General features: G+C 43.0%; 4 protein-coding genes and 1 non-coding gene across 12 annotated transcripts; 3 read left to right on the top strand and 2 right to left on the bottom strand.

Moving 5' to 3' along the window:
- Positions 1 to 8,764: 8,764 nt before the first annotated feature.
- LOC109895738 (prostaglandin G/H synthase 1) lies at positions 8,765 to 33,345 on the top strand. The gene is made up of 11 exons (XM_020489687.2): positions 8,765 to 9,025; positions 9,129 to 9,215; positions 10,928 to 11,044; positions 11,498 to 11,638; positions 13,693 to 13,836; positions 13,982 to 14,163; positions 24,867 to 24,950; positions 28,464 to 28,710; positions 29,259 to 29,545; positions 31,652 to 31,799; positions 32,683 to 33,345. The coding sequence occupies exons 1-11, from the start codon at positions 9,019 to 9,021 to the stop codon at positions 33,030 to 33,032; spliced, it is 1,794 nt and encodes a 597-aa protein (XP_020345276.1). The 5' UTR covers positions 8,765 to 9,018; the 3' UTR covers positions 33,033 to 33,345.
- A 6,383-nt stretch (positions 33,346 to 39,728) lies between these two features.
- On the bottom strand, positions 39,729 to 58,510 carry LOC109894877 (neurofascin). The gene is made up of 17 exons (XM_031829435.1): positions 58,445 to 58,510; positions 57,996 to 58,050; positions 56,509 to 56,698; positions 56,322 to 56,416; positions 56,041 to 56,227; positions 55,695 to 55,792; positions 55,146 to 55,299; positions 54,836 to 54,954; positions 53,233 to 53,394; positions 52,025 to 52,138; positions 51,858 to 51,910; positions 51,557 to 51,656; positions 46,109 to 47,561; positions 44,615 to 44,763; positions 41,916 to 41,985; positions 41,583 to 41,790; positions 39,729 to 41,413 (listed from the first exon to the last, which is right to left on the bottom strand). The coding sequence occupies exons 1-17, from the start codon at positions 58,508 to 58,510 to the stop codon at positions 40,904 to 40,906; spliced, it is 3,783 nt and encodes a 1,260-aa protein (XP_031685295.1). The 3' UTR covers positions 39,729 to 40,903.
- A 19,369-nt stretch (positions 58,511 to 77,879) lies between these two features.
- Positions 77,880 to 77,932, top strand: LOC116374899 (U7 small nuclear RNA). The gene has a single exon (XR_004210925.1). It is a non-coding gene; the product is annotated as a U7 small nuclear RNA (small nuclear RNA).
- Positions 77,933 to 79,445: 1,513 nt separating this feature from the next.
- Positions 79,446 to 92,447, top strand: LOC109895739 (mitochondrial-processing peptidase subunit alpha). Its single transcript, XM_020489688.2, has 13 exons — positions 79,446 to 79,529; positions 84,872 to 85,074; positions 85,183 to 85,262; positions 85,408 to 85,490; positions 85,665 to 85,759; positions 85,928 to 86,028; positions 86,209 to 86,472; positions 86,570 to 86,662; positions 86,782 to 86,900; positions 86,984 to 87,074; positions 88,361 to 88,423; positions 88,525 to 88,669; positions 88,829 to 92,447. The coding sequence occupies exons 1-13, from the start codon at positions 79,483 to 79,485 to the stop codon at positions 88,996 to 88,998; spliced, it is 1,554 nt and encodes a 517-aa protein (XP_020345277.1). The 5' UTR covers positions 79,446 to 79,482; the 3' UTR covers positions 88,999 to 92,447.
- On the bottom strand, positions 91,229 to 99,950 carry LOC109895740 (phosphatidylinositol polyphosphate 5-phosphatase type IV-like). Of its 8 annotated transcripts, none has more exons than XM_031830263.1 (11): positions 99,846 to 99,950; positions 97,227 to 98,119; positions 96,195 to 96,318; positions 95,979 to 96,076; positions 95,766 to 95,890; positions 95,442 to 95,561; positions 95,208 to 95,315; positions 94,869 to 95,030; positions 94,600 to 94,715; positions 94,331 to 94,467; positions 91,229 to 94,145 (listed from the first exon to the last, which is right to left on the bottom strand). In XM_031830263.1, exons 2-11 carry the CDS (start codon positions 98,063 to 98,065, stop codon positions 94,013 to 94,015), a joined length of 1,962 nt encoding a protein of 653 aa, XP_031686123.1. In that variant the 5' UTR covers positions 98,066 to 98,119; positions 99,846 to 99,950; the 3' UTR covers positions 91,229 to 94,012. The 8 variants fall into 8 exon arrangements, with proteins under 8 accessions (XP_031686123.1, XP_031686120.1, XP_031686122.1 ...); XM_031830260.1 differs by having other exon boundaries at positions 95,964 to 96,076; positions 99,846 to 99,931; XM_031830262.1 differs by having other exon boundaries at positions 99,577 to 99,892.
- Positions 99,951 to 126,167: the final 26,217 nt, after the last annotated feature.

The raw sequence follows: 126,167 nt of genomic DNA, 5'->3' as shown, positions 1-126,167 counted from the left end.
AAAATTCCCTAGACATCACTTGAGTGGGTTGAGTCACTGATTTGATCTTCCTGTCTGGGTTGGCGCCCCCCCCTTGGGTTGTGCCGTGGCGGAGATCTTTGTGGGCTATACTCGGCCTTGTCTCAGGATGGTAAGTTGATGGTTGAAGATATCCCTCTAGTGGTGTGGGGGCTGTGCTTTGGCAAAGTGGGTGGGGTTATATCCTTCCTGTTTGGCCCTCTCCGGGGGTATCATCGGATGGGGCCACAGTGTCTCCTGACCCCTCCTGTCTCAGCCACCAGTATTTATGCTGCAGTAGTTTATGTGTCGGGGGGCTAGGGTCAGTTTGTTATATCTGGAGTACCTCTCCTGTCTTATCTTGTGTCCTGTGTGAATTTAAGTATGCTCTCTCTAATTCTCTTTTTCTCTTTTTCTTTCTCTCTCTCGGAGGACCTGAGCCCTAGGACCATGCCTCAGGACTACCTGGCCGTGCTGCTGCTGCTCCAGTTTAAACTGTTCTGCCTGTGATTATTATTATTTGACCATGCTGGTCATTTATGAACATTTGAACATCTTGGCCATGTTCTGTTATAATCTCCACCCGGCACAGCCAGAAGAGGACTGGCCACCCCTCATAGCCTGGTTCCTCTCTAGGTTTCTTCCTAGGTTTTGGCCTTTCAAGGGAGTTTTTCCACCGTGCTTCTCCACCTGCATTGCTTGCTGTTTGGGGTTTTAGGCTGGGTTTCTGTACAGCACTTTGAGATATCAGCTGATGTACGAAGGGCTATATAACTAAATGTGATTTGATTTGATTTAGACATAAACACAGAGACTTAGAAAAATCCCTAGACAATACAAAAACTAAACAAACCACCCTCGTCACACCCTGACCCCCCTCATAGGTGTGGACTCCCGGCCGCAAACCTAAACCTAGGTGGGCAGCTAACTTCGGTGGCGGCTCTGGTTCTGGACGCCGCCCCCCTTATATACACTGAGCCCTCCGCCCTTGTAGCACTGACCCGTGGATCCTCACCGGAGGCTCTGGACTGCGGATCCTCGCCGTAGGCCCCGGGCTGGGGACCCTCGCTGCATGGATCATCGCCGGAGGTTCTGGACTGGGGACCGTCGCTGGAGACCCTGGACTGGGGACCGTCGCTGGAGGCTCTGGACTGTGGCCCGTCGCTGGAGGCTCCGGACTTTGGCCCGTCACTGGAGGTTCCGGACTGTGGCCCTTCGTTGGAGGTTCCGGACTGTGGCCCGTCGTTGAAGGTTCCGGACTTAGGCCTGTCGCTGGAGGTTCCGGACTGTGGCCCGTAGTTGGAGGTAGTTGCAAATGCAGGGCGCTGGCACAGGACGCACTGGGCTGTGCAGACTCACCGGAGAGCCGGCGCAGGATATCCTGGTCCAAGGAGGTATACTGGAGACCAGGAGCACTGAGCCGGCACCCTCCTTCCTGGCTGGATGCCCATTCTAGCCCGGCCAATACAAGTACCTGGAATAGAGCGCATCGGGCTAGAATAGCGCACTGGAGACACCATGCGCTCCACCGCATACCACGAGGAGTTGGCTGACTCATGCAATCTCCTCGTGTGCCACCCCCAAAAATATTTATTGGGGCTGCCTCTCGGGCTTCCGTGCTAGCCGTGTACCCTCATATTGTCGCCGTTCCTCCCGTGCTATCTCCACCTGCCTCCATGGTACGCGATCCTCTCCTGCCAGTATTTCCTCCCACGTCCAGGATCCTTTACCATCCAGTATTTCGTCCCATGTCCATGCTGTCTGCTCCATCAAACGCTGCTCCTCCTTTTCATGTTGCTTGGTCCTCTTATAGTGGGTTCTATTGTCACAGTCATCATAAGGAGGAGACCAAGGCTCAGCGTGGTAAGCATACATACTTCTTTAATGAAAGAACGAAACACTGAACAAACTATACAAAAAACAACAAAACGAACCGTGAAGCTAATATGGATAGTGCAGACAGGCAACTAAACATAGAATAAGAACCCACAAACTACCCAAGGAATATGGCTACCTAAATATGGTCCCCAATCAGAGACAACGATAAACCGCTGATTGAGAACCAATCTAGGCAACCATAGACATATAAACACCTAGACTTACAAAATCCCCTAGACATACAAAAAAACCTAGGCAATACAAAACTAAACAAACCGCCCTCGTCACACCCTGACCTAACCAAAATAATAAAGAAAACAAAGATAACTAAGGTCAGGGCGTGACACAGACTCAATTCGTCGGGACATGGACTCTACAATGTATCAAAAGTGTTCCACAGGGATGCTGGCCCATGTTGACTCCAATGTGTCCCGCAGTTGTGTCGAGTTGGCTGGATGTCCTTTGGGGGGTGGGCCATTCTTGATACACACAGTAAACTGTTGAACGTGAAAAACCCAGCAGCATTGCAGTTCTTGACACACTCAAACCGGTGTGCCTGAACCCTACTACGATACCCCATTCAAAGGCACTTAAATATTTTGTCTTGCCCATTCACCCTCTGAATGGCATACATACCCAATCCGTGTCTCAATTGTCTCAAGGTTTAAAAATCCTTCTTTAACCTGTCTCCTCCCCTTCATCTACACTGATGAAAGTAGAATTAAGGTGATATCAATAAGGGATCATAGCTTTCACCTGGATTCACCTGGCCAGTCTGTCATGGAAATCGCAGGTGTACCTATTGTTTTGTACACTCAATGTATATAAAGCAGGTAAACCTATATAAACTCAAGTTGATCCTATTACAAACTCACAAAGAATCGAAATGGGGAGAGGGCACCTTATGCAGTCGGAGACCACCTACTACACTCGGATTCCCCCACCACATCTCCAAAGAGGGCCATCAAGGTACTTCTGCCCCCCCAAAAAAGGGAAGAACTTATTTTGAATCAGCTGCTTCTCCTCAAAGTTGTTACAAATTAGATTCTTAGAGCACCAGTGCATTGTGGCTCTGTCGTAAACCCCATCTGAGATAATACATGATGCTCCCCACCACCACCAGAAACCATCAGTTAAAACTGAAGAGTCAAGTCCACTCCGTTCACCAACTGGACAGGAAGTCTGCTAATCTGAAACCTGATCCAGGGGGAAGGAAGGACTCAGGAACCAGCCTTCAGTGCTTTCACCAATCATATTCATCACCAGCCCAGGCCGCCTGGGTCCAGACTCATTAAGCTACGCTGCTGCTCTTAACTAAACATCTATTCCATAAAATAAATGCTTCCAGGTTACTCAGTCACAGTCAGAGCCCAGGTCGGAGACGTATCACGCATCTGATCTCAATTACTGCTGCCTGGGAGACCTATAGGAGCTTTTATATGAGTCAAATAATGCAGTGCGGCCATTTTAACCAATAGCAAGATTATAGCCCTATTCAGATACGGTTCGAGCATTTTTTTCATGCATCTTGAAAAGGGAGAAATTATTATTTGATAATTGGTTCCCTGTGCTTTTTTATTCCTTTTTATATCCATCACGAGATGATTGTCATTTTGCGGCTGCAAGCTCAATTTGGAGAAACATCTGACATAGTCAAGTTCAGACTGATTGTTCTGAGGTGAATAGAATAGAAACATTCTTATTCTATGGTGGGCACTATATAGTCTGGAGGAAACTGTATTGGCACAGCTTAATTAGAAATCAATTAGTTTAGCTCGCAATACTCCAGTGGTCAGATTTAAAATCCCAATTTTGTGATAAGCCTAAAAAGAGAAAAGCTGCTTAACATGTGTATCTTCACCCTGATGGAGAGGGTGAAGAGAGTGGATGTATTACTGACACAGTCTTGGGCTCTTGGACATGAAGGATACAGGACCAGCTGGGTCTCCTCTCTCTCCTGTAGTCTCTGGGCTGCAGAGTGACAAAGCTACCCCTCCCCCTTTCTATCCCCCTCTTTTGGTCTCTCCCCTACTCTCTCGCTCTCTCTCTCTCTTTCTATATCTCTCTCCCTCAGAACATACCAAATTAATTTGGCAGACTTAGAGGGTTGGGATTCACTCATGCTTGGGCTCCATTGAAACACAAGACCATAGAGTTAGATAGAGGACTCTATATGGATAAAAACCCATTTTGGCAGTCATTGCCATTGAGGGCTCCCACTATTTTAAAGTAGTCAACTGGTTGGGACTTCCTATGGGTTAAGGAAGGATCACATGATTCCATACGGCCATCATGAGGGATCAGGCAATGAATTATACCCGTGAACAAATGTTCCATGACTGTAGGTGGCATTAAATTGGCAACCTTGGCTTTATACATGTTCAAACAACACACTCTATGTGGCAGTATGCACACTTTCATAGAAGTTGTTGAAGAAGAAAATTGACAACTTCAAAATGGAGATTTCCTCAATGGTGCAGTCCTCGCGCTCACAGACGCCATAATGGGGCATATATAAAGACACTCTCTCGATCATTCTCTATGGCCAAGACCGATGCTGATGATGGCTTTTTAAAGTAAAAAAGACCACCTCTCCCTTTATTGGATTATTGGAGTTTATCAAGGGATGCATTTTAATAGTCTGAGATATTTTTGTCTCATTTTCTTAACCTGCACTGATGTGAAAGAACTGCCGAAGCAACTATTTACACACACAAGTCATTTTCATTCATGTCTATCTCAGTTGCATTATGCCGACATGGTGGCACACATTAAATAACATGTTTGTAATACTGATCTGTGTATTTGTTAGCACTGCTCACATAATCCATGCACTTTATTCCATGGTCATATAGCACAAATTTGTAGTAGGGAAAGGCCTACCAACACATTCATTTTCCCAGCACATCATGTTTATGTTTTATCATTGCATATTTATCATTATATGTCTGTACATATAAACGATCTCAAATAAATACATGTTTCATATTAGCTATTTATGTCATTAGCTTAAACACACAGGTTGACCAGGGGTGTTCTGGTCAGCGTCTCAAATGGCACCCTATATAGTGCACTACTTTTTACCAGAGCCCATAGGTAATAGAGTGCCCTTTGGGATGCATCCCGGCCTCCAAGGTCACACCACCGGAAAACATTTGTTGGCATGGCAATGTCGTCAACAACACAAAATTAAAGGTAATTTAACGTTTGAAGAGCTGACCTCATCACTTTATATCCAGATATTTAACTGTAAAGGCATTTCTTTATCCCAAAGTTTAACTTATGAGTAACAACTCAAAAGTAAAGTTGTTTACTTAACCAAACATTGAACAAGTCTCTCGGTTTTGTCAAAGTAATTCCAATACATTATTTGAACTGAGGCGGGAGATTCCAATGAGGTGTATACAGGGTTCTTCTTCAGGTGGGTTTTTAGGGCAGACTGCATCCCGAAATGGTGTATCGCAGCCCACTACTGGATGCGGAAAACTGAAAGGTGGGAAATTCATAACGGAATGCATAACCGGGGACTTGAGAGGAAAGGACTTCTCCAGCTCTGTGCAACTCCTCGCCTATGACATCCTTCAATCCCAAAAAGTGTGGTGCAATGTTTAAAAATGTTTTATTTTTTAAAACAAAATTCACACCTCCGCACCTCCGTTCCGATCCTTTCAAGCCTTACTGCTGGGCCACCTTACAATGATGACCAAAATGACGATAATGAGGAAAATGATGATGAATTTTGTGTTGTGTAATTTGCAACATTCAAGGATATTACAATTGCAAGAAAAGCAAGTATCCATACTAGTATCAAGTATCTACACAATGAACGGTAATGCTCATAGAACAACCAATAGATGGAGCTAGTAAGCTACATTGCACACTACCCAAGGTGCTTAGAATGCACAAGAGATTATTATTTATTTGCCGTGTTAAAATACATAGTATATAAATATATATATATATATATATATATATATATACAGTACTGGTCAAAAGTTTGGACACACCTACTCACTCAAGGGTTTTTCTTTATTTGCATTTTTGTATAGTTTTTTAAAGATTTTAAGTTTTAAATTTTACCTTTATTTAACTAGGCAAGTCAGTTAAGAACAAGTTCTTATTTTTAATAACGGCCTAGGGTTAACTGCCTTATTCAGGGGCAGAATGACAGATTTTTACCTTGTCAGTTCGGGGATTCAATCTTGCAACCTTCAGGGTACTAGTCCAACGCTCTAACCACTAGGCTAGAAATAACACATATGGAATCATGTAGTAACCCAAAAAAGTTTTAAACAAATCTAAATATATATTCTTCAAAGTAGCCATCCTTTGCCTTGAAGGCAGCTTTGCACACTCTTGGCATTCTCTCTACCAGCTTCACCTGGAATGCTTTTCCAACAGTCTTGAAGGAGTTCCCACATATGCTGAACACTTGTTGACTGCTTTTCCTTCACTCTGCGGTCCAACTCATCCCAAGCCATCTCTATGGGGTTGAGGTCAGGTGATTGTGGAGGCCAGGTTATCTGATGCAGCCTTCCACCACCCTGCTTTTTGGTCAAATAGCATTTTCACAGCCTGGAGGTGTGTTGGGTTATTGTCTGTTGAAAAATAAATGATTGTCCCACTAAGTGCAAACCAGATGGGATGGAGAATTGCTGCAGAATGCTGTGGTAGCCATGCTGGTTAAGTGTGCCTTGAATTCTAAATAAATCACAGACAGTTTCACCAGCAAAGCACCCCCACACCATCATACCATCTCCTCCATGCTTCATGGTGGGAACCACACATGCGGAGATCATCCGTTCACCTACTCTGCGTCTCACAAAGACACGGCAGTTGGAACCAAAAATCTCAAATTGGACTCATAAGACCAAAGGACAGATTTCCAACGATCTAATGTCCATTGCTGGTGTTTCTTGGCCCATGCAAGTCTCTTCTTATTATTAGTGTCCTTTAGTAGTGGATTCTTTGCAGCATTTCGACCATGAAGGCCTGAGTCACGCAGTCTCCTCTGAACAGTTGATGTTGAGATGTGTCTGTTACTGAACTCTTTGAAGCATTTATTTGGGCTAAGATCTGAGGTGCAGTTAACTCTAATTAACTTATCCTCTGCAGCAGAGGTAACTCTGGGTCTTCCTTTCCTGTGGCGGTCCTCATGGGAGCAAGTTTCATCATAGCGCTTGATGGTTTTTGCGACTGAAATCTTCTGTATTGACTGACCTTCATGTCTTAGATTAACGATGGACTGTTATTTCTCTTTGCTCATTTGAGCTGTTCTTGCCATCATATGGACTTGGTCTTTTACCAAATAGGTCTATATTCTGTATATCACCCTACCTTATCACAAAACAACTGAATGGCTCAAACGCATTAAAAAAATTATTTCCACAAATTAACTTTTAAGGCACACCTGTTAATTGAAATGCATTCCAGGTGACTACCTCATGAAGCTGGTTGAGAGAATGCCAAGAGTGTGCAAAGCTGTCACCAAGGCAAAGGGTGGCTTCTTTGAAGAATCTAACATCTAAAATGTATTTGGATTTGTTTAACACTTTTTTGGTCACTACATGATTCCACATGTATTATTTCATAGTTTTCATGTCTTCACTATTATTCTACAAGTTAGAAAATAGTAAGTACAAAGAAAAACCCTTGAATGAGTAGGTGTCCACACTTTTGACTGGTACTGTATATGTATTTATATATTCTATTAGGTTCCCAATCTCCCAACCTCATAACTAGCTACCAAGACTTCATTTCAGGCTATCAATCATGTTAGAGTAGTTAACTTGTAAAACTATCTTAGCTAGCATGCCTGCTTGCAAGGTTGGCAGAATTTAGAAAACTAAATGTACTGAATAAGACTCACATTCGTTTCAATTGTTTACCCAGATTTTAGCAGGTATGCACAGAAGAGAATCCAAACAGTACATCTCTAGACAATAGTGTAAAATCTTCATTAATGTGTTCAATTATAAACCTACTGATGTCTTGCCACAGATTTCTTACATGCATACAATGCCAAAAAAGATGCAACACTGTTTCTGGGTGGTCATTACAAAAGGAGCAATTTGAGTTGATGTTTTCTTTAAACTTCTTCATATAGTGGTTGGCAGTAGGTATGTGTGTGGCCTCACATACTTGTTCCCACTCAGATTTTTGGGTTGCATGATGCCCCTGTTTATAGCTGTATTCCCGCGTGGACAGATTTTGACGGGAAGGGACACTCTCGCTCCGCCTCTTCCTCTCCGGAGTCGTTGTTGAAAAGGCGGAACATCAGGTGGGAACATTCTAGTCAATCAGAGGGCAGATACGTATGTGCACAGCAGACACAACTCAGATATGAAATCATTTTCTCAAAGTTGCAGAGAAGCCACATGCGTCCACTCATATCAGTACATTTGTAACCTAAACATTACGTAACTTATATTCGATCAAATACCCCTCACTTAACAAATACCAATAACATTTTTTTTGTAGACCAAATTCAGAAAACTCCCAGACCTCCATACAAAACATCTCCACTTGTTCTGCTTATCGTTGTCTTCTCTTGTATAAATATTTTGAAGGGAGTGGAGCCTCTTCCTTTGCCTCTTCCTTATATGCGCAACTGCATCAAGTCCAATTTGATTCTGTCTTCCCAGACCGTTCGCCTTGAGAAGAATTAGAAGGGTTATTAAATGGGGGTAATGGAGGGGTGTTTTTTGTTGTTGTTGTCAGGGCTAATAGTTGGCAGGCTAATTGTCCTTTTCCCCAATTCTGTATTACAGGAAAGTAATTTAGGTAGGCTGTGACTGGCCTCACACTCCAGTACAGTAGGTGGCGGTGTAAACACCTCAATGTTGGATGCGATCCGCAAACCCAATCCCAAAGAAGAAGAAGATGAAGCAGTCCCATGTGTTGTATAGAAGTGAACCAGGAGATGGGGAGGTTGCTAACCATTTTTTTCGCCCCTACCGAAATGAACTTTCACGTATGCAATTCTGTGTGGACTTGTTTTTAGATTGTATCTAAACAGCTTCCAGGAAGGAAATACATCGTATTGGTTATGAGTATATCTTCATCAGTGCAGCATATATTATTTTTGAATTGCTGTATTGGGAATACGCTCCCGCTGAAGGTGCTTATGCAGTAAATCTTACAATGAGAGGTGAGTTTTTGACAATTTTTTTTGTTTGTTTTTACCAATGGCACCAAACCTTCACATCATTTTAGGTTTGGTCATTCATTCACGTTAATAATTGTGTTTTAAGAGTGCGTCGTGTGCGTCTGGGCATGTATCCTGCTGCAAAGGTTACCAACATGTCGCGCGGAGGAGGTGGAAGACGCCAGTACTGTTGGTAGGTGTTTAATATTTTAAAACCTATAGCAGGTGCGGGCAACTTGCAGCGATGGGCAACAGGTGGAATGGCTGACTCTGACTAAAGGCTCGGGAATCCTTTATGGATATGGGTACACAGACCTTCTAGCCACTGAGGCTCATCATGAGTTCAGATTTTTTTGTGTCCCCAACCCCATCAACGTTGCCCATCCCTGAACTATAGTGTCATTATTATCTAGTATCAATATGTTGAAATTCTATCAACTGGATTATATGAGATGTATACAGTTATTTAAAACTGCTGAAAATAGTATCCAAAACATCTCGAAAGAGCACATTGTGTCTTTTACATTTTCCAAAGTTTACAACATTTAATAGTGTAACGACCCTGACTTTATGAGCACGGAAATCGACCCTGCCGCACGAGCATGCTTTTGCGGCACAGTCGATAGCGTGCCGGACCTCGGGCTCAAGGTTGAGGGTTCCCTGCTGTTTCATTACAATATGAAGCTCCAATGAACAGGCATCCAAACATATTTGTTTGTATGGCAACACAGATGACACAAGTAAACATATTTGCAAGTGGAGGAAGCTAGTTTGAAATAAGCAAGAAGATTTGCATGGAAGGATCATGCAATTTATTTGTACAAATAAATTGACAGCCCTAATTGTACATATCTTTAACTTCCATTATTTGGTAATTTAAAAGTTTTTTTGTGGGGGGGGGGGCACCATGGTGTTAATACAAATGTATATTATAAATATTCACCCCAATATCTGTGCTGTCAGTTGAATGTGTTGACTACTAGCACAGTATAGGGTTTTGTCTCCTATCATGAAGACAGAGTTTCCTCTTGGCAGAAAGAGACTGAAATACTCCAGTTATCTAAATGACATGACTGAAGAATCCTGCTCAATTAGGAAGGGTTTGCTGAACTACTGCCATTCATACATCCACTCTTCATTTTGAAAATGATAAATGCTATTTATGATCATCTCAATGGATGTGTGTCTGTCTGTGAGGGAAGGACAGGAAGCCATAACATGATAGAGATGGCAGGGCCAAGGATGTGAGAGTTGGCATCTTGCTTGTCTCATGGCAGCAGACATTTCTGTTACCACAGCCCTCTGACCCCAGTCAGACTCCCAGTAGTCCTAACCCTCTTCTTTCCTAGTTTGCTAGTTTATTCTAGGCTGAATCTTAATTTGATATTATTTAACCTACTGTAAATGCAATTTTGCATTGCTGCCAGTGGGAGATGTGTGTTACAATAGTAGGTTAGGTTGTGCACACATCTCAAGTTATGATTTGTACCCGAATAAAGAGACCATGCTCCGAGGTAATTAAGCTGTGGTTCCGGTGAGTATCCTCTTCAGATAATGTCACGTAGTTACTGTAATAAATGTCTTCCCTACCTCATCAAACGAAAGGGAGTAGGGGCAACACATCAAGTTCCAGCCTGAGATTATTGTTCCACTGATGCTATAAGCACAGTTTTCAGGCTGGCACCCAAGCTAGAGAGACATTGGACAAATGGACACCCTCTATTATGTCTTGGCAGTCTTTACTGTAGCTGGCAAATTTATGACAATGAGGCACTGTGCTGATCAGGAAAAAGTATGTACGCTACTAGGAAAAACTCTGCTATTCCTGGTAAGGTCACATGGTCAGGAAAAGTTCAGTACCTAAACTATACTTTAATTGACATGTGTATGTTTTATAATTTGCAGTGAATCCCTGTTGCTATTACCCCTGTCAGAACTGGGGTGTGTGTGTCAGGTTTGGCGTTGACCGCTATGAATGTGACTGCACTCGCACCGGCTTCTATGGGCAGAATTGCACTATCCGTAAGTTAAGTGTTTTGCTTCTACATTCTTCTGATTCAAGTTATAGTTTCAATTTTCCTCTCTAGTTTATCAGAACATTGTTATCCTTTCCTCATGTGCAGAAGGATTTGTAACAAGATGAAAAGAAAAAGCACCGTGTGTTTAGTTCTGCAACTTTTTTTTTTTTTTTGTGAAGCTGCCCAAATAATAATTTCTAGTTGAATGAACATATATGAGACAAGTTGAGCAAACACATTTTAAGTTGACTGCATTTTTGCCTAAGTTTTCTCAAGTTGGAGCTAAGTTTGGGCCAACTATACATTTTAAGTTCAGGTAACACTTTGACTGAAAAGTTGAGTAAACTAAAATAAAAAGGCTGTGGAACCAGTTACTTAATAATGATTAGTTGAAATGACTAGATTTTGTAATTTTTTTATTACAGTGTGCTGTTTGTCTTCTCTCTCTGTGTTTTAGCTGAGTTCTGGACGAGAGTCCACCAGCAGCTGAAGCCGAGCCCTGACGTGGTCCACTACATCCTCACACACTTCCACTGGCTGTGGAACCTCATCAACAGGACCTTCATGCGGGACTGGCTCATGAGGGTGGTGCTCACAGGTTAGTCGCCTGACATTCAATGCAGCCATGAGCATTCTGGCACAAAATGGTTGCTATAGTGGGCGCTGTGTATAAGTGGTGGAAAGGCTAACTTAGTACCATAAAGTGTACAGTGCTTTACATCCAGGTGAAACATGCTATGATGATAGAAATGTATGCATGGATCCATTGTGCTGTTGTAACAGTTGAAAATGCATAAATGCTCTCCAAAGTGCTTCTAGAATTGAATCCTTATCCCATTATCACTACTCAGACCCGCACTGTACATATTCATATCTACTCTTATGGTGTTACTTTAAGAGAAGAGTTTCCCTTCCCTACCAATGCACTCATTGGATAGTTTGCTTACAACTTGTGTCCATTTGGTTCATGGTTTCTCTGTTATGTTCTCCCCATGTAAATGTTTGGATAACACACATTGACCCATGGTGTCATCACCATTCTCTGAGTTCTTCCATCTAACTCGCTAGAACTGCAGACAGTTTTAATTTCAGTCGCATCTCGCGCCCGACAGAACTATTATAGCTTGTCGCCACCATAGCAAGCTGCTCTATCCAGACTGATTGAAGTAATTTAATTTTTATATATATATATATCTTTAAAAAAATACATTTTTTATTGTTTTGTTCGAACCGGTTCAGAACTTTATTTTGCTGGTCGGAACACTGGAACAAAATTAAAAACATTTTGGAAAATAATTTTGGTTCCAACCCCTGGCTAAAATGCAAAACCTGACTTGTGTGTCAAATAATAATGATCGAGCCCACAGGTTTATTTTGCTTTGCATGTGAAAGACAAAGTTAAAGTATAGTTTTTTGATATTATGTACTATAATGTGAATTGCTTTTCAGTTACATCACATTGATTCTTTCATCCCTCAAATATTTGCTTGAGGCTTTCCAAATCAAGCTACACTTCAAATGAATTAAATCATATTTTTCAGTCTGCTTGTTTGTTTAACTGAACGTTTCTTCGTTTTATTTGGGATTCAACCCATGGTGTGTTATAGTGCGTGGCACTAGACGGCATTGCCCTTTTTAAAGGTCATTTCTGCTTGAGCCGACATCCGTAGCTTTTACCGTGAGTGCAATCTCCGTGAACGGCGAAGAAATTGTCCTTAAAGGAGGCGTCTACTGTACTGCTTTATAATGTGCTTTGGATTGAGTCATGGTCTTAAACTGAACGTTAATAATGTTTCTTCATTTCAATTGAAAGTTTCTTCAACTCACTGAAATTGGAAGTTTCTTCAAAGTTGAGAATGTCTTAACTCTGCTGGAAGTTGCAGTTTTAAAAACGGATTATCTGGGTTCTGCGGTTACCGTTATTTTCTGACGTTACGAGTATGAGAGAAGTGACATCTCTTCATCTAAAATGTGACACACACACACACTTGTTTTGCTATCCTTGTGGGGACCAAACAATTGCTTTTCCTTTTCAAAATCCTATTTTCCCCAACCCCTAAATCTAACCCTTACCCCTGACCTTAATCCCAACCCCTAATTCTAACCCTAAACCTAACCCCTAAGCCTAAAATAGCCTTTTCATTGTGGGGAATGGCGACATGTTTGAATTTTCCTTGTTTGGCCTTATTTCTAAGATGACTCATTCTTATTCCAACAACCCAGTTCAATGTAACAGCGATAGGTTTAGGCTACTACATGATACTCACATTTTCCATGTACTCATCATCAATCTAGCCTATGAATGAAAGTTTGCAATGTAGGTGCACACAGGTCCACAGACAAATTTGTGACAGGCAGTGACATATGGACAGACAGTGACATTTAACACCACCTTGCACACTCTTGCCTGCATCTAGTTGATACAGGGCGTAATCATTAGTTCAACAGTTGCAAACAATAGTTTCTATTGGACAAATTCAGGTATGTTTATTCCGCTTGCTTCCGTTTTTTAACAGAATCGGCCGAATGAGTACACCCCTGATCACTCGTAAACACAGTTCACTTTCATGGCAGCCACGTCCTATGTGCGTCCTAAACTTTAGGGCTCTAATGATCAATGTGTCAAACAATTATGTTTTCTCCCTCCCAAAGTCAGATCCAACCTTATTCCGAGTCCTCCTACCTTCAACTCCAAGTATGGATACCTCAGCTGGGAGTCCTACTCCAATGTTTCCTATTACACCCGTATCCTACCCCCTGTGCCAGAAGACTGCCCCACCCCTATGGGTACCAAAGGTGAGATGGAGGGCATCCAAAGTTCCTATTAGAAAATAGGATGAAGGCATCCCACAAAGACTTTACTGGAGATTACCCAGTGAAATAAATCTTCCCAACTGCAACATGCATAGCTAACATACTTTCGTTCCTCTCTTTTCTCCAGGAAAGTCTGTCCTCCCAGACCCAAAGCTGGTGGTGGAGAAGTTTCTTCTGAGGAGGCAATTCAGGCGGGATCCAAGGGGAACCAACCTAATGTTTGCTTTCTTCGCTCAGCACTTCACCCATCAGTTCTTCAAGACCCGAAACAGTATGGGCTTGGGCTTTACCAGGGCTCTGGGGCATGGGGTGAGTTACTTGGCACTCCCTGTACTGTACACTATGTTATACAGTGCATTTGGAAAGTATTCAGACCCCTTGACCTTTTCCACATTTTGTTCCTGCCTTATTCTAAAATTGATTAAATCAATGATTAATCTACACACAATACCCCATAATGACGAAGCCAAAATAGGTTTTTAGAAAAATTAGCAAATTTATAAAAAACAAAAACTGAAACAAAAAAACATAAAACATAACAGTATTAACAAATGTGATATACATATTTAAAAATGCATAAAACCAAAGTCTGAAACCATGACAATTCCCACTGTCTCTTCACCTGACTCTATCCCACCAAGATAATTTCCTGCTGGGTTCCACAAAAATGAAAGCTCTAAAAAGCTTCCTCATGCTTTCACCCAGTCTTCCCCTTTAGGCCCCAGGTTCCGAGAAGTGTTCCCATGTCATTTTCACTTTGTTCCCCATCTTCTCCATTTCACCTGATTGGCACAAACACCTGATGCGCAAGTGCATATCCCTAATCCACGTTACATCCTCTATCTCAAGGCCATCAGACTGTTAAACAGCCACCACTAACATTGAGTGGCTGCTGCCAACACACTGACTCAACTCCAGCCACTTTAATAATGGGAATTGATGGGAATTGATGTCAAATATATCACAAGCCACTTTAAACAATGCTACTTAATATAATGTTTACATACCCTACATTATTTATCTCATATGTATACGTATATACTGTACTCTATCATCTACTGCATCTTTATGTAATACATGTATCACTAGCCACTTTAAACTATGCCACTTTGTTTACATACTCATCTCATATGTATATACTGTACTCGATACCATCTACTGCATCTTGCCCATGCCGCTCTGTACCATCACTTATTCATATATCTTTATGTACATATTCTTTATCCCTTTACACTTGTGTGTATAAAGTAGTAGTTTTGGAATTGTTAGCTAGATTACTCGTTGGTTATTACTGCATTGTCGGAACTAGAAGCACAAGCATTTCGCTACACTCGCATTAACATCTGCTAACCATGTGTATGTGACAAATAAAATTTCATTTGATTTGGATTTGAGGGAACTCGGCACTGTATCTGCTTTCACATCAATGCCTTCAACATTTTGTTCACAGTACAATTACCCTTCTATCCTCTATCATATGATGCATTAACCCATAAAGCAGCTAAACCCCAAACCAACTATGATGTTTATAGTAGTTCCCAGACCCAACCCATCTGTATATCTTACAGTGGAATCTAGTCTCTCTCTCGCTCCGCTTCCTGTGTCAAAGTGTCTTCACTCACCCATTATGCTGTTGGACCCCCCCCCCCCCACCAAGGAGAGACATGACGATCTTAACCACTGCAGGTACTGTTCAAAGTAGTGTGTCTCTCAAGTCAATGCTGTTCCAACACCCCCCTGGTGTCTCTTGATGTACACTCAATCTCCAGAATTCAGCCCGTGCCCTTGGTTATATCTTGGTTCCACCTGAGGATATGCACACTGCAACACATGGGTTATTTCCTGACAACATAATTTGTGATATTTGAATAACATCATCCCCTGTCCTCCCATCGGTCCCCCAGTTACCAGTAACCAATCCATGTGACATGAGTCGTCATAAACTGATATCCCAACAATGCTACAAATGTAACCATAGCTACTTCCAACATGGCCCGTGACTATAGTCTCACAATACCCCTCATTTGCGCAGTTGTCCCATTCCATGCTATCAATATAGCATTCTACGCTTCTGCTACTGCTTTTTCTGTTACTGTCCCTACAGGGACTGCTGTGAGACTAGCTATTGCCCGTAATTTGTCTCCTGCTCTCCTGTCTTCATGTTTTACTGATAAGTCTAGGACTGAACTTTCAGATACCCCCTACCTGTTTCTCATTATATCCCTTGGTCTCTAGTCACCAAGATCTCCACTGACCTCCTGTATTCTGCTACAGTTGGTACGGTGCCTTGCGAAAGTATTCGGCCTCCTTGACCTTTGCAACCTTTTGCCACATTTCAGGCTTCAAACATAAAGATATAAAACTGTATTTTTTGGTGAAGAATCAACAATAAGTGGGACACAATCATGAAGTGGAACGACATTTATTGGATATTTCAAACTTTTTTAACAAATCAAAAACTGAAATATTGGGCGTGCAAAATTATTCAGCCCCTTTACTTTCAGTGCAGCAAACTCTCTCCAGAAGTTCAGTGAGGATCTCTGAATGATCCAATGTTGACCTAAATGACTAATGATGATAAATACAATCCACCTGTGTGTAATCAAGTCTCCGTATAAATGCACCTGCACTGTGATAGTCTCAGAGGTCCGTTAAAAGCGCAGAGAGCATCATGAAGAACAAGGAACACACCAGGCAGGTCCGAGATACTGTTGTGAAGAAGTTTAAAGCCGGATTTGGATACAAAAATATTTCCCAAGCTTTAAACATCCCAAGGAGCACTGTGCAAGCGATAATATTGAAATGGAAGGAGTATCTGGGAGACACACCAAACATGTGGAAGAAGGTGCTCTGATCAGATGAAACCAAAATTGAACTTTTTGGCAACAATGCAAAACGTTATGTTTGGCGTAAAAGCAACACAGCTCATCACCCTGAACACACCATCCCCACTGTCAAACATGGTGGTGGCAGCATCATGGTTTGGGCCTGCTTTTCTTCAGCAGGGACAGGGAAGATGGTTAAAATTGATGGGAAGATGGATGGAGCCAAATACAGGACCATTCTGGAAGAAAACCTGATGGAGTCTGCAAAAGACCTGAGACTGGGACGGAGATTTGTCTTCCAACAAGACAATGATCCAAAACATAAAGCTAAATCTACAATGGAATGGTTCAAAAATAAACATATCCAGGTGTTAGAATGGCCAAGTCAAAGTCCAGACCTGAATCCAATCGAGAATCTGTGGAAAGAACTGAAAACTGCTGTTCACAAATGCTCTCCATCCAACCTCACTGAGCTCGAGCTGTTTTGCAAGGAGGAATGGGAAAAAATGTCAGTCTCTCGATGTGCAAAACTGATAGAGACATACCCCAAGCAACTTACAGCTGTAATCGCAGCAAAAGGTGGCGTTACAAAGTATTAACTTAAGGGGGCTGAATAATTTTGCACGCCCAATTTTTCAGTTTTTGATTTGTTAAAAAGGTTTGAAATATCCAATAAATGTCGTTCCACTTCATGATTGTGTCCCACTTGTTGTTGATTCTTCACAAAAAAATACAGTTTTATATCTTTATGTTTGAAGCCTGAAATGTGGCAAAAGGTTGCAAAGGTCAAGGAGGCCGAATACTTTCGCAAGGCACTGTACCTGCGGATAATACATCCCTGTGCTCAAGTTAGGTACACATCTCTCATCCCAAGGCCGATCTACCCCCCCCCCCCCTCCACCCGTTTGTAAACACCTTTGTTAGAGTGTAAACTTTGGGCCCCAACGGTTGTTAAGCAGCCACCTTCTGACATGTACCATTTACTGTGGTTCGGTCCCAATCTACTGGGAGGGATGTCTAGTGTTTATTAGCTGTCAGAAATGGGGGCGAGATTAGTGGCATTGGAAGAGTTTCCAACCGTACAAAACTCTTGAGTCACGTTTCTTAATCACACGCTGCAGGAGATGTGACGCTATTATCACAGCAAACTTCCCTTCTGGCGATGTGGCCTCCTGTATACAGGGATCTGTAGCTAGTCCTTCTGGCGATGTGGCCTCCTGTATACAGGGATCTGTAGCTAGTCTTTCTGGCGATGTGGCCTCCTGTATACAGGGATCTGTTGCTATTCTTTCAAGTGTTATGCCTTCTGTGACAAACTCATTACTGAAAGTTGAAAATGGTGTCTGATATAACAACTCTGTCTCTTCTACTTTCACCATGATCTGGGTATGTGTAACGTTCAATTAAATCCCCATATTGTGTACAGTTAGCTCATAGAAGGAGAGCAGCTATCTCCTGTAACAATATTCCGTCTCTGGGAATGATACTCCTCTATCATTGCGTCTAACCCACAACACACTATACTCCAAATGCATTTTCTACATTTACAAACCTACCAACACATTCTCAAATCAATTTAGTCAATATACATCCTTCCCTCCTCTGGAACAATGAAACACCCTCATGTTCCACAAAACCTAAAAACATATTAACTTGAAAAGAAAAGAGAAACAAAGTACACGTTTTAATGACTTTGCACCACTCATTGATGCGACGTAACATATCAACTCTGAATAGAGGGTAAAACAAAAACCAACTTTCATGGTTGTCCCAAGTTGTCATCCAGTGAGTCTCCCACACAAATGACCTCCCCTCACGATGACACTTAGAGAAGTTTCTTCAAACCCTTTCGGCCACAAAAATGTTAACAGCGCCCCTCATCGTGCTTTAGCCATTCTCTCTCTCTCAGTATTCCAATCACAATGAAAACATTATGGAACTTATCCTACCTGAATTTAGAATGACTGACCTCAGTGCTTACTTTGAGACTAAGGCTCAAATTCCAGTTGATCAACTCCCCACACATCATCCCTGTTAGAACACATTTATAAAGCACCTTTTTTTGCCTGTCATAATTCTCCTCATTACAGCCCCCACCCCCCTGTTTTCCTGTCATGAGTGGCCTGGTAAAGAATGATCAGGATCTTAATGCATTTTCAGTTTAAATAGTTAGCAGGGCGTATGGTCAAATAATCTATGGTCAAATTATTTCTACAATGCATTGAAACACGATCTGACATCACCTTCCATGAAAACCTAAAAATAAAAATAAAAACACAGATCATAACAGTTAAGTTCATTACATTTCTGTTTCAGTAAATTAGACACATTGAATATATGACGAATTATGACATTAACCTTTCCTTTATACCATCTCAAAGGCAAATGTCAAAAAGCATAACAATGTTACTGCAAAAAATAAACATTTTCTAAATGAGTCCCTGCTCCCTTTATTCTATTGGCGACCTCTAGGATGGTTACCAGATCATGAAGATGGCAATACATATTTCACCCTCCATTGGAAGTTACTGTCATCCCTTATTAACATATTTCCCTTTCTATATGCAGCCTGAACACAGTACCACTGTATAAGTACCCTGAAGACCAGGACCTCATGGAACTGGTCATTTACCCCTTTCAAAAACGTGATTTAAAAAAACATGTTAAATCAAAAATAAACTATTTAGAATTACAACTCTTTAACTCCCTACAGAAATAATAATAATCTCCTAAAGTAATGGTACAATTTGGACAGAGAACGGTGTTTCTCATGAATTTTATGCTGAAACCCCCCCTTCTATTTAATTCCTAATGAAGTTGATCATTCTTCATTAGGGATGTTTATTATTCAAGTCTTTCGACACCATTAAAATGTGTCCTCTCCCTTTCTTTCCCTGTCCTCCGGAAACCATTTAAATACCTCCTTTTATTATACATTTTATTCTCCTTCATACCCATTTTAACTGAATTGAAAAGACTCCTTCCAATAAATCCCACAACACGGCAATAGTATCTCTCCACCGAGTCTAACGATTCACTGGTCTCCTTTTCCCCATGATTCTCCATAACCATCATACCATATAAAAATAAAGTTAATTTTAGGTTTGGTACCCCAATGCTAATTCCTCGTGACCCCTCCACCCTTTCGTCCATTCTAGAATCCCATTTCAGAATAAGACGACATTAAATGTATTTAAAAATAAAACCACAAAATGTCTAATGATTTAGACAAATCCTAAGGCCTTTTGCATTTGCAATGAGTGTTCGGTCATATCATTTAAATGTGTTACCTTTAGAATCCATTCCGTTGGCATTTCGCCTAGAATATTCAAATGTACACCCCTTTAACGATTGTTTCAATGCAGAATGATACCAAGTGGGACTATTTGTAAATCCCGTTGGTACTCTAGCCCACGTAAATTGCTCCCCCTTGCTACAGAACCCGAACCAGTGTCGTGACTCCTCAGCCACCGGCACAGACCAAAATCTGTATTTCATGTCTAGCACACTGTGCCATTCTGAGTCTGATGGATATGCCAATAGGTCTCCAAATCTGCTACCACTGGTGTGATTTTCACTGCATGTTTGTTTATGCCACGAAAATCCACAGTAATACGCCATTTTAGTCCATTTTTCTACCGGGTATAAAGGGCTCTTGCATCTAGCTGGTCCGCGAATCACTATGCCATGTTCAAGTAATATTGGAAAGTCCTCCGCCACTGATTTCTCAGCCTCTGGTTTAATAGGGTCTTGCAATCTTTGATTAGACCACAAGCTAATGTGTCTTTTGCCCATAATGGATGGTCCTGAAACAACAATTGCTTGACTTTCTCCGTTCTTACTGCCAATTTTAATTTGTTACCCTTCAGAATCCATTCCCCCGGCATCTCGCAAACCTTATCCAACCCCAAAATCGGTTCTATACCCGTAGCCATGTAATGACATGGGTATTGTTGTATCGCCTTAGATTGTGCCCATGTTAGTTAGATTACTTGTTGGTTATTACTGCATTGTCGGAACTAGAAGCACAAGCATTTCGCTACACTCGCATTAACATCTGCTAACCATGTGTATGTGACAAATAAAATTTGATTTGATGTTACCCCGCTGAACGTGATACTTTTCCATGTCGCAAATTTAGCACATTTTTCATCGTATTGAATTAGTGCTATTTGAGCGCCTGTATCTATTAGAAAGTTCTATGAGACGAGACCTCCTACATCTCCTTTCACATAAAAAAACGTCATATCTATGAACCACTATTGATCGAACGGAATTATACACCGCTATGTGAAATTTACATTCTTGCTAACTTCAAAACGAGTAGTTGTTGCTCTTTTGAAAAAGATGCAAACTCTTGTATAGCTGCATTTCCTGCTAATGCACTAGGTTCCAGTATCACCTTACACTCATTCTTCCAATACCCGAAAGCTCCCTGTTTTAGATGTGGGACTATCTCCTTACGTTTTTTTTTTTCTCGCTACGGTTCTTAGTTTTATCCTGGCCATTGAAACCATACTTAGTGATTTTCTCTATGGCCTTATTAACCCCTTGCACGTCTGCGAGGTGAGCAGAGTCATATTCCACTCTCAAAACATCGTCTCAAATCAAATCTACCCCCGTAATTACCGTTTTGATCACAGCGTTCAACCCCGTCATCAAAGCAAAAGCGCAATTTTTTTTCAACACACTCCCAGGCCTTCTGTAGTAAAGTACTGGTGTTACACTCTATGGGTTTATCCTTATGCATTTTCGGTTGCTAGAATGCTGACATCAAAACGCTGGTATCTTGCGCTTTTGATTCTGGTTTTATGTCCTTGTGCCAAGTCATAATTGCCTCCCTGAATTCTTTATTTGATTTGAATTCTCCGTCAGCACGAAAAATGTTGTCCAATTTGGATCTAATTTGCTAAATTTTTCCCATATTCCAGGCGAATTGGCAGAATGCTCGTATTCTTCTTTTAGCGCCTCCATGGCTTTATTAAATTCTGCTATCTCTATATTACAGGGAGAAACGGGTCCGTTTGTCACCATATCAATAGTTATTATTCCTAAACACTCCCGACGGTGTTCAGGGTATTTTAGCATTCTTCACTCCCATCTACAATACACACCTTCTATTTTCTAAGATAGCACTACACACTTTCCCCAGATAATAATTAATTTGTCACGGCACTTAATACCTTCTATTAGTACCAATACCATAGCGTCTGCGAATGTATTACTGGAGAATACGGACAGGATCTTATGTCCTATTCCAGTACTTCCTCAAATATCACTATTATTGATAACCCACATCTCTCATCGCGCCCTCTCCCCATAGGGCATAAACCAACCTTTTTCACACACTCACTCACACCCTGCACGCTCACAGCCACTGCCACTCGGCCTTTTGCCCTTCTTACGGGCCTATATACCGTTACACGGTTTTACCTTCCACAGGATTACCCTGTTCAGGACTTCCCCTCTCTCTATTAGAGTTTACCCTCCACAGGCTTATGCTCGGGACTTTATCTATGAGATTCTACCCTCCACAGGAACTATCCTGCTCGGGACTCATGAGACTTACCCTCACAGATCTATTCTGCTCGGGACTTACTCTTGAACTTATATGGTACTAGCATATACCACAAAGCTATGACCGGTCGTCACACAATGGGCCTATAGAATTAAACTTAGGCTCTCCAGGTCTGTATCCCATAATTAGTTCAGCCAACGATTCTCATCTCCCCAAGATGTCAAAATTATTGGAAACAGATATAGGAACTTGGCCTACCTTTTTGTTTGTTGCCAGCTCTGCTCCTCTAATCTGGACTCCATGGCTTGACTCCACATAGCCTGGTTCCTCTCTAGGTTTCTTCCTAGGTTTTGGCCTTTCTAGGGAGTTTTTCCTAGCCACCGTGCTTCTACACCTGCATTGCTTGCTGTTTGGGGTTTTAGGCTGGGTTTCTGTACAGCACTTTGAGATATCAGCTGATGTACGAAGGGCTATATAAATACATTTGATTTGATTGATTTGATTTAAGTCGTGGTGAACCCTGCTCGCAGCGCTGTCTGTTACATTCTTATTTTTCAGAGTAAACCAAGTTTAATCATTCCCAAAGGTTCTGTACAGCTGTAATCGGACAGCAAAACATTTCTTTCCATCAGTTATATACATCCTACTTAAGACACTTGTCCTCCTTACAGTTTATGGCTCCACAGGAAGCTAATAAAGAGGGTAACAGGATGACAAACCCTGATTACTCCCTTAAGGGGAACTGACCTCACCCCTCACCTCCTGACCTCAACCCCTCCTTCACCTAATCCACAGATATCCTTCTGTCTTCCCTATATCAACACATCGCTCTCATCTCCTCCATCAAACACATTCCAAAGCCTTCTGAGTTGCTACAGATTCTTTCTATTCAAGGCTTCGTCTCGATCATTTATTTAATATCTCAATGTTCAAAATTTAGCCGATTCCAACACCTTATTCACATAAGTATTCAGAACCTTTGCTATGAGACTTGAAATTGAGCTCAGGTGCATCCTGTTTCCATTGATCATCCTTGAGATGTTTCTACAACTGTGGTAAATTCAATTGATTGGACTTGGAAAGGCACACACCTGTCTATATAAATTCCACACAGTTGACAGTACATGTCAGTGCAAAAACCAAGCCATGAGGTCGAAGGTTTGTCCGTAGAGCCCCCGAGACAGGATTGTGTCAAGGCACAGATCTGGGGAAGGCTACCACATATGTTTTGCAGTATTGAAGGTCCCAGTGGCCTTCATTCTTAAATGGAAGAAGTTTGGAACCACCAAGACGCTTCCTAGAGCTGGCGAAACTGAGCAATCGGGGGAGAAGGGCCTTGGTCAGGGAGGTGACCAAGAACCCGATGGTCACTCTGACAGGGCTCCAGAGTTCTTCTGTGGAGATGAGAGAACCTTCCAGGACAACCATCTCTGCAGCACTCCACCAATCAGGCATTTATGGTAGAGTGGCCAGACGGAAGCCACTCCTCAGTAAAAGGCACATGACAGCCTGCTTGGAGATTGCCAAAAGGCACCTAAAGGACTTAGACCATGAGAAACAAGATTAGTGCCAAGCGTCACAACTGGAGGAAACCTGGCACCATCCCTACGGTGAAGCGGGTGGCAGCATCATGCTGTCGGGATGTTTTTCGGCAGCAGGGACTGAGAGACTAGTCATGATTGAGCGAAAGATGAACGGAGCAAAGTGCAGAGAGATCCTTGATGATAACCTGCTCCAGAGCACTCAGGACCTCAAACTGGGGTGACTGTTCACCTTCCAACAGGACAATGACCCTAAGCAGACAGTCAAGACAACACAGGGGTGACTTCAGGACAATTCTCTGAATGTCCGTGAGTGGGTCAGCCAGAGCTCGGACTTAAATAGCTGTGCAGCGACGCTCGCCATCCATCCGGACAGAGTTTGAGAGGATCTGCAGAGAAGAATGGGAGAAATTCCCCAAATACAAGTGTGCCAAGCTTGTAGCGTCATACCCAAGAAGACTTGAGGCTGTAATTGCTGCCAAAGGGGCTTCAACAAAGTACTGAGTGAAGGGTCTGAATACTTACTGGGGCAAAAAAGTATTTAGTCAGCCACCAATTGTGCAAGTTCTCCCACTTAAAAAGATGAGAGGCCTTTAATTTTCATCATAGGTACACTTCAACTATGACAGACAAAATTAGAAAAAGAAATCCAGAAAGAATGTATATATTTTTAAATCCATTTTAGAATAAGGCTGTAACTTAACACAATGTAGAAAAAGTCAAGGCGTCTGAATACTTTCCGAATGCACTGTATGTTATATTATTCAATTTGATAGAATGATTGTATTTATTCTATTATGTTTAGGGGAGGATGACCGGTAAGTGATGTATTTAGGTGTTAGGAAGAGGTGGACAACTCCAATCCTTAGAGCACTTTTTCCTTTACCTTTTTAGTCATTTTAGCAGATGCTCTTATCCAGAGCGATTTTACAGTACTTTTTCCATACTTTTTTTTTCTCTCCATACTATTCCAACAGCCGCCATATATTCCTGTTCTTTTGCTGGAACCAAATCTTGCACGCTCTATGAGATACATGGGAGTCATATTCGTCTATGTCTCTCACGAATGTGAATCTTTTTTTTAATCTCATATTTCATGTTAATCTCATGTCATTAATCTCTAACCAGGTGGATGCCGGCAATGTCTACGGAGATAATCTGGTGCGTCAACTGAACCTCCGGCTTCTTAAAGATGGAAAGATGAAATATCAGGTATGCGGAGGAATGCATAACTCCACTCCAGCTATGAGAAAGCATGGACACGTCTCCACTGGAATGTTACTGTAGACACGGTACCACTGTGGTCCACTCTGAGGTCCACTCTGAGGTCCACTCTGAGGTCCACTCTGAGGTCCACTCTGAGGTCCACTCTGAGGTCCACTCTGAGGTCCACTCTGAGGTCCACTCTGAGGTCCACTCTGTGGTCCACTCTGTGGTCCACTCTGAGGTCCACTCTGAGGTCCACTCTGAGGTCCACTCTGAGGTCCACTCTGTGGTACATGTGCTTTCAACCCTCTATACTTTTAACCCTTTCCAACCCTTTTCATACTAATGTGGTTAAATATATATAAAAAAAAGGTGGAACCAACATAAATTGCATTTAAAGAAAAATCTCTAAACGGATTTTCTCTTCTATATACTGGTTTAAAATGGCAGATATGGGCACGGATAAACACCTACATAGGAACGCAGTGGCTGTACAGTTACATGACGTCAGAGGTCTGGCTCTGCGCTTCACAGCTCTGTATGGATTTTGACTGACTGCCATTCTGAACTTGAGCACCTCGTGCGACAAGAATATGCCTTTTTCCCTCCCGCTAATTGGGCAGCTTTTGCATGTTTTTTTTTTGTTCTCTGGGGGAGGGAGGTTCTGTAAATTGAGGACTCAATGTGTTTTGAAAAATTTGAAGTTGAGGATTATAATAAATACTGCTATGATGTCATACAAGCAAGCCAAGATTTGGAAATATGAACTTCACATTTCCAAATCATTAATGTTTATCACCCATTTCGTATGATAGGTTACGAATTGCAATTCGTATTATATTACCAATTTTCTAAATGTACAGTATGTTACAAATGAGAGTGTAGGGGTTTAGGAGTTAGTTTAAAGGGTTAGTGGAAGGGATAGCTAACATGCTAACAAGTAATTGCAGAGTAGCAAAGTAGTTGAAAGTTGCAAAAATGCTAAAGTTGTCTGAGATTCGAACTCGCAAACTTTGGTTTCCTAGACGTTCACGTTGCATTAAGTAACCATCTGTCATATGTAACCATACCAAATATAACATATTATACTCATTTTGGTGTCACGGATTTACATTTACTATGTTACATCCAGGCTGCTGATCTGGTGGACTCACTAAACACAAATGCTTAGTTTGTAAATTAAGTCTGAGCATTGGAGACTATCCATAACTTAAAATATCCAGAAAATTGTGTCCTCTGGTTTGCTTAATGTAAGGACTGTGAAATGGTTTATACTTTAAATTTTTATACTCAGTATATTGTTTGCAATTACATTTGCTTTTAATACTTAAGCATATATAAAACCAGATACTTTAGTCATTTTCTATTAAGGTAAAAGTGAAAGTCTGCAAGTAAGGAAGTCTAAAAGTATCTTTACTTTTACACAAGTATGACAATTGAGTACTTCTCCCACCACCGCACAGGTAGCAGGTAACAGCATAGTCATTGTTCCGTGACCAGGTGCCAGTTAGTGGATAATTTGAGTGACCAGAAATCCTGACTCGTGTCAGGATAAAGAAGTACACCCATGAAGCCCATTTTCTTTATCTGTTGAATAAGCTGAATTCGACTCCAAAGAAGGACATTAGGGAATGGTATCTGGTTTTGGCAAAGGTGTTGGTTCAGAGTCAAGGAGAGGTTGTGTTGTAAGAACCCCATTGATTGTCTCTTTTGGCAGTGGTATGCATGTGAAACTCAGGATGAGATGACTGAGCAACTGTTGGTTATTTACAGTGCCTTAAAGTATTCAGACACCCTTGACTTTTTCCAGTTTACAGCCTTATTCTAAAATGTATTTAAATAGTTTTTTCCTCATCACTCTACACACAATACCCCATAATGACAAATCAATTTTTTTTTTTTTGAAATGTGCTATATTTGCTATTGTTAGCAATTTTTGTAATTTTTTAAAATGTATTTATAATAAAATCGGAAATATCACATTTACATAGTTATTAAGGGTCTGAATACCTAAGTACTTTGTTGAAGCACCTTTGGCAGTAATTACAGCCTTGAGTCTTCTTTGGTATGATGCTACAAGCTTGGCACACCTGTATTTGGGGAGTTTCTCCCATTCTTCTCTGCAGATCCTCTCAAGCTCTGTCAGGTTGGATGGGAAGCGTTGCTGCAAATCTATTTTCAGGTCGTTCCAGTGATGTTTGATCGGGTTCAAGTCCGAGCTCTGGCTGGGCCACTCAAAGACATTCAGAGACTTGTCCCGAAGCCACTCCTGCGTTGTCTTGGCTGTGTGCCTGAGGTCGTTGTCCTGTTGGAAGGTGAACCTTCGCCCCAGTCTGCTGTCCTGAGTGCTCTGGAGCAGGTTTTCATCAAGGATCTCTCTGTACATTGCTCCATTCATCTTTGCTTCAATCCTGACTAGTCTCCCAGTCCCTGCTGCTGAAAAACATCCCTAAAGCATGATGCTGCCACCACCACCTCGCTTCACTGTAGGGATGGTGCCAGGTTTCCTCCAGATGTGACGCTTGGCAGTCAGGCCAAAGAGTTCAATCTTGGTTTCATCAGACAAGAGAAACTTGTTTCTCATGGTCTGATAGTCTTCAGGTGCCTTTTGGCAAACTCTCAAGCGGGCTGTCATGTGCCTTTTTCTGAGGAGTGGCTTCCGCCTGGCAACTCTACTATAGAGGAGCTCTGTCAGTGACCATCAGGTTCTTGGTCACCTCCCTGACCAAGACACTTCTCCCCTGTTTTCCTAGAGCTGGCCGCCCGGACAGAGTCTTGGTTTGTTCCAAACTTCTTCCATTTAAGAATAGAGGAGGCCCCTGTGTTCTTGGTGTCCTTCAATGCTGCAGAAATGTTTTGGTACCCTTCCCCAGATCTCTACCTCGGTGCAATCCTGTCTCGGAACTCTACAGACAATTCCTACGACCTCATGGCTTGGTTTTTGCTCCTACATGCACTGTCAATTGTGGGAGCTTATATAGAAAGGTGTGTGTCTTTCCAAATCATGTCCAATCAGTAGAATTTACCACAGGTGGACTCCAAGTTACAGAAACATCTCAAGGATGATCACTGGAAACAGGATGCACTTGAGCTCAATTTGGAGTCTCATAGCAAAGGGTCTGAATACTTCTGTAAATAAGATATGTTTAATACATTTGCAAACCTCTCTAAACCTATTTTCGCTTTGTCATTATGGGGTATTGTGTGAAGATTGAGGACTTTTTATTTATTTCATCCATTTTAGGCTGTAACGTAACAAAATATGGAAAAAGTCTAGTGTTCTGAATTCTTTCTGAAAGCACTGTATGGGTGGCGTTCAGATAATCATTATTTACAGTAGTGTTTCCAAAATGTTGGGGTCATGACCCTTTTTTCCACTGCTCAAGACCTTTTGACATCGCTTTTCCATAAAAACCCAAAGGGGACCCCACATAAGTTTTTCCATTATGCTCACAAGTTACTACATTGTGCTAATGGATCAGTAACGCTCTTAAGGGCTAATACTATCTTCTCTTCCAGGTGGTTAAAGGTGAGGTGTACCCTCCTACGGTGGCTGAGGCGGCGGTGAATATGAGATACCCTCAAGAGACTCCCGTGGGGCAGCGTATGGCCATCGGGCAGGAGGTGTTTGGGCTGTTGCCAGGCCTCACCATGTACGCCACCCTGTGGCTGAGAGAACACAACCGCGTATGTGACATCCTGAAGGCAGAGCACCCCACCTGGGGGGACGAGCAGCTCTTCCAGACCGCCAGGCTCATCGTAATAGGTAAGTACATACTTGACTGGACAGGGATCTCTCTCTAGCCTTTCATACCACCAGAGATGGCCCATTTTAGACACTCAAGTGCTTTAGGCAGAATATACATTTCTAGGAAATGTTTTCATGTGCTGGGTTGCTTAGGGCCCCCTAGCGGGGTCTCAACTTACTGTTGCGAGTTAGAATAGTAGGTGCAAGTTCGACATTTGCTTGTGCATCAGCAATTTCTCTTGTCAGTCATTCGTTTTGTCAGTCATTGACAGTCACTCAATTAGCCATGTCAGCTAACAATTTTTAGATTGTTATGTTATTATTCCCAGCTATCTAAACTTGTAGTTATCATGGCCGAATACCGACCTGTCACGCAGGACAAGTGTCCAGGGCCCCTGACCTTCAGGAGGTCCCCAACCAAATCTCGCTTAGGGCCCCCAAAAGATTAGAGCTGTCCCTGCTTGGTTGTGTGAGTAGTTGGGGGCAATAAGAATCACACTTCTCCAGTAGATTCTCCCCAAAATGTATTTTCTTGGGTGTAGATCCATATTTAGTTTATATTCCAGGTGAGACCATCCGGATAGTGATCGAGGAGTACGTGCAGCACCTGAGTGGCTACCTGTTGGATCTGAAGTTTGACCCAGTCCTGCTCTTCAAGTCCACGTTCCAGTACAGGAACCGCATCTCTGTGGAGTTCAAACAGCTGTACCACTGGCACCCCCTGATGCCAGACAGCTTCCACATAGACGGAGACGTGGTGCCCTACTCCCAGTTCATCTTCAACACCTCCATCGTCACACACTACGGGGTGGAGAAACTGGTGGACGCTTTCTCCCGCCAGTGTGCTGGACAGGTATGGTGTGTGTGTGGTGACTACGGGATTTCATATGCAGTGTTGTAATGGTAAACCCTGGTCTCCATAATGTTGTCATACCATACATAAGTCGGTTGGTGGCAATGCCAATATGGCACTTATTTTCTAAGAGTTCTCAATAAACTGACAAGGAGAAGCTATTTATTTGAAATCACTTCCTGAATTTAAAATCTTTGTCTGCAAAAATTACAAAAAAATATCTTAAGATAGCTAGGTGGGAGAAACTCATATCACAGTCATAGTAAGTACATTTTTCCTCAATAAAGTAGCTATCAGCAAAGTCAGAGCTAGTAAGGGGGAAAGGAGTCAAGTGCGAGTGTTAGTTCACACAAGTCTTTTTTTGGGGGGTGAGGTGGTGGTGTTGCTGTGGGATTATTTAAGATTCTCTTTGAAGATGTAGGGTTTCAGATGTTTTCAGAAGATGGGCAAGGGACTCTGGTGTCCTAGCTTCAGAGGGAAGGAAAGTGGTTCCACCATTGGGGTGCCAGGACAGAGAAGTGCTTAGACTGGGCTGAGCGGGAGCTGCTCTGCCGTAGGGGTGGGAGGGCCAAGAGCCCAGACCTGGCAGAAGGGAGAACTCAGGTCGGGGTGTAGGGATTAAGCAGAGCCTGAATGTTGGGAGTCAGTTCCTCTTACTGCTCCGTAGGTAATTACCATGATCTTGTAGTGAGCCAGTGGAGTGTGTGGAGGAGCAGGGTGACTTGGGAGAACTCTATGGATGTTGTAGAGCATGAACCTGCAGGAGCGAGTCACTGCTTTGATATTTGCAGTGAACAACAGGGGGTTGTCAAGGGTCATGCCAAGGTAGTTTACACACTGGTAGGGGGACACTGTGGAGTTGTCAACCGTAATGGCGAGGTCTTGGAGCGGACAGGCCTTTCCCGGGAGGAAGAGTAGCTCCGTCTTGTTGCGGTTGAGCTTGAGTTGGTAAGCTGTCATCGAAGCTGAGGTATCTGCCAGGCACGCGGAGATGCGTGTCGCCACCTGAGTGTCAGAAGGGGGGAAAAGGAGAAAATTAGTTGTCATCCGCATAGCAATGATAAGCGAGACCATGTGAGGATATGACGCAGCCGAGTGACTTGGTGTATAGCGAGAAGAGGGCCTAGAACCGAGCCCTGGGGGACACCAGTAGTGGGAGTACGTGGTGCAGACACAGATCCTCTCCACGTCACCTGGTGAGTGACTTGAATTCAAATGGACACATTGGACTGATTTGTGTGTTCTGGTACTTCTTATATTGAGCAAGGCAGATGTTGTGTAAGAGAGATGGAGGTAGGAGAAAGGGAGGGTGAGGTTGGGACAGGGCAAATAAGGCAAGATTGAGGAGCCTGATTGTAAATTTGACACTACTAGGTGTGAAGTCCATAATCGTGTGCAGTAAAATAGCACATGTTGTAACTGTCACCCCAGCCCTGCAAACTTGTTAGTGCTCTGCGTTCTGTATCTACAGAATCAACTACAGAGCGGTTTTCTGTTGATTAGAAGCTGTGATAGATCATGACAGAAGGCTTAAACAAGACGCTATCTGTCGTCTGTAAATATTTTTCTCTGTGGCTTATTGATATCAATCTTTGTCAGCAGAGCAGCAGCTATCTATGCAGTATTAGCGAGTAGAAACATGCTATCTGTGTATGTGTGCCTTTGAGGGTGAATAGGCAAGACAAAATATTCAAGTGCCTTTGAACGTGGTATGGTAATAGGTGCATATGGAGTAACACATTTCGGGCCCTTCATAGGTGGGTCATTCATTTATTTGAATGAGTTTTTTTTCCATTTTGTTCTCATGCATCCTATATTTATACAAAGGGGTGCCTGTTTGATCCTTTCAAATGTAGGGCTCTATTCAATCTGGAAAGCTGAATCGTTACAGATTCCGCGATAGAAACGTAAAGGTAATTTCTGATTGAGCCGACATAAGGAGCATTTACCGGAATGCAGTCTCTGATAAAGCGGGAGTATTGCCTTTTTTAAATTACAATCACAATGTAAAGCTGAATTTCCACGAAGCAGATTGAATCGAGCCCTTAGTGTAGTGTACACCATTGCCTACAATGGAGTCTGTCTGATTTTAATCCGGTTTCTCAGATAGGAGGAGGTCGGAACATCCACCCAGTGGTGACCAATGTGGCCGAGGGGGTTATTGAAGAGTCCAGGACTCTGCGTCTCCAACCCTTCAACGAGTACAGGAAGAGGTTCAACCTGAAGCCCTACACATCTTTCTCTGACTTCACTGGTAAGACCACATATATTTTAGAGATTGGAAATGCCGGCACCACAAAAGGCTTCTATGGAAAGAGGTACTGTCTATGCAAAGCAGCTTAACGTCTGTTACACATCACTTTTTTTATTTTTAAGACCACATATTTCTATATATGCTCATGGGAAATTAGACGGTGACAGAGGGATGCTGAGACTGATTTGTTACTTTAAAATGTATGCCAAGCAAAACTAATCGTTGCAAAGTTGAGCAAGCCATAGAACTCGATGCACAAGGAGGACTTTTTATAAAAACCCATTTACTTGAAGAACCGTGCAGATGCTAAGTTTGGTAACCGAATGACTGAGTCATTCTGTAACCAAACTTTAGCATCAGTGCTCTTCTTGTGCATTGAGTTATATGGTTTGCAAAGTTAAACAAACCAGAATGACGAATTGTGCACTGTTCTGCAAGTAAATGTCGTCTTATAAAATGTTCAGTGGAAATTAAGTCATCCTTGTGCATCGAGTTGTATGGCTTGTTTAACTTTGCAACGATTAGTTTTGCTTGGCATACATTTTAAAGTAACAAATCAGTCTCAGCATCACTCTGTCACCGTGTATTTGCCCCTTATGCAAATTGAAAATATGGGAAATAACAACGTTCTCTCTAAGCAGCTGTCATTCAGCATCATCCTGATGTGGGTCAGCCTCTTAAGAAGCCAACTGCAGTCTTTGTTGTCCTTTCATCTCAAACCAGTCTCCTCTTTAACTTGTTCATGTGTTTCTAATGAACTCTTTTACTCTTCTCTTCTGTATTGTATTTGTATTCATTTACTTTAAATGTGCCCTATCTGTGTAGTTTGCTGCAACCGAATTGCCCTTCTGGGACAATAATGATATTTTATATCGTCCTCCAGGTGAGGAGGAGATAGCCAGGGAGCTGGAGGAGCTCTATGGTGACATCGATGCGCTGGAGTTCTACCCCGCCATCATGCTGGAGAAGACACGCCCCAATGCCATATTTGGTGAGAGCATGGTGGAGATGGGGGCTCCGTTCTCCCTGAAAGGCCTTCTGGGTAACCCCATTTGTTCCCCTGAGTACTGGAAGCCCAGCACATTTGGAGGCCAGACAGGCTTTGATATAGTCAACTCGGCCTCGCTGGAGAGACTGGTGTGTCTGAACACTAATTGGTGTCCATACGTAGCCTTCAATGTCCCTCCAGCCGGGCAGGAGGAGCCGCCAAGGAAACAGTCCACTGAACTGTAAGCCAAAGTGATTACTGTATCCATGGTTACGTTAGTTTTTTTTTTATGGTCTTACCGTAGTGCCACCTACGATGCCTATACTGTATACTACATTTACAATGCATAGGCTGCATTTATGAATCATTCCCATGTTGCTTATGTCCTATGTACAGGTGACTGACAAAATAAAGGAACCGCTTGAATAAATGAGGAATACAAGTATGTTGAAAGAAGTGTGGTTTCGGAGTTAATGAACCCCCTAAGGTCAATGTCCGCACCCCAGTGGAAATATAATCCCCATAATAAAATAATTCCCAGAAAATCTGTCAATTTAAGCTACCGATGTCTTTTTGTTGTTGTATTGGATGAGTATCAATCCACTGCATCTGTGACAGAGCTAGAGCGGTGTTGGTCAAACCATGATCAGTCTTCTCACAAAGTCCTCTGTAGTGTCTAAAGGGTTTGGCCTACTGTACAAACTATTATGACCCCTCTATGCAAAGGTGAGACTCTCACGTTTTGCTTTAGGACGACCACAGGCCTCAGGACTCGTCTGAAGGTCCCCCGGTACCAGTTGACAAAATTAACGGAAGTGTATATATGGAGACTGTATAGTGCCAAAAATAAGAGGTTGAATAATTGTAAAATATTTTTTACAAATGTTTCCTGATCTTTCTTATCTCTCAGATATAGGACAAACACTTCTGAACAAACTCCCCTTTCCCTTTATTTCTTGGAACAACAGAGTCCTCCCCATGTAGGGAATTTGTTATTCAATGCGTTTTTGTATTGGCGAATAGCAATAAGGCCAAACATTTTTATTTTTAATAAAGATTTGTATATAGTACCAAAAGTTTGGCTCACCCACTATTTTGCATTATTTTTACTATTTTCTACATTGTAGAATAATAGTGAAGACCTCAAAACTATGAAATAACACATATGGAATCATGTTTAAAACTTATTTTGGTTACTACAACTCAAAATGTATATTATATTTGAGATTCTTCAAAGTAGCCACCCTTTGCCTTGGTATTGGTATTTTATTAGGATCCCCATTCTGTTGCAAAAGAAGCAGCTACTCTTCCTGGGGTCCACATGACACATGACATGGCCTTGATGACAGCTTTGCACACTCTTGGCATTCTCTCAACCAGCTTCACCTGGAATGCTTCTCCAACAGTCTTGAAGGAGTTCCCACATGCTGAGCACTTGATGGCTGCTTTCCCTTCACTCTGCGGTCCAACTCATCCCAAATTGGCTTTCCCTGGTTAAATAAAGGTTAAATGACAAAAATACATCTCAATTGGGTTGAGGTCTGGTGATTGTGGAGGCCAGGTTATCTGATGCAGCATTCATCACTCCTTGGTCAAATAGCCCTAACACAACCTGGAGGTGTGTTTTGGCTCATTGTCCTGTTGAAAAACAAATGATTGTCCCATTAACAGTTAAAGCGAGGCGTCCCTCAGTGTCCGCCCCCCCCCCCCCCCCCCCCGTTCAGCTGAAACCGTGGCGCAGGCAATGCAAAAATATTCTTTGAAATATTTAACCTCCACACATTAACAAGTCCAATACCTCAAATGAAAGAAACACCTTGTTCATCTACCCAGCATGTCAGGTTTTTTACATGTTTTACGGCGAAAACACACCACATATTTATATTAGACCACCACCGAAACAAAGACAAGAGGCAGCCATTTTGTCCCAGAAAATATAAAATTATAAAAGCAGGATTAAAAAAATAAATAATTCACTAACCTTTTGAAAATCTTCATCAGATGACAGTAATAGGACATGTTACACAGTACATTTATGTTTTTTTCAATAATATGCCATTTATATCCATAAATCTCAGTTTACATTGACTTCATGTTCAGAAAATACTCAAATGTCTGGAGAAATTATAGATAGCTCCGCCAGATAACATAAATAGACATCATAAACTTTGACTAAATATACATGTTCTACATATAGTTAGAAAGATACACTGCTTCTTAATGCAACCGCTGTGCCACATTTATTTTTAACGTTAAAGAAATAGTTCACTATGTAATAATCTGAGACGGCGCTCAGACGTAAGCAATATTTCTCCTCTATGTTGGAGTCAACAGAAATACAAAATTACAACATAAATATTCCCTTACCTTTTGATGGTCTTCGATCAGAATGTAGTGGAAGGAGTCATACTTACCTAATGTAACGTTTGGTTTCAGTTCGTGTGCCTTTATAGTAGCATATGCTATGAGTTCCAGCTGAAATGCATCCAAAATTACTTCTGGTCCCGAACAGTTGCGCATCAAAACTTCAAAATTACATATTATATGTCGACTAAAATGGTCAAACTAAGTGCAGAATCAAGCTTTAGGATGTTCTAAACGTACAAAACAATTCTCAAATCTATCGGACATTCATGCTTCTTCTCAGGCATTCTGGAACAAAGGAAGGTATGTCCAAAAAGCGCGCTCTCGTCACCATGTATTTTCTCGCGACACTCACTCTTTTGCCTACCAAAGGGTCAAAACTCGCGGGATTTGCACAATTAAACGCTGTACTGAATGAGGACATCTAGTGGAAGACATAGAAAGTGTCTCGATCCATAGCTGGTTGGGAAGGGTGGGGGCGATGACGTAAAAGTTGCCCCAAGTTTCAGGCTCCCAAAAATAGTTTGGGAGATTGCCTGCCCTGTGAGTTCTGCTATACTTAGACATAATTCAAACGGTTTTAGAAGCTTTAGAGTGTTTTCTATCCAATAATAATTATTATATGCATATATTAGCAATTTTGGACAGATTTTTTTTTCAGTTTACTATGGGCACGCAATTCATCCAAAGGGGGCAGTATTCTGCCTAGCCCTAACAAGTTTTAAGTGCCAACCAGATGGGATGGTGTATCGCTGCAGAATGCCATGGTAGCCATGCTGGTTAAGTGTGCATTGAATTCTAAATAAATCACTAACACTGTCACCAGCAAAGCACCCCCACACCATCATACCTCCTCCATGCTTCACGGTGGGAACCACACATGCGAAGATCATCCGTTCACCTACTCTGCCTCTCAGAAAGCCACGGCGGTTGGAACCAAAAACCTTACATTTGGACTGATCAGACCAAAGGACAGATTTCCACCGGTCTAATGTCCATTGCTTGTGTTTCTTGGCCCAAGCAAGTCTCTTCTTCTTATTGGTGTCCTTTAGTAGTGGTTTCTTTGCAGCAATTTGACCATAAAGGCCTTGTTCACGCAGTCTCCTCTGAACAGTTGATGTTGAGATGTCTGTTACTTGAGCTCTGAAGCATTTATTTGGGCTGCAATCTGAGGTGCAGTTAACTCTAATGAACTTATCCTCTGCAGCAGCGGTAACTCTGGGTCTTCCTTTCCTGTGGCGGTCCTCATGAGAGCCAGTTTCATCATAGCGCTTGATGGTTTTTGCGACTGCACTTGAGGAAATGTTCAAAGTTTTTGATATGTTCCGGATTGACTGACCTTCATGTCTTAAAGTAATGATGGACTGACGTTTCTCTTTGCTTATTTGCGCTGTTCTTGCCATAACATGGACTTGGTCTTTCTGTATATCAACCCACCTGGGTGGCAGGTAGCCTAGTGGTTAGAGCGTTGGGATAGTAACCGAAAGGTATCTGCTGGATCAAGTCCCACCATCAGCAAAACATCAAATGATGGAATTTCTCATGGAAGATAGGTAATTGCATGTTGTGCTCTGCGGTGACTGTATTATTGCCACACCGCGGTCACGAGTCATGAAGGCAGTCAAATTCCACATTAGTCACGGTAATTAGGCTTCTCCAAGCTCTGATGCTGCTGATGGTCATTATTAGCCTACCAAACTTGCTAACTGCCTGGTACTCAGTACTCTTGTCTGTCTAATCACGCTAACATCAATGCAAAGGTAATGGCAAATCTAATCAAACAATGAGATCCCATGAGCTCGTGTTGCGCAACATTGTTATAGGCTATGCAATTACACGAGAGAACAAAAACCCATTGAGAGACAGGCCAAGAAAGCAGCAGTAGTCAATACATTACACAATTTACAATACAAAAACCACAACATGTCAGTAAGTGCACATCCGGCCTCCAGAAAACAGTTTCCCTCTTCCTCTACAGAGTTGGCCCAGAGTTTTAAACTCGCTAAGGGGCACTAGTAAACTCGGCAAAAAAAGAAACATCCTCTCACTGTCAACTGCGTTTATTTTCGGCAAACTTAACATATGTAAATATTTGTATGAACATAAGATTAAACAACTGAGACATAAACTGAAGAAGTTTCACAGACGTGACTAACAGAAATGGAATAATGTGTCCCTGAACAAAGGGGGGGTCAAAATCAAATCAAAATTAACATACAGTATCTGGTGTGGCCACCAGCTACATTAATTACTGCAGTGCATCTCTACCTCAGGGACCGCACCAGATTTGACAGTTCTTGCTGTGAGATGTTACCACACTCTTCCACCAAGGCACCTGCAAGTTCCCAGACATTTCTGGGGGGAATGGCCCTAGCCCTCACCCTCCGATCCAACAGTTTCTAGACGTGCTCAATGGGATTGAGATTCGGGCTCTTTGCTGGCCATGGCAGAACACTGACATTCCTGTCTTGCTGGAAATCACGCACAGAATGAGCAGTATGGCTGGTGGTATTGTCATGCTGGATGGTCATGTCAGGATGATCCTGCAGGAAGGGTACCACATGAGGGAGGAGGATGTCTTCCCTGTAACGCACAGCGTTGAGATTTCCTGCAATGACAACAAGCTCAGTCTGATGACCATGAAATACCCTCCACCTCCAAATCGATCCCGCTCCAGAGTACAGGTCTCGGTGTAACGCTCATTCCTTCGACGATAAACGCGAATCCGACCATCACCCCTGGTGAGACAAAACCGTGACTCGTCAGTGAAGAGCACTTTTTTTCCAGTACTGTCTGGTCCAGTGACGGTGGGTTTGTGCCCATAGTCAACATTGTTGCCAGTGATGTCTGGTGAGGACCTGCCTTACAACAGGCCTACAAGCCCTCAGTCCAGCCTTTCTCAGCCTATTGCGGACAGTCTGAGCACTGATGATGGGATTGTGTGTTCCTGGTGTAACTCGGGCAGTTGTTGTTGCCATCGTGTACCTTTCCAGCAGGTGTGATGTTCGGATGTACCGATCCTGTGCAGGTGTTGTTACACGTGGTCTGCCACTGCGAAGACGATCAGCTGTCCGTCCTGTCACCCTGTAGTGCTGTCTTAAGCTTCTCACAGTACGGACATTGCAATTTATTACCCTGGTCACATCTGCAGTCCTCATGCCTCCTTTCAGCATGCCTGGGCATCTTTCTTTTGGTGTTTTTCAGAGTCAGTAGAAAGGCCTCTTTAGTGTCCTAACTGTGACCTTAATTGCCTACCGTCTGTAAGCTTTTAGTGTCTTAACGACCATTCCACAGGTGCATGTTCATTTAATTGTTTATGGTTCATTGAACAAGCATGGGAAACTGTGTTTAAACCCTTTCCAATGAAGATCGGTGAAGTTATTTATATTATAATCTTTACAAATTATCTTTGAAAGACAGGGTCCTGAAAAAGGGGCGTTTCTTTTTTTGCTGAGTTTAAATCTAGGTGAAGGGTATTTTGCAGACTGTTCCATGCAGTGGTGGTCGGTGACGTTTAAGAGGAGGGAGGACAATAATTTTTTTAATGAGCGTGGCCTTATTTCTATTACAGTATGCTGGAAGACTATCATTCATATCCATTCATCAAGCTCAATGTAACATCGATAGCTTTAGGCTTGCGCTGTTCTTGCCATAACATAGACTTAAGTTAACCCGCTACAATCATGAAGTACATTGTACAATAAGCAAGCAGTTTAGCAGTTACACCAGCGGGCCCCGGTGGCAATAAATTAATAAAACCAAAAGCTTACCTTGGCTTGGAAGCGCTCCCGTGTTGGATAGCCATAGCTAGAGCTGGCTAAGTGAAAGTGAACGTGAATTTTTTTAAATTTCTCTCTCGCGCGTCTCCATTTTTAAAGAAATGAATTTGTTCCAAACTGTTCAACTATTGAGTTTCTCTCTCTTTGAATCAACTACTAACCACATTTTATGCACTGCAGTGCTAGCCAGCTGTAGCTTATGCTTTCAGTACTAGATTAATGTCAGTTCATGCTGCAAGATCTCTGATAGGTTGGAGGTAGTCCTCCGGAAGTTCTCATAATTACTGTGTAAGACTATGGAAGGGGGTAAGAACCATGCGTCTTCTAAGTTTTGTATTGAAGTCAACCAAACGAATTGTCCTTCGGCTACACCATGGTGCTACCCTACAGGGTGCTGTTGAGACTACTGTAAACCTTCATTGCAAAACATTTTAATCAATTATTTGGTGATGTGAATATATTTAGTATAGTTTTATCTAAAAAAGTGCAACATTTAAAAAAAGTTATCCATTTCAATTTTTATGAAATTCACTGAGGAGGATGGTCCTCCCTTTCCTCCTCTGAGGAGCCTCCACTGGTTTCATGCCTCCGGTGCACAATAGGAAAAGGTGGTCTTGCTTAGCTCAGTAACTGCCCTATGTATGAGAAAGTGGGATCCTTCCGGAACCATCCACTCTGTAATAAGGTTTATTTGACATTGATTTAGGTCTACATTACAGTACATCTATAGTGATCTAGCTAAGATAATTGATTTAACTGTATTTTTGCAGAAGCTACCAAACAAAAACAAATACAGCAGTATTATTTCCCTGTTTATTTTAAGGCCATTGTTGAGTAAATAAAAATCCATTTGATACAGTACTTAAAATAATTATCACAGTATGTGAATGTTAGATCTGTGTCATAACTTTTTAATATTTTTTTTTGTTGGCATTTTATCACCCATACAAAGGTAATAAGTTCACTGATTTAATACACTCAAATATAAATATGTAAGATAAAAAAAAATGAAAATGACATTAACTTTTGTTAGCAACAATTGATACTGGACATGTTATTGAAACAAATAAGATGAGAAATACAGGGGGAAAAATTATAATTTTCAGTTTAACACATTCATTTAAGAGTAATGAATTCCTGGCAGTAGCAAAGGAAAGGGAAATTCATGAAAGTTATAGACATTTCACTGATCATAAAGTGAACTGATCCAGATAAATGAAATTTCAGGTCAGCTGGGTCTCAATTGGGACTTACAGTAAATTAAGCCCTGTCGTCACCTTCCTTTGGTTTCAGCACAGAAGTAACAGTCTGTTTATGGTGCAACAGAGAGAGGTTGTGTATTACCTGATTAGGAAGTGTAAAGTAACAAAGATTGCAATATTTTTTACACAGCTGTTTTCTCCTTGGCTTTTTCATTGTAGAATATTCAACTGAGAAAATGTATTTGACACAAATGAGTTTATAAAGTGTATATATAAATATAATGAGCTATATATTCAGTCAAGGCAGAGAAACATTGGCATGTAAAAGAAGATTATGAAAGCAGTTATACATATTCTACTTTTTGCTTCCTATAAATGCATTATTTTAGGCCTCAAGCATCATTGTGTAACTGACATTTGTAATACACAATGAAGCCATAATATACATGATCAATAATGAAAATCTCATATGACTTTTCTTTATGAAGGACAGAAACAGAATACATTGACATTATGTAGTTGACGTGTTTATAGCTGACTGTGGTACAGTATGTGTAGACCATTTAGGATGTTGTCCTATAGTCTTCAGTGTATGGTTCCAACACAAACACATTCTCCACACCAGTGTCAGATCAAGGCAGAGGAAACAGGCTGATAAACACAGAGAGACACGTGAAGACAACCAACAATCCAGCCAAGCTGTCCAAAGTGGAGACTAATGGCAACATCTGTGTTGGAACCAATTCTCCATCCGGCATTCCCTCTATCTAGTTACTTACTCTGGCACATGCTGGGAGCCGATTGGTCATGCTCCTGACCTTGTGCCAATCGAGAGCTGAGCTGGGGCCCTGGAGCAGCAGCGGCGGTAGCATTAACCTGTGTGGCGGCTGTCACGGTCGCCATGGCAGCGGTGGCTGACGCAAGAGCTGCTGGGTAGAAGTGAACATCAACGGCGACGGTGGTGAGGCCTAGGGAGACGCAGTGGGAGAGGAGGAGGGGGGCGTTACCGTGGGAGATGCTGACGCTGTGGTGGATGGGCGTGGCACAGGGCTCAGTGGTCTGGAGTGTCAGGGAGGAGCGCAGGCTTTCCTCACGCACAGGAGGAGGGGAGGGAGACAGGGAGCGGAAAGGTGAAGGAGTGAGAGAGGGGGGCTCAGGGAGAAAGTCCTGGCCCTGATATTGTCCGTATACTCCTCCACCCCCCCAGTCCTCCACACACTGCAGCTGGATGCTGGGGTGAGACAGGCTGCAGTCTTTCTCTTCATCCAGGAAGGGGTCAACCTGAGGTGGAAAGGATCCAGACAGCTGCTACTCCCGAATTTGTAATATCTTGGCATGGCAATGTGTGGGAAATGTTGGACATGATTTTACATACACACACACACACACACACACGCGAGAACATATGCATACACACGCACACACCACACACACACACATATATACTGACCTGTGTGTCTTCGATTGCCTCAGGGTAGGTCTCTGCTATGACTGAGTGTTCTGGAGAGGACGGGGGGCGAGGCTGTGTCTCCTGAGTCTCATCAAAGGCAGGGTCTATCATCACAGTGACTGGGCGGGGGGCAGGGGGCCTGGTACGTGTATCTGACGTGTCGGGGCTTTGTTCAATCACAGCCACCAAATCATCATCCTCAAACGCCCTTCCAGGACCGAGGATACATATACTGTACATTAGCCATTAGGGGAAGTACATTCCTATTTTCATAGAGATATCCTCAACAACAAGAAGAACAACAAACATAATAATAGTGCCAACAACAATCACCTGTTCTCATAAGTCCTCCCAGTGGCCAGACGTTCAGCATGTCTGAAGGGGACTCCCAGGTTCCTGGGAACTGTGGAAGACAAGGCTAATGGGATTCAATAAGATAAATTAATATACTGAACAAAGATATAAACACAACATGCAACAATTTCCACATCTTTACTGAGTTACAGTTAAATGTAACCAAACCATAAAACAGGCAAAGCGTCAATACAGGACTAAGATCGAATCGTACTACACCGGCTCCCACGCTCGTCGGATGTGGCAGGGCTTGCAAACTATTACAGACTACAGAGGAAAGCACAGCAGAGAGTTGCCTAGAGACACGAACCTACCAGACAAGCTAAATTACTTCCATGCTCGCTTCGGGGCAAGTAACACTGAAACATGCATGAGAGCATCAGCTGTTCCGGACGACTGTGGGATCACGCTCTCTGCAGCCGATGGGAGTGAGACCTTTCGACGGGTCAACATTCACAAGGCCGCAGGGCCGAGACGGATTACCAGGACGTGTACTCCGATCATGCGCTGACCAACTGGCAAGTGTCCTCACTGACATTTTCATCCTCTCCCTGTTTGAGTCTGTAATACCAACATGTTTCAAGCAGACCACCATAGTCCCTGTGCCCAAGAACACTAAGGTAACCTCCTAAATGACTACCCGTAGCAGGCATGTCTGTAGCCATGAAGTGCTTTGACAGGCTTGTCATGGCTCACATCAATAACATCATCCCAGAAACACTAGGCCTACTCAATTTGCATACCGCCCCAGCGAGATCCACAAATGGTGCAATCTCTAATGCACTCCACACTGCCCTTTCCCACCTGGACAAAAGGAACACCCGTGTGAGAATGATATTCATTGACTACAGCTCAGCATTCAACACCATAGTGCCCTCAAATCTCATCACTAAGCTAAGGATCCTGAGACTAAACACCTTCCTCTGCAAATGGATCCTGGACTTCCTGACGGGCCGCCCCCAGGTGGTAAGGGTAGGTAACAACACATCGGCCACGCTGATACTCAACACAGGGGCCACCCAGGGGTGAGTGCTCAGTCCCCTCCTGTACTCCCTGTTCACTCATGACTGCAGAGCCAGGCACGACTCCAACACCATCATTAAGTTTGCCGATGACACAACAGTGTTAGGCCTGATCACCAACAACGACGAGACAGCCTATAGGGAGGAGGTCAGAGACCTGGTCGTGTGGTGCCAGGACAACAACCTCTCTATCAATGTGATCAAGACAAAGGAGATGATTGTGGACTACAGGAAAAGGAGGACCGAGCACACCCGCATTCTCATCGACAGTGCTGTAGTGGAGCAGGTTGAGAGCTTCAAGTTCCTTGGTGTCCACATCACCAACAAACTAACATGGTCCAAGCACACCAAGACAGTCGTGAAGAGGGCACGATAAAACTTATTCCCCCTCAGGAGACTGAAAAGATTTGGCATGGGTCCTCAGATCCTGTAAAGGTTCTACAGCTGCATCACTGCCTGGTATTGCAACTGCTTGGCCTCCGACCGCAAGGCACTACAGAGGGTACATTACTGGGGCCAAGCTTCCTGCCATCCAGGAACGCTATACAGGCTGGTGTCAGAGGAAGGCCCAAATAATTGTCAAAGACTCCAGCCACCCTAGTCATAGATTGTTCTCTCTGCTACCGCATGGCAAGCTGTACCGGAGTGCCAAGTCTAGGTCCAAGAGGCTTCTAAACAGCTTCTACCCACAAGCCATAAGACTACTGAACATCTAATCAAATGGCTACCCAGACTATTTGCATTGCCCTCCTCTTTACACTGCTGCTACTCTCTGTAATTATCTATGCATAGTCACTTTAATAACTCTACCTACATGTCTTAACTCTACCTACATATTACCTCAATTACCTTGACTAACCATGAGGGCATTGACCCACCCACTTGGGAGCCAGGCTCACCCTAAGGGGAACCAGGCCCAGCCCAATCAGAATGAGTTTTTCACCTTAAAAGGGCTTTATTACAGACAGAAATACTCCTCAGTTTCATCAGCTGTCCAGGTTGCTGGTCTCAGACAATCCCGCAGGTGAAGAAGTTGGATGTGGAGGTCCTGGTTACATGTGATCTGTGGTTGTGAGGCCGATTAGGCGTACTGCCAAATTCTCTAAAATGACGTTGGAGGCGGCTTATGGTAGAGAAATGAACATTAATTCTCTGGCAACAGCTCTAGTAGACATTCCTGTAGTCAGCATGCCAATTGAACCTGTGTAATGATCATGCTGTTTAATCAGCTTCTTGATATGCCACACCTGTCAGGTGGATGCATTATCTTGGAAAAGGAGAAATGCTCACTAACATGGATGTAAACAAATTTGCACACAAAATAAGCTTTTTGTGAGTATGGAAAATTTTGGAGATCTTTTATTTCAGCTCATGAAACATTGGAACAACAGTTTGCATGTTGCGTTTAAAGCAACATGCAACATACTTCCCCTTTTCTAACCCAATGCCCAGGGTTCACATAACTGTCAGAATCTTGCAATTTCTGGTTGTTAAGATTGTTTATGATTGCAGGGGTGCTCACATTTAATAGGCGGTGCCCTGTTTTTTTTTTACAAGTGTCCTGACCATGAATAATTTGAACCATGAGAACAGTATGATAAAAGATAGGCATTAGGGTTGAGATCCAGCAGAGATTGAGCTGGTCAGTCCACTGACCTCTAATAGCGGGGGCAGGCTCTTTCTTCTGGACCAGGGAGTAGAAGGCCATGGTGATGAAGATGAAGGCCAGAGACACACCCACTCCCACCACGATGGGGATGTCATGTTTCTCCAGCACTGGGAGCCATGGAGGAGGAGGCTTTACTCTGGGGGAGAGAGGGAGTGAGACAGAGAGCAAGAGAAAGATTGTTCCATTGTTGTCACTCTTAATGGTGATCATAATTATGTCCAAATGCAGCATTTAGTCGAAGTACCTCCAAATACAATAGGTAAAAGACAGACTTTGGATATTAGGACGTTCAGTTGTGATGTACATTTCTCTTTCAACATTATCCAATCAAAAGAATTAGGAGTAAAACAAACTTATGGCATCGTTGTGTAAAAACGTTAGTCATTACAGCCAACAGAATAATACACCCACATGTATGTCTCAACTGTGCAAATATTTAAGCAAGATCAAAGGTTCTATTCAGTCTGTATTACTGAAGAGTTACAGATTCCGTAACAGGAATGTAAAGGTAATTTCCGATTGAGCCTAGATATGCAGCATGTACCATGAATGCAGTCTCCGCTAAAGCAGGAAAATTGCCTGTAAATTTCAGTCACGCCGTAAAGCTGAACTCCCACGATGCAAATTGAATAGATCCCCAAGTGTGATAGCAGCTGTGGTGGTTGCATTGTTTTATCTGGAGTCATGTCAGCAGTTTAAGCCTGTGAGCCCCATATATGAAGTGGTAAATGATCTCGTAGATCCTGATACAACCCCTCAGATTCACAGAAAGCTATTTCTTGATTAAGCCTTACTGTTGCATTCCCCCTATTCACCATTGTCCACATAGCACATAATAACTCAAAACATTGAGTATTAATGTATATTTTGCTTTGCAAAGAATGCATGCAAACTGTAAGCAGATACCAGTGGTATAAAGTACTTAAGTAAAAATACTGGAAAGTACTACTTAAGTAGTTTTTTGGGGGTATCTGTAATTTACAATTTATATTTTTGACAACTTTTTCTTTTTCTTCACTACAATCCTAAAGAAAATTATTTTCCTGACACCCAAAAGTACCCGTTACATTTTTTATGGTTAGCAGGACAGATAAATGGTCTAATTCATCCCTACTGTCTCTGATTTGGCGGACTCACTTAAACACATGCTTTGCCTGTAAATTATGTCCTTTATATAAGGAATTTGAAAAGATTTATACTTTTACTTTTGATACATAAGTATATTTTAGCAATTACATTACTTTTGATACTTAGGTATATTTAAAACCAAATACTTTTAGACTTTTATTCAAGTATTATTTTACTGGGTGACTTTCCCTTTTCTATTAAGGTATCTTTACTTGTACTCAAGTATGGCAATGGGGTACTTTTTCCATCACTGGCGGATACAGTAAAAACTATCTATGCTGTAAGTAGATGATTTCAAAATAAAGGTCAACTCCGTCTCCCACCTCTTGCCACTGTACCACATGGTGCCCTACCTGGGGTCCTCACTGGTCCTGATGGGGGACTGAGAAGTGTTCCTCTTCAGCCACTCTGTGGGCTCTGTGTCATTGTGCCTGGTTGGTTTGGCTGGATAAACTGGCTTAGCAGGCTGACTCATGTTCTGCTGCAGGATGTCTGGTGTGGAGGTCCATGGGGCACTAGGGCCTTTGGGGTCAGGGGTGGGTGGTATGGTGCTCAGGTCAGGAGCATGTGTGATTGAGACTGAAGGCTGGGTCAGGAGATGTGTAGGCTGGGTTCGTTGAGGTTTAGGCTGGGTTTGTGTAACTTCAGGCTGGGCTTGTGTAGGTTCATGTTGGGCTTCTGTAGGTTCAGGCTGAGTTTGTGTAGGTTCAGACTGGGTATGTGTAGGTTCAGGCTGGGTTTGTGTAGGTTGAGGTTGGGTTTGTGTAGGTTCAGGTTGGGTTTGTATAGGTTCAGGTTGGGCTTGTGTAGGTTCAGGTTGGGTTTGTGTAGGTTCAGGTTGGGCTTGTGTAGGTTCAGGCTGGGTTTGTGTAGGTTTAGGCTGAGTTTTTGGTAGAGGATGGGTTTGTGTAGGTTCAGGCTGGGTTTGTGTAGGTTCAGGTTGGGCTTGTGTAGGTTCAGACTGGGTTTGTGTAGGTTCAGGCTGGGTTTGTGTAGGTTCAGGCTGAGTTTGTGTAGGTTCAGGCTGGGTTTGTGTAGGTTCAGACTGAGTTTGTGTAGGTTCAGGCTGGATTTGTGTGACTGAAAACAGGGTGACAGGGCTAGGATGCTGTATATGTGAATATGAAGGATAACTTTGCGTTACAGGATGGTGAGTTTGAGTGATTGAGTCAGAAGGATGCAGGGTTTGCATGAGTAGAGACTGAGTCACAGGTTCTCTGGGCTGGGTAAGACATTCCGTACTCTGGGTAGAGGGGTTTGAAAGGTGAGTGGGAGAGTCTGGAGAAGGTTGCGGGCGTGGGACCAGAGACTGGGTAATACTGGTGATGGGCTTTAGTGGCTTAATTGGTTGGTTAGTGACTTGATGCTGGATATGCATGACTGATGGCTGGTTGTGGATGCTTTGGGATACGGACTGTGTTAATTGAGATTGGCTATGTGGGACTAAAACCTGCCGTTGTGTCTCTGTGGGTGGATTATGTGCTAATGTTGGCTGGGTATGTATTATTGGAAGCTGGGTAAGTGAGGCGACTCTATGAGTTACTGAAGGCTGGCTTAGTAGGTCTAAGGGTTGATATAGAGGTGGATGTGGGGGTTGTTGCACTGGAAGCTGGATCTGTGTGATTGTGGACTGGGTTGGTTTGGCCGAGGCCTGGTCCGGTAGTACCAGCAATCCTGTCTGTCCTCCGCTGAGACCTGCTAGTCCTAAAGCTGTCTTCTTGAGAGACGAGAGCAGTCGTAAAGTGTCAGGGGCAGACACGTGGGTGATGTCGTTGCTCAAGTCTCTTTGAGATGCTTGGAATGAAACTAGAAAAGAATGAAAAGAGTGGTGTCAAATAAAACAATGCATGCTAGTCTAAAAAACAAGAATACCACTGCTTCCTGTGGGTTTCTAGGCACAATAGTCAATCACTTTATCATATTTGTCAGTGGTATATTCTCTTAGTACAAAGCTCTAAAATGATAACACTTGTAATGTCCCAAACCTTAACTGTTAAATGAACCATTTGGAATGAATGCCTAAACAATGTGGGGTGCAGCTGCAGCAGGAGGAGAAAACCCAGGGTGTACAAAACACCTCAAAACGTTTGGAGCAACTTCGAAATTTGCCGTTCGGAGAAACGTTGACAAACGTCAGAATCTGAAGTCAAATTAGTCAAACCGTGAGATCTTGTGGATCAGTTATTTTAGTTTATTAATTTGACCATTTAAAAAAAAACAAGCACACATAAAACTTAAAAGCCATACATACACATGAATAAAATCATTGAGGATAACACACAATAAAGTCTGGGACTTATTTCCATTGTGGTCCTCTTCAGACAAGATCCAACACAGTATGGGGTATTGTAAAGCAGTTGGCCACTGTAAAAATATAATACAGTGCTGTATGCAATTTATGCCTCATGCAACATTGTACAAGACCACCTTTTCTTCATGACTTGTCAACTTATACAGTATCGCCGGTCTCTCTGCTTGAGATTCATCAGCTTACAATATATCAATGAAATTCAGATAATGAGGGAAGATATTGTTTTTATAAACCGGGTGGTTCAATCCCTGAATGCTGATTGTCTGAAAGCAATGGTACAATAGGGCATATACTGTACCACAGGTATAACAAAACATGTTTTGTTGGTAACCAGTTTATAATAGCAATAAGGCACCTCCGGGTTTGTGGTATATGGCCAATATACGACGGCTAAGGGTTGTATCCTGGCAATCTGGTTGCTTTGTGCCTAAGAACAGCTCTTAGCCGTGGTATATTGTCTATATTGCTTAAATATAGTCGGAAGTTTACATACACTAAGGATGGAGTCATTAAAAGTAGTTTTTCAATCACTCCACAGATTTCTTGTAAACAAACTATAGTTTTGGCAAGTCGGTTAGGACATCTACTTTGTGCATGACACAAGTCATTTTTCCAACAATTGTTTACAGACAGATTATTTCACTTATAATTCACACAAGCCATTTTGATGATCTGTTTTGATTTTTGTGCTTAGTGTTGTGACAATGTACCACATACTTGTGAAAATTGCACCAAAGCCCACATGAAAAATACTATACTGTATACTATGGTAGGAATACGATTGTATTCATTGTAGTGTTCTGTCTGGTGCAGACACAGAGACAGAAAACAACTACCCACAAATCATAGTGGGAAATCAGGCTGCCTAAGTATGGTTCTCAATCAGAGACAATGAGCTGCCTCTGATTGGGAACCATACCAGGCCAAAAGCAGAAATACAAAACATAGAACAAAAACATAGAATGCCACCCCAACTCACGCCCTGACCAAACTAAAATAGAGACATAAAAAAGGAACTAAGTTCAGGACGTGACAGTACCCCCCCCCCCCCCAAAGGTGCGGACTCTGGCCGCAAAACCTAAACCCATAGGGGAGGGTCTCGGTGGGCATCTGTCCGTGGTGGTGGCTCTGGAGCGGGACGTGGACCCTACTCCACCATAGTCTTGGCCCACTTAAGTGGCGCCTTTGGAGCGGCGACCCTCGCCGCCGACCTCGGACTGGGGACCCTTGCAACGGGCCCCGAATAGACGGGAGACTCCGGCAGTGCCGGAGTGAAGGGCGACTCCGGTCGGCGCCGGAGTGAAGGGCGTCTCCGGCGGCTCCTGACTGACGGGGGGCTCCGGCGGCTCCTGACAGACGGGCGGCTCCGGCGACTCCTGACTGACGGGCGGCTCCGGCGGCTCCTGAGTGAAGGGCGACTCCGGTCGGCGCCGGAGTGAAGGGCGGCTCCGGCAGCTCCTGACTGACGGGCGGCTCCGGCGGCTCCTGACAGACGGGCGGCTCCGGCGACTCCTGACTGACGGGCGGCTCCGGCGGCTCCTGACTGACGTGAGGCTCCGGCGGCACCTGACAGACGGGCGGCTCCGGCGGCTCCTGACAGACGGGCGGCTCCGGCGGCTCCTGACAGACGGGCGGCTCCGGCGGCTCCTGATAGACGGGCGGCTCCGGTGGCTCCGGACAGATGGATGGCCCCGGCGGCTCCGGACAGACGGGCGGCTCTGGCAGCTCTGGACAGACGGGAGAACCTGGAGGGAGGAGACGGAGAGACAGCCTGGTGCGTGGGGCTGCCACAGGACCCACCAGGCTGGGGAGACTTACAGGAGGCCTGGTGCGTGGAGGCACCGGATGGACTGGGCTGTGGGTGAGCACCGAAGATCTGGTGCATACCACTCGCACCTCTCCCTTAGGCTCAATACCCACATTCACCCGGCACAGGCGGAGCGCAGGCATAGGACGCACTGCACCCTCCCAGCGCCCCGGAGACACAGCACGCAGAGCCGGCGCAGGATACCCTGGGCCGAAACGGCGTACCGGAGACCAAACACGCTGGGCCTGCACAATACGCCCTGTCTGGATGCCCACTCTCACATGGCACTTGCGGGGGGCTGGCCTATAGCTCACAGGGCTATGAGCGCGTACTGGTGACACCGTGCGCTTAACCGCATAACACGGTGCCTGACCAGTACTGCGCTTCTTCCGGTAAGCGCGGGGAGTTGGCTCAGGTCTATCACCTGACTCCGCCAATCTCCCCGTGTGCCAATCCCCGCCCCCCCAAAAATTGGGGCTGCCTCTCGTGCCTGTTGCGCTGCCTTACCTTATATCGCCGCCGCTCAGCTTTCGCTGCCTCCAGCTCTTCCTTGGGGCGGCGATATTCCCCAGCCTGTGCCCAGGGTCCCCTGCCTTCCAGTATCTCCTCCCAAGTCCAGGAGCCCAGAACCCTCTGCTCCTGGTTACCACGCTGCTTGGTCCGGTTGTGGTGGGTAGTTCTGTAACGGTTTTCCTCCTCTTCTGAGGAGGAGTAGGAAGGATCGGACCAATATGCAGCGTGGTACGTGTCCATGTTAATATTTATTTAAACTGAACACAAAAACAAAATAACAAGAGAATGAACGAAAACGAAACAGTTCTGTCTGGTGCAGACACAGAGACAGAAAACAACTACCCACAAATCATAGTGGGAAAACAGGCTGACTAAGTATGGTTCTCAATCAGAGACAAAGATTGACAGCTGCCTCTGATTGGGAACCATACTAGGCCAAAAGCAGAAATACAAAACAAAACAGAACAAAAACATAGAATACCCACCCCAACTCACGCCCTGACCAAACTAAAATAGAGACATAAAAAAGGAACTAAGGTCAGAACGTGACAGATTAACAATATATATATACATTAGGAGGTTTAATATTGTTTCACAATACTTTTCTAGGCTCACTGCCTCTTATGAAGAAACTGTCTGAGAAATGTGTGACTGTGAAGACAGAACTCTGCAGGGGAGTGTAAGAGATAAGAGATTAGTCAGACATTCCACTATAAATCAACTTGGACATTTACTTCTAAGATTTTAGATAGCTATATAAACAAGAGGTTTTGTGTTTAGTGTTGAGTAGGCATGGTTTTGGTCTCAGGAGTAGAAGATAATGACGTAGGCAGTGACATCACTAGGGCTGGACTTCAGGTTTAATCAAATAACTTGGGACCTTTTCTTCGATGCAGAACTCACTCGGAAACATGCGTTATGTTTCTCTTGTCAACTTCTGTCTGCAATTGCATTAATAAAGGGTTTTGAATGATTTAATTAAAGATATTGTCATAATGCTAATTTCACCAATGAGTCAATGATGAACAAGGAAACAAACCCCAACACATGCATATTACATAACATAACACATTACAATATTGCCTCAGCCTTGTAAATACTGAAAAAGGTAGTTCGTACAAGGATTCGCATGCATAGCATACTATGATTTAAGTTTTGGGCTATACACACCTGTGCTTCCTGCCTGTAATTGGGTCATCTCAGAACGCTGAGCTAGACTCAGGACGTTACTGGACAGAGGAATTCTCTGCTCTGCTTCAGTGTTTGGAACCTGCCATTTGTGGGAAGATGTTTGTCAGATTCATGAAATATGACATTGTCAGAAAGGCATACCAACTGAACCACTGAAAGCCGTTAGAAATAAACACACAACTGGAGATCGCAACAAAGCTGTGACTCACGATGTTCAACAATGGTAAACAAATCAGCAAACAAGCGTTAGACTTTCACATCAACCTCAATTATTACTCACTGCAGACGCAATCTGTCTATGCTGCTTGTCTCTGTCAGCCGGGTCATCTTCAGCTTTAGATAGAGGAGATAATGATGAGGATAGATAGGTTGACAGTGTGTGTGTGTGTGTGTGTTTGTGTGTGTGTGTGTATTCCACTGTAGATATCATGAAGACATGGATAATACCAGAGATGGTGAGGGTGATTCTTCTTTGCTGTTGTCCCGCTCTGTTCTCAGCTGCACAGTGGTAGTCCCCTGCATCAGACAACTGAACCCTGGAGATATGCAGAGCCCCCTCATCTGCACACACGTGAAAGCACAAAGTCACACATTCACCAAACACTTAATGAACATTGCAACAACAGCCTTTATAGCCAGGTACAAAAATAACCCCTAGCCTAAAGCACATTTCCCTAACCAATATTGCAGAAGCTGTTCAGACCACTGAAAAGCTAAGGAGAGCTTCAACATGTTGCTTTCACTAATCTGACCTCTTCTACTTAAGTAGAAATGGCCTTGCCTCTATAAAAGTAGAAAGGGCGTTGCCACCATAGAAGTAGAAAGGGCTTTTGCCGCCATAGAAGTAGAAAGGGCTTTGCCTCTATAGAAGTAGAAAGGGCTTTGCCTCTATAAAAGTAGAAAGGGCGTTGCCGCCATAGAAGTAGAAAGGGCTTTGCCTCTATAAAAGTAGAAAGGGCTTTGCCTCTATAAAAGTAGAAAGGGCTTTGCCTCTATAAAAGTAGAAAGGGCTTTGCCTCTATAAAAGTAGAAAGGGCTTTGCCTCTATAAAAGTAGAAAGGGCTTTGCCTCTATAAAAGTAGAAAGGGCTTTGCCTCTATAAAAGTAGAAAGGGCTTTGCCTCTATAAAAGTAGAAAGGGCGTTGCCGCCATAGAAGTAGAAAGGGCTTTGCCTCTATAAAAGTAGAAAGGGCTTTGCCTCTATAAAAGTAGAAAGGGCTTTGCCTCTATAAAAGTAGAAAGGGCTTTGCCTCTATAAAAGTAGAAAGGGCTTTTGCCTCTATAAAAGTAGAAAGGGCTTTGCCTCTATAAAAGTAGAAAGGGCGTTGCCGCCATAGAAGTAGAAAGGGCTTTGCCTCTATAAAAGTAGAAAGGGCTTTGCCTCTATAAAAGTAGAAAGGGCTTTGCCTCTATAAAAGTAGAAAGGGCTTTGCCTCTATAAAAGTAGAAAGGGCTTTGCCTCTATAAAAGTAGAAAGGGCTTTGCCTCTATAAAAGTAGAAAGGGCTTTGCCTCTATAAAAGTAGAAAGGGCTTTGCCTCTATAAAAGTAGAAAGGGCTTTGCCTCTATAAAAGTAGAAAGGGATTTTACTCTATAGGGGAATGTGCTTGTTTTTCTTTCTTAGCAGGTGTACGTTTTAAATGTGACTGGCTCACCATCTACATGCCTCTTCAGGGTTGGGGTGATAGAGGTCTGAGAGTGTCCTCTGGTCCAGGTGTACCTGATGGGGAGGTCCCCCACTGCTCTGCATGGCAGGACCACAGAGGACCCTTCTGAGCTGCTCACGGCCCCAACGAAGGACACTATGATGGGGCTCACTGAGCCAGAGAGGGGGAGGAAGGGGGAGGGAGCACCACATCAGACAATCCTTATCATCGTCTCAGTACATTAATTCAGGTAATAAACACCTTAATAACATGCCGGAGCTTCACTTCCAGGTAATGTTGATCAAGTTAACTTTGTTGGCCATACCTCGGATATAGGCCAATTTTCAAGTTTTTTTTACTTCATCAATTATACTGAATAAAAATATAAACGCAACATGCAACAATTTTATTGATATTACTGAGTTACAGTTCATATGAGGAAATCGGTCAATTTAAATAAATTCATTAGGCCCTAATCTATGGATTTCACATGACTGGGAATACAGATATGCATCTGTTGGTCACAGATACAGTACCTTAAATTAAATGGGCCTCACAATGGGTCATTACGGTATTTTTGTGCATTCAAATTGTCATTGATAAAACGCAACTGTGAACATTGCCCGTAACTTATGCATGCCTATACCATAACCCCACCGCCACCATGGGGCACTCTGTTCACAGCATTGACATCAGCAAATCGCTCGCCCATACAAGTGGTCTGTGGTTGTGAGGCCGGTGGGACGTACTGCTAAATTCTCTAAAACGACGTTGGAGGCGGCTTATGGTAGAGAAATTAACATTCAATTCTCTGGGAACAGCTCTGGTGGACATTCTTTCAGTCAACATGCTAATTGCACACTCCCTCAAAACTTGAGACATCTGTGGCATTGTGTTGTGTGACAAAACTGCACATTTAAGAGTGGCCTTTTCTTGTCCCCAGCATAAGGTGCACCTGTGTAATGATCATGCTGTTTAATCAGATTCTTGATATGCCACACCTGTCAGGTAGATGGATTATCTTGGCAAAAGACAAATGGTCACCAACAGAGATGTAAACAAATTTGTGCACAAAATTTGAGAGAAATACGTTTTTAGTGCGTATGGAACATTTCTGGGATCTTTGATTTCAGCTCATGAAACATGGGATCAACACTTTACATGTTGCGTTTACATTTTTATTCAGTGTACATATGGTAATAAATTTAGTCACTTCCTGTTAGAGTTGGGATACACACATTTGTCCACCACTATTCTTTGCCACCCTGATGAAGGCTGTTGTAGCCAAAACACGTCAGTGTTTTTTAAATTAAAACAAGGCTTTTACATTTTCCCACTACATTAGAGTGCCTTGATTACTTCTGGAAGTTTGTTTTGCACAAAGGCTTTTCAGGCATCGTTCACTACCCAGCATCAACTTCTTTTTGTTCTATAGTATTTAATACCATGATCAAAGAGCACCTCATGGATTAACTATCAACCAAAGAAGAACTCCTCTCCTGTGTCTCTACATTAGTCTGCTCTATTTGGCATCCAGAAATGCATGAGCCATGCAGTACTATAGTTTAACATCAAACAGAATGTGTGTACTGTACTGGGTGAGGGAAGTTACCAGCGACACGTAAAGTAGCTGTGCTCCGGTCATGCCCCACAGTGTTAGAGGCTGCACAGGTGTAAGTCCCCTCGTCATAGCTCCTGACAGACAGGATGTAGAGGGTAGCGTTTCTCACCCTGAGAACAGAGAAGTTGGTCGGTCATTATCACAGAAAGGGAAGTGGTCTCCTGGCCTTGTCAAGCTAAAGGTTCCTGACAAAATATTGGTTGATGACATCAAAAATGTTTTCTAGTGTACAGTAGCACAAGACTGTGTTGGCCCACTGAGCTAAAACCTCACAGAACCACTTCTGTTACACTGAACATACCCCACAGAGATCTTTCCACCAGTCTGCATAGAGCGTCCCTGTTTGGACCAGACGATGGAGGGAAGGGGATGTCCCCAAACCTGGCAGTGGAACACCACCTGGGCCCCCACAGGGACCATCACCACTGGGGGCCACAGCCTCACCGAGGGAGGGGCTGGCAGGACAATAGGGGATCAGGGGGAGGAGGAAGAGTAGGCTGAACTTCTTACTTCTGTATCAATATATCTCAGACAATGGACTGTGTCTCAGATGATGATTGCAATTGTATATGCGTACTGAATGTAAACATGCTTTATCAATATCTCCTATACAGACACAAAATATAATATCTCCTATACAGGCACAGAATATAATATCTCCTATACAGACACATAATATAATATCTCCTATACAGACACAGAATATAATATCTCCAATAAAGACACAGAATAAAATATCTCCTATACAGACACAGAATATAATATCTCCTATACAGACACAGAATATAATATCTCCTATTCAGACGCAAGGCTAGTGAATAATAAACCTACGTCATGTGTGATGTCTTACCGAGAACGGTCAGTCTGGCTATTCTAGAGGTCACAGATCTGAACAGGTGGATGTTGGACGCTCTGCAGAAGTACACTCCCCTGTCTGTGTCATAGGCACTGGAGAAACAAGCAGTTAAAAATGGCTTACACTGTCTGTTACTGGATGGCTACCCTCATATGGTACATTAACATAGTCATACACACACACATACACATGCAAGTATGCATGCACATTATACACACACACACACACACACACACACACACACACACACACACACACACACACACACACACACACACACACACACACACACACACACACACACACACACACACACACACACACACACACACACACACACCTGTGGAAGATGAGGTCTCCATTAGGCCCAACAGTGAAGTGTGTCTTGGGAGTGAGGAGGCGGTTGTTCTTGAACCAGGACACCGTGGCTGGAGGCCTGCTGTAGGGGGGTCTGCAGACCAGAGTAACAGAGTCTCCCATCCTCACTGTCTGGTTAGTGGGCTGCTGGACAAAGTTCCATTCCATCTCTGCGGAGAGGGAGAGAGGTACTGTATGTCAATTAAGGTGATAGTATTGATATTTAGGTTGGAATAATAACAACCAGAGCATGGTATACAGTACCTGCTGGGAGGAGATAGGCAGGCTGAGATCTGACAATCTCCCTCTCATTCCTGGCCTCACAGTGGTAGGAACCCTCATCTTCCTCAGACACATTCCTGGGAATGAGGAGCACAGATGCTTTTTACATTGGATTTAAAGATTTTAAAAAAACAATGATAATGTCATAGTGTCCTCAAGATTGCCTCACTTGAACACAAGCAGCTGTCCCTTGTTCTGCAAACTCAAGCAGGAGCTGTTCGCCAGGAGATGGCTGTCTTTGAACCATTCCACTGTGGGAGCTGGGAAGCCTCGGGCAGCACAGCACATGGAGACCTCTGTCTGCATGGCGATGGTGAGGTTGTCAGGGCCCTGAGTGATCTGCAGCCCTGTAGGGACTCCTGCAGAGCAATAGATACAGTACATGTGTGTGTGTGTGTGTGGGGGGGGGGGGCACTTCCTGTGTAATGTTCAACAGATAAACATGGGGGTGTGTCTCAACACTCTACAGTGGCTTCCTGTCAGTGTTGGGGAAGCTACTCTGAAAATATAGTTTACCAAGCTACCAATTATTCCACACTGAAAGAAGTTAAGCTACACTAAAACGACCCTTAAGAAAAATCTACCTTACTTAACTAAAGTTACTTTGAAAAAGTAGTTCACTACACCCAACTACTTAGTGAAAAATGATCATATGTAAATGTCATAGACTACAAAATTCATGAACAGATCACTTTGGTGTCATAATGTTAACAGAATGTATAATTTAGCCAATTAAACACAAACACAATGTTTCAAGTGAGAATTAGGCAGTAGTGTGTAGTTCCAGGAGTACTTTTTCTGAGCCTGTGTGACCTGAAGCTGGGATGTCCCTCCTACCATTTCATTTGCACTTCTGAATGTCCATCAACTCCTGGCTAAACCTTACATCACAGCCACGGACAAAGCACATGCCTGCAATCATTACATCTTAGCTCAGCAGGAGAGAGTGGTTTCATCACAGAAGCACATTCAGAAATTGATTTATTAGCCATTAATCTGTTAATATTAAACAAAAACAATGAGTTCCTAACGAGTTCAGCAAGCCAAGCTAGAGCTCTGTGAGATGTTGATCAAGAGAGACCTTTAGAAAATATGCACATTTTCTCAAACACTAAACATACAAATAGGCATTATACAGTTATAAGGAAGGTGAAATCTTAGTGTCAGTCATTTAATAATTTGATTATGCTATATTTAGAAAGCATATAAGTCATTTCAAGCCTTATTCATGTAATGGGTGCGTGTCGGTGGCAGGGAAGTCAGGCGCAGGAAAACGAACTTGGTATAAATGGAGTCGTTTAATAAGTAGTCATAAAACTCCAAAAACCAAAATATACAAAAAATAATATAAGTGGGTACAAAACCTGTCGCACACCGACACATGACTTGCACATAACATACAATAAAACAATCTCCAATGAGGACATGAGGGGAAACAGAGGGTTAAATACACAACATGTAATTGATGGGATTGGAACCAGGTGTGAAGGAAGACAAGACAAAACCAATGGAAAATTAAAAATGGATCAGTGATGGCTAGAAGGTCGATGACGTCGACCGCCGAACACCGCCCAAACAAGGAGAGGGACCGACTTCGACGGAAGCCGTGACAGTACCACCCCCCCCCCCCCCCCCCCCCCACACACACACACACACCCCGACGCGCGGCTCCGGCCTCAGGGACGACCCGGAGAGCGAAGCGCAGGGTGATCTGGATGGAGACGGTGGAAATCTCACAGCATAGAAGGATCCAACACATCCTCCACTGGAACCCAGCATCTCTCCTCCGGACCATACCCCTCCCAGTCCACGAGGTACTGAAGGCCCCTCGCCCGACGTCTCGAATACAGTATAGAACCAACGGAGTATGCCGGGGACCCCTCAATGGAACCTCCCACACCTCAGACTCCTGGAGCGGGCCAGCCACCACCGGCCTGAGTGAGGAGAGACACATGGAACGAGGGGTTAATGTGGTAATCGGGGGGAAGCTGTAACCTGTAACATACCTCGTTTACTCTCCTCAGGACTTTAAATGACCCCACAAACCGCGGACCCAGCTTCCGACAGGGCAGGCAGAGGGGCAGGTTTTGGGTCGAGAGCCAGACCTGGTCCCCTGCGGTGACGGTCTGCACCAACTTTCTGGCGCAGTACGGCGCGCTGAAGATGGACATGGGCGCGCATCGGAACCAGTCGTGCACTGCAGAAGCCTCGGTCTGACTCTGATGCCAAGGAGCCAGACCCGGCTGATACCCCAATACACACTGGACGGGAGAAAGGTTAGTGGAGGAGTGGCGGAGCGAGTTCTGGGCCATCTCTGCCCAGGGCACGAACGCTGCCTACTCCCCTGGCCGGTCCTGGCAATAAGACCTCAGAAACCTACCCACATCCTGGTTAACTCTCTCCACCTGTCGTTACTCTCTGGGTGAAAACCTGAGGTAAGGCTGCCCGAGACCCCCAGACGTTCCATGAACGCCCTCCAAACCCTTGACGTGAACTGGGGACCCCGATCAGACACTAGAAAAATGATCCACAACGAACAGGATCGTGGTGTTACCCTGCGAAGGAGGAAGATCAGACAGGAAATCCACCGACGGGTGCGACCATGGCCGTTGTGGAACGGGTAAGGGTTGTAACTTACCTCTGGACAGGTGTCTAGGAGCCTTGCGTTGGGCGCACAGGTAACATAAACCCTCACGTCCTTAGCTAAAGTGGGCCACCAGTACTTCCCACTAATACAGCGCACCATCCTTATCCGATACCAGGATGACCAGAGGAGGGTGACGTATGGGCCCAATAGATTAGCCGGTCGCGGACAGCAGACGGAACGTACTGATGCCCAGCCAGACACTGAAGGGGAGCGGGCTCTGTACACAACGCCTGCTCAATGTCTGCATCCAGCTCCCACACTACCGGTGCCACCAGGCAAGAGTATGGGAGTGGGATCCATGGGCCGCTCCTCTCATACAGCCGGGACAATGTGTCTGCCTTAACATTCTGAGAGCCTGGTCTGTATGAAAGGGTAAATACAAAACGGGTGGAAAACATGGCCCACCTTGCCTGGCGAGGGTTCAGTCTCCTTGCCGCCCGGATGTACTCCAGATTGCGGTTGTCAGTCCAGATGAGAAAAGGGTGTTTAGCCCCCTCAAGCCAATGTCTCCACGCCTTCAAGGCCTTGACTACAGCCAATAGCTCCCGGTCCCCAACATCATAGTTTCGCTCCGCCTGAGAGAGCACCGCTCCTATCCCAGCCTCGGATGCATCCACCTCCACTATGAACGCCAAAGAGGGATCCGGATAGGCCAACACGAGAGCCGAGGTAAACAGAGCCCTCAGGTGACTAAATGCCCTGTCCGCCACAGCTGACCACTTCAGCAGTGAGGTAATGGGAGCCGCCACCTGACCAAAATCCCGGATAAACCTCCGGTAGTAGTTGGCAAACCCTAAGAACCGCTGCACCTCCTTTACCGTGGTGGGAGTCGGCCAATTACACACGGCTGCAATGCGGTCACTCTCCATCTCCACCCCTGAAGTGGAATTGCGATACCCTAGGAAGGAGACTGACTGTTAGAAAAACAGGCATTTCTCAGCCTTGGTGTACAGGTCATGCACCAACAGGCATCCAAGCACTCTGCTCACCAGGGACACATGCTCAGCGCGTGTAGCGGAGTATATCAAAATGTCATCAATATACACCACTACATCCTGCCAGTGCAGGTCCCTGAAAATCTTGTCTACAAAGGCTTGGAAGACTGATGGCGCATTCATCAACCCGTACGGCATGACGAGGTACTCATAGTGCTCAGAGGTGGTAATGAAAGCCGTCTTCCAATCGTCTCTCTTTCGGTTACGCACCAGGTTGTAAGCTCTCCTGAGATCTAGTTTGGTGAAGAAGTGCGCCCCGTGCATTGACTCAATCGCTGTGGCTATGAGAGGTAGCGGGTAACTATACCTCACAGTGATCTGATTCAGACGCCGATAGTCAATACAATGGCGCAGACCCCCCCCCTCCTTCTTCACAAAAAAGAAACTCAAGGAGGCGGGTGAAGTGGAGGACCGAATGTACCCCTGATGGAGGGATTTGGAGACATATGTTTCCATAGCCTCCGTCTTCGCCTGTGAGAGGGGATACATGTGACTCCTGGGTAGTGCAGCGTCTACCAGGAGGTCAATCACACAATCGCCCCGTCGATGAGGTGGTAATTGAGTCGCCTTCTTTTTGGAGAAGGCGAGAGCCAAAACGGCATATTCAAGGGGGATGCGCACGGTGGAAACCTGGTCTGGACTCTCCACCGTTGTAGCACCAACGGAAACCCCTAAACACCTACCTGAGCACTCTCGCGACCACCCATGAGAGCCCTCTGTGGCCAAGAAACCGGGGTTATGACAAGCTAACCAGGGTAGACCCAGCACCACGGGAAACGCAGGAGAGTCAATGAGGAAGAGACTAATTCTCTCCGTATGACCCCCCTGCGTCACCATGCCCAAAGGTGCGGTGACCTGCCTAATCAACCCTGACCCTAATGGTCGACTATCTAAGGCGTGAATGGGGAGGGGCACATCCACGGGAAATATGGGGATCCCTAAACTATAAGCTAAAGCTCTATCAATAAAATTCCCAGCTGTGCCTGAATCGACGAGCGCCTTATGCTGGGAATGCGGAGAAAACTCAGGGAACGTGACAGACACAAACATATGAACAACAGTGGGCTCTGGGTGAGAGTGGTGCCGGCTTACCTGGGGTGACGCCAGAGCGCCCTGCCTGCTGCCTTGCTTCCCAGAGGAACCAACCCGGCACCGACCGACGGTGTGACCTCTGCTGCCACAGATGGTACACGAGCGTGAACCCCCTCCTCCTGCACACCACCCCTCCCAGCTCCATGGTTATCTGAGAGGGAGTGCGGGAGGATGGAACCACCAGACCCCGATCTGAATGTCCACGAGTAGCCAGAAGGTTGTCCAGTCAGATGGACAGGTCCAACAGCTGGTCAAACTTGAGAGTGGTGTCTCTGCAGGCCAGCTCCCGACGGATGTCCTCGCGCAGACTGCAGCTGTAATGGTCGATCCTGCGGCTGCAGCCAGGGTCCTAAACTCCAGGGCGAACTCCTGGGTGCTCCTCGTCTTCTGCCTCAGATGGTAGAGGAGCTCATCCGCCGCTCTACCCTCTGGTGGGTGGTCGAAGACTGCCCAGAAACGGCGGGTGAACTCCTCAAACTGGTCCAACTCCGCATCTCCCTCTCTCCACACGGCATTGGCCCACTCAGGGGCTCTCCCGGTGAGGCACGAGACGAGGGCAGACACCCTCTCATGGTCCGATGGAGCCGGGTGGACGGTGGCCAGATAGAGGTCTAACTGCAACAAGAACCCCTGGCAGTTCATAGCCCTCCTGTCGTACTCCTGTGGCAAGGAGAGACGGATCCCACTGGGTTCAGGCGGGAAAGGGGCGCTCAGGGGAGACCCCAATTGTGCTGGTGGAGGCGCTGGAAGAACTCCCTGTCTCTCCCAGCGGTCCATTTTCTGGACAACGCGATCCATGGCGGTGCCAAGATGGTAGAGCATAACTGCATGCTCCTGGACGCGCTCCTCCACCTCAATACCCTCTCCTGCTGACTCCATAGTTATGGTTGGAGATTCTGTAATGGGTGCGTGTCGGTGGCAGGGAAGTCAGGCGCAGGAAAACGAACATGGTATAAATGGAGTCATAAAACTCCAAAAACCAAAATATACAAAAAATAATATAAGTGGGTACAAAACCTGTCGCACACCGACACATGACTTGCGCATAACATACAATAAAACAATCTCCGACAAGGACATGAGGGGAAAACAGGGGGTTAAATATACAACATCTGATGGGATTGGAACCAGGTGTGAAGGAAGACAAGACAAAACCCAAAATGAAAAATGAATCAGTGATGGCTAGAAGGTTGGTGACTTCGACCACCGGACATCGCCCGAACAAGGAGAGGGACCGACTTCAGTGGAAATCATGACAATTCATACAGTTTAGCTGAATAGGAGATATATCATATAAAATATTTTATATTTGTATCATATTTCTACAGTGTACTTGAGCTTCCTAAAAAGACTTGAGTGTCCTAAAAAGTGACTACACCTCAATGTATAAACATTTTCTCCAAAAAGGTGAGATTTTAATCTTTCTTTGAGTATGCAGCATTACTAGTTATTGTTTATGGCCCTCTCATGATAAATAATTACTTTTGGGGATTACTTAGATGACATTATAAATTACATTTAGTTGCATTTAACTGGTTAAGGTGCAGGGAGTCAGTGCAAGAGACTGTTGTTGTGCCGACGGTCAGTCCATGTTCAAGAGTTCAGTAGTCTGATGGCTTGTAGGTAAAAACTGTCTCTGAGCCTGGAGGTACAGGACCCGATGCTCTGGTACCATATGCCAGACGGTAACAGAGTGAATAGTCCGTGGCTGGGGTGAGCGAGGTCCTTTGATGTCCTGTATGGTGGGGAGCACGGCTCCAGTGATGTACTGGGCTGTCTTTACCACCTGCTGAAGGGCTGAACAGAGCAGTTTCCGTAACAGGCCTGTGATGCAGCCGGTCAGGAAGCTCTCGATGATGCTGAGGTAGAATTTGGAGAGCTGTAGGAGAAAGTAGAGGTGCTGTTGCGCATTCTTAACCAGGGCTGTGGTGTTGTCAGTCCATGTGATCTTCTCTGTGATATGGACGCCGAAGAACCTGAAGCTGCTGACTCTTTCCACTACAGCCTTGTCGATGTTGATCGAGGCATGTCCTCCTCCCTGCTTCCTGAAGTCGACAATCAACTCCTTTGTTTCGCTGACATTGAGGCAGAAGTTGTTGTTTTGGCCTCACACTGTCAGGTCTCTGACCTCCTCCCTGTAGGCGGACTCCTTGTCAGTGATGAGGACTACAACTGTGGTGTCAACTTGAAGATGGAGTTGGTGTTGTGCTTCGCCACGCAGTACAGCAGAGTACAGCAGTACAGCAGTACAGCAGAGTACAGCAGTACAGCAGTACAGCAGATATACAGTGCCTTTGGAAATTATTAACACCTTGACTTGTTCCACACGTTGTTGTGTTACAGCCTACACACAATACCCTACAATGTCAACGTGGAATTCTGTTTTTAGACATTTTCACAAATTAATTGAAAATGAAAAGCTGAAATGTCTTGAGCCAATAAGTATTCAAGCCTAAATAACTTCTGGAGTAAAAACTTCTGGAGTAAAAATGCGCTTAGCAAGCCACATAATAAGTTGAATGGACTATGTGTGCAATAATACTCTTTAACGTGATTTATGAATTACTACTTCATCTCTGTACCCCACTCAAGCAGTGAATATCACAGATTCAACCACAAAGACCAGGGAGTTTTTTGAATGCCATATGAAGAAGGGCACCTATTGGTAGATGGGTAAAAAAATGTAATATGGCTTTGAGCATGGTAAAATGATCAATTACACTTTGGGCGGTGCATCAATACACCCAGTCACTACAAAGACACTGGCGTCCTTCCTAACTCAGTTGCCGGAGAGGAAGGAAAACGCTCAGGTATTTCCCCATGAGGCCAATGGGGAAAAAAAAGACTAGAGTCGATGTCCACGCCCCCATGGAAATCAAATTAGCATAATAAAACCATTCCCATGTCAGTTTAAGCTAGAGATATGTTTGTCTCAATCCTCCACATCTGCCGATATTGCACTCCCCATCTGCAGGGAAAGGTGACAGAGCAAGAGCGGTGTTTGCCAGCATGTTAACCCTCGCAAGGCTGCCGCCCCAGAAGGTTTCCATAGCCACGTCCTCAGAGCATGCGCAGACCAGCGGGCTGGAGTGTTTACGGACATATTCAATCTCTCCCTATCCCAGTCTGCTGTCCCCACTTGCTTCAAGATTTTTATTTCACCTTTATTAACCAGGTAGGCTAGTTGAGAACAAGTTCTCATTTGCAACTGCGACCTGGCCAAGATAAAGCAAAGCAGTGTGACACAGACAACAACACAGAGTTACGCATGGAGTAAACAATAAACAAGCCAATAACACAAACAAGTCAATGACACAGTAGAGAAAAGAAAGTCTATATAGAGTGTGTGCAAAAGCAGGAGGAGGTAGGCAATAAATAGGCCATAGGAGCGAATAGTTACAATTTAGCAGACTAACACTGGAGTGATAAATGAGCAGATGATGATGTGCAAGTAGAGATACTGGTGTGCAAAAGAGCAGAAAAGTAAATCAAATAAAATCAGTATGGGGATGAGGTAGGTAGATTGGGTGGGCTATTTACAGATGGACTATGCACAGCTGCAGTGATCGGTTAGCTGCTCAGATAGTTGATGTTTAAAGTTGGTGAGGGAAATAAAAGTCTCCAACTTCAGAGATTTTTGCAATTTGTTCCAGTCACTGGAAGCAGAGAACTGGAAGGAAAGGCGGCCAAATGAGGTGTTTGGGGATGATCAGTGAGATACACCTGAGCTAAGGGTGGGGGTTGTTATCGTGACCAGTGAACTGAGATAAGGCGGAGCTTCACCTAGCATAGACTTATAGAGGACCTGGAGCCAGTGGGTCTGGCGACGAATATGTAGCGAGGACCAGCCGACTAGAGCATACAGGTCGCAGTGGTGGGTGGTATACGGTGATTTGGTAACAAAAACGGACAGATTGGTAGGATAGTCAGTTTTACTAGGGTAAGTTTGGCGGCGTGAGTGAAGGAGGCTTTGTTGCGAAATAGAAAGCCGATTCTAGATTTGATTTTGGATTGTAGATGTTTAATATGAGTCTGGAAGGAGAGTTTACAGTCTAGCCGGACACCTAGGTATTTATAGTTGATGTCCACCATTGTTCCTGTACCCAAGAAAGCAAAGGTAACTGAACTAAATGTCATCATGAAGTGCTTTGAGAGGCTAGTTAAGGATCATATCACCTACACCTTACCTGATATCCTAGACCCACCTCAATTTGCTTACAGCCCCAATATATCCACAGACAATGCAGTCACTATTGCACTGCACACTGCCCTATCCCACCTGGCCAAGGGGAATACCTATATAAGAATGCTGTTCTTTGACTTTAGCTCAGTCTTCAACACCATAGTATCCCTCCAAGCTCATCATCAAGCTCAGGGCCCTGGGTCTGAACCCCGCCCTGTACAACTGGGTCCTGGACATTCTGACGGGCCGCCCCCAGGTGGTAAAGGTAGGAAACAACACCTCCACTTCACTGATCCACAACACAGGGCCCCACAAGGGTGCGTACTCAGCCCCCTCCTATACTCTTTGTTCACCCATGACTGCGTGGACACACACGCCTCCAACTCAATCATCAAGTTTGCAGACGACACAACCATAGTAGGCCTGATTACCAACAATGACGAGACACCCTACAGGGAGGAGGTGAGGGACCTGGGAGTGTGGTGCCAGGGAAATAACCTCTCCCTCAACATCAAGAAAATGAAGGAGCTGATCGTGGACTTCAGGAATAAGCAGAGGGAGCACGCACCGATCCACATTGATGGGAACGCAGCGGAGAAGGTGGAAAGCTTCACGTTCCTCGGAGTACACATCACTGACGATCTGAAATGACCCACCCACACTGACAGTGTGGTGAAGAAGGCGCAACAGGCAGGCCAAAAGGATCATCAAGGACATCAACCACCCGAGCCACGGCCTGGTGCATCAAAGCTGGTTATTTTAATAATGGAACACTAGTCACTTTAATAATGTTTACATACTTTTGTATCATCATGAAGTGCTTTGAGAGGCTAGTTAAGGATCATATCACCTACACCTTACCTGATATCCTAGACCCACCTCAATTTGCTTACAGCCCCAATATATCCACAGACAATGCAGTCACTATTGCACTGCACACTGCCCTATGTTTACATACTTTATTACAAGCATTTCACTACACACGCAATAACATCTGCTAAATATGTGCATGTGACCAATACAATTTGATTTGACCATGAGACATCCCGAAAATCGGTCTTCTCACAGAAATTCCCTGTAGCCTCCAAACGGTTTAGCCTACAAAGTATTCTGGTCTACAAATTACCACTCTATGAAAATATGAGACTATCCCGAACACGATGGGGTTCTCTGTTTTGTTCTCCGACCAGCACAAGGGTCTTGGGACTCGTCTGACGTCGGTACCGCTGATCTGCCAACTTCTGTCTGTAGAGTCCGAACAATTTGGGCTGCACACTATGACCCCTCTGAGACTCACAAACACGTACATGTCGGTTGTTTTGCCACAGGCCTCACAAGACTCATCTGAAGGTCCCCCGGTACCAGTTGAAAAAATGTATGGAAGTATATGTACATGGAGACTGTTCAGTGCTAAAAATACGGGGTTAATTACACAAGAAAAAAACGAAAACAAATGTTTCCTGATCATTCTTATATCTCTAAGATATAGGACAGCCTCTTCAGAACAAACTTCCATTTGATTTGTTTTTGGGACTATCTGTTGTTCCTTGCTTTTGTATGGGCTAATAGCAGTAAGGCCAAAAACAATTGTTTATCCCCCCCAAAAAGTGTATCTTTTTTTTTAAACTTCAGAATTCAGAATCAAATAGTTAAATGGTCCTAGGTATGACCTTCTTAAAACATTTCCATATAGTTTAGTAGACTAGATATTAAAACATGTTTTCACTTTGTCGTTATGGGGTATTGAGTGTAGATGGGTGAGAACAAAATCTATATCATCTATTTTTAATTCAGGCTGTAACACAATAAAATGTGGAATGAGTCAAGGGGTCTGAATACTTTCTGAAGGCAGTGTAGATTGATACAGGAGCTGGCTAAAACAGAAAAAGACTGGCAACAACTCTAGTTCTGTCATTCATGCTGTTCTAAGAAGACAGGGCAGAGAGAGGGGGTAAGCAGGGAGTAGGGAAGAGGCTGTGCATTGTCTCACCTTGTACAGTGAGTGTAGCTGCTTTGCTCTCCAGGCTGCTGTTCACTAAGGCGTTGTGTGTGACACATACGTATTCCCCTTCGTCCTCTATTAAGACATTAGAGAGGTGCAGAGTGCCTGAGGTCTTCCTCTGATTACCCCCTCCATATTGGCCCTGGAGTAACATAGTGTGCATTTAGACATACACACAGCCACACACAATCAAATATCCAAATATACAAAGACACAAAAAATACATGCAATCAAATCCATGCACAGACTAATGCATTCAATACCTGCATCTGAGTGCCTTTGGTGAAGAGTGTGTTGTCTTTGAGCCAGGTGATGTGTGCAGGGGGTGAGCTGTTCCCTGAGACACACTGGAGGAACACTGCCTGACCCTCACTGACCGTCTGAGACTGAGGACTAAAGAACACTGCCTCCAGCTCTACACACACAGTGTCAAACAAAGGATTAAATGTATCTATGCTTTTCTCATTTCTGAAACAGACATCACATACAAGCCAAATATATTCTGTGTACTAAAGCTAATGTAAATGCATTGTATTGCTTCAGCAGAGGCATGCACAAGAGGTGAGAAGGCCAACAAACCAGCTTCCATCACTTGGACAACAGTCCTGATGTGTTTGTCTCCAATGCCTGCACTACAGACATATCTCCCCAGGTCCCCCTCTCTCAGCTGGAGGAAGAACAGAGATCCGTTGGCCACTTGGTGGATCCCTTTGTCAGGACCAGGACTCAGTGCTGCTGCCTCTCCGCTGGCCCTTTCCCATCGAACAGGCAGTGCCCCCTGGCTGCTGGAGTAAGCCACTGCACAATGTAGTGTGAGGGGAGCACCCAGCACACCAGCACTATCCTCTGGACGGGTGGAGAACACTGACCACAGACAGAAGTGTGAGGCACAAACCAGAGAGAGAGAGAGAGAGAGAGAGAGAGAGCGAACAGGCAGCAAATTGACATACTAATTCTGAGGCTTCACTAATCAGAGTCTAATCCTGAATGCTGATTGGTAAAACTGCATTCCAGGCAGTGTCTAATCCTCAAGATACCAACCGGCTAAAAGCTAAGATCCTATACTGTAGGTTAAGTAACACATGAGACCCAGTCAGTCTCTGCTTGTCAGTAACTTGTCGTGTGAAAGGACACAGAGCTGATTAATGCACCAGTTAGGCACCCAAATGGCTAGATGCTGTATGTAATATGAATACTTTACTTAGTAAACATTAGCTGCAATCATTGACAGTGAAGTAGCCAGTGAAAGTGAGTATTTTTTTTTGTTATTACTCTACAGAATAAAACAACAGAAGATGATTCACATTCATATATGAATTTACAAAAGATCTAATGATTGAAGGTTCCCAAACTGTCAATTTATCTGAGAACCTTGATAATCAGATAACAGTGTTTGTGAAGCTGCGTGTTGCTAGGAGACAGATGAAGCTGGAGCAGGGTTTTTTTTTCAGGCCTTTTGTCACATGTATACATGAGGTCTGGAAATTAGCATGGGGACTATTTAGAAAACTAGTCTCGATCATAGCAGAAATCATGACAGTATCAGCATTTCATTGATACACAAATAACTCGTAGTATTAGTGTTGCAGGTCATAAAGTGTGGTCCTATATCGCTCATGAAAATGTATAGTCTGTTCTGTAAATGTGATTAATGATTTGACCCCCCAAAAAATAATCACCAGTATTATGCAATCATTGTGCAGCAACCAGTCTATACAATAAGTGTGCAATAATTTGTCAACAGCATTTGCATGACCAAATTTGGCTCCACTCTTTGACATCAAACTGCAATAACAGCAACAAAGGCGAAAGCACTGTATTCACTGTATTCTGTATTCGGTTTGCCTCTCACTCACCAAGGTCAGACAGGGCTGGTTGACTGTGAAGAGAGCTGGAGAAAATGAGCAGCCAAAGGTGAGAGGCCACAGCAGGGGGACCACAGACAGACATAGACCCCAGCATCCTACTGCAGGGCTCCACCTGACGCTGAAGTCCAGAGAGGCTTGTCCATGGGAACAGCAGTGCGTGTGTCCTGAAAAACAGTGCGACAATCACATATCATATTCATTTTATGCGTTGAATCAGAGATTATATGAGTAGACTTGAAAAAGGTAGCTTGATTGTTTGACCATTATTTCACATTTTCCCTATGTTGTTTGCAATTATTTGTCTGATTGTGGATTTATTATAGTGTGTAACTAATAACATTCCTAGTATTATTTTGCATCCAAAGGGGTTGCCAATCTTGTTGCACTGCTGCAGTTCTCTTGTGCATGTGTATGTGTGCATGCATTTTCTAAATGCTCCATGCAATATATGAAAGAGCTCACTTAGCACCACTCCCCCATCTCTCTCCCCATCTCTCTTTCTCTCTCTCTCTCACTTTTCTCTCTCTCTCTCGCTCTCTCTCTCTCTCTATTTCTCTCTCTATCTATCTATCTATCTATCTATCTATCTCTCTCTTTCTCTAGCTCGCTCTCTCACTAGATCTCTCTCTCTCTCTCTAGCACTCTCTCACTAGATCTCTCTCTCTCTCTTGTGCTCTCTCTCTCTCTCTCTAATTCCTATTTTGGTTGTGTATTTCAGTGGCACCGCAATGGCAGTGGAGCATTGTCTGCTACTGGCCTCTTTACTCTCTTCAATGGGCCAGCCACTTTATCCTGCAGCTCAGCAGCAGCATCCCCTCCACTCAATGTAGGTGACATGAAAAGGCCTGCAGAGCTTTGTACTGTGAAGATCAGTTATCATCAGCCCCCCTGTAAGAAAGCTGCCTGTCTGATCATATGGGCTTTCATGCTCATGCTAAGCTCAACTTGGCCATGTAAGGACAGAATCACTATGTAATGCGACACAGCTTGTGCTCATAGAGGTGTGTGTTTCATGCTTGTAAACATTACAGGATTGAAGAGGGGGAATGTAGTGTATTTTATCTCAAGAAGCTTTAAAATCCTCATGCTGGATATGCATATAAAAGTAGATTAGTTACATGTGATAATGATAAATTGACAACAACAAAAAAGGCACTGCATTTACTCTGCTGTGATGCAGGGTTAGGGTATAGGTTCATATTGCATGGGGTAAGGAGATGTCTGAAGTATGTTTTTCTCAGTGGCGTGAGCAGCTATAGTGAAACTATGTGGAAATAGTTCAAATCACAATAATTGAATGATAAATTCACCTCAGATTGTATCAATGGTCATCTACTCCTTCACGGAATATCTGTATAACACGAAACAACAAAATTAACATAAAAAAGTCACCTCAGACAACTGAAAGCATACACTTCAATTTCCATTCAACGTAAATATTTGAAGTAAACGCCTGAACATTTGACACAAATGTCAGTGTAAAACTGCAGGCAGAAAGAACACAGATTACTTAAGAACTGTGATAGTGAAAGTGGTCCCATGGCCATGGCCTCCAACTGGCAGTGGAAGTACCTACTAGTGGTCATGTGAATGGGCACTTTAGGGCCTGGACTCATCTGGCGTGGGTAGCAAGCCAGCAGGTGGGCACACTAACAGCTATCTGCTGAGAGCCTGGGGGTGTGTGTTTTCTTTAACCTAACAGGCCATTTACCTAGTTTACCAGTTTAGCAAGTCATTCAGATTTGACTTCATCTCTCACTCAAGCACTTACAGATGTAGGATCTTAAATTGAGCCAGTTTGCTACAGCAGCAACAGAAAATGTGGTTCATGGATATTTTTTATTCCACAGTGGAAATTACAAACTTCAGAAGGCTTTTTAAACCTCAACTACACCACTAGTTTTAAACGTTCCCCCCTGTAACAGGGTGATCAAAATAACATCCTACATCTGTGTATTCTCTGTCTGATTCTTTGTTTTTTTTTGTTTTCAGATATTTTGCCTTTACAGACATGTGTTATTTGTCAGCAGCTTTTGTACAAAAAATAAATAATAATACTCCAATGAGACAGGCTCCTAAAGTATCAAAATGCTATCAATTTGTTTCTGAAATTACATTATTTATGTGTAATGATGTAAACATACAAAGATACATGAAATCAATGTTAGTTATTGTAAAAGGCCACTGCAACATTTACAAATTGATATGAAACTTAATTACCAGAAGCGCACACCCACTGTAATATTACAATATATTTGAAGGTTACTGCAACTAGCACTATTGGAGCACTATTGTAAGTGAAACTAACACTATTGGAACACTATTGTAAGTGAAACTAACACTATTGGAGCACTATTGTAACTGGAACTAGCACTATTCTAGCACTATTGGAGCACTCTTGTAAGTGAAACTAACACTATTGGAGCACTATTGTAACTGGAACTAACACTATTGGAGCACTATTGTAAGTGAAACTACCACTATTTGAGCACTATTGTAACTGGAACTAGCACTATTCTATCACTATTGGAGCACTATTGTAAGTTAAACTAACACTATTGGAGCACTATTGTAACTAGAACTAGCACTATTGGAACACTATTGGAACTGGAACTAGCACTATTGGAACTGGAACTAGCACTATTGGAGCACTATTGGAACTGGAACTAGCACTATTGGAACTGGAACTGGCACTATTGGAGCACTATTGGAACTGGAACTAGCACTGTTGGAGCATTATTGGAACTGGAACTGGCACTAATGGAGCACTATTTGAACTGGAACTAGCACTATTGGAGCACTATTGGAACTGGAACTAACACTATTGGAGCACTATTGTAACTGGACTTAGCACTATTCTAGCACTATTGGAGCACTATTGGAACTGGAGCTAGTACTATTGGAGCACTATTGGAACTGGAACTAGCACTATTCTATCACTATTGGAGCACTATTGTAAGTGAAACGAACACTATTGGAGCACTATTGTAACTGGAACTAGCACTATTGGAGCACTATTGGAGCACTATTGGAACTGGAACTAGCACTATTCTAGCACTATTGGAGCACTATTGTAACTGGAACTAGCACTATTGGAACACTATTGGAACTGGAACTAACACTATTGGAGCACTATTGGAACTGGAACTAACACTATTGGAGCACTATTGTAACTGGAATTAGCACTATTCTAGCACTATTGGAGCACTATTGGAACTGGAGCTAGTACTATTGGAGCACTATTGGAACTGGAACTAGCACTATTCTATCACTATTGGAGCACTATTGTAAGTGAAACTAACACTATTGGAGCACTATTGTAACTGGAACTAGCACTATTGGAGCACTATTGGAGCACTATTGTAACTGGAACTAGCACTATTGGAGCACTATTGTAACTGGAACTAGCACTATTCTAGCACTATTGGAGCACTATTGTAACTGGAACTAGTACTATTGGAGCACTATTGGAACTGGAACTAGCACTATTGGAACTGGAACTAGCACTATTGGAGCACTATTGGAACTGGAACAAACACTATTGGAGCACTATTGGAACTGGAACTAGCACTATTGGAGCACTATTGGAACTGGAACTGGCACTATTGGAGCACTATTGGAACTGGAACTAGCACTATTGGAGCACTATTGTAACTGGACCTAGAACTATCGGGGCACTATTGTAACTGGAACTAGCACTATTGGAGCACTATTGTAACTGGAACTAGAACTATCGGGGTACTATTGTAACTGGAACTAGCACTATTGGAGCACTATTGTAACTGGAACTAGAACTATCGGGGCACTATTGTAACTGGAACTAGCACTATTGGAGCACTATTGTAACTGGAACTAGAACTATTGCTAAAAACTACTATTCAAACAAATGACGGCATGAAATGCAGAATGCATGTAAACGTTTCCTATTGTAGCAAAATTGCTAAAATTACAAGACAACCTTTGCTTAGGCTCTTTATTTGCAAGTTATAGAATGATGAAACACAGTATCATGGTGTATAAAGTAAGACACTGTACCTTCAGCCAGTAGATCTCTCCAGCTCTCTCTGGTCCATGCAGACCCTCCGTTCGTCCGCTGCATATGCTTAGGTTTCAGGTGGAAAGGACAAGCCACGCTCACATGCACGCATCAGATACGCGCACACACACGCACACACACACAAAGTGGAGCAGAGCAGAGCATAATCCATTCATAGCCACTTCCAACAGTACTATAACAAGCTTATTATCCTAATACAATACAAAGTATTATGTTTCTATTGTTTTTCCAGGTGAAGGAGCACTGCGTTGTGAAAAAAGTTATGTACAGATAATGAAAATTCATATTAAATATCACTAATGGTTAGGGTTGCAAAGTGAGGGTATATTACTGACAATTGTTGACATTTTCCAGTAAACGATCAGAATTTAGGAATATCTCAAGGATTTTATGTAACCTATCACAAGACATCTAGTGGACCTTTTGGGTACTTCAGATGACCACAGGTGTCTGTAATTATCTCTGGCCCTCTATGTGGCTTTATCACATGTACGATATATGAAATCATTAAATAAGATGATTTAAAAAATAAAATAATGAATGACAAAGCTGTAAAACATGATCTTAAATACAAACCATCAACTTAGTGAATACCATTGGTGTTTAATATGAGGGTTTCAGAATGAAATATCCTTTATTGTTATTGTTTCGGCATCAAACTGGTGGCAGTTATGAAAAAAGTCAATAGTTGGAAGAGTTGTAGAGTTAATAAAAAAATAATGCCATTGTTGATTAGATGCTTTTTCATTCTACTAGAATTTTGTAAAGTTATTCAAAGATAAATGACCAAAGTTACGATAGATTGCCATAGATTTTCTGTTAATTACCTAAATTACTGAAGATTCGGGTAACTTTGGTAAACTACTGGTAGCTTTTCAACACTACGAATGATGAACGTGTTTGAGTTAGTTAATATACCAAAATGCACAATTTGAAAGTACTATCAATGAACAATATAGGACACACAGTATGAAGACAGAATTGTAAATGTCCTGTAACAACTCAAAAGAGTTGCCTGTGCCTGAGTGACTAAAACCAGCAGTTCTATGATAGCTTTCAATCTATAGAAGTGGATCTGTTAATGGACTGTGCATCATGGAAATTGCTGTCTGGACTTTTCTGCCTTAAACGAGGCTAATGAGAATGACTGCAAGGCAACACTAAACCAGTATTGTGCCAGTTTTTGTCATTGGAAATAATGTGCTGTCGTAGATAAGGAGAAACAGAAATGAACACTTTATCAAACAATTGATAACAACACCATTGTGTCATGTAAGATGTTGATGAGACACATATCCTATGTGCATAGAAAATAAGGTGATTGTGATTGCCTTGACTGAACCAATGAAATCTGGTTGTCAATTAAGGTTGAGGACGCATCAATGTAAGCATAAACGGAGAAGCAGTTTTCTTCTTCCCATGTTAGGGAGAAAAGCAGATAAGGCTAAACATTATGGTCTCATCTTCATGGAATTGAGGCCATAGTAGCACTGTTTAGCACATCCAAAGGCATGGCTATTATCCGCACATAGCCTCACCTCTGTCGACCTTTACTAAGTCTTTGCAAATGTAAATGGACTTATTTTCCCCAATCAATTCAGCGCAATAAAATGGAAATTAAAGTACAAATAGGCCCGATGTATAATCTATGCAAGGAGGGTGATTTTAATTAACCGGACAAAGACTCATTTAGTTGGCACGTGATATTGTCAGGTCTGGACATCAAACACAGAAATTCACCAAAGGAGGTGTGCAACTCGATACCTGCCTAGACGCTAAGCATTTACATTTGTTGCTGATGTGATAAAGTTGAAATAAAATGTAAATGGGTGGGGGGGGGGGGGGGGGGATGTGGTCATTGGTTAATTGTAAATATAACTCTACTCAGAAGCCTCAATAATGCAATAATAATGTAATTGAAATGCAATGTACTAAGATGAGTCATTGATTTATTGAGACCAAATTGTCTCCAGAGCTAGGAATATGTATTCTGTGAATTGCACGGTAATGTAAATGCATTTACCAACAACCACAGTAAAACAAAGATTATACAAGCTTTGTTTGTCTTGTTTTTTTAATGCATTGATGTACCTTCCCAGTGAGAGGGCTTGTTGTGAGATAATGTGAGCGATGAAGGGACTTTCCTCGACATTGACAGGGTGGGGTGTGTCCAGTGGTGTCATTCAAACCCTCAGCTCTCGGCTCTCTAATCAAGCCATGTGGACCAGCAGGCAGACACTACTGAGCAATAACTTACCCTACAAAAACATGCAGTACTTTTACTACATAAATATATTGATTGGTACACAAACCATCAGCTTTAAATTACTTTTTATTCAAATATGTCTAACAATAAATTAATTCAAAGTATACCTACTCACTGCAGTGTCTCTCGGGGCCAGATCTGCAAACTAGCTAGATGTTTTGATTTGACAGGTTTTTAATGGTTTATTTAAGTACCAAGGGATGAAGGTCTTCAGTTGTTGCTATTATTATTGTAATGGTAAGTTTTACAGCCACAGTTAAATTCAGTGTTTGTATTGAAAATCACAACAAACTGTAATATGGAACAGATCCTTGTTAAAAGCATGACATTCAAAAGAAACAGGCTACAGGTCAGGTGCAAGAATTGTGATGCTCAGGACGTGCAATTATGCCTAGCTATCATTTTAGAAGACACAATGTTAGCCTGGTCCCAGATCTATTTGTGCTGTCTAGCATACTCCTTTGGTCATTGTCATGTGTGTGAAAAGGACCATAGGAGTTGGCCGAGTTGGTGAGACAGCACAAACAGATCTGGGACCAGGCTTAAACAATAGTGTTACGATCAACTAGGAGTGGTGGTGCGTGGAATCAGGCGCAGAGAGCAGGGTTCAGTCTTTCCTTCAAATGTATTCCCCAGTGCAACAAAACAGTCACGCCAACACACAGGGCGTATAATAAGTTGCCGGTCCAAACAACAGGACAAAAATAGTCCGGAGAATAAATGTACGAATAACTCACACCATCAAACACAGAGTAACACAAACAAGCCCGCACAAATACCCAGTGTGCCTAGTGCCCTTAAATACCCTACAAACATACCCTAATACAAATCAGGTCTACCCAATTACCCAATAACCAAAAACAAACGGAAAGGAAATCGATGGCAGCTAATAGGCCGGCGACGAAGACCGCCGAGCCCCGCCAGAACAGGAAGAGGCACCGTCTTCGGCAAGGTTCGTGACAAATAGTGATTTATTTATTCTCGAGTTCAGAAGTCAGAAAAGCAGAGGGCTCAGCCAGACAACGATTGGAGTAAAAATGAAGAGCGCAGGTATTTTGAAGATAGGACTGGCAGCTCCGTGGAGATCAGGCCAGCAGAAAGCCTGCTCCAACGTGTGACGTGTCTCAGGACTGATACCTGGAAAACCAGGAAGATTGAGGAGATTGGTACAGATGTAGTAGTGAATACATATAATTATTTTTGTATCCTGCAAATATGATCTTACCATGTTGTGTCCATTCATTCCAGGTATGCAGTGAATCACTTTTATGCTGTCCTCCAGTGTCTGTGTGGAATGGAATTGAATTGGAACATAATATTACATGTGGGAACAACACACCTACTGTACAATCATGTAGTTTGTTAAGTTAAAGTGCTCACCTCTTGAGTGATCCAAGAGCAGATGCTTCAGTTCGCGGAGAGCGCGGGTGAGATTCTCCAGACGGTGGTGAAGGTGGACATTCTCCTCTTTCAGAGCGTGGATGGTATCCTGGAGCTCATAGCCAGAGCCAATGCTTGGAAACGTACAGACCACCCAGAACATCACAGCCACCTGCACAGTGAGCAGTGTTGTCTCCCTCAAGGCCATAATAGCGAAAGATAGGCTAATAGCAATTCTGTCTGGCAAAATCAGCTCAATGTTTCATTGCTTTGTCAAGAATGTCTGAATACCCTTACTGCAGCAACTGTTCTGATAAACGGCTCAGCTGCTCCAACATGTGATAAAAGCATGTGTAAATGGCAGAATTGCCTATTTCTAGGTCAAACCATTATTTGAGGTCCAGCAGTGGTGGGCAGCCATTGGCAACTCTCAGAGATCAATTGTACCGTTCTGCATCACTAATCTAGGCTAGGGAGATGCTTTTCTGTTCCCTAATGACATTGACTTCATAAAGTCCACCACAAAGGTGAACCAATTGGCTGTGAACAGTGAACCTATCACATTCCAGGAAACCAGAGAAACCCAGATGGATTCAGCCCAAGTCTGCAATGCCTGGGACAGTAGTTACCCACATATAAAAAATACTAGTTTACTATAAAATACTATATAATTCTGGAGTAAACTGTACTATGCTACACACTGTAGTATCCCTTGATAGTGTGTAGTACTTTGTAAATAATTTTGTAGTATACTGTAGAATACTATAGTAAATAATACATTATTAATATAGTCCACAACAACAAAAGTCCTCCATTTTTTTTAACTATAGTAAATACTACAGTATTTAATTTGCATATACCCTGCCCATTCCCCTCCACTACATCCCAATTTGCGCCACCCATAAGTGAGAAAACTACATGCCAAGTATAGACCATATAGTTTGTTTCCTACAGGTTAGAAGAAAAGAGCAGAAGCTCTGAACTCTCCGTTCAGACCCCAGTCCTACCTACCTACAATACCTACCTACCTACCTACCTACAGGTTAAGGAAAATGTGCTCATTTAGTATTTCTCCAGTAGGTTTCCTCAAGGAGAAAGCCCCCCACTTCTATGTCAAAGATAATAAAACAAAAACCCTTTAGTAAATACTACAGTAATGTCCCCCAAAACACTACAGTAAATTCTACAGTGTACTACAGTCCGCAAAAACACTACAGTAATTACTGTAGTATATAGTACTATTTTTTTACTACAGTATTTATACTATAAATGGAGAAATTTCAGCACTGTTGCTACTCTCCCTAGGACTGGCCATCCTGCAAAGACTGCAAGAGCACAGCGCAGAATGCTCAATGAGGTTAAGAAGGATCCTAGAGTGTCAGCTAAAGACTTACAGAAATCTCTGGAAGATGCTGACATCTCTGTTGACGAGTCTACAATACGTAAAACACTAAACAAGAATGGTGTTCATGGGAGGACACCACGGAAGAAGTCACTGATGTCTAAAAAAAACTTGGCTGCACGTCTGAAGTTTGCAAAAGTGCACCTGGATGTTCCACAGAGCGACTGGAAAAATATTCTGTGGACAGATTAAACTACAGTTGAGTTGTTTGGAAGGAACACACAACACTATGTGTGGGAAAAAAAGGCACAGCAGACAAACATCAAAACCTCATCCCAACTGTAAAGTATGGTGGAGCATCATGGTTTGGGGCTGCTTTGCTGCCTCAGGGTCTGGACAGCTTGCTATCATCGACGGAAAAATGAATTCCCCAGTCTATCAAGACAGTTTGCAAGAGAATGTTAGGCTCTCTGTCTGCCAATTGAAGGTCAACAGAAGTTGGGTGATGCAACAGGACAACGACACAAAACACAGAAGTAAATCAACAACAGAATGGCTTCAACAGAAGAAAATATGCCTTCTAGAGTGGCCCAGTCAGACTCCTGACCTCAACCCGATTGAGATGCCATGGCATGACCTCAAGAGAACAGTTCACACCAGACATCCCAAGAATATTGCTGAACTGAAACAATTTTGTAAAGAGGAATGGTTCAAAATTCCTCCTGACTGTTGTGCAGGTCTAATCCGCAACTACAGAACACATTTGTTTGATGTTATTGCTGTCAAAGGAGGGTCAACCAGTTATTAAATCCAAGGGTTCACCATACTGGTACAGATCTACTAAAAATCCTAGTGATATATGTGTCAGTAAGTTTGGATTTGTAGCATTTATAACAATGGTTATCAACTGTACTGCAGGGATAATTGAGGTTGTGGTGGCACCTGCAGAGAGGTATTTGGGGAGAGGTATTTGGGTGTGTGAGTTATAGGGTGTGGTGGTGTCCCTTCCTTTTAGGTTGTTGGCCTGAGGTAGGACTAAATGTTTTATATTAACAAGGCAAGTCAATTAAGAACAATTAAGAATGGTGGTGTTATTTTTTGTGTTTGATGATTTTCTGTATTATTTTTTTCCAAGCAAAGTATAAGGGATTTGTACTCCAGTCTAGTAGATGGCGGTAAAGCAACATTTATTGGATGCCAACAGCCGTTAAACCTCATCGAAGAAAAAGACAAGGAGGAAGAAGAATAAGAAGGAAAAGAAAGTGTTTTGAAATAGCATCCGGTTGAATTAGTGGTCACAGAGAATTCAAGATGGCGGCGCACATGTCGCATTGTAGAAGTTGGGGCCGTGTTCAGAGGTAATATTCACAGTTTAGTACTTGCAAAAATAAAATACCGTAATATTTTATATTCACGTGTATCCTAAAGCATTTGAATTGACTTTACTGAAATATGTATTTTCGTGATCAGCTAGCGCGCAAGCAAGCCGTGTAACTGATCGATTAAGTCAAACAAAACAATGTTGTGGAAAGCTATATTTTTAATCTGCAGTCGGCTGCGAACGAATAGCATTATTGACAGTGGCGTTATATGCATGCGAGTACAGTCGTGATTTCCTCTAGCTAGCAAACTAGGTAGCTGACGTACACTGTCACTGGCAACTTGGATTTCTGGACAAACACACTTTGGCATCATCAATAGTTAGCATATGGTGCTACCTAGCTCTTTTTTATAAGCTAACTACTACCTTTAGAGTCTATTGACAATAGTATCTTCTGGTCGGGAAGTTTTAAAGGTCCACTATAATTGCTCGGTTATTTCCTGATTGCAAAATTCTAATAGTTCGCCTATGTTCAGTTAATCTAACAAAACAATCAAGTATAGTGTAGAGAATCATTGGACCATTTTAACCACTGAAATATTTTCCATAACCAAAAATATTGTATTTTCAGGTGTTTGAAGCTGGTGTACAAAACCAATAGTAAAAGATGCATAAACGAAAGTAAGAACAGGAAGCATAGAAATCGCACACACAAAACATATACAGCTTCTTAGAGTTACTTTCGATGAGAATTACATTTTATTTTTAAGTTTATTATTATAATTTTTTGTATTTTACCCCCGGTTTTGTGATATATGAAGTGTGCGATGGTCAAAACCTCCCCGAACCCGGATGATGCTGGGCCAATTGTGCGCCGCCCTATGGGACTCTCGGTCACGGCCGGTTGTGAGACAGCCTGGGAACGAACCCGGGTCTGTAGTGACACCTCAAGCACTGTGATGCAGTGCCTTAGACCTCTGTGCCACTCGTTAGGCCGAGAATTCCATCTCTATGTTTATGGAAAAAGGGGCATACATATAGTCTCCAAATATCTCAACACAACTCTACGATGGAGTTGAGGGGAGACTAGTGTGAGCTGACTGGAGCTCTGATATCACATAAAAGGAAGTTATCAAAAACGATGGATTTCAGCACCCAAGGAATAGCCCACCGTATGGATGGTGTGATGCAATTGGGGAGCCTTCGGAGGCCCTCAGAGGCCAAATTGAACTCCGTACCGCATCGCAGTGGGCCTCTCCATTTTTTTTGTAACAATGTAGAGAGCTCCGTATAGGTCTGCATTGACTTGATTGGTTGACGGTAGGTGAGGGCGGGAGGTCCTGTATAAACACTAACTCCCTTGACAAATTCCTTCACAACAGCTCTGTGCTGCTCTGCAAAGCGCAAGACTGCAAAACACAACAAGTATGAATGCCCTGACTTCTGCAGAGGCCACATCACTGTACGGCCAATGCAGACAACGGATTGACCATGCAGCGTCTTTAAGATACAACTGGTCCACGGACCCCAACCGATCCAAATGTAGCATGCATCGGTCAGATAATCGTTTTGAACTTTATGAATAGCAGATCTACTAAAACATTTAGCTCATTACTTTCTTTCTACCTTTCAAAAATACCTCATATTTTGTGGCACCTCCAGTGTAGAACTAAGCATGTAGCTGTTGACATTTGTTTTGCATGCTGAACAAGAACAACTCCAGGCAATATTACTATCCTAGTCAAACTGCGCACTGATTTAAACAATCAGTGTAAAGATATACAGGGTAAAGTTGATCATTTCATAACGACGCCAGCAATCACTTTGCAAGGCACACTGCATGGCCAAAGCAGGAGAAAAGGAGCTCCCTAAACTTCCAAACGGTCAAAACTATTCGATTTTGAGGTGGGGTGAAATCCGAAGTTGTGCTTTATATTTGTTGGAGATGTCATAGCTAATTTGTAAACTAAAAAAATGTATGCGTTACTAGCCCAAACAGTTCATCTGCAAAAATGATACGTTAATTAGTGGGCGACGGTTATTTCTGAAGTGGGGGGACAAAAAACAGGCTACATTGCGCCCCCCTCCCCAAATCTGATATTGGTAGTTGGGTGGTAGATGCCAAGTCTCCCTCATGGCCCATGTGCCTACATTGTACATACACCATAAACATGCAACATTCACACACACACATACATACACCATATATACAGTTGAAGTCAGAAGTTTACATACACCTTAGCCAAATACATTTAAACTCAGCTTTTCACAATTCCTGATATTTAATCTAGTACAAATTCCCTGTCTGAGGTCAGTTAGGATCACCACTTTATTTTAAGAATGTGAAATGTCAGAATAATAGTTGAGAGAATGATTTATTTCAGCTTTTATTTCTTTCATCACATTCCCAGTGGGTCAGAAGTTTACATACACTCCATTAGTATTAGCTAGCATTGCCTTTAAATTGTTTAACTTTGGTCACACGTTTTGGGTGGCCTTCCACAAATTTCCCACAATAAGTTGGGTGAATTTTGGCCCATTCCTCCAGACAGAGCTGGTGTAACTGAGTCAGGTTTGTAGGCCTCCTTGCTCGATACATACTTTTTCAGTTCTGCCCACAAATTTTCCATAGGATTGAGGTCAGGGCTTTGTGATGGCCACTCCAATACCTTGACTTTGTTGTCCTTAAGCCATTTTGCCACAACTTTGGAATTATGCTTGGGGTCATTGTCCATTTGGAAGACCTATTTGTGACCAAGCTTTAACTGATGTCTTGAGATGTTGCTTCAATATATCCACATGATGCCGTCTATTTTGTGAAGTGCACCAGTCCCTCCTGCAGCAAAGCACCCCCACAACATGATGCTGCCACCCCCGTGCTTCACGGTTGGGATGGTGTTCTTCAACTTACAAGCCGCCCCCTTTTTCCTCCAAACATAACGATGGTCATTATTGCGAAACAGTTATATTTTTGTTTCATCAGACCAGAAGACATTTCTCCAAAATGTACGATCTTTGTCCCCATGTGCAGTTGCAAACCGTAGTCTGGATTTTTTTATGGCAGTTTTGGAGCAGTGGCTTCTTCCTTGCTGAGTGGTCTTGCAGGTTATGTTGATATAGGACTCATTTTACTGTGGATATAGTTACTTTTGTACCTGTTTCCTCCAGCATCTTCACAAGGTCCTCTGGGATTGGGTTGCACTTTTCGCACCAAAGTGCGTTCATTTCTAGGAGACAGAACGCGTCTCCTTCCTGAGCGGTATACCGACTGCGTGGTCCCATGGTGTTTATACTTGCGTACTATTGTTTGTTTCAAAAGCTTCTAAAGCCATGACATCATTTTCTGGTATTTTCCAAGCTGTTTAAAGGCACAGTCAATTTAGTGTATGTAAACTTCTGACCCACTGGAATTGTGATGCAGTGAAATAATCTGTCTGTAAACAATTGTTGGAAAAATGACTTGTCATGCACAAAGTATATGTCCTAACCAACTTGCCAAAACTATAGTTTGTTTTCAAGACATTTGTGGAGTGGTTGAAAAACTAGTTTTATTGACTTCAACCTAGGAGTATGTAAACTTCCGACTTCAACTGTATATATTATCATTTACACTTGCACAGTCAGCGCAGACGAATCCAAATCAGAGGCCCAGCTCATGAGCAGCAGATTCTAATTTAGAATGAAAAAATGGTTTAAGTTTCAAGCTTTAATGTCACGTGTTAGCTATTTAGCAGACTTATGGCTTGGTGATAGAAGCTATTCAGGAGCCTGTTGGTGTCAGACTTGATGTACCGCTTGCCATGCAGAAACTGAGAGTAGTCTGTGGTTTGAGTGGCTGGAGTTTGTAATGATTTTCCTTCCTTTCACAGCCTTAATGTAACAAATGTTAGATCATTGGACCAAATCGCATTGATTAGTTCTCTAATCAAACTGAATCGCATATATTCGTTTTGAGTGGTCTTTAAAGGGAATGATGCACATCCCTAGCATTTACACATAACATTGTCCTGCCGGCTACAACAGTACTAAAATCTGTTAGAACAGTATACAGTAAGTGTATATTTTACATTTTATATTGTTTTGATGTGATGAAAGTAAAGGGCTGTATCTTTCTACAACTGTACCGCAATTGAGAATCGATTGAGTATTTAGCTGTTTTGGCTACCAGAGCCGGTCTACCTCTGAAAATAGCATAAGGTCCTTGGACCTAATGGACTAACGGTAACGTTAGGCTCCTTAAGAGTATAAATTGGGCTAGGTGCTACCTAGAACATATGGAAAGATGAATCTGGTACTTAGGTGTGACTTCAGTTCCCCTGACTGTCAAGACATGCTGTTGTTGATTGCCGCAATCCATTAACTAACCTAAACCTGGCCTCTTTTCTAATCTTGGTGTGACATTTGTTTCCTCACTCGTCTCTAATATATATGGTCTAAAACGCCAAATTTGAATTTACTCTGTTGTCTGACCATTTCGTCCTTATTCGGGTGGAAATGGGAGACAAAATATCCACAGGAAAGTAATATTAACTGACCTAAAACGAGGATCTCTGTGTGTGGCTATACCGATTTGTCCGCTTATCAACTAAAGCTGGACATTACATGATTTTAAACTACTTGGGATCCACAACACATTTCTGGGATTGCAGGTGAATTGTATAATTGTAGGCGACAACTAAAACGTCTTAGGTCGCAGAATGGGAGTGGGAGAAAGACGTGCGATTATGGGTCTTTCGCTCTCCCGATCCGCACTCTAGGTCCAGATAAACATAATTCTGACATGCTAGATATTTTGCGTCGTTTCTTTTCTACAATGCGATTTGTACAATTTGTCCTCTGTTGCTTGGCTACAACCACAAAGAAGGGGTAATGATGACACTTCTTAAAGCCACAGGCACCACGACTCATCTGGAAATGTATAAAACCGGGATGGGTCTAGACAGGCGGCAATGTGAGCAAATTTGTGTAATATGAGCACACCAGTCGCTCACTTCAGGATGACAAGATTATGCTGACAATTCGCATAATGTTGTGAAGATTTTTGTTTTTCATGTAATGTATGCCTAGTTAAAGGCGCAAACTGAAGTTTTGCAGGTGTTTACATGGTTTTGCGCATGTGTCAGGTTATCGTAATCTCAACGGCAGTACTGACGTTCAAAAAAATCGGGTACATTATACTTTCCTGTGGATATTTTTCTTACATTTCTGCCTGAATAAAACAACTACAAGAGTAAGTTCAAATGTAATGTTGTTCATCATTTTGGCTTGTAAAGAAATGTATGTTTTTGCAGTTCTGTAATTCAGACTGGATTGCAGAAGTCTGAGATTACAGTCTGATTTATTTAGGCACATTTAAACCTTACATCTTTGCATTTACAGGTTTGGAATTGCAGTATATAGAAAGTACAGCAGTGGCAGCAGATATCCAAATATCTCACTCTCTGCACCGTTACCGGGTATCCCTAAACCAGTGTTTGCGTCCGTTGACGGGCATGAGCAATGCGAGACTAAAATCACTACTTTGGAAAATGGCCTTAAAGTAGCATCTCAAAACAAGTTTGGTCAATTCTGCACTGTTGGAAGTAAGTTGAATATAATTGATCTTTTCTTATTCTATTTCAGAAAGTCTCCATTGCTGCATAATCAATAAAGTATGAATGAATGATGATTTGCTTCTTCTCTCCTTCCAGTTTTGGTGAATTCAGGATCCAGACATGAGACAAAATACCCCAGTGGAATTGCACACTTTTTGGAGAAACTGGCCTTTTCGGTAAGTATCATCTGCTTTGAGACGGCTTGTGCAAGAGATGTTCCACCGTTTTGCCTCAGTCTTGTCACTGTTGTAGCATAAGCAAATTGATGGCCATGTTTTTGTTTATGGGAAACGATGAATGTACGTGTATGTGCGTCTTCAGTCCACAGCCCAGTATGGCAGTAAAGACGAAATTCTTCTCACACTTGAAAAACATGGAGGGATCTGTGACTGCCAAACGTCCAGGTATGAAACATTTCCTTTTTGCTTCAATGTCCAGGCACAGTATGTTTTCTCTCTGCCTGCCGGGAAGGTATACGAACTATAGTCATGGTCTTTATCCCTTTCAGTGTTGTACTGCTTTGGAAGGGGATGAAGCTTTTCAGTCAGTTTGTGTGACGCCTAAGGTTTTATTCACAGAGACACCACCATGTATGCCGTCTCTGCCGAGGTGAAGGGACTGGACACGGTAGTCAGCCTGCTCTCCGATGCTGTATTGCAGCCACGCCTGCTAGGTGAGTCAACACTCTGAGTGACAGGTCTGTCTGTCATCATGTTTGACGTCTCCTTCAATGATTTGTGGAAAATGTTGACTTAATTGAATTGTCTACGAAAGTAAGACTAGTAAACGTTTTTTGTGGGAGTATATTTTCTTCAGGGATGGCTCTGCTTCTGGTTACTAGATGAGGAGATTGAGATGACTAGGATGGCAGTGCGCTTTGAGCTGGAGGATCTGAACATGAGACCTGACCCTGAACCTTTACTGACAGAGATGATCCACGCAGTGAGTCGTGCTATTGATTGATACTCAGAAATTATTCTTGAGCTGCACGACGTCTCTTGTTGCACCGTTACTAATTTACTTTGGCCCCACCTCTGCAGTGAGCCTAGATCAATTGCGCCATTTTTGGACAAATTCGTATGATGATACATAACGTTTCACAACACTTACTCTGTGAACTAGGCAGCATATCGGGGGAACACTGTTGGGTTGCCTCGCTTCTGTCCAGTAGACAACGTGGAGAAGATTGACAAGAAGCTGCTACATACGTACCTGCGGAGCTACTACTGCCCAGAGCGTATGGTGCTAGCCGGTGTGGGCATCGAACATGAACAACTGGTGGCCTGCGCCAGGAAATATCTGCTGGATGTGAAGCCAGTATGGGGAGCCAGTACGCCTACCAATGTCGACCTGTCTGTGGCACAGTACACTGGTGGAATCGTAAGGGTAAGAGCAGGAAGATTTTTTTTCCCCTTTCCTTCCTTCCTTTTTCCTTGTTTATTTTACTAAATCAGAATGTAAATCTCTGTTTTGATCCTCTCAGATGGATAAGGATATGTCAGATGTGAGCCTTGGCCCCACTCCCATCCCTGAGCTCACCCACATCATGATTGGCCTGGAGAGCTGCTCGTTCCTGGTGGGTGCTCACTGTGATTGGTTGGTGTGGAGGATCTCCCGCCCACTTGCTTGAACTGTCTCAGGCTCTATCTAGGCTATCCTGTATCTGGATGTTATTATACATATTTTGTGATACAGGAGGAGGACTTCATCCCATTTGCCGTCCTCAACATGATGATGGGTGGAGGCGGGTCCTTCTCAGCGGGGGGTCCTGGGAAAGGCATGTTCACTCGGCTTTACCTGAACGTGCTCAACAGGTAAGCAGGATACATCCTCCTCAATTCTAATGAAAGTAATTACGATTGTATATTTTTTAAATTCATTTAAAAAAAATCTACAGGCATCATTGGATGTACAATGCCACCTCATACCATCACAGTTACGAGGACAGCGGCCTGCTGTGTATCCATGCCAGTGCAGACCCCAGACAGGTAGGGAGAGGAGATTCAGGAGGGGCAGGACTTTACACTGTAGTTTAAATGGCTAATACTAAGCTGCCATATGCTCTGAATATAATATCTGTTAAAAATAAAACATTTTTGTTATGTCTTTTAAAATAATAATTTGGTGGTGGCTTATATTAGTCAAATTTCACACATTTACATGTATTCAGTGGCCAGTTTATAATGTATACCTATCTAGTTTTGTGTCGGTCCCCCATTTGCCTCCAGAACAGCCGGAATTCTTCGGGGCATGGACAAGTTGCTCAATTGGTATCAAGGGACCTAACGTGTGCCAGGAAAACATTCCCCATATTACACCACCGCCACCAGGCTGGGGCCATGGACATGTACTGCTTACGCCAAATCCTGACTGCCATCAGCATGACTCAACAGCAAGCAACTGAAATGTGTTGGCCTAGGCAATATTTTTCCACTCAATTGTCCAGTGTTGGTGATTGTGTGCCCACTAGAGCTGCTTCTTTAGGAGTGGAACCTGGTGTGGTTGTCTGCTGCAATAGACAAGGACTGACGAGTTGTGCGTTCCGAGATACTGTTCTGTACACTAATGTTAAACTACAGCGTTATTTGCCTGTTGGTGGCCCGCCATTCTCATTTGGCCTCTCAACAAGCTGTTTTCGCCGACAGGATTTCCGCTGACTGGATGTTTGTTTTGTCGTACCATTCTCGGTAAACCCTAGACCGTGTCGTGCATGAAAAGCCCAGGAGGCTGGCCGTTTCTGAGATGCTTGAACTGGCGCGGCTGGCACCAACAATCATACCACACTCAGTGTCTTAGGTCACTCATTCTGCCCGTCTAGCATTCAATTGAACAGTAACTGAATTCCTCAATGCTGGGCTCTGACTGCTTTATATAGCAATCCATGGCCACGTGACTGTTTGTAGGAGCGACCCATTTTTGTGAATGGAGTGGTGTACCTAATAAACTGGCCATTGAGGGTGTGAGAATTGGAAGTGTTTTTTTTTTTTTGCACATCCCAACTCTCTGAAACACCCTCGGAGAGTGGGGCCAGGGTCTGTCATTATCAATGGCGACCCTGGCGCAATTAGGGTTAAGTGCCTTTCTCAAGGGCACATTGACAGATTTTGCACCTTGTCGGCTCAGATTGCTAGTTAGAATCATTATGTGACTGGCCCAATAGCCTAAAGGTTATCTGGCGCCCCTGCATTTGACTTTTGTATGATGTGTGTTCTCTTGACGTTGTGAAAGTGCTGCCATTCCAAAGTTGTTGATTACAACATCTTGCTTTGTCAAGGTTCGGGAAATGGTGGAGATTATAACCAGAGAGTTTATTCAGATGGCTGGGACAGCAGGAGAGGTAAGGCTTGTCACACAAGCCATTTTAAAATGACAAAGTTTTCTGAACTTGGAACTCTCTCTTTGAACTTCCAAACGTTGCATCTCTCTTTCTGTGCTCAGATGGAGTTGGCGAGAGCAAAGACGCAGCTCAAGTCCATGCTGATGATGAACCTGGAGTCTCGGCCGGTTATCTTTGAAGATGTCGGCCGACAGGTTCTAGCCACAGGGAAGAGGAAGCTGCCACATGAGCTGTGTGACCTCATCAGTGAGTAGTAGTGCCCTGGGTCACCATAGTGGATATTGATATCCTCAAGCCCAGAATGAAACATTGGTGTCCGACAATCTGCAGGGAAATGACAAATCATGACTGTCATGGCAGATCAGTAGTTCTTTATGCTGACTTTTCACTCACTTCTCTTTCCAGGTAACATTACAGCAAGTGATATCAAGAGGGTCACAACCAAGATGCTGCGCAGCAAGCCAGCAGTAGCAGCGCTAGGAGACTTGACTGAGATGCCCTCCTATGAGCACATCCAAGCTGCCCTGTCCAGCAAGGACGGACGCCTGCCTCGCATGTACCGCCTCTTCCGATAGACCTCCCTGTGTTTACCCTGACATCAATGTATATATATATATACTGGACACTGACCTACACTACCGGTCAAAAGTTTTAGAACACCTACTCATTCAAGGGTTTTTCTTTATTTAAAATGTTTTCTACATTGCAGAATAATAGTGAGGACAAACTATGAAGTAAACATATGGAATCATGTAATAACCCAAAAAGTGTTTAAAAAAATAGCCACCCTCTGCCTGGAAGATGGCTTTGCACACTCTTGGCATTCTCTCAACCAGCTTCACCTGGAATGCTTTTCCAACAGTCTGGAAGGAGTTTCCACATATGCTGAGCACTTGTTGGCTGCTTTTCCTTCACTCTGCGGTCCGACTAATCCCAAACCATCTCAATTTGGTTGAGGTCGGGGGATTGTGGAGGCCAGGTGCAGCACTCATCATTCTCCTTGGTAAAATAGCCCTTACACAGCCTGGAGGTGTGTTGGGTCATTGTCCTGTTTAAAAACAAATGATAGTCCCAGTAAGCCCAAATCAGATGGGATGGTGTATTGCTGCAAAATACTGTGGTAGCCGTGCTGGTTAAATGTGCCCTGAATTCTAAATAAATAATAGACCGTGTCACCAGCAAAGCACCCCCACACAATCACACCTCCTCCATGTTTCAAGATGGGAACCACACATGCGGAGATCATCCGTTCACCCACACGGTGTGTCACAAAGAACCAAAAATCTCAAATTTGGACTCCAGACCAAAGGACAAATTTACACCGGTCTAATGTCCATTGCTCGAGTTTCTTGGCCCAAGCAAGTCTCTTCTTCTTATGGGTGTCCTTTAGTAGTGGTTTATTTGAAGCAATTTGACCATGAAGGCCTGATTCACGCAGTCTTCTCTGAACAGTTGATGTCTGTTACTTGAACTCTGAAGCATTTATTTGGGCTGCAATTTCTGAGGCTGGTAACTAATGAACTTATCCTCTGCAGCAGAGGTAACTCTGGGTCTTCCCTTTCCTGTGGCGGTCCTCATGAGAGCCAGTTTCATCATAACGCTTGAAGCTTGAAGGTTTTTGCGACTGCACTTGAATAAACGTTTTGAAGTTCTTCAAATGTTCCGCGTTGACTGACCTTCATGTCTTAAAGCAATGGACTGTTGTTTCTCTTTGCTTAATTGAACTGTTTGTGCCATAATATGTACTTGGTCTTTTACCAAATAGGGCTGTCTTCTTTATACCCCCCTACCTTGTCACAACTGATTAGCTAAAATGCATTAAGAAGGAAAAGATTCCACAAATGTACTTTTTAAGGCACACCTGTTAATTGAAATGCATTTCAGGTGACTACTTCATGAAGTTGGTTGAGACAATGTGCAAAGCTGTCAAGGCAAAGGGTAGCTATATTTTTTTGGTTACTACATGATTCCATATGTGTTATTTCATAGTTTTGATGTCTTCACTATAATTCTACATTGTAGAAAATGGTGAAAAGGAAAAACCCTTGAATGAGGTGTTCTATGTGTATGGTACACTAATGTTCTCCCAATGGAGCTGTGCTAAGCACTGAGAGGATTCATGTTTGGATCTCCAACTGTAAAAGAACATTTTTGAGTGAGGTGATTTTTAAAAAACAAAATGTTACTTTTGTTTTGCTTACCTGGAACGTCTACACTTTCTTGCCAGAGGGAAGTTTTAATTTCCTGTTCACTATCCCACCTGACCCACGTTGGCTGGGATGGTTTGCATGCTTTTGGGTTTAATTCCAAGTATGTGTGAATGAATATGGCTCGAGAGTTACATTGCTGGATCTGTAGAGGGAGACCTACAAATTACCTTCATGGTAAAAAGGAAAATAAAGGGTTGTGATTCTCTGATATAGTGATTAGGATCAATAGAAACGCTGCGCTGCTGAGGTCATCGGTGGTCACAGACAGATGAACATCTTGATGCTGTTCATGAAGTGACGTGGAGGGCAAAGAAAAAGCATCTAATGACGTACTTAGTAGTTTTACGAGTGGTCTGAGGCAGTCGGTAAATAATGTGCGTTTTCAAATACAACTTCAGTAACAAGGGATTTGGGAAACTGCTCAGAGATTTAACAATGCTCCTACAAAGGCTCTAAAGATGAACTTAGCCTTAAGATACTTTTTGAAAACCGGGCCCTGGACTACACTGTATGTGTGAATGTCCTAGCAATGTCCTACTACACTGATATTTGCACATTTAACACAGATACTTCCTTAAGTTTGAGACACTTTTTAAATTACATTTCAGAGGCTGGAGTCTCACCCAAAGCCTTGTCATCTTCAGCAGACGGTGACAATACTAAGAGAGACGTATCTGACTAACTGCAAGCACTTCTGTCAAAATGTCCCTTACACATATGGCTGAGTTAGTCACCTGTGTACAGCAGAGATAATGAGATGTTTGGATTAGTGTCACCAACATTGAGGCTGTTTCTTGAAGATAGGTACACATTGATTTCCACTTATCCAGACTGAAATTAGACCTCCTGTATGATGCTGTGTAGTTATAGTATTCTAAGCTATATTCTTTCATTCAACCCACTATATCACTGTTTTGACATCTGTGTATACAAAGTGTACAAAATATTAAGAACACCATCCTAATTGAGTTTCACCCCCCTACACGGTGTTGAAAGTGTTCCACAGGGATGCTGGCCCCATGTTGACTCCAATGCTTCCCACAATTGTCAACTTGGCTGGATGTCTTTTGAGTGGTGAACCATTCTTTCATACATGGGAAACTGTTGAGCTTGGAAAGCCCAGCAGCATGGCAGTTTTTGACACACTCAAACCGGTACACCTGGCATCTACTACCAGACCCCATTCAAAGGCACTTAAATATTTTGTCTTGCCCATTCGCCCTCTGAATGTCACGCATACTCAATCCATGTCTCAATTGCCTCAAGGCTTAAAAATACTTCAACCTGTCCCCTTCATCTCCAGACTGATTGAAGCAGATTTAACAGGTGATAGTAGCTTTCACCTGGGCAGTATGTCATGGAAAGAGCAGGTGTTCATGTGTTGTACACTCAATGTATATCGTACTGTGTGTGTGAGCTGATATCATTTCAGGTGCCAGAGAAATCTTTACATTTATTTCTCATTTCCAAAACTATATCGCTATATAGTGGTATGTGTCTTCTCTACATTGTAATCATGTATTTAGCTTTTTCACTTTGTTTCAGAATACTGCCACAATCTTAAATTTAATTTCAAACCAAGGTTTCTCTGCGTCCTTGAAAGTGAAAATAATGAATGTGATGACCCATATGTGTATCTGTATTCAGCCCAATTGGAGATTTGTTTCTGGTGAATTAAGAATTATTGCCATGAATTAGCATTTATAAAACAATTATACTGCCATTCTTTGAGGGATATTTAATGTCCACTTCAGATGACAGAAGAAGACATTTGTTTCACAATCTCAAAAATAAAACAGAAATAGCATTCCAAACAGCTTATGTGATGTTACATCACAAATCATGTTATAAAAGACCCACAGATATGGAGTCCTGAGAAAAATCACAAACAAGATCACAGGCACTTGCCCTGAGCGTTAAAGTGAATGAGAACTCATGATTCACCATTACACCAGAACCATTGATCTCCATGCAATGAATCTTCTTCCCCTCGTTAGCACAATACAGTACATGGAAAGTATATATTTTTTTGTGATTAAGTTACATGAGTATTTAATTTAGTCACGACAGATGACATTAAGGCAATGAACCAGAGTTCAACCGCTCCAACACGATCCACATCACCATTGCAAAGGATGGTTCTGTATCCATTATGCGAGATATTAAACAATATGTTAATAAGCAAGATATTTCACAAATATCACATGTTTTTTTATACAATGCCAGAAAAGCCACCATGCCTTAATTCAATAAGCACCATACTTGCAGGAAATGTATGTTCATCAAGCAACATCAAAATAACAAATTCCCCTTAAATTTGATAGGGATAAGTCCATTTCTGTGAAATCATGGGTCAGTTTCTTTACTGGAGGAAATCCAAGAACACCCCAAAGGTTTGGTATATCAAAGAAAGAGCTGTTTGATGAAAATGCATTGACAAGGCCTTTGAATACAGGTACACCAAGTAAAAAGTGACATTACATATGGACCATATCATCCTGGCTTGTTAAATAAATGTACAAAATCAAAACAACAAAAAAAGAACGTATTAAGTACAGTATACTCAGAGCAACATCAGTCAACCAGCACACACGGGTGACTGATTACCTTTCAATCTTCAATGTCAGGTTCCCCAGTTCAGTCTTGTTTATAGGTCTGTATAAATAGACCCGTTTACTGCAGAGTCTGCAGACTGGAGTCTGTCTGAACTCAAGGTCCCTGCCTTTGAGAACAGCCCCCCCCCCCAAAAAAACCACATGAGTGACAGTTCCAACAGCTCTCAGTAGGGGGCGCTCATGGATCAGCCTACGTGACTTCCATGACTCACAGGGAGATTCTCAATTAGACAAAAGTCCGTCCTCTCCTCCCTGACCCGGAAAGCGATAAGTGGTCGAGGAGAGTGTCAATTCGTTAGTAGGCGAACGGAGGAGTCTGCTCATTACTTACTTCAGCAGAGGTTGCACAATAGTATTCTGGGCTAGTGTTTTAATATCCACCACACCCCTTTTGAATCAGCTGTTGTTTTCTCAAAGGAGAAAAGTATGCACACATTTAAAAACTATACGCTACTTTTATCTAGAAAATGTTTCGCACAACTAGCTAAATTTGTATCCATTTACACATTTATTTGGGGATTCTACCCGTCAACGTAATTTGCCTGATGACACACAAGTGGAGAACGAGAGTCATTTCATACAAGCACATTTGTTTCTACGTTTCCTCTCCTCGATTACCTTTGACCTTTTTTCAAAAGCAGGCGAGGATGCAAGGCCTCGGACAAAAACCAACAGATTCTCCCACAGACTGGGCTGGAAGTGGAACCACAAGACTGGTTCCCTTTGGTCCCTCATGGCTGGGTCAGATTGATTCTGGTCCAGGTTCAGGAGATGGAGCAGATGGTGCTGCTGCCCTGGTCCTTCGTGGCTTCTCTCTTCTTCAGCTCTCTGGTGATCCTCCTCCTGATGCCCTCCAGGTACAGACTCCTGTCAAACTGGCCCGCTCCCAGAGGAATACTGAGAAACACGCCAGACAGTGAACAACAAATAAAGAGGGTTAACCAACTGTTCTAAATCTTGAGCTTTTCGTTGACCGCACTTTTGGACACCTATTACTACGAGAAAGGTTAATAGTGTTGGAGCTGAAAGCTGCAAATAACTTGCTGCTGTAAACAGCTAAGAGAGGCAGGGGTGGGACTCACTTGTCTCTTCCAGGACGGAGTTTGACCTGGAACATGCCGATGACAGGCCGGTGGTCTGACGTCTTGATCATTGAACAGCTGGTGTACTTTATCACTTTGATGTCACCCACCTGCCTGTTCCTGAACAGTATTCTGTCCTAGAGCACACAGAGGAACAGTCAAATAAAACATTCCTTTTTGTGTGTGTGTGTTTAAAACAAGCCTATAAAATAAAGCAAAGTGGCCTGCTTGTATGAATGACACAGGGTATCGCTGACGGTGACACGTACTGTGTATGAGGGAGTTCTCTGCTTAGAGGTGGTGTCATACACGTCACAGCCAACGTCAAATTTGTAGGTGGGGAGGAACTGAATCAGTGCTTCCTGGAAGCCTTTAAAGATGGAACCTAGAACAGAGCATAACACATTTGTACTCTATTGTCAAGTATCTGTCACAGTGAGCGTGGTAACAATACATTGAGATATCATCCACAATCTAATACATGTAATATTTGCCTAAACCTCTAGTGTTAGAATGGTGTTGTTCCATGTAGACGTACCATCCTTCATTTCCTTGGAGAGTTGGTCATGGTGGAGAAGAGGACCCATGTCCACACCCTGGTTCTGGTTTAGAAGGGCCTCTACCTCCACACGGTCTTTACTCAGGCGGAAGTTAAAGTCCCCAAACCAAAAAACCTCATCAAACCGTGTTGTCACATCCGCTGAAAGACATAGTCATTATCAGTAACATTAACAATGTACTTATTGAGCACTTGTTGCATGAGGGAAACTACAGCATTTCTCCTCACATAATTAGGATGCTCTTCTAGATGTGACAACAGTACTTCAATATAGTAGTAGTACTGCAATAAACAGCTCTGGTCTTTAAGAGTACTTACAGGATGTGGAGCGGTAAGGGTTGGTGTCTGGAAGAACTTTAGGCAGAGCAAGTGCTTCAACGATCTTGTTGTAGTCCAGAATCCTCTCGTACACTCTGGAATCTCCAGCTGGAACATAAGGATATTTCTTAAATCACCTAGTTAGCAGTGCGACTGTATCCAAAAGGCTTTCCACTTCCTGTTTACATTCACATGTAATAGCATCACCTCCTGAACAACAGAGGTGTCACTCACAGGTAAAATGGGAGGTGATGAAGAGGAAGGAAGTGCCAAAGAAGGTGAAGCCGATCCCCACGGCTCCTTTGGTTTTAATCTGAGACATGATGCGTGTTGTGACCGTGGCATGCTCCACTTCTGTTAGGAGGAGATGCGATGGTTACAGGGGCCAAATCAGATCACGTACTGTACACATAAAATGTGCAGTGGGTAGCCAGAGAGATCACCTTACAATGTTACCTCTCTTACAACATTTTAATTAGAGACAACCTTCTGAGATTTGTTGATGGGAAAGGACTGATTCACTCTCGACAACTTGTAGTAGTGCCATTTGGGACGGACCTGAGCAGAACCAAATGAGGTCTCTCCTGACGAACACAGTGAGGTAGAGAACCCCGTGGGAGGCTGCGTAGAGCATGACGTAGTACGGCCCCAGAGTCTCCTGAAGACGGATCTCCCATTCCCTCCTGTGACACACACACACAAAATCAGCATAGAGTGCTGAAGACACAATTGATATAATGCAAAATGCTCTCATACACAGTCGTCCTATACCGGTCTGGACATCCCTCCTGGACTCCGATGATGTAAAAGTCTTGTGCAAATTCAGAGTCTGTCGGAAGCAACAGATCATCTAGGTTGTTTGGAAGTCCCTGAAAATGATACGGAAGCGGTCATTTAAAAAAAAAAATTGCAAAGAGAGTGAGTGTAGAACTTGCGTACAGATATTCAGGCTCTAGGCCTAATGTTGAACAGTAGAAGTGGTCCCACCTTCTCTCCATGCATGTTCCATGTGGCTATGTAGATGCCAACTCTCCTCTCTGGGAAATAGCGGTCCAGCTCCTCAGCGCCCAGAAGGGCACCACTGCCTAGCACGCTGCCCTCCAGAAAACTCCTGGAACACAATGAGGAAATGAACACTTCATAACCGGAGGTATAGCAGCACGGTTTTCCCTGCTTGCTCTAACAAACAGTTCGTATTCTTGGCTACTTTGAACCAAACCCATTTCAAATGTCTGGTAGGCTCCATTATACAAGTTAAGTAGAATACACACACAATTCAAAGAACGCTGGATATTATTGGCACTGAGGCACATTTCAAAACATAGGCTTCTTCCATAGCTGATAGTTGTCTGAAACATTTCAGATAAATCCCCCGATTCCTTGAACAGCTCCTTGCTGAGGCACAACATGTGTATTGAGACCCATCTTTGCACCCCAAATGGTGGCAAAAGCTATGCTGATTCACACACTCCCACCTGACAATTACCTCTGTCAGAGTGAGCACTTACATACCATAAGCCTCTGAGGCCTTCATTAAAGCAGCCAGTGTTGCTAGAGCACACACCAATGCTAATGCCCTAGCTGCAGATGTGGCACGGTAATAATTACAGCAGTCTTCTTGGTTACAATGCACTGATGGTGAATGTGACTGCTCACAACAAGTTACAATAGCTCAAATGCCCATCTGTAGTTTATGCAGAATATATTTAACTCAAGGCCCACCTCAAGTCTTACCATGAGATGTCATGTTCCACATCGCAGGAAGTACATGATTTTATCAATGAGATGGGGCATCACTTAAGCCTATCATCATTTTAGAGCTGCATCAAACAGTCAACGGATACTTTATACACTGCATCGAGATCATCTATTACAGTTTCAATGCCTTTAGAAAGCTATCAAGACTTCTAGCACTCTGATACCGGTATGGTATCCAATACAGGTAGAGAAGGCTTCTGCAGGACGTATCTGGTCAGTAATCTGGAGAGGATATCATGAGTGAGAGGCGTGTAGTCCTACCTGTTCCTGACGTCCCTGGGTCTGATAGGGTTCAACACGCTGAAGGTGGACTTCATGGAGTTGACAGAGGTGTTGTCCAACACCATGTTATCCAGAAGCCGGCTGTCGCTCAGGTTCCTGTGCAGGTGCAGCCTCTCAGGCCCAGCTCTCCCCGGCACAATGCCATAATCCACGCAATCCCTGTCAATCCGATTAGCCGTCCTTAAGGACTCTGACGCCAAGGTCTGCTCCAGAGCAGGAAGTGGACCCGATGGCTGTAAGGGAGAGAGGCGTACCTTAAAGGGCCTCCCCCGCTGCTCCACTGGGTCACCGTGGTGGTCGTGGGGCCTCCTCTCATACTCGGAGAGGCTCTGGCCCCTGGCCCTGAAGACAGGGGACCCTGTAGGAGTTAAGAGGGGTCCAACGATGGAGCCCTGTCCGTTCCTTAAGGTGGCAGCACCGCTCAAGGTGAACACACCTGTAACTGTCGAGTCCTCCTTAAGAGAGTCTGTGGAGGAACCAGTCTCAGCTGGGTCAGTCAGACTCTCCTGGCTGTGCTTAAGTCTTCTGCTTCTCACCTCCTCCATCGAACCGCTCTTCCCTCCCTTCGACAGTGCAAGGGGCTTGGGCAGCAGGGGCGGTCGCGGCTGGTAGAGACTGGTCTTGCTGCTTTGGTCTTGTACATCCTGAGGGAATTGCAGGGTGTCGATGAGCTTGGTGGGTTTGTTGTCCTCTGTAGAGGGGTTCACTGGCCTCTTGTCACTGCCAACTCCTGGATCCTTCCCACCAGGAGCTCCACGAGGTAACACTCCATCAGGCTGAGAGGGGCTGCTGTCCTCCCCATTCTCAGTCATCCTCATGCCAGGCTGCACCTTCTGTCAGATGTCTGTCAGTACCATGGCAAGGAAGGTCATCTAGAAAACAATTATAGCTACTGTACTATTAATGAGAATGGATTGACAATATTTCTAATTATATGCATGATTGTTACACTAGCTAGCTAGACACTTGCTATGTTACTTATCTTACACAAGCAATGACGCTAGGTAGGTAACGAATTGATTAGCCCGACTAAGTTTGCTGCACATATGGTTGGCTCATGTTAGCTAGCTAAATTACTGGAAGAGAGAACTCCACAGACAAAAGAATAAACCTTAAGTTACCTGTATATTTAACAGCTCAGTTGGCAGTAATGTTAACTGGATGCTAAAATGGCTAACTACTGTGATGACATGTAAAGCTAACTAGCTAGCACGTTTACGATAATGCTAGCTAGTTAGCTACATCATCGTAAACATGTGCTGCTAGAAAAGATAGGGCGCATAGTAAGCTGCTAACATTAGCTATACAGCATTCAAATTCACATAACATTCGCTAGATAGCTAGCAGAAACGCACTGGTGAAACGTTGTAGTCGCTAGCTCTGCTAATATTCTAACCTATGACAGAACGCTCGGAATATGGCAGTCTGGGAAAGACAAATGCATTAGACATGACACTACATTTAATCAACGTTAGATACCTGGGGAAAAGCGAAATCAAGTTTCGTCCATTACAACATTGTGAGAATATATCGTTAGAGGTAACGTTAACTAGCTAGCTATTTTTAGTTTAGCTCCCAACGCTAAACCAAACTTTCCACTTCTCTATGATCACTTGACATGGTTTTTCTTCTTCGTTGATGTTTATTGGCAGACTACATTCATAATGTGTATTGCCGCCACCTACTGTAAGGGGTAGTAAAAAAAATACTACTAAAACAAATTCATAACTAATTACCAAAAACACTAACCAAATTCACGCTACTGTATAAAATAAAATAGACACTACTCCTTCGGTCGGATTTCAGATCCCTACACAGGATCATTGAACCTCTTCATTCAGTACTACCTGTAACATTTCGGCTGTATAGTCCTGGAGATCCAGAAATATATTTGCCGCCTTCACAATGATGTCTAACTTAGATTTGTGTATTCATTTGACTAGTGCAATTTATCACTTGCGCTATAAAACGCAACTAAGTCCACCTTCTTCACTGTTAGTGTGTCGGGATCCGTCTCCTGCATGGCATTCACTGCAGACTGTGGGCCATCCACTACCATCTCATCTCTACTCACTCCTTCAGCTATTTTCACCGCCTCCACATAGGCGACCTGCTGGATAGCCCTGATCCTAGTTACTGCAATCTCATTCATCCTTACAGGGCACACCGGGAACGTGATTCCCATCACAATAACAACATGCTTCATCGGACTCTTCAACTGCTACATACAGTATTTATTACTTCGACAAACACTTGCCACGTGTCCAAACTTGTTAGAATTGTAAAACTGCAGCGGCTTCTGCACTGTAAATATGTTGTCATCGCATACCTCACATTTCCACGTTTGACATAAATCGGGTGAACCACTTAATCAAACCGATAGGCTTTGCTCCTTCTTTCCATCCATCATTTAATTCAAGCGACGTGCGTCTACCACTCCTGGGACGTTATCCCTTAACCCCACAGCCTCTATGTCAAACGAGACACGAGATGACACCTTTATCCGGAGCCCTACTCTGAAAATCACAGCTTTCCACGTCATACGTCAACATCTTGTAGAGCCACAGAGCTTTCTCCTTTTGCGCTTTCGACACTCACGATATCAACATCATACCGCTCATTGTCACTCTGACCGATTCCATTCTACCCAATTCGTCGTTCACCATCTTCGAGACCGCAAACGAGAAAACAAAACACACGTTGCTTGCATTGTAGCGCCACCTACTGGTAGCTAGTAATAGTAGTCGTACAACTACGCGAGCCACCCTGATCTCATGTCATGAGTTTACTGTACATAAATAGTTCGTCATACAATTAGGATTTAGAATATTAAAATGGACATTAATGCTCTAAAAATGGTTTATTTCACATTAATTCGACATTACAAAGTATCAATGGCAGCCCATGCTGAATTATTTTACACAATTCACATACAAGAAAATAATCAACACAATATTAACTACAACTTTAAAATATATCTATTTTGGAAAAACATCAGAGCTAAGGGTAAAGTAGAAATGGCAGTCCACAGCTCGCTGGTTGAGCAGTCTAGTTCTATGAAAGTATAAAAGGTCAGGCATTTTGTTCGGGGAGTATAGGTCAGCCAATTGTTTACAGACAGATTATTTCACTTATAATTCACTGTATCACAATTCCAGTGGGTCAGAAGTTTACATACACTAAGTTGACTGTGCCTTTTAACAGCTTGGAAAATTCCAGAAAATTATGTCATGGCTTTATAAGCTTCTGATAGGCTAATTGACCTCATTTGAGTCAATTGGAGGTGTACCTGTGAATGTATTTCAAGGCCTATCTTCAAACTCAGTGCCTCTTTGCTTGACATCACGGGAAAATCAACAAAACAATAAGTCAAGACCTCAGAAAAACAATTGTAGACCTCCACAAGTCTGGTTCATCATTGGGAGCAATTTCCAAATGCCTGAAGGTACCGACATAACCTGAAAGGGCGCTCAGCAAGGAGGAAGCCTCTGCTCCAAAACCGCAATAAAAAAGCCAGACTATGGTTTGCAACTGAGCATGGGGACAAAGATTGTACTTTTTGGAGAAATGTCCTCTGGTCTGATGAAACAAAAATAGAACTGTTGGGCCATAATGACCATCGTTATGTTTGGAGGAAAAAGGGGGACGCTTGCAAGCCGAAGAACGCCATCCCAACCGTGAAGCACGGGGGTGGCAACATCATGTTGTGGGGGTGCTTTGCTGCAGGAGGGACTGGTGCCCTTCACAAAATAGATTGCATCATGAGGAGGAAAATTCTGTGGATATATTGAAGCAACATCTCAAGACATCAGTCAGGAATTTAAAGCTTGGGTCTTCCAAATGGACAATGACCCCAAGCATACATCCACAGTTTTTGCAAAATGGCTTAAGGACAACAAAGTCAAGGTATTGGAGTGGCCATCACAAAACCCTGACCTCAATCCTATAGAACATTTGTGGGCAGAACTGAAAAAAGCGTGTGAAAGCAAGGAGGCCTACAAACCTGACTCAGTTACACCAGCTGTGTCAGGAGGAATGGGATAAAATTCACCCAACTTATTGTGGGAAGCTTGTGGAAGGCTACCTGAAATGTTTGACCCAAGTTAAACAATTTCAAGGCAATACTAGCAAATACTAATTGAGTGTATGTAAACTTCTGACCCACTGGGAATGTGAGGAAAGAAATAAAAGCTGAAATAAATAATTCCCTCTACTACATTTCACATTCTTAAAATAAAGTGGTGTTCCTAACTGACCTAAGATAAGGAATTTGTATTCGGATTAAATGTCAGGAATTGTGAAAAACTGTGTTTAAATGTATTTGGCTAAGGTGTATGTAAACTTGACTGGGTGTGGTGACTCATATGTCTAAAGTTTAGTAAAGATGTTAGGTACAGTGGAACTCTTTATAAATGGAAGCATAGCAGTGTATCAACCTACAGTTGGGAAGTCGGAAGTTTACATACACCTTAGTCAAATACCTTTGAGTTACCACACCCGGTCTCAGGGATGGTTGACTCTGGAAACTCCTTTGGTCTCTACTGTTAGGTACGTCAGCTTTGAGTGTTCTTGCTCCTTATCTGTGGAACAATCTTCAAAATGTTGTTAAACGTGATGTTGTGGTGCCTCTAGGGGAATTCAGAAAGCTGATTGAAGACCTTATTACTGATGAATGTGTTGTTGTTTTTTATGACCATATTTTTCTTTCTGCTCGCATTTTGTATTTATATTTTGTGTGTATTTTGTGTTAATAATTTAATTCAGGGCTCATCTGTAAAAGAGACCTTGGTCTCAGTCAACCCCCTCGTAAAATATAGATTATATATATTTTTTTAATTTTACAATAAAATAAATCAAAATAGACTTGTCTGTTTGTTCAATGTATTCACACATAGCTACTGTAGCCTATATTTATTTTTCAATGACTTATTGTTGTTTATTTTTCCCAGTAAGCGCTTTGAGATTCTGTAATGAAAAGCGTTATAGAAAGTTGAATACATTACTAATTAAGTAAAATTTGTTGCAGCCAGAGACAACCTTTGCAATTGCACTTTTAACCAGAAGGTGTCATTATAGGGATGTGTACTGTAAGTGCAGCAACTGTGGCTACTTGATTCACAATAACATATGAAATACATCTGATTTAGCTCAATTATTGACTTGTACGTCATCTACACACATTCACATATCCCATTTACAATGAAATAGTGGGTAGAGTGAAGAGAGCAGGTTTGCAGACGGTTGAGGCCATGATTATTCAGCATACGGTCGACGAGGCTATTTACCCAGAGTAAATACAAAGGCCATTTTCTGAGCTGTTTGAGAACTGCTAAGTTCCTGTGTTTACTCATGTTTAAAATAAATGTTTATTGGCTCAATGATCCTGCAGCACAGAAGTGTTCTCCTGTGATTGAATCACGGTGCTTTATCTGAAATCCCAGCGAGCGCTCTGACATTGAGTCCCACCCTGGTAGAGAGCAGATGGATGCTGCAACTGGCTTCATGCAACTCAGCTCGTGTTTGATATCGTCACCTTTTATGGCTCCCTCCTACAGTTGAAAGCGAGATGGCTAGGTTAGAGAGGACCTGGGAATCTTGACTAGAGAGGGTTCCATAATCCAGGGCATCTGTTCACTGTAAACAATGTTCTTTCATGACTGTAAGACTAAAAAGCCTCCCAATGATGTCACTCCATGATTATGAACTTCTGGATCATCTGTACCAGAGCTTATTATATATACACTAAAGATCTGGGGACCAGGCTACCTCATCTCCCCTACTTAGAATGATCCTTGCACAGTTCAAACATGTTTGAGAATACCACTTACACATAGCCTGTTGGTGTGGACCCAAAGGTCTCCCAAATAGGACTGTGTTCAGACATGCCTCTCTCTCCCAGTGTTTCCGACCCATTTTACAGAGCTGCTATATAGAGAGCCCTGGTGAAACTGGCAGCTGCATGTTGCAACAAGACTCTTGGTTAGGCGTGGGAATAAAAAATGATCTGGAAGCTCAAGGGACACGTATGCAGTTTAACCATGAAAAAGTAATCAGGGTCTGCTCACGGAAAAGGTTTTCCACAATGTCTGAATCCTCTGTATGCTGTATATGTACAGTGGCAAGAAAAAGTAGGTGAACCCTTTGGAAATACCTGGATTTCTGAATAAATTGGTCATAAAATTTGATCTGATCTTCATCTAGGTCACAACAACAGACAAACACAGTCTGCTTAAACTAATAACACACAAACAACTATACGTGTTCATGTCTTTATTGAACACACAGTGCAGGGTGGGAAAAGTATGTATTAAACCCCTGGATTTAATAACTGGTTGACCCTCCTTTGGCAGCAATAACCTCAACCAAACATTTCTGTAGTTGCGGATCAGACCTGCACAAAGGTCAGGAGGAATTTTGGACTATTCCTCTTTACAAAACTGTTTCAGTTCAGTAATATTCTTGGGATGTCTGGTGTGAACTGTTCTCTCGAGGTCATGCCACAGCATCTCAATCGGGTTGAGGTCAGGACTCTGAATGGGCCACTCCAGAAGGCGTATTTTTGTCTGTTGAAGCCATTCTGTTGTTGATTTACTTCGGTGTTTTGGGTCGTTGTTCTGTTGCATCAACCAACTTATGTTGAGTTGCAATTGGTGGACAGATAGCCTAACATTCTCCTGCAAAATGTCTTGATAAACTTGGGAATTAATTTTCCCATCGATGATAACAAGCTGTCCAGGCCCTGAGGCAGTAAAGCAGCCCCAAACCATGATGCTCCCTCCCTCCACCATAGTTTACAGTTGGGATGAGGTTTTGATGTTGGTGTGCTGTGCCTTTTTTTCTCCACACATAGTGTTGTGTGTTCCTTCCAAACAACTCAACTGTAGTTTCATCTGTCTACAGAATATTTTGCCAGTTGCGCTGTGGAACATCCAGGTGCACTTTTGCACTGTTTTTTTGGACAGCAGTGTCTTCTTCCCCGTGGTGTCCTCCCATGAACACCATTCTTGTTTAGTGTTTTATGTCTTGTAGACTCGTCAACAGAGATGTTAGCATGTTCCAGAGATTTCTGTAAGTCTTCAGCTGACACTCTAGGATTCTTCTTAACCTCATTGAGCATTCTGCTCTTTGCTCTTGCAGTCAAATCAAATCAAATTTATTTATATAGCCCTTCGTACATCAGCTGATATCTCAAAGTGCTGTACAGAAACCCAGCCTAAAACCCCAAACAGCAAGCAATGCAGGTTTAGAAGCACGGTGGCTAGGAAAAACTCCCTAGAAAGGCCAAAACCTAGGAAGAAACCTAGAGAGGAACCAGGCTATGTGGGGTGGCCAGTCCTCTTCTGGCTGTGCCAGGTGGAGATTATAACAGAACATGGCCAAGATGTTCAAATGTTCATAAATGACCAGCATGGTCGAAAAATAATAAGGCAGAACAGTTGAAACTGGAGCAGCAGCACAGTCAGGTGGACTGGGGACAGCAAGGAGTCATCATGTCAGGTAGTCCTGGGGCACGGTCCTAGGGCTCAGGTCCTCCGAGAGAGAGAAAGAAAGAATTAGAGAGAGCATATGTGGGGTCATATGTAGTCATCTTTGCAGGACGGCCACTCCTAGGGAGAGTAGCAACAGCGCTGAACTTTCTCCATTTATAGACAGTTTGTCTTACCGTGGACTGATGAACATTAAAACTTTTAGAGATACTTTTGTAACCCTTTCCAGCTTTATGCAAGTCAACAATTCTTAATCTTGGGTCTTCTGAGATCTATTTTGTTCAAGGCATGGTTCACATCAGGCAAAGCTTCTTGTGAATAGCAAACTCAAATTTTGTGAGTGTTTTTTATAGGGCAAGGCAGCGCTAACCAACATCTCCAATCTCGTCTCATTGATTGGACTCCAGGTTAGCTGACTCCTGACCCCAATTAGCTTTTGGAGAAGTCATTAGCCTAGGGTTTCACACTTTTTCCAACCTACACTGAATGTTTAAATGTTTAAATTACAATCATTTGTGTGATTAGATTAAGCAGACTGTTTGTCTATTGTTGTGACTTAGATGAAGATCAGATCAAATTTGATGACCAATTTTTGCAGAAATCCAGTTAATTCCAAAAGGTTCACATACTTTTCTTGTCACTGTATGCACTGGTATGTGAGCATATACTGTGTCGCCCCTCACCAAGAGACAACTGATCGACCTTCCCTGATAAAACATTGGAACTGTGGATCCACTCTTTGAATCATATTGTAGATCTTGTATAGATTTTGGAATCAAAATATTTTTGTCTGGAACCATAGTTTAGACTGTGACGATACTAAATTGGAATTTCAAACATTGTGTCTGTAGTGCCATGTAGTATACCTGGACAGAATATTTTGGATTCTTTGGTAATGTTAGCATTAGCAGCATTTGCTTGACTCCTATTCAAAGTTGCCATGCGGTGTAAATATTGACTTTGGCCACTTGATGTCGGTTTCTATCTTGGCCAGACTGTACAGTTCCTTTTTACCCGTTTCTCATTATAAAAAACAATAACAGAGCAGTGCAGTGCAGTAAATACATCAGTGGTCATACAGACACACAAACACACCCACTCCATTCCATCCGTTTAAGGGTGAGAAAAGGACAAAGTTGTTCATTAAACTTCTCTATTGTACAGCAGTGTAATGGTCTCTCTCTCTCTTTCTCTCTCTCTCTCTCTCGTTCTCTCTCTTGAGAGGGCCGAGCGAGCGGGAATCGATGCGCTGATATGATATTCAGTCTAATGAGGATCAGAAACATCTTAATGAAGGCCCGTAATCCCGGTTTAATCCCTCATTACAGGCCAATCTGTATTCAGTGCTCCTACCTCTGCAGTCACGGCACATTGCCCTCGTTATTGTTCTCCCTCTCCCCATCCTTCACATAGGGCCACGCTCTCTTTGTCTTCTCTCGGTGTCAGTTATATTTGATCCCCTCATTAGACTTTAAGAAGAGAAGCGCTCCAGGGCTGCTGAAAATAGTGCTTTTGTATGCACTTCTTATAGTATTAGTGGACTGAAATGGAAAATGAGACATATGCTTAATAACTCTAGACCAGTGTGGGACTGGGGCCCAGTATTGTTTAATCATTTTATCAAATTAAATGTTATAATGGAGTTTGAGTGGTGAGACTGGCTGGGCTTTGACCAGAAGTAAAGAGACACACTTCTGAATCCTGTAATACTTACTGTATGTGTATGAACTTGGACAGTGTGACATTAGTAGTCAGACATATAGGCTTTTACAAAAGAAACCTCATCTTGAGAGTATCCTACATGAATTGTGTTCAAAACAGATATGACCCCTATAATGTGACACCATACGTGTATAGGACTACACACTTCTGACAGGACCACTGAAATCAATCAAACCTATGAAATCCAACCTGTCCAACCACATTGCTTTGCAAATACCTTTGCAAGGTAGACTCTTGTGAATGGAGCATGTTAAAATATCCAGAGGGAATGTTGTTGGATGATATTTACCTTGTGACCAGTTCAAATATCGCAGTGGAATGAGGTGTTGGGTGTCTGAATGGAGGTGTGTGTATTGGTGATCTCTACTTCCTACAATAGTCCTGAACATGAAGGCCCTAGTTACGGGCTCCAGCTATAGGGCTGAGAGTTTTCCCAGGAAAAGTCAGGTCAGCTCACATGGTCAGGAAAAAACTCTGTGATCTATTACACTACAACGTTAGAACCATTTTGTTGAGCCCTGTGGATGAGAATAGCAGCCGAACCTTGTGAAAATCTGCTTATCAACACCAAGGGCGTCTATTCCTGTCGGCCAATGCACGCGTCCCAATTTACACTAATGAAGGAGGTTAATGTTGAATGATATGGAGAGAGAGAGAGAGAGAGAGAGAGAGAGAGAGAGAGAGATAGAGAGTTGCAATGATCCACTGTTGGGGTGAGAGGACCATTTGTTTGGCGATGACGTCGCTCTAGCTCAGCCATCATAAATACCTCGCCCTATTGCTTGACGACGAGGGAGCCGGGGGAGAAAACATATAATGATAAATGAATCTCATTAAGAGTAAGAGTTGCTAAAAGCAGTAATGCAGCACAGACATGATGAGGTGAGGCCATAGGGAGACATCGGTACAGTTGTATCTGTGTGTGTCTGAAAGAAGATCAAAGGCATGTGTCTTTTGACCTGAGGAGGAATATCAGCATCAAGAGCCCTGCTTTATTTTTTGGGGGGGCAGATTCCCCATTTCTTCTCCAGCTAATGGCAGCATATAAGAGGTGAAAAAAAACAGTTTTTAAAAGACTGAAGAGGTGTAATTCAGAATTATCTCTACAATGGGGACCAGCACTGGCAATATTTTTGCAGTCAACAATTAAGTTCATATTTTATGTCAAATATACGTCATAAGTCATATTTGATCTGCACTTTGTTTTGAATAGAAACGCATTTACGTTTTGTTTTGTTGAACCCAAAGGGACAGTTGATATACAGTTGACTTTGTCACAACAAAGTTGTGTTCCCTTCCGAAGGTATTCCTTTCAAAACAGTGAGAACTCTGCAGGTCTAATTTAGAGCTCTGTGTCACTTAACACTGCCTTACCAGCCAATCAAAACCAAAACACAGCCTGCTGATTTTGATTATATCCATATCCAATATCCACCTTATTTTCATGAGGGTAGGTTTTTATGAGGGTAGGTTGGGCCATGTCTGTGCACGCACATCGAGTGGGCAAGGAACATTATCATTTATATCACCAAAAGGGGGTCAAAACAGGAAGAAAAACAACATCGTTGCTTATTGGAAGTTTGTTGGAAACAAACCGTCAGGCAATGTGTAGTATATGATGGTGTCTTTAGGAACGTATAGGGTTCGTAAGCTGTGGAGGCACAGGTTAGAGATCCCTATACTCAATCACTGTGGCAGATCTCCCTCAGAGGGGATGTTTTTGCTCAAACATGCTTTGTGTAATCCACTCAGATTCCCTGCTTGCTTCATTCCATGTTCCCATTCCCAATTTGCGTCGGAATGATCCAGGCAGGTCTACGGGTAACCTGGCATGAACACTGCTCCACCCAAAATCACCAACTCTCAAACTCATCAACACCTAAACTTGGCTTCTTAAATTAAATTAAACTACCTCAAATTCGAGGGTGTAGTATTTAATTAGCATTTACTGTTCAGATATTATTTAAATTTAAGGGGCCCCCAGTGAACCTCAACTTGAACTTGCCTGTATTGCTTCATCCCATTATCCATCCCCCCACTCCCCTCCTCCCTCTGGCTCTGCCCCTGCTCTGTTTACACTGGTCAAAGAGAGGAGCAGGTGCAGGCCTCAGGGGTATTGTGTGTGTGCGTGTGTTTGTGTGTGTGTGTGTAAGTGCGTGTGTTTGTGTGTGTGTGTGTGTGTGTGTGTGTGTGTGTGTGTGTGTGTGTGTGTGTGTGTGTGTGTGTGTGTGTGTGTGTGTGTGTGTGTGTGTGTGTGTGTGTGTGTGTGTGTGTGTGTGTGCGTGTGTGTGCGTGCGTGTGTGTGTGTGCTCTCAGAGAGAGCATGTGCCAGCAAAGACCCTGTACACTAATCACACATGATAGCATCTCCAGCAGAAAGACAACAGGCGCACGTTAGAGCCTCGGGCACTGGGCTGGCCAAACTGCCATAACCAGCCATGGTGACAGCACTCTCACTCAGACACATAAACACACTCTCACTCTCTCTCTCTCTCTCTCTCTCTCTCTCTCTCTCTCTCTCACGCACACACACACAGACACACACACACACTCACACGCACACGCACACACACACACACACACACACACACACACACACACACACACACACACACACACACACACACACACACACACACACACACACACACACACACACACACACACACACACACACTGCTGCCTTTAAGGTGTCTGTGTCTGTTATTTGTTATTGGAGAGTGAGGGGAACAAGATTAGATCTACAGATTGCACAGTGTGTGTGCGATGCTTTCTACTGACAAAAGAAATGGTTTTGTGTTAATATAAGAATAGTTCTTTTTCAAATCACATGGTTTTGAACACATTTAAAGTACAGTTGAAGTCGAACGTTTACATACACTTACGTTGGAGTCATTAAAACTAATTTTTCATCCACTCCACACATTTCTTGTTAACAAATTGTAGTTTTGGCAAGTCGGTTAGGACATCTACTTTGTGCATGACACAAGTCATTTTCCCAACAATTGTTTACAGACAGATTATTTCACTTATAATTCACTGTATCACAATTCCAGTGGGTCAGAAGTTTACATACACTAAGTTGACTGTGTCTTTAAATAGCTTGGAAAATTCCAGAAAATTATGTCCTGGCTTTAGAAGCTTCTGATAGGCTAATTGACATCGTTTGAGTCAATTGGAGGTGTCTCTGTGGATGTACAGTTGAAGTCGGAAGTTTACATACACCTTAGCCAACTACATTCAAACTCAGTTTTTTTAACAATTCCTAACAGTTAATCCTAGTAAAATTCCCTGTCTTAGGTCAGTTAGGATCACCACTTTATTTTAAGAATGTGAAATGCAGTAGAGAGAATGATTGATTTCAGATTTGATTTCTTTCCTCACAGTCCCAGTGGGTCAGAAGTTTACATACACTCAATAAGTATTTGGTAGCATTGCCTGTATCCACCATTTTTGGTTATATCTCTATGGGTGGGACCCTGCCAACCTCTGGTCATCTTTAACCCCTGTTCTGCTGTGGCCAAACGCTTTAGTAAGGGCTACAGAGATTAGTTCCACGTGGTGACTTACAGTGGAGGACTTAGTGGAGCGTACCGGCAGGATGTAAATGAAGAAGTGATCATAGATGGCTAATGGTTTAACACAAAGCACTTTATTCTGTATATTCTAATGACATTAAGTTAAACATGTTGAAGTTTTTATTCAGGGCCTAGTGATATGATTGCATTTTTTCAAAACAAGTTGTAGAAAAACTCAAACGTTGTAACAACATAATCATGAGCTACAAAGGCACAATTCATAAAGTGTTATTATTGGATTTCCATGCAGTACATACTCACAATTCATAAGGGTCAATCAAATCAGGTATTTCATGTTATGATATATGAAATAATATGTTATGCACATTTCTACAGCTATGTTTGTAATCATTGTTGCTTCTCTGAGACTCCATTTGCAGATTAATAGAAGATGTCTGTCTGCAGTTAGGGAGTCTCCCAGCTTACTGTGTTGTTGACACAGCTGCAAGCAGGCGGAGTGAGTGTGTAGCCTACCCAGAAACCAGGATGCATCATGTGCTTGCCAGCCCACCTCACAGGGCTAAACACTCACTGTGAGAACAATTGAAAGGTGAGGATATTTTGATTGTTAGCTGTTAGACTTGAGAGAAAGCTAGAGTCATTTGTAGGCCAGGGCACTGGAAGCAAACAACCCTCTTGGACACGCCCCTCTTTTATTTCTGAAGCTTGTTCTTACACAAAAAAACATTTTTCAAGTTCCCTTTTGTTATTAGTCTTATCTTATCAGGTACTGATGAATAATTGTAGCCAGCACCCTTACAAAACTAAACAACCAGCGGCTCCACTCTACAATAACTGATCATCCATACTAAGAAAATATTGATATAGCTGCATTATGCAACTTTTTGGGAGACCTTACAGAAGTCACATAGAAATGTGTTTTACAGATCTGTCATTCTCATTGAAAGCAAATTGATGTGGTAGCTCTGTTCTATGTCAGCTATTTCTACGCTTCCAGTTTTTAAGTTTTGTTTTTGCGTCTTTTACTTTCGGTTTTGTACACTAGCTTCAAATAGCTGAAAGTACATTATTTTTTGTTATGGAAAATATATTTCACAGGTGTTTAGATGGTTCAATGATTCTCTACAACAGTGGTTCCCAAACTTTTTATAGTCCCGTACCCCTTCAAACATTCAACCTCCAACTGCGTACCCCCGTCTAGCACCAGGGTCAGCGCACCATCATTGTAAGCCTACCACACACACACTATACAATACATTTATTAAACGTAAGAATGAGTGTGAGTTTGTCACAACCCGGCTCGTGAGAAGTGACAAAGAGCTCTTATAAGACCAGGGCACAAATAATAATATAATAATAATCAATCATTTTGCTCTTTATTTAGCCATCTTACATTTAAAAAAAATCTTAGTTGTTCATCAAAAATTGTGAATGACTCAGAGAAAGGTGTGCTTGAAAGGAGGATGCGCATAACCCTGCAATGTTGGGTTGTATTGACAGAAACGAGCTCCAACTTCTTAATCATAGCCTCAGTTATGTTCCGCACATTGAATATAGTTGAAGAGATTTTTTATTTATTAAATTTTTCCTTTATTTTACTAGTCAGTTAAGAACAAATTCTTATTTTCAATGATGGCCTAGGAACAGTGGGTTAACTGCCTATTCAAGGGCAGAATGACAGATTTTGTACCTTGTCAGCTCGGGGATTTGAACTTGCAACCTTTCGGTTACTAGTCCAATGCTCTAACCACTAGGCTACCCTGCCCCCCCCAGATCATTCAGGCGAGAAAAAACATCACCCAGATAGGCCAGTCGTGTGAGAAACTTATCATCATGCAAGTGGTCAGACAAGTGAACATGATGGTCAGCAAAGAAAACTTTAAGCTTGTCTCTCAATTAAAAACAACGTGTCAATACTTTGCCCCTTGATAACCAGTGTAGTTCTGTATGTTGTAAAAGCGTTACATGGTCGCTGCCCATATCATTGCATAATGCAGAAAATACACGAGTTCAGGGGCCTTGCTTTAGCAAAGTTAACCATTTTCACTGTAGTGTCCAAAACGTCTTTCAAGCTGTCAGGCATTCTCTTTGCAGCAAGAGCCTCTCGGTGGATGCTGCAGTGTACCCAAGCGGGGTAGAGAGCAACTGCATTACTGCTCCACTGCGCCATCAGTACAGATACCAACACATCTTGACCACCTAAGTCCATTTGATGTCACAAAGCTGTCCAATACTCAAAAAATATCCTCTCCTGTTGTTCTGGTTTCTAGTGGTTTGCAGAAGAGGATGTCTTCCTTAATTGACCCCCCATAAACGTAACATCTGTTGACTCATCCAGCTGTAACGCATATAATTCACTGGCTTGTATGCGAAGCAGTAATTGTTTCAAAACATCCTGCCATGTCACTGATGCATCGTGAAACAGTGTTGTTTGATGAAGGCATTGTATATATATAGTTTTTTGGGCCTTTTCCCCCAGCATTGTCCCAGCCATATCCAAGGCAGCAGGAAGAATTAAGTCCTCCACAATAGTATAGGGCGTGCCTGTCCTAGCCACTCGGTAGCTCACCATATAAGACGCTTCTAGCCCCTTCTTATTAATGGTATCTGTTGCTTTTATACGTCTTACTACTCAAGTCCTATTTATTCTCGCTCAAAAATTGCCCATGTTTCGTTTCTAAATTTCTGCGCAAGAGTGAAGGTTTCCCGCGAGAGAGTAACGGTTAATGTGATTGGATGTTAATTATTTGACTAGCCTAACTGTATTTGACATTGTGTTGTTATTTCGCTGAACACTAGATGGTTTAATTTTATTTTTGGCAGTGAAACGAGGCTACTCAGGCGAGAAAAAAACCTCACCTAAATGCATAGCCTCATTGGAAAATATATCATTTTTATTTTAGTTTATTTTAAAAAATGTGAATCACATTTTTATTTGGCGTACCCCCGATGACATTGCGCTGCGCGTACCCCAGTTTGGCAATACCTGCTCTACGCAATACTTGCTTGTTGTGTCACATAAACTGAAAATATGCAAACTATTAGAATTTTTGCAACCAGGAAATGGCGGAGCGATTTATGCATAGTGCATCCATCTTTAAATTTGTTACTATAGTTGGGATGAAAACATGACAGTTTGGATGATCAATTCTTGTAGTTAAAATGTTGTCACATGAACATTGAACCAATACGAATGCTGTGCTGTGACCTTTTTGTTACATTCTGTCACAGACCCCACCGGAACTTTCATTACCCACACCTGTCCCTTATTCCCACTGATTAGTACTTGTATAAGTGTGCCCTTTTGTTTCCTGTGGGCTGTTGATTATTGTTCCAATGCCTGTTGGTGCGTGTGTGTCACGACTCCTACCGAAGGTGGCTCCCCTTCCCGTTCGGGTGGCTAATTAGGTTTATTAGTTGGGCTTTATTAGCCAGCCGGCCCACCTGCTGGGTGTGCGGGATGTTCTATGTGTACTCATTATACACGCCTATAAGTCACGGTTGTTCGTGTACGTGATTTGTTTTTGGGACTGTTTAGTTTCCCTGTGTTTTTGGGGCATTTGTTTTGAGTGGCGTCTGTTTTCACCTGGTTGGTGAATAAACAGTGGGAACGGCCTGGTTGACGACGCTGTGACTGGTCCGTGCAACGACGCCGCTACTTCGGCAGTGGCAACTGGCCCGTCTGACTACGAAGCAACTCCTGATCACCGGCACTGCGTTCATGTGATCGTCCTCGAGGCGAGAGGGGGGGGGGGTACTGTCACGGACCCCCCCGGAACTTTCATTACGCACACCTGTCCCCTATTCCCACTGATTAGTACTTGTATAAGTGTCCCGTTGGTGCGTGTGAGTACCTGTGCTGTGTGTTTTGGGCTTTCGTGCCCTTGTGGATTGTGCGGATGATTACGGGTCTCGTCCCGTGTGATAATCATTGTGCGCTTGTGTTATTTATTCAAGGTACTCCTCGATCTTCTGTTTGGGTTTCAACCCTGTGTTTTGTTATGTTTGTTTGGTCTTCGTCCCCATCCCTTTAGACGGCACGCCGTAATTTGGGCTGAATAAAAAACCCTATTACGCATTCCTGCGCCTGTCTCCCAAATCATTCATACCAACATGACACATTCACCTTGTGCCCTGCAACCCCTTGCCCCTATGCTGATGTACTGTCCTAGTTGACCTGCTTGAGTCAGCCCTGATACAGTGCCTTCAGAAAGTATTCATACCCCTTGACTTATTTCACATTTTGTTGTGTTACAGCCTGAATTCAAAATGTTTTAAATATGATTCTTTTTCACTCATCTACACACAATACCCCATAATGACAAAGTGAAAACATGGTTTTAGAATTTCTGCAAATCTATTGAAAATGAAATACAGAAATAGTATCTAATTTACAATACTATGTAGAAGCACCCCTGGCGTTGATTACAGCAGTGAGTCTTTCTGGGTAAGTCTCTAAGAGCTTTCCACACCTGGGTTGAACAATATATGCCTATTATTCTTTTAAAAATTCTTCAAGCTCTGTCAAGTTGATCATTGCTAAACAGTCATTTTCCACTCTTGCCATAAATGTTCAAATCGATTTAAGTCAAAACTGTAACTCGGCCACTCAGGAACATTCAATGTAGTCTTGGTAAGCAACTCCAGTGTGGATTTAGCCTTGTGTTTTAGGTTATTGTCCTACTAAATTTTGCCTGTGCTTAGCTGTATTTCGTTTATTTTTATTCTAAAAAAAACTCCCTAGTCCTTGCCAATGACAAGCATACCCATAACCTGATGCAGCCACCACCATGGCTGAAAATATGAAGAGTGGTACTCAGTGATGTGCTGTGTTAGATTAAGTGCCATGTTGTAAACAGGATGCATGTTTTGGTATATTTTTTATTCTGTGCAAGCTTTCTTCTTTTCACTCTGTCATTTAGGTTAGTATAGTGGAGTAATTGAATGTTGTTGATCCATCCTCAGTTTTCTCACATTACAACCACCCTCTACAGGATCCCCCCCCCCCCCCCCCCCCCCCCCCCCACCACGGGACAGTTGAGCTAACATGCGCAAATGTGATTAGCATGAGCTTGTAAGCAACAAGAACATTTCCCAGGGCATAGACATATGTCCTTGTATTATCTTTTATCAGGTCAATGTGTTATATTCTCCTACATTCATTTTACATTTCCACAAACTTCAAGTGTTTATTTTCAAATGATATCAAGAATGTGCATATCCTTGCTTCATGGCCTGAGCTACAGGCAGTTAGATTTGGGTATGTCATTTTAGGTGAAAATTGAGGTCTGATCCTTAAGTTCTGTAACTATTGGCCCCTGAGCATTTTCCTTCCTCTCCTGTAACTGAGTTAGGAAGGATGCCTGTATCTTTGTAGTGACTGGGTGTAATTGATACACCATCCAAAGTGTAATTAATAACTTCACCATGCTCAAAGGCATTGAAAAACCTCCCTGGTCATTGTGGTTGAATCTATGCTTGAAATTCACTACTCGATTGAGGGACCTTAGAGATAATCTTATGGGGTACAGAGATGAGATAGTCTTTAAATAATCCCGTTAACCACTGTTATTAAACAAGGAATGAGTCCGTGAAATGTATTATGTGATTTGTTAAGTACATTTTTGCTTCTGAATTTAATTAGGCTTGCCATAACAAAGGCAAAGAATACATACCTATAATGACTGAAGACATTTCCGCTTTTACATTTGTATTAATTTCTAAAATGTTCTTCAAACAAAATTCCACTTTGACATTATGGGGTATAGTATGTAAATCAGTAACACAAAATCTAAATTTAATGCATGTTTTATTCAGGCTGTAAACATAACAAAATGTGGGAAAAGAATATTTTCTGAAGGCAGTGTATGTGCTATTCTCCCCATTAGGGGGCAGTGGTGCTCTTAATGAGGATGCCTTTCCTACACTATTGACCAGGAGGCAGCACAATGAGAGGAGGCCAAACAGTGGTGGAAAGCTGCCCTTTGTCTCTCAGTCAGTGCCCTGTCCTCCAGCTATGCCTGGAGATCTCACTTGCATGGCTTCGTGTGGGCGAGGGTGTGGTACCAAACCCAAACTAACAACAATGGTATCAGGTTGGTCGGTCTACTGGGAGATAACAGCTTGTTAATACTTTGACCTGTTGTGTTTTGTTTCAGAGTTATTTGTGTCCGTATTGTGTTATTATAGTATGTGAATGGTGGGGGGGTTGGTTAGTTAGAGGAAGGATGTTCTCTCTCTCTCTCTCTCTCTCTCTCTCGCTCTCGCTCTCTCTCTCTCGCTTGCTCGCTCGCTGTGGTGTCACAGGTGCTTTAGGGATGTGTACTCCCCAAGGAGCCATAGGGATGGAAGTCCTGCTGAAGGGGGTAGGGTTTAATGTCTTGCCTCTAAATAGCAACAAAGAAAATACATCTTTCTGGGAACACAACAGATGAATTATCAACACACACAGAGAATCCTCAGACTTTTGGGTTTTGTATCAAGACACTTGTACAAATGATCGTGATGAGCTTACGAATTGGGTTATTTACAGCCAAGTGAGTGTATGTGCTACTGTAAGTGTCATAGTGTTAACAATGCAATCCACCTCCTCTCATGTACTGTATCTGTCTATTTCACAGCTCATTGAGAAGACCAGTGGCGTGGAAAAAGAACGACTTATCCAGCCTGATTGATCTACCTCATAGTTAGTCATTCATTCCCAATAGGTTTGTTGACCTCCCTCAGAGATACACATTAACCGAGATCCTAGTAGGCCGAACGAGGAGCAGTCTCCTCCAAGAAGAGGGGCCAATAGGTAAAACTCTTTCAATTTCAGGTGTCAAAACGTGATTCGGTTAATAAAGTTCAGAGTCAATTGGGCAAATGGTGAAGTTGTAATAATACACATTATATATCAATAGGCTTTAGTCTGGTCAGATCACATGATCTGGAAAAACTCTGTCCCTTGTAGATATATCTAGATTTCTTCCGATTACATTTAACCACGTGAAAAATATATTCTGAAGTGAGTTCAAGTGAATTATCCAGACATTGGGAGATTCCTCACATCCTCTCTCCTCACCTCCTAAAAACCCATTGGATGAGAAGGACCAAGATCCCTCCCGTCTGACCTTCTCATCCAATGGGTTTTAAGAAGAGGGTGAGGAGATGGGACGCGAGGAGTCAAGGAAATGCTGTTTAGATTCTCCCATTATTCTAGGCCTCTGAGGTAATTTCCTGTGCTGCTATTCCTGATCCTATTGTCATTGAATAATCCACAGTTGTTAATCATCCACAGGAAGTCCTTGCTTAATTTGTGTTGTTTTCCACACCTCCTTTTTTGTCATTCCCAAGGGAAAAACCAAGCGATCTACTTATCAGCGCTTTCAGATGTTTATTTACAAATCATCAGGGGCTTGAGAAGAAAGGATGCCTCAAAGACGGTCACCTGCGGATCTTCAAACCCTGTATGATTTCCCTGGCACAGCAGCAGCCCGGCCCGGCTGCACCACTTGCCATATTTGATCGGTGTCGACAGCCACTCATGGGGCTTCAAAGGGAGATAATGAGGGCTGCAGATGTGTGACTGCTGGCAGTCCTAATCTATTTAAAGTAGGGATCCGCTCCGGATCTTCTTCATCCACCCTCACAGAGACAAGGCTTTTTCCAAGGACTCTATAATACAGTGCATTAGGAGATAAATGCCTCTCCTCACAGCTGTCTCATGCTGACAGCCTCCTGGAAAACTGGCTCTGTGAGGCTCTGGAAGGATCCTTCCTCCCCTGTATCTCTCTCTCCCTCTCTCCCTTCCATCCCTCAGCTCTGACTCCTGGCCTGTCCATTGAGCTGATTTTACTTCATAAGTTATTTTCATGGTGAGACACTAGAGTTTTTGGTCAAGACTGAGATATTTCTCTCTTTTTCTTAAGCTACCCTAAATAGAATGATACATTAACAAACTAGATGACATCTTGACCTGGGATTTGTGGTGACCTCCTAGTCAAAAAAAAAACTCTCTGAGACAAGATGCCAAACTGTGATTGGACGAGCCCCGAGTGAGTGGTGTTCTATAAGACGCTGCTCTGGATCTTCTGTTTATGTATTTATAGAGCAAGGTCTTCTGAGGGTGATGGATGACAGTCTCTTGTCATCCTCTGGTCTCAGCCCAGATTGCAGACTTCCATCCCCAGAGCAGGAGGCCTGAGCTGGACCCCAGACGACACATCTGCCATCACTACTCCCCTGGGGCCCCTGGGGCATGGGAACCTTGCTGCCTCCCCCACCCCCTTCTCTGTCCCCATCTCTCTCTCTCTCTCTCTCTCTCTCTCTCTCTCTCTCTCTCTCCTCTCTGTGGTCCATCTCACCCTCCTCTTGTCTTCTTACCCATTTCCCATCAACCTGATGACTTCTATGTAATCGCCATGTGAGGATATCATTGGAAAGTGATGTCGCGGAGGAGGACCCGACGCCTGATAGCGGCCTGTGAGAGGCTGAGAGGAGCATATGGGTCATTTCTCCTGATAGTCCCCAGTGGTCGTAGGTGATAATTGTCAAGTTATAGAGCCCTTTCATCTCCCATTGATCTCAGCAGAACACCTGGTGGGACAGATGGCTGTTTCCCACTGACTCATTCATTCCTCTAGGGATCAAGTACTGGGGGAGCTTTTAACACAGCCATGCTACTTAACCATTTACACTCGTCGGAATTGGCCTACGTGGATAGGGCTAAATTTAAATGTTTCTTACAGACGAAATTTGAAAAGCAGATGCATGATCATGGTAGCAATTGAAAGGGAACAGTTTGGATAGACCAAAGGTGAGGACACAACAGTTAGACTTTTATCAGTGACCAAATCTGCCATTTTTAACCCATATACACTAGTTTATATTCTCCCCCTCTCTCTAGCTGTAAAATACGCCATTCTGTCTGGATATGTTGCAGGAAAACATTCTTACATTTTACATTTACAAACAGTATTAGTCATTTAGCCGAGCACACAATCTTATCCAGAGCAACTTGCAAATTCATCTTAAGATATATATACCTTTTTTTAAACCTTTATTTAACTAGGCAAGTCAGTTAAGAACAAATTCTTATTTACAAATACGGCCTACACCGGCCAAACCCAGATGAAGCTGGGCCAATTGTGCGCCGCCCTATGGTACTCCCAATCATGGCCAGTTGTGATACAGACTGGATTGAAACCAGGGTGCCTGTAGTGACACCTCAAGTACTGAGTTTGCAGTGCCTTAGACCGCTGTGCCACTCAGGAGCCCAAAGTAGCTGGGTGAGACAACCACATATCACAGTCGTAGCAAGTATTCTTCATTGTAGAATAATACTGCAAAAATCACAACTATGAAATAACACATATGAAATCATGTAGTCACCAAAAAGGGTTAAACAAATCAAAATATATTTTAAAAAGTAGCAACCCTTTGCCTTGGCATTCTCTCAACCAGCTTCATGAGGTGGTCACCTGGAATGAATTTCAATCTACAGGTTTGGCTGGCTAAAACGCATTAAGAAGGAAAGAAATTCCACAAATTAACTTTTAACAAGGCACACCTGTTAATTGAAATGCATTCCAGGTGACTACCTCATGAAGCTGGTTGAGAAAATGCCAAGAGTGTGCAAAGCTGTCATCAAGGCAAAGGGTGGCTACTTTGAAGAATCTAATTTTGTTTAACACTTTTTTTGGTTACTACGTGATTCCATATGTGTTATTTCATAGTTTTGATGACTTCACTATTATTCTACAATGTGTGAAATAGTACAAATAAATAAAAACCCTTGAATGAGTAGGTGTGTCCAAATGTTTGACTGGTACTGTACATACACCACACACTGTTGGTTACTGTATCATTGACTGTCACACATTACTTCAATACATCAGTTCAGCGTGTTGCAGCTGTTGGCAATGCTATTTACCACAAAAAGGCAGCAGAGATGTCACTGGCACAGATCTGTACGTGTGAGTTGCAGCTGTCTGCAGCATGTGTGTGTCTGCCAGCCACTGGGCAGAGCCGGCCCGCTGCTCCTAAAGTTCACAACTTCACAGCAGGCCTTCCTTCACACTCTCACAGCCATATTCCACTACTTCCAGTCCAGTCTCTGTCTTATTTACTGCGTTGCATTACATGCTGTTGGTTCCAGCAGCTATGTGCGCCTGTCTTTTCAGAGAGGAATTATATGTATACAGTATGTTAGAACAAAATGGTCAAATAAAGGCTATTAAAAAAAATAAGACAGGAAAATAAGTCATGTCTATGGGTCAAGATTTAGCTTTGTTTTTTTGTGAAAGGTCAGGATCATTTCAATGAAATAAATGTGTAGCCTAAATCAGTTTGATTCTGGTCTGACTGAACTGCTGAAGTCCCAAACCCCATTGTGCTCATTGGGGTCAATTCTGAAAAGCAGGCTTTGTTTTTGAGGGGCATGAACAAGCGAAGGTCACTTCTGAAGTTGATCCATATAAGTTGTGTCTCTATAACAAGTTATATGGTACAGTTGACACACTATAAGGGTATAAGATAACACAGTTGACACACTATAACAATGTAAGATAACATATCAGCCCAAATCAAATGAACAGACAGACACATGACGAAATACTCCACATAACTCAGATTTCACAAATATAGCATGCGCCCAAACAACAGAGAAGAGAATAATCAAGGAAATACCTGAGATGCCTCAACATGGCCTGTCAGTGCTGTGAGGGAGGCACGTGGTCTCTGGACTGCACCAGTCAACCCCATGAACTGATTCTAAATCAGTGAAATGTATCCTCTGGAATGTACAGAGCAGTCACAGAGTGGAGAGGACAGTGGAGAGTGTAATCGGTGGAATTACATGACTGGTAACATGTGGCGACTTTTCTCCTGCTTGGTTTACATGCCACTCATTCATGTCATTCTGATGTGTTGGACAGATGACGAGTGAGAGAGATTTGGGGTATGTATTTTGGACAGGTCTGGGTCTAAATATGTTGTTTGCACTGAATAATGACAACAGTATGAAGTATAACAAGCACATTAACGTTTACATAATGGGTTGAGCTGGACAAAATACAATTTGATCATCTGAGATATCTAATACATTATAATGGACTAGGAAAGCGATCCATTTTTAATGGAACCTAGAATATAATTTCCTGCAAATAGCTATGATTGTAGTATTGGAGACGGCAATCTTGTTGACCTCGTACTGTATGTTTTGTTGCCCTGTTTCCTTATTGTCCAACTACATGTAATGACATCAGCATGCGACTTCCACTTGGCAAGGCAAACTCAATCAGGGGAAAACATGAATATTTCCGTAGATTCTATCGTTCATGGCCAAGAGTCAATTGCACATTTACACTTGATCACACAGAGAACAATGTGTTCATTCAGATGCTACTCAAGGACAAGAATGCTCACGAGATCCACTGCTCAACTGATAGAGACTGATGGGAAAGTGTCCATGATGGGAATATAAAGATATAGTGAGATTCACTCGTGGAGGATGATACTTAGTATTTGGTATTTTGGTATTTTATTAGGATCCCCATTAGCTGTTGCAAAAGCAGCAGCTACTCTTCCTGGGGTCCACACATGAAACATGAAACATGACATAATAGAGAACATCAATAGACAAGAACAGCTCAAGGACAGAACTACATACAGTATCAATGCATACACACAAACTATCTAGGTCAAATAGGAGAGAGGCGTTGTGCCGTGAGGTGTTGCTTTATCTGTTTTTTGAGACCAGGTTTGCTGTTTATTTGATCAATATGAGATGGAAAGAAGTTTCATGAAATAAGGGCTCTATATAATACTGTACGCTTTCTTGAATTTGTTCTGGATTTGGGGACTTAGAAAAGACCCCTGGTGGCATGTCTGTTGGGGTAAGTGTGCGTGTCTGTTGGGGTAAGTGTGCGTGTCAGAGCTGTGTGTAAATTGACTATGCAAACTATTTATTGGATGATTGACAAATTAAGTAAGAATGCTTTTGTCACTTTCTCATGGGGTCTTTTTTCATATTGAGCTTTAATGTAGAATTTGATGAATCATCAAGCATTATTGTACAGCTCAATTCTACACACATGGAAACCACAGGAAAGTACTAGAATTTAATAGCAGGCCATTCGATAAGCTCCGTGACAAATGAAGGGGTGTGTTACACAGAGTGTGGTGAGCTAAATTACACCACAGATCCCCAGAGCATAAGCTTTGACAGACAGAGGGGGGCATTTGGGAGGGAGAAAGGCTGGGGAATCAGTAACCAGTTGTTACCCTCTCATGTATGAGGAACAGGTGAGCAAGGCTGATGGACTTGCTATTGTCACACACACACACTACCAGGGAGGCTAATGACACAGATCTTAAACAGGGGGACTTACAGGAAGAGCACCAGAAGAAGGTGGGAGTCAGTATCTCTTTTGTAATCCTCCAGTTGAGCAAAGGCAGCTGGGAGATTGGCAGCCGTTCAGTCCCAAATGAGGGACCATCTCCCTGGCCTGTCTCTGCCTCTCTCTGCACCCCTGACCCCCTCCATCCATTCAAAGCACAAATCACAAATTAGGAGAGGAGCTGAATGTGGTGGCAATGAATGAAAGGACACAACCAAACAGGCCGGCAAAGGGTGGAGGTTGGCTTTGGAGGAGCATTGCGCTGGGGTAATGAGTAGTCCATGAGTCCAAAAGTACAAACGGGTCTTTGTTTCCCAGGGACTAGATAGGCAGACGCACGGGTGAGTTCTTCCCAGTGTTGCGGTCTCACTGTCGGGAGCGCTTGTCCAGCACATGTCCACATGGATGGCCGGTCAAACACTGGAGCACTGGTGCCTGTCTGGGGACACTGGGAGGGTGCCTGGGGGACAAACACATGGCGACCCTGACCTGCCCTGCCAGCCAGTACTGTATAACTCAGCGGCTCTGAATGGCCGGCTGGCAGGCCTAGCAGTATGGCTCCCTGAAACTGAAATTATTAGGAGCCGCAATGGAGGAGGTAAGGACGGTCTGATCATATGGTCAGCAAATAAGTGTCTTCTAAAGGAAAAGCAGGTACAGTACATGTATAGGCCTATCTTTACTGTTAAATATAGTCAAGTAACTGTCGAGGGAACTTTGAATTTGCAGACTTACTCCACTCCCAAAGTGGACTCAATGAGTCAAAGAATAACTGACACTATTTTCTTGAATTTCTGTTATGCAAAATGTGTCCTAGTTCGGTGTTTATAGTTTTCAGTGTAGAAGATTACATGCAAAATGTTGAGACCTGAGGCAATCACAGCGCAGGTTGACAAAACTAGCATGACTTATCTTTCTTCACCCAAACTAGAACATATGTTCACTCTCTTCTACCAATATACCAGCCAAATGAAAGTAACTCAAAACAGTGTGAAGGCTTCAATCTGGTCTACTGCAACATGGCACACCCAGCACTTAAACAAACAAACACACATTTTGGCAGAGCCTCATAAAAGAGAGTAACCCAAAACTCTTTGTACGAGGTCACAGCGGACATTTGTGTGGAAATAAAACTGTAAATAGAAATGTAAATATTATTTTCTCCACTCTGGAACTGTTTCCCAGGCTTCTGACTGTATGTGGAATGTGGCGATGTTACAGAACCCGCAGAATTGTGCTGATCGAGAAAGAAGAAGAGATATCGGGTTAAATGGTAAACAAAGTCCTAATGCCCTCCAGCTCTTTCCCTTTGTGTTGGCGCTGTAAACCGTTTGCTGAGACGACACAGGATGGGCAGATGTCAGGTAAGTGAAAATGGGAGTCCGGCTGAGATTTCTCAGAGATAGAAAGATCAAGGCAGCAGTTACCTGTCCTGGGTGAGAGGAGAACATCCAGATCTCAGGGACAGGTATATCTATCAACAAGGTCAGGTAACTGCCAAAATAATGGAAACACTTGAGTAAACGAGGGACACATACTGTAGTGTTTTGAAAGCAGGTGTGGTTCCCGAGTTAATTAAGCAATGAGCATTCCACCATGCTTAGGGTCATGTGTAAAAATGCTGGACAGGCCATAATTTTGGCTACCATGGCTATGCCCCCATAGGATGACAATGCACCTATCCACAGGGCGTGAGTGGTTACTGAATGGTTTGATGAAAATGATGTAAACCATATGCCATGGACGTCTCACTCATCAGATCTCAACCCAATTGAACACATATGGGAGATTCTGTAATTCTCTTCACGAGTGAGAGTAGTGCAACACTTTTCTGCTCAGCTTGAAGTACATACAGTATAGTCAGAGAGCGTGAGGTATAGTATTACGTTTTTATTGTCATTTAACTATGAACCAAATGAACACAGTGCTTTAGGAAAGACTAGTCATCCCTCTCCCCATTATAGCCCATTTCCACCCTCAGAACCAAAGCTTGCAAGTCTTACTGATATCCCTCTACTGAAAGGGGAAGGGGAAAGCCGCGACGAAAGTACTATACAAGCCCATTTTCTCAGATATCACAGAAGCTGGAATGACGTAGTGAAGTCAGCATGTTCATAACGCGGAGGATGACCTACCTGCAAAAAAAAACTAAAACAGCCCAGTCCGGCTATGTTTCGCAGTCGTTGTTTAATAAGGTTCCAAACATATGTAATTTTCTTATCCCATCTAGTGACTAAATGACAGCACAGGCTTCAAGTGTCATGCTAGCTCTGGGTTTTAGTCTGGGAGAAGTTACAGGAGAGACGGTTGGGGGGAAAGTAACACAATGTAAACTGATGACCTGGAATATCATGGAAATGAATGTTTCAGCACAGGCCGTTGTCTCCTCTAGTTCACATTGCTTTTATAATGCTAGCAAAATATCAACAAGTGACTGAATGTTTGAAAATGATATATGACATCATTCGAATTATGACTTAATCAATTCACTTGATGGATCAGCTTCTCACATGAGCTTTCATCGGCAGTTAAGTGGTTGAAATACGTCATTATAAAATATCTTTATAATTCTGGGGGTCCTTATTACCTTATGTCAAGCCATGGAAATGTGAGAGACATGATGAGTTTGTTGTTTGTGAAGTGAATAAAGATGTTTATTCTATCAAGACACCAAGAGTGCGCTTGACAAGGGCAGCTGGAGCGCACCTGATTGGTCGAATTAGGCATGAATAGTCAATGAAAATGGTGAAAAACATCTCCTACTACATTCCCATTAAAGTGAGATGAGAAAATGATGTTTAATACAGCTATTATGTCATCCATTTTAGTCTGATTAATATTCATAAGGCTAAATATTGTGGTTGTGCAACATTGTGCTGTTGACTCATGGCTCATTTTCATACATTTATGTATGAACCAAAAGCATCAATTATTTAACTCGATACATGAAATGATGGCTGATAGTACATTTGTTGAAAGTAACGAGCATTTACAAACCAGAAACAAGGAGATAAGACAGATATTGTGCGCTTCTCGCTAGCCGTTACTTCCGTCCCAAGGCTGTTACTCCTGTCCTGCTGGCAAGTACAAAAGTAAGGTTGTGGTAGTTCTGTTCTCGGTCTATTTAATTTCAACTTATTTCCCCTGAAATGAAATCACAACTAATAAAATATGGTGTCTCTATCGCTATTGATCGCTGAGTAATTAGGAAAAAAACTAAAAGGGTTTACGCTCATCCTGGTTCTCCCCTACTGTGTAACATCATCCTGTGGCAACACTGATTCTCCGCCCCACGCCCGGCCTGGGAATAGGAGGCCATTTCCTGTTGCACAGAACGCTGGGAGAAGTGATTTCTACCTCTGACCTGATGGGACACTGGTATGAATGGAACACGACAGGAAGGAGACACTGTTTGTGTCTATGAACATGCCATGTTCTGACCAGAGGTATGTCAAGTTAGAATAAGTCAGTTCATTTGGGTCTAACAAACCAACACATTGTGAAACAATTCTAATTGTTTAAGTTCCATAAACAGTAGGGCTTTAAAATGGTCAATGTTGACAGAATAAAACAGCAGTACCAAATTAGAAATTCTGTTGCCCAGAAATGACAGATAAACAAAAGACTATAGAAGACACTGGACACAGATGCCATGATAAAAAGCATCAATTGTGCATATGCAAAGCTCTACTTTCCCAAAATAACATTTGTACAAATAGATATTTTCAATGTTATTCTAATAAACCTCTTGAGGACACATACACTACATTATTACTGTGACGATAATGTACA

The sequence above is a fragment of the Oncorhynchus kisutch genome, linkage group LG8, assembly GCF_002021735.2.
Source record: "Oncorhynchus kisutch isolate 150728-3 linkage group LG8, Okis_V2, whole genome shotgun sequence".
NCBI lineage: Eukaryota > Metazoa > Chordata > Actinopteri > Salmoniformes > Salmonidae > Oncorhynchus > Oncorhynchus kisutch.
The sequence above is the reverse complement of the archived record's forward strand: the minus strand, read 5'-3'. Positions and strand labels throughout refer to the sequence as shown.

Coding starts and splice junctions, on each gene's coding strand:
- LOC109895738 (XM_020489687.2), top strand. Junction 11,639..13,692: donor CATGAGGGTGGTGCTCACAG/GTTAGTCGCCTG, acceptor TCCCTCCCAAAG/TCAGATCCAACCTTATTCCG. Junction 28,711..29,258: donor CGCCAGGCTCATCGTAATAG/GTAAGTACATAC, acceptor TTTATATTCCAG/GTGAGACCATCCGGATAGTG.
- LOC109894877 (XM_031829435.1), bottom strand. CDS start 58,510: ATGTCCATCTTCAGCGCGCCGTACTGCGCCAGAAAGTTGGTGCAGACC. Junction 52,139..53,232: donor CCTGAAGAGGCATGTAGATG/GTGAGCCAGTCA, acceptor ACGTGTGTGCAG/ATGAGGGGGCTCTGCATATC. Junction 51,911..52,024: donor AATCACCCTCACCATCTCTG/GTATTATCCATG, acceptor CTCTATCTAAAG/CTGAAGATGACCCGGCTGAC.
- LOC109895739 (XM_020489688.2), top strand. CDS start 79,483: ATGGCGGCGCACATGTCGCATTGTAGAAGTTGGGGCCGTGTTCAGAG. Junction 85,760..85,927: donor ATTGCAGCCACGCCTGCTAG/GTGAGTCAACAC, acceptor TCTGGTTACTAG/ATGAGGAGATTGAGATGACT. Junction 86,901..86,983: donor TACCTGAACGTGCTCAACAG/GTAAGCAGGATA, acceptor AAAAATCTACAG/GCATCATTGGATGTACAATG.
- LOC109895740 (XM_031830260.1), bottom strand. CDS start 98,065: ATGAGGATGACTGAGAATGGGGAGGACAGCAGCCCCTCTCAGCCTGAT. Junction 95,891..95,963: donor GACCGGTATAGGACGACTGT/GTATGAGAGCAT, acceptor TGTGTGTCACAG/GAGGGAATGGGAGATCCGTC. Junction 95,316..95,441: donor CATCACCTCCCATTTTACCT/GTGAGTGACACC, acceptor CTTATGTTCCAG/CTGGAGATTCCAGAGTGTAC.